A 144179-nucleotide genomic window follows, 5' to 3' on the forward strand; every position below is an offset into this window, starting at 1 on the left:
TACTGGGCCTGTACACAATACTCTTTGTAGCGCCTTGCGGTCAGATGCCAAACAGTTGCCATACCAAGTGGTGATGCAGCCAGTCAATATACTCTCAATGGTGCAGCTGTAGAACCTTTTGAAGATCTGAGGGCCCATGCCAAATATTTTCAACCTCCTGAGGGGGAAGAGGCGTTGTTGTGCCCTCTTCACGACTGTGTTGATGTGTGTGAACCATGATAGATCCTTAGTGATGTGGACACAGAGGAACTTGAAGCTCTCGACCTGTTCCAGAACAGCTCCATCGATGTGGATGGGGACATGTTCGGCCCTCCGTTTCCTGTAGTCCACGATCACCTCCTTTGTCTTGCTGACGTTGAGGGAGAGGTTGTTGTTCTGGCACCACAATGCCAGGTCTCTGACCTCCTTCCTATAGGCTGTCCCATCGTTGTCGGTGATCAGGCCTACCACTGTTGTGTCGTCTACAAACTTAATGATGTTGTTGGAGTCGTGCGTGGCCATGCAATCGTGGGTGAACAGGGAGTACAGGAGGGGACTAAGCACGCACCCCTGAGGGGCCCACGTGTTGAGGGTCAGTGTGGTGGATGTGTTGTTGCCTACCCTTACCACCTGGGGGCGGCCCGTCAAGAAGTCCAGGATCCAGTTGCAGGAGGTGTTTAATCCCATGGTCCTTAGCTTAGTGATGAGCTTAGAGGGCATAATGCTGTTGAACGCTGAGCTGTAGTCAATGAACAGCATTCTCACATAGGTGTTCCTTTTGTCCAGGTGGGAAAGGGCAGTGTGGAATACAATAGAGATTGCGTCATCTGTGGATCTGTTGGGATGGTTTGTGAATTGAAAGTGGGTACAGCTTTCTGGGAAGATGGTGTTGATGCGAGCCATGACCAGTCTTTCAAAGCATTTAAGGGCTACAGATGTGAGTGTTACAGGGCGATAGTCATTTAGTCAGGTTACCTTGGAATTCTTGGGCTGAGATGGAGAGAGAAAATTAAATTAAAATAGAATAGTCTGTACTCAGCCATGAGAGAGAGAGAGAGAGAGAGAGAGAGATGAGAGAGAGAGAGAGAGAAAACACACTGATTAATCTCCCAGAGAGAGAGTGAGAGAAAGAGAGGGGGGTGGAACCAAATGAGAGGCAGAAAGACAAAGAAAAACAGAGGAACTGGATAAGAGCCAGACAGACAAAGACAAGAGAATATTACTGGACAAAGCATAGGATGTCGACACAGCCCAGCTAGAGAGATAGACACACGCACACACATACTGTAGATGGCATATTAAATGGCATATTATATTTAAGCAATAAGGCCCGAGGGGGTGTTCTTATGCACGGCGCAACACATAAGAAAAAACCCAGAGGTGCCTTATTGCTATTATAAACATAATTAGAGCACCCGTGGTATACGTTCTGATATCATGGCTGTCAGCCAATCAGCATTTAGGGCTCAAACCACCCAGTTCCTAATATATGATATATTAGATTCCACAGCAGCAGGATGGGGTGTGGTGTAAGGTTAGAGCTCACGGGCTTGGTTCCTGACCCAGAGAGGCTGCTGGATCAGCAGTGTGTTTGGTTGGGCCACGTCAAGCAGGCCCTGTCAGGGGCTATCAGAGTCTGTGTGTGGTGACACATGACAGAGTCAGAACTCTGAGACAGTATCTGAGACTCCAACTCAGAACTCCGAGGCTGACTAACTGATGGAAAATGACAGGGTGAACATCAACATAGAAAACCAGTCTCAGAGAGAGAGAGAAACAGACAGAGAGAGAGAGAGAGGTTTGGGAGAGAGAGAGAGAGAGAGAGAGAGAGATATTTGAGAGAGAGAGAGAGAGTGAGAGAGAGGGGGGGAGAGAAAGAGATATTTGAGAGAGGGAGTGAGAGAGTGAGAAAGAGATAAACGAATGAGAGAGAGAGAGAGTGAGTGTGTGAGAGAGAGAGTGATGTGCCATCTCTAGTGATGTGCCATGTCAGCATTAGGTCAGAAGATTTAGTTTAGTTTCATAAAGCACAGAGTCAGCCATCCTTCCCTCTTCCCCCCTTCTCATAGTAAAGGACTCCCTCTCTAAGTAGGATATCAATAGAGGTGAGGGTCTAGCACCACTCACTTTCCTCTTTGAGGACAGGCTGATGCTAAAGCTTTTATGGGCATCGCTTAGGATGAAGAACTGGTAAGACTTTCTGTATCATATATTTTAGCAACTGAAACTACCGGGAATCATCTGCTGACATCCATCCCGACTTCACTGCTTTAAGCGCGCCCTAGTGGACAGTCCGTGCCCTGCACGTGGACTTTCAACAGACATGACCCTCTTCGTTTTTCAAACTGCTGCGATATATTAGCCTACCAAGCCATCTCCCAGTGTCTCAGAAGATCATTACAACAACAGCTAAACTTGAAGAGTTTAGTCTACGTGCTACCGTTTCCCCTCAGGTGCGCATGCACGCACGGTCATCTGCCAGGTGCTGTGGATCCTTAGCTGTTCCTCTGATTGGTTTAGGATCCCGTTTAAACCCCATTCAAACTCCCGCTCTGCTCCCTCCTCTTTGTCACCGCGCCACGCGCTGGAGAGATGTGCAGAACAGCCGTCGGTGCCAGTCCTCCTCGCAACTGGAGTTTTGTTCACGGGGAGCTCAGTGGAAGGCTCGTTTTTAATATTAGATAGGGTTTATTTTTCCATTGTCAGCGTTGTTAACGGAATTATGAGACTTGTTTATTCCTACGGGGGCTCTCGAGAAGTTGTATGTCTTTAATGCATGATATTAGTTTATAGAAGCCTCTACAGAGCGGATGAGAATCATCATGAATTTGCGAGTATCTGTGCTTGTCCTTTCGGCGATGTGTGCGTTTTGTCTCGGCACCATCCCCGGTAAGTACAGGAACTGGAACAATTGCATGTCTTGTACGATAAGTAGGGTGAGTTAGAGTTATAAACGTGTGGTGCTTGCGAGGGATAGCCTATATGGAACTGAAAAGTGCACTAGGTTAGGATGGAAATAAAGGTTCCTCTATCCAAGTCACGGGGGGAGCATAACACATCTGGCCTTACATCCAAGTTACGATATGACCTTCCTCGAGATTCCAATTACTCATATTCCATCTGACAAACTGGAAGCATAAACTGTGCGCCTGTTTCTCCAAGCAACCAGAATCAATCTCCGGAGGACGCTCGCACGGGTCTGGTTCAGTTTCTGCTGACAGACAGAACCGGTCGACGGAAGCAGTGACAGACACGGTGTCAGGTGACAATGTCTGTCTCCCCTTCTGTTCTCTTTCTGAAACTAACGGTCATAATATCTATTGAATTATTGAAGGGTAATTTCCATTTGTCAGTAACACCCCAGGGCTATTCGTAAAGGATTGGTATATATGTGTGAAGGTTATGTTGAAGATGGCAATATCTAAGTAGAGGGTTGCATTTTATTTCTAATGTAATACAGTTTTGATTCCTGGAAGGAAATGATGTTAAGGCTGACAGAATGGGAGCCGGAGGGTAGATTCGCTCTAGCTGCAGGTTATTGGTCACATGCACACCCACACCCACACATTTTAAACACTTTATTTTAATCCACCAATCATATTTTTCAAAAAAAGGATCTACTATTTCAAAGGTCCCTGTATGCACGGCCCTCAAGGGTACAGCGAGCACCTCCCTCTCCAAACAGCTAGGCTGCACACGACAGCTGAAACAGAGCGGAACCTAGCCAATTGCTTTGCCCTAGTTTTTGTCAGGCCCTGCAATCTGGAGGCCACGGTCAAGCCTGTGGCTGAGACTGCCGAATATCAGCGCCACCAGCTTGCACCTACACCGAGACTGTCCAAGTGTCCAAAGCATACAGAAAGCCAGGGAGGGATAAACTGAGACCACAAAAAACACATCCTTTCAGCTTTCAAGTCCTTTGGGAATTGCCGTGTTGCAAACATTTTATATTTTGTTCAAAATAGTAAACACCATCTACGTTTAAAATTAGACACCTTGGTCTGTGAGCATTTTATATTCAAAATAGTTGTTTAATTGACATTGAGCTTCTCTCAGCCTATTTAAACTCTCTCTTTTCCCCTTCCCCCCTTCCTCTCCCATCCCCAGGTGAGTTTGGCTCTCTGGCTGAGATGGAGGACCTCCTGTTAAGGAACCTGTTCCAGGGGTACCAGCGCTGGGTCCGGCCCATCCAGCACGCCAACGACACGGTCACAGTACGCTTTGGACTCAAGATCTCACAGCTGGTGGACGTGGTGAGGATGCCGTATACATGCACAGGCACGAACGCACACACGCTAAACGCGCACCTCGGCAAAAGACCTTGCCATATAAACAAGCGGTAAAAGACATGGACGTCTCAAAATATCTTGTCTGAATTGCTTGAGCCACGTAGTTCTTGTAATTCTGACCCTGTCCATGTTGCCCAAACAAGTAATGCTGAAAGAAAGGAATCTTCTAAACCACAGTGGAACAACTCCACTCCTGAGCTGACCAAGGTCCTGAAATAAAGCTGGTGGCTTCAGTGGGACTTTTATCTAGCTTTTTCTCTCCTTTTATGAAACTCTTGGAACACGCTCTTTTCCAACAGAGCTTTACACTTTTCAGGGCCTGATTTGATAAGGTGAGCTGGTTTAGCTCTTCTGTCAAAGAACACAAGCAGCCAATAGAACAGTCCCATTCATGGTCTTAAATATGAACCTTGCTTAAACAAACAGCAGGATGCATATCTCTCGCTCTGAGGGGAGATGCCTGTGGCATGTATGTAATTGTTTCAACTCAAAAAGAGAGGTTGTAAATACTAACTGATATCATACCAAATAATGAGAATGAAAGAATATAGGAAAAGAGATTGGGGGGGGTGAGCTGAAGCACAGGAGTAAGAGGGATAGGAAGAGAGAGATGAATCACGGGAGAAAGCGATAGAGAGAAATGCTCTGCTTCAGGCTGATAAGTGGTGCCAATGTTGCTAGCCGTCTGTCCTGTATTAGGTTACAGTCCACCTCTGGACTATGTAAACTAAAATCTTCAGTGTCATGTCATCTTGCACCAAATGATCCTAAAAGAAACTCTGAAATGGAAAGAGAGAATGTTCACATGAAAATCTGTCACCAATTGCATGGAAACATATACAGGTGTAGCTATAGACACGCAAATGCGTTAGTCCAGTGTCACTTTGATTATGGTTCACTAGCATCCTCAAACATCTAAAGAATAAGCCAACCTTGTAAGAATTAAACTTAAACTCCCCCCTCATACTGATCTGGAGGTTGAGGGTTTTTTGTCTCAGGGACTTACTTCCATTGTGGTCCCTATGTTTTCCATAAGTACATACAGTTGAAGTCAGAAGTTTACATACACTTAGGTTGGAGTCATTAAAACTAGTTTTTCAACCACTCCACAAATTTCTTGTTAACAAACTATAGTTTTGGCAAGTCGGTGAGGACATCTCTTTTGTGCATGACAAAAGTCATTTTTCCAACAATTGTTTACAGAACGATTATGTCACTTATAATTCATTATCACAATTCCAGTAGGTCAGAAGTTTACATACACTAAGTGGACTGTGCCTTTAAACAGCTTGGAAAATTCCAGAAAATAATGTCATGGCTTTAGAAGCTTCTGATATGCTAAATTACATAATTTGAGTCAATTGGAGGTGTACTTCTGGATGTATTTCAAGGCCTACCTTCAAACTCCGTGCCTCTTTGCTTGACATCATGGGAAAATCAAAAGAAATCAGCCAAGACTTCAGAAAAACAATTGTAGACCTCCACAAGTCTGGGTCATCCTTGGGAGCAATTTCCAAACGCCTGAAGATACCACGTTCATCTGTACAAGCAATAGTACGCAAGTATAAACACCATGGGGCCACGCAGCCGTCATACCGCTCACGAAGGAGATGCGTTCTGTCTCCTAAAGATGAACATACCTTGGTGTGAAAAGTGCAAATCAATCCCAGAACAATATCGAAGGACCTTGTGAAAATGCTGGAGGAAACTGGTACAATAGTATTTATATCCACAGTAAAACGAGTCCTATATCGACCTAACCTGAAAGGCCGCTCAGCAAGGAAGAAGACACTGCTCCAAAACCGCCATTAAAAAAGCCAGACTACGGTTTGCAACTGCACATGGGGACAAAGATCGTACTTTCTGGAGAAATGTCCTCTGCTCTGATGAAACAAAAATATAACTTTTTGGCCATAATGACCATCGTTATGTTTGGAGGAAAAAGGGGGAGGCAACATCTCAAGACATCAGTCAGGAAGTTAAAGCTTGGTCGCAAATGGGTCTTCCAAATGGACAATGACCCCAAGCATACTTCCAAAGTTGTGGCAAAATGGCTTGAGGACAACAAAGTCAAGGTATTGGAGTGGCCATCACAAAGCCCTGACCTCAATCCTGTAGAAAATGTGTGGGTAGAACTGAAAAAGTGTGTGCAAGCAAGGAGGCCTACAAACCTGACTCAGTTACACCAGCTCTGTCAGGAGGAATGGGACAAAATTCACCCAATTTATTGTGGGAAGCTTGTGGAAGGCTACCCAAAACGTTTGACCCAAGTTAAACAATTTAAAGGCAATGCTACCAAATACTAATTGAGTGTATTTAAACTTTTGACCCACTGGGAATGTGATGAAAGAAATTAAAGCTGGTATAAATAATTCTCTCTATTATTCTGACATTTCACATTCTTAAAATAAAGTGGTGAGCCTAACTGACCTAAGACAGGGAATTTTTTACTAGGATTAAATGTCAGGAATTGTGAAAAACTGAGTTTAAATGTATTTGGCTAAGGTGTTTGAACTTTCAACTTCAACTGTGTATGTGTGTGTGTATATATATATATATTTTTTTACGTTGTTTACAAACTGATATGTGACAAGTCTTAATAACAAAAAAAGCAACAAATTTGGGTCTCAAATAGGTGTCAGTCTGCCCCTCCTGCCCTGAACGACGGGTCGCCACTGCCCGCAATAGGGCCAGAGGCAGAGAATCCCAGTGGAGAAAGGGGAGCCGGCCAGGAAGAGACAGCAAGCAGCACTGCCTTGTCGTTCACCTTCGCACCCCTGGACCAGACTGCACTCAATCATTGAACCTACTGAAGAGATGAGTCTTCAGTAAAGACTTAGTCGATACAGAGTCTGCGTCTCTCACATGTATAGGCAGACCACTCCATAAAAATGTATCTCTATAGGATAAAGCCCAACATTTGGTGGACCGTAGCGTACGTGTAAGTGTGTACGACAGGATCAAATCAGAGAGATGGGTAAGAGCAAGTCAATGTAATGCCTTGTAGGTTAGCAGTAAAAACTTAATCAGCCCTCGTCTTAACAGGAAGCCAGTGTAGAGTGGCTAGCACTGGAGGTTTCGAGGCAACATCCTAGCAGCCGTATTTAGCACTAACTGAAATTGATTTAGTGCTTTATCCGGGCAGCCGGCAAGCAAAGAATTGTAGTATTCTAATCTAGAAGTGACAAAATCATGGATTAGCTTTTCTGCATCATTTTTAGACAAAATGTTTCAGATTTTTTTGCATTGTTACAAAGATGGAAGAAAGCTGCCTTTGAAATATTCTTGATATGTTTGTCAAAAGCGAGGTCAGGGTCCAGAGTACCACCGAGGTCTTTCAGTTTAATTTGAGAAGACTGTACAACCATCAAGATTAATTGTCAGATCAAACAGATCTCTTTATTTCTTGACCTAGACCTAGCATCTCTGTTTTGTCTGAGTTTAAAAGTAAACAATTTTCTGCCCTTCACTTCCTTTATCTGAAACAGGCTTCCAGGACAAGCAATTTTGGGGCTTCACCCTGTCTCATCAAAATGTACATGTGTGTCATTCACAAAGCAGTGAAAGTTGACATTGTTTTTCCGAATGACATCAAGAGGTAGAATATATAATGAAAACAATAGTGGTCCTGAAACGGAAACTTGAGAAACACCCAAAACTTACATCCAGAGACAAACATATCTTTCCGACAGATAAGATCTAAACCAGGCAATAATTTGTCCGTGTAAACCAATTAGGGTTTCCAATCTCGCCAAAGAATGTGGTGATTGATGGTGTCAAACGGTACTAAGGTCTAGGAGCACGAGGAGAGATGCATTAAAAGGTCATTTACCCTCTTCATGAGTTCAGTTTTATGATGGGGTCTCAAACCTGAATGAAGCTGTTAGTATACATTATTTCTCTTCAGGAGGCAGTGAGTTGCTGCACAACAGCTTTTTCAAAATGAATGGGTGATTAGATATATGCTAATAGTTTATTAAACATGTTTATATTACAAACTGATACGTGACGTGTTTAATGCCAAAATAACAGGCAACGACAAAAACATTTGCAAAAAATGTAGGGCTCAACAGGTGGGGCTCTGCCTCTCCTGCCCTGAACGACAGATCGCAACTGCCCGTAAGCTGCGCAACAACTTTTAAAAGAAATTGCGTGAAGTGGGGGATTCGTTTTAGGCCAATAGTTAAAAAAAAAAAAAAATGTAATAGATTTTCCGGGTCAAGATTTGTCTTTTTCAAGAGAAGCTTTAATACTGCCACTTTTTTAGTGAGTTTGGTACACATCCGGAGGATAGGGAGCCATTTATGTTCAACATAGGAGGGCCAAGCACAGGAAGTAGCTCTTTCAGTAGTTTAGTTGGATTAGTGTCCAGTATGCAGCTGACTATTTTTGTGACTGTATCAAGAGATATAGGATTAAAAAACTTGAGTGTCTCCATTGATTCTAGGCCCTGGCAGTTCTGTGCAGCTTCAGGACAACTGAGTTTTGGAGAAATTCTCAGATTCAAAGAGGAGTCTGTAATTTTGCTTTCTAATGATCATAATCTTTTCATCTAAGAATTTCATGAATTCATCACTGCTGAAGTAAAAAGCCATCCTCTCTTGGAATGCTGCTTTTTAGTTCGCTTTGGGACAGTATCAAAAATATGTCTGCTTCTTATTCTCATTAGGCTGGAAAAATAGGCTGATTGAGCAGCTGTGAGGGCTCTTCAATATTCCACGGTACGGTCTTTCCAAGCTAGTCAGAAGAATTCCAGTTTGGTGGAGAGGTTACGGATATACAGTCAGTGTCCAGATTTCAGTTCCAATTTAGCCCATCTGAACAGTAGGCTACAGTTCCCTTGACGTGCCATAGGCCTACAGTATGTGAAGTCCCCATCTTGTGACTGGCATTTTGTGTAGCGCCTCACAATCGTCACATAACAGGCACTGCTATCCTCCCTCTTTTACCTCGTCACCAGATCTTTCTAAAACATTACTGTTCAGGCCATTTATTTTCAACTCTCCATTACGCAGATTTTTCTCCTAATGATTTCAACTCTGACTCTTGCCCTTTTTGAATCCGTGGATTGATGTTAACGTTTTATGCCTGTTCCCAAAAGCATTTGGCGATCGGCGTGTTGGCTATTTGACGACCGTACGGTTTGGCCCTAAAAGCTTAGGCTTATGCTCTAATACCAGACTAAAATAATAAAGGCAGAACCTTCATGTAGCCTATCAATATAAATTGCACAGGAGTGATACATTTAGAAATGGTTTAAGGTGTAATCATGACATAGTGTAAAAAGGAAATGGAACAGACAGCAACATTTGATTCCATTTTAAATGACATCCGATACACATTTCTAACCTGGATGTCTCCTCTCCTCTGCTCCACTCTGCATGACCTCTCTTTCTCTCTCGCTCTCACATACACACACAGGATGAGAAGAACCAGCTGATGACCACTAATGTGTGGCTGTGGCAGGTGAGGAGAAGGGGGGTGTAACTGTAGCTTGTAAGAGGCATAGAAACTGTTGTCCACAGAAGAGAATAGAAGGATAACAATCTTTTTTTTTTCCCTCAACAGGAGTGGATAGATTATAAACTGCGATGGAACCCTGAGGACTATGGTGGGATCACATCGATCAGAGTTCCATCTGAGACCATCTGGTTGCCTGACATTGTGCTCTATGAGAAGTAAGCTCAATGATGATGTCACATGTTATGAAGGGTTCATTTAGCATAAAGTCTTCAGACAAGACAGTGTAACCTCTACCTATATTCACACTAATAACCCACATTGATACTCTATATCCTTTTTTGTTTGATGTATTCCTAAGAAATATATGTTTTATACACACCCTAGAAAGCCAGTATGGAGGTTAGCTCTCAGGCTACAATGAAAGGCGGTCAGTGTGTAGGGGGAAAAAATATCTGAGTTCAAAAAGTACTTGTACTGAAAACCATGACGAATAACCCAAGGAGGCCGAGATGCAAAAATCATATAATTAAATTAATCCATGCTCAAAAGAATACAAAAAGTGGAAGTGCAAGGTGCTAGTAAAATAAGTTTCGGACTTATGCACACCCTAACCATAATATTAACCCTAATCTTACCCCCTGCCCCTCTCTCCTCTCCCAGTGCTGACGGGCGGTTCGAGGGCTCCCTGATGACCAAAGCCATCGTTAAGTCCAACGGTAGAATCACGTGGACCCCTCCGGCCAGCTACAAGTCGGCCTGCACTATGGACGTCACCTACTTCCCCTTCGACAGACAGAACTGCTCCATGAAGTTTGGCTCCTGGACCTACGATGGTAACATGGTGGACATGATCCTGTTAGACGACTATGTCGACAGGAAGGACTTCTTCGACAACGGCGAGTGGGAGATCCTGAACGCCACGGGGGCCAGAGGAAACCGGAGAGACGGGCTGTATTCCTTCCCCTTTATAACGTACTCGTTCATTCTGAAACGTCTCCCGCTGTTCTATACACTGTTTCTAATTATCCCGTGCCTCGGTCTGTCGTTCCTGACCGTGCTGGTGTTCTATCTGCCGTCAGATGAAGGGGAGAAGCTCTCTCTCTCCACCTCCGTCCTTGTGTCTCTCACTGTGTTCCTCCTGGTCATAGAAGAGATCATCCCGTCTTCCTCCAAGGTCATCCCTCTCATCGGGGAGTACCTCCTCTTCATCATGATCTTCGTCACCCTCTCCATCATCGTCACGGTGTTTGTCATCAACGTGCACCACCGGTCCTCAGCCACCTACCACCCCATGTCCCCCTGGGTTCGCACCCTCTTCCTTCAGAGGCTACCTCGGATGCTGTGCATGCGGGGCCACACTGACCGGTACCACTACCCCGAGCTGGCGCTGGAGAGTCCTGAGCTGAATCCCCGGTCTGGGGGTCAGAGGAGCAGCGGGGCCCATGGACAGAGTCCTCTGGAGGGGAAGGAAGATGAGAGTCAAGCCTGGGTCACCATGCTGGAGAGAGCTACGTACTCTGTGCGTTACATCAGCTGCCATATACGCAAGGAACACTTTATCAGAGAGGTGGGTCACCATGCTATATGTTTTAATCAACATGATATGTATGGTAATGCCATTTATATAATGTAATACTAAGATACTGAATTTGTTCCTGTTTCCCTGATTTTTCCTGTTCTTCCTGTTTTCAGGTGGTCCAGGACTGGAAGTTTGTGGCTCAGGTTCTGGACAGGATCTTCCTGTGGGCCTTCCTCACTGTGTCGGTCCTAGGGACCATCCTGATCTTCACCCCTGCCCTGCAGATATTCCTTAGTACCCCTCCCCAGTCAGACCCAGCAACCCCCATTAACTCATCACCCCCCCCAGTCCAGACCTAGCATCCCCCTCCAACTCGGCACCCAGTCCAGGCCCAGTCCACACCCTCTACCCCTCCTGAATTCCCCAGACTGAGCCCTGGACACCTGACCAACAACTCAACCCTGACCCCCAGTCTTGATCTATAGCCCCCCTCTACCTCCAGTTTCTCCTGAGCTTTTCAGCCAACTGGCCATTGTCAGCACAGCCAACCCCCTACGGTGGAGCTATGCCCTGACCTCACGTGCCACACCTTGAGTCAGAATTAGCACATCACCATGCTAGAGCAGTTCTGCTATAGATCTTTTATCCGTGTTTACATATTACATGGTCTTTATGACAGAGTTCACTCAATGTACAGAAGATGAATAACAAAGCTAATTAGAAAGGTGTTCAAAATTTGTATCAAAGCCACGATAGTATGTACAGTAATGTAGCATTCTGAAGCACAAACATTGACTGAAATATTTTGAATGTGTAAAATGTGCAATATTCTCTGTGGTTACTGTAGATACCAACAACATACTTAGTTCTTCTTATTATACTCCTCAAAACCGTTATCGTCAGACCCAAATATTGTGATCTTAGTTAGTGTAAGTTTGTCTGTGAGTGGAATGGTAGCGGCATCCAGGCCGCTCTGATTGGACGATCAGTGTTCTATTTGTGGTGATTCGGGGCGGCAGGTAGACGAGTGGTTAGAGTGTATCCCCGAGTTGACTAGGTAAAAATCTGTCGTTCTGCCCCTGAACAAGGCAGTTAACCCACTGTTCCTAGGCCGTCATTGAAATAGGAATTTTTTCATAACTGACTTGCCTAATTAAATAAAAATAAATTGTGGAGGGTCCTCATTAGCTAGGAATTGTTTGAGTTCTGTTTTTTGTTCTGGCTGTTGTGACCTTTGACTTTTATTTCACACTTGTTTGGGCACTCCATCAACTAGTTAATTGAAATACATTATTATTCAGGTACAATGACTATAGTCCCCCAAAAAAATCCTCCGTCGATGTCCAGCCACTTTTGTGATTACTGTTATGGAGTATGATGGGTAACACAGTGAATCAGACTCTACAAACCATCGTCCTGATGTACATCAAATCATCATAAAGAGATTTTGAATACGGCAAGTTTGTATTTTGTCATGTAGTTTTGAATGTCTATATCCCTTCATTTGGATTCGCTTGGAAGTCTGTTTGGGACGCAGATTGATGCTGCTGTTACATAGTCAAATTGCGCAATATAGTTGTGCGTGTAGTATTTTATTCCACTAGGTGGCAACCTTGGTAAGATGATTGTCAGCGGTCTCTCTCCTACACGTCAGCAGTCTGTAGGCCTATTGGAGGTGATTATTTAGTCTATCAATCCTTTGGTCCTGATTCTTAACTATATGTAGATTTACATGTTATCTCTCACACACTGACACACACTTGCATGTGTTCTCATGCACACAAACACACGTCGCCACACATGCAGACACGCACATGCACAGCCACCATATCGAAAAGTAGACACCTTGCCAGAGTGCATGCAAGACAAACACAATGACATAAAGGGGGAAAAAATTAATTCTGTAGGATGGTTCTTTTTAGGTAGGTGTATATGTGTCTTTGAGAAGCTGTACTGTACTCCCTTCAATTCAGCTAGTAAAGTGCATGGAACCGTTTCCTCCCAGGTCTAATGCTATACTGACATTGTATACAATATCACATTGAGCTCTTTGTTCTTCCCCTCCTTTCTTCCTCTCCTCCCTGTGTAACTCTTGACCTTTTTCACTCTGACTCCTAAGTGTTTGCGAGAGGTCCAACCTTTCCCAGACACCTCATAACTCTGTTACCAATATGAAGATCTATGGTCTTCTTGGCCTGTTTATATCAGGGCAGTCATTGTGGCTCAACAGGGGCTTGTTTCAGAATGACTTGTGGGTGTATTTCATCAGTGTCTTCACTGGGGTAGCTCAAGCATCTCAGTGTGAATGCTGATTTTTGGATCAGTTTTGCTGTTTAGATCACAAAGAATAAGACTACATGGACATGGAGGGACTTGACCCTAGATCAGCACTCCTACTGTGAGATGCATGTTACATACAGCCCCTGGGACCTGTGCTCTATCTATCTGGGAACTTTCCCTGTGGAACCCGTAGTCCCAAACATCAAGTCACAGAGCCTCAGACACAAACACCAAAACTCACCTGACCCCATTCCATCACATCCTTAGGTTATGAGTGAAGTGTCCAGGCCCTGCTAAAGCCAGGGCAGTCTTAACATGTGATGTGTCCAGGCCCTGCTAAAGTCAGGGCAGTCTTAACATGTGATGTGCCCAGGCCCTGCTAAAGCCAGGGGAGTCTTAACATGTGATGTGTCCAGGCCCTGCTAAAGCCAGGGCAGTCTTAACGTGTGATGTGTCCAGGCCCTGCTAAAGCCAGGGCAGTCTTAACGTGTTATGAGTGATGTGTCCAGGCCCTGCTAAAGTCAGGGCAGTCTTAACATGTTATGAGTGATGTGTCCAGGCCCTGCTAAAGCCAGGGCTGTCTTAATGTGTTATGAGTGATGTGTCCAGGCCCTGCTAAAACCAGGGCAGTCTTAGCGTGTTATGAGTGATGTGACCAGGGCAGTGTTAACGTGTTATGAGTGATGTGTCCAGGCCCTGCTAAAACCAGGGCAGTCTTAACGTGTTATGAGTGTTGTGACCAGGGCAGTGTTAACGTGTTATGAGTGATGTGCCCAGGCCCTGCTAAAGCCAGGGCAGTCTTAACATGTTATGAGTGATGTGTCCAGGCCCTGCTAAAGCCAGGGCAGTCTTAACATGTTATGAGTGATGTGTCCAGGCCCTGCTAAAGCCAGGGCAGTCTTAACATGTTATGAGTGATGTGCCCAGGGCAGTCTTAACGTATTATGAGTGATGTGCCAGGCCCTGCTAAAACCAGGGCAGTCTTAACGTATTTCTGTGTGGACAAAGATTGGGTGCATCTTAGTTTGCGTGTGTGTGTGCTTTGTGTGTATGTACATATTGGTACATGTGTGTGTGTGAGAGCGTGTGTGTGTGTGTGTGTGTGTGTGTGTGTGCGTGAGTGAGAACATTATCTGTGCAGATGTCCTGGGCAGTCTGTTAAATTTAAGTAACCACTCATGCAGGCAGGGGAGAGTGGACTACACACTAGTCTACTGGAGAGTGGACTACACACTAGTCTACTGGAGAGTGGACTACACACTAGTCTACTGGAGAGTGGACTACACACTAGTCTACTGCATTAAATCCCATTAGTACAGCACATCTCATGTATAAAATATTTTAAAAATTAACATGAGCCAAGCAGCTTTGTCCTCTTTATCTAACTCCATCTCTCAAGCATCCCTCCCTCCCTCCCTCCCTCATCAGATTATTTTCTCACTCACTGTTTCACTCCCAACCTCCCCTTTCTTTCCACCTCTGTAAAACACCATATCTCTCATTCTCTGTCACACACACACACACGGTGCTTGCTGACTCCTGTGGTCTGTCCTGCTGCCATATCGGATCTCGAGCTCACAGTGGTGCTCCTGCTGGTAAAGACCAGGCCACTGAGTCTCTGTCACTCTGGATATCACCTCCAACAGTGTGAGAGAGCAGAGAGGAGGGGGCGGGTAGAGAGCAGAGAGGAGGGGGGCGGGTAGAGAGCAGAGAGGAGGGGGTGGGTAGAGAGCAGAGAGGAGGGGGCGGGTAGAGAGCGAGAGAGGGGGGGGTAGAGCGAGACAGAAGAGAGAGCGAGAGAGGGGGGGGGGTAGAGCGAGACAGAAGAGAGAGAGAGAGAGGGGGTAGAGGGAGAAATAGGGAAAAGATTGAAACGAGAGGGAGGACAGGTTAGGGCATTTCAATCAGACAGTCAAAGTCTATGTTCTGGAAGGTTGGCACTCAAAATCTCTCTCACCCTAGCAGCTCAGATTTCAGAAAATTTCCCCTGTGACAGATCTGTCTACTCTGAGCAGAGTGTGTGTATTATTGCTTATCTCAAAGTGTGTGTTTGTGAGCATTATGTGTTTACTGCTCTCAGTGAAAGGAAAGTCCCCCAGGAGTATGGAAGGGATAAGGCGTGGGAGGCAGTAGCACATTGGGAACAAATTCTCCTGGTGTCTGGTGTGTTAGTGACGCTGAATGAGGAAACACACACACAAACTCACACACTCAGACACACTTTGCCTCATCCCAAGCGGTGAAATGACAGAGCAAATTTAGACCTGCAAAAGAGTTCTAGATTCAGAGGGTGACATGGACACCTCGGCTGTCCCAGACAGGACAGACACGGCGCAGACAGTGACAGCACCACCAAGCACTGGACAGTTCCTGTCTGGTTCTCCCTCTCCCAACCGCTAGCCTATTGTGTGCAACGCGTATGTCAGTGTGCACAAATCAAACCGTCCTGCTAGGATCAAGACAGCCGAACTGTAAAATAGCAAGAACAAACATGTCAATGTTGTTTTTCTTTAGATCGCTTTTTAAAGTAGTCTACACATGGAAATTCCAGTTTGAGAGAGAGAGAGAAGGCAGCCAATTGGCACGCTTTATTGCGTAGTGTTTCCCCCTCACCGTTTATCGTATTATATTCTCGTTTAAATTATTTATGGAATGGAATAAATAGATCAATTGATTACTGTACAAGCCCGGCCAGAGGAAAAAAATAGGATAAACAGACCTAAATGAAGTTAATTAATACTAGAATGGCAAAAATGCCTTTTGACGGTTAGCACTAAACAATTACTAACGTAGAGGAGTTCCACCTTTTAGCCCATTCATCTATTATACTTTACTGTCTATGACCTATTCACTCCCTTCCTCTGTTTTTGCTAGCCTATAGGTTACAACTCTCTCACAAGAACATTGATGGTCATATTTACTGTAAAACTATAAAACCAGACCTCAACACTAAGTCCCTTCTGAATCTATAAACTCTTAGCGGGTCTTCACTAGTTACCACAGCCAAAAATAATATTTATTCAATTTCTCTTCTTAAAATGTGATTTTTTAAAAACCTAGCCCTATCCTTAGCCCTAACCTTAACTACACTGTTAACCGTATGCATAACCTTAAATGTTGACCAAAAAGCGAATGTTCGTTTTCATGAATTTTGACAAGCCAATTTGGAGTTTGTGGCTGAGGTTAAATAGTGGAAAGCCCTCTTAGCGGAGACGACGCGAACCCCGTCGCGCGCGTCGAACAGACCAGAGGAGCAAAGTCACGGAAAAGGTAAGCGAGCGAAGAGGGACATCCTAACGTCAGCCACAAGTTTGGTGTAAGATTCACATGGTCGTCATATCAACCGACAATTCCGACACCGGGTAGTTAGATTTTTGTTATGCGCTAAATTTATTTCATTACAGCAGACTATGATTTGACAATGTATGAGAATGTGTTTTAAGCAGCGTGCACACGCAAATGTTGTTAACTATATCTACCGCACTCACTCTCACCCTTTCCCAACCAAGTGCTCATATCGGAGCTGAGCGAGCAATTTCAATCTAGCCGCCAGTGAAGACTCGCGGGACGTCGGATTCCTGTGAACACAAGGATGCGGTCCCGCACGTTTTTTGGACCGTGTTCGATTGGGATCTATCTATGGATGGCGGTCCTTTTCAAAGGTATGGCGGGGATCCAGGTCCACTTCTCTCTGTTGAACGATGTTGCATGTCTGTTTGGAGTATGTGGCGTCAATGCATGCTATAACCATGGTAGGCTAGTTACTCTGGTTTGAGTTTTGGGTGGGACACTAGCTGATTAAACTCCACTCGAAGTTCATCCGAAACCTCCTTCACCGTGGAGTGGAGTTTAGTCAGCTACGCGGGACACCAAAGCAGGCTAGGTCTAGTTTTTGGTTTTCCAGGTAGTTCTGGGCACATTTTTTTTTTAAATTTGAAAGGAAGGAACACAGAAGGGGGAAATGTATATGAAAGGACAGTGGCTTCTTCTTCTTCTTCTTCTTCTTCAATGAAACCTGTTAGATTTGATCAAAGCAGAAATACAGTTGTGATGCGGTTTGCTTTGGGAAGAGGCTACAGTTTTGTTGCGTTATTAGACTTCATAGTCTTGAGTGTCTTTTCCTTATTGTCACAGTGCAGTCTGTTGTTAGGTACAGCAAGATTATGTCATCCATTCTAGATAGTAGGAGTTATGTATGATACGTATGATAGAATGAATGATATAATATAATGCATGTGCAAGTCCATCATTTTTGAGCTCATGTAAAATAGTTAAATGTGTGTGCGCACGTTGTGCTTATTCATAGGGATAATGTAATTCGTCATTTTTCACTGCCCCGTTCTCCCTCCCCTCCCCAGTGGTGGATTTACCATTAGGCAGAAGAGGAAATTGCCTCAGGCCTCACATCATCAATGGGCCTCATGAGCTGGGGATAATTTAATACAAATAACACTAGTAATATTTTTTTTAAATAATAATTTCTCTGTTTGAGTCACTCCATGCCCTCCCCATCAGCAGGTTGGTTCAGCAGCAGCAAAATCAGCAGGAAGCTTAAAAGTTGCAAAGGAAACGCGGAGAGAGTTTTTTTTTTTGCCTGGCCACTGTGCCCAGGTTAATTAAGACACATTGCTGACAAAAAGGGTCCCCCCAAAAAGTAAATTAATCAAAACAGCTGAATAATAATTCATAATAGATCAATTGTTTCTTTCCATACAATAATGTAGCCGGTGTGAAATGGCTAGCGAGTTAGCAGTGCACGCTAATAACTGTTCAGTCGGTGACGTCACTCTCTCTGTGACCTTGAAGTAGTTTACTTTGCTCTGCAAGGGCCGAGGCTATTGTGAAGCGATGGGTAACGATGCTTCGTGGGAGGCAGTTACAGATGTGTTCAGGGGTTCCTGGTTTGAGCCCAGGTTGGGGCGAGGAGAGGGACAGAATAATTAACCCTGTTACATATATTTCATATCAATATTAATCCAAGTTTTTCTCATAATAGTAGAAACAAGTGTCATCAATCATCCACATAATGGTTCATAATAAAGGACTATTCCACACTAAAGACTTCCCCTGCATTGTTTCACGCGATGTGATTGCAAATGTGGCTTTCATTGACATTAAGCTGCAGCAACGAGGTGCTTTCAGGGCGGGCAGAGAACAAGAAAGAAAGATAATTTGTATGTAAAAATGTTATGTCAATTAAAGCATTTCTTTAGTAAAAAGACAGGTGCTGCTGATAATACTGCCATGGTCATCGAGGCAGAGGACATGTACTGTATGTGTGGCCCATGGCATGTCGTACTATTTTTGGCCAGACAGCATCAGATACATGGGCTACATATAGTAATACAGAGGGGCGCTGTTTTGCTCACTCGGATGCTTTCTCCGGTAAGACAGTTTCAGCCACTTGCGAATTGTAGGAACATTGACTGGTGCACAGTGCACTGTTCCGGATGCTGGAATTATTTTGGATGAACGTGCCAAGGTAACCTACATTTTGAAGTGATTTGTTTGACAATCATATGAACACATCATGACTGGTTGTGTTCATGACACATTTAAAGGTAATACATTTTTACAGTTAAATTACAAGTGTTTACTATAAATCCATGAAAAAAAGGTTTTGTTGGGGGGGGGGGCTCTGCATGGGGCCTCCAAAACACAACATCTCAGACACACCAGTAGAGTTGCTGTTCACATAGCAAAAACTGAAGCCGTCAGCAGCTCAGCCTTGTTAAAATACTGCAAACCAGAGGGTGGCAGTAGCGTTGTTTGGCAATGCTCTTCCGTGTGTGTTACTTATGGTCTAGATTCCAACGTTAGCTAGCTAGCTGCCCTAATGCTGCTATTTTGTAGAAAGCCAGATTGCCACAGCCAGATAACTACCTAGCAAGATGATGAAGAAACAATTGAATTCACTCTCCATAATCCCATTTTGTCAGTGCCAGCCCATAGCCAAATGTTTGCCTATGGGCTGGCATAGCTAGCTAGCTAATGACACTGCACTAATTTGGCAGCTGTTTCATGGAAACTAGCTCATATTTAATTATAATGTCAATACTAGCTACAGTGGTTAGCTAGCTTGGAGGAAGTATTTAGTGTTGTGTGCATTGCGTCTGTGCACTTAGCTAGCTACTATCTCATAGCCTACATTGTATATAAAGTGTGACTGGCTTATCCGTGGATGTACTGAGAAAATGTTTCTTTTTGTTGTCACTCCTGTTGGCTCCCCCTGTGGAGGTTTGTGCTCTCTGATTGGCTCAAAGTCATATGGTTGGAAACTGACGAGCATTGCGATTCTACAAGTAGAAAAAGGTAGGTTCGTCGCTACCAGGTCAGCACCCAGCAAGTACCGCTTTTGTTTTAGCGAGAGAAGGAACGGCCTCCGACTGGGATAAGTACCTATTAGCAGTCTATCGGCAGTGAGATTCTCTGTGTGTTTCATGCATAGGCCTTAGTCCTCCCTTGCCCTTCGCTCCCCCTTAACATCCCTGACATCTGAGTCTACCTTATGCACTGTGACGCAGCACTTCACAGGGTTTAACAGAGGTTTTTGGCACAGAGGCATCTCTCCAGTGTGTTGCGTGTTACCGTCTCCACGCATTGTTTCACCGTCTCTTTGTGTGTATCAGTACACGGACACTCCCTGTCCTCACCTATCCACTCCACTCACATCACTGGCCAGGGGACCGAGGGAGGGACCGAGGGAGAGAGAAAGTGACATTTTGAGTGTGTTTAGACAGTGCTTTGGTCTCAAGCAGACTTGTCCTACTATTGTCTGATAGACAGACTGGTCTTTTTAACGGTTTGATTTATAATTGACGCAGACTAGCTTTTTCTAGACTTTACACTCCTTACTCCCACTCGGATCGGGCACTCTTGTGCATGAGGCCATGCAATGCATACAGGCAAGTGTTAGTGATCAAATCATTTACACATTAACTTTCAGTAATGGCTGATCTATGTTAATTTACAATACTTTCTGAAAGTATTCTATGAGATGCATCTGAAGAGTAAGATGAACTGTGGAGCAATGAAGAGATATTACTTTTACCAATGAAATTCTGTTTTTATTGTTTCTCTCTATACCTCCCTCTAAACCTCCCTCTAACCTCACTGGATCGATACAATATGTAGAGTTGCATTGCATCTGTCAATAAATTAATCTGTCTCTGATTCCTATGCAACACCTCACTCTTTCCCCTCTTCTCCCTCTCTTTCCCTCACCAGTAACTCCTGAGAGACTGTCTAGCCTCTCACGTTCTTTAATCTCTAGTTTATGTCAATTAAACCACTCCTGCCTCATTCTGTGTATTATAGTGCTTCTACACCTGCATTGCATGCTGTTTGGGGTTTTAGGCTGGGTTTCTGTACAGCACTTTGAGATATCAGCTGATGTACGAAGGGCTATATAAATAAATTTGATTATTATTATTATTTTTTTGATTATTGATTGGGTGTTTTTGTGGCTTTAATGAAGTGTTTCTTATGAGCGTAATGATGAGATCTATGTGACTTTAAAGAGGTCCAGCCAGCCTTTTGGTAAGGAATGCAGTGATGATAGACTCGCGCCCTGTCCAGGGGATGTACTTGTACCTCAAGCTGCCTCGCGCTACATAAACAGGCGCTTGTGCAAGGCTACTTACGCTGTGATTGGCATCCATAGGAGGAAGGCTTACAGTACTGCCCAGTAGCAGCATGGTAAAATACAGCAACTGCTTACATGGTATACATGTCTTTTTTTAATTAAATTTGTATTTTTATTTCACCTTTATTTAACCAGGTAGGCTAGTTGAGAACAAGTTCTCATTTGCAACTGCGACCTGGCCAAGATAAAGCATAGCAGTGTGAACAGACAACACAGAGTTACACATGGAGTAAACAATTAACAAGTCAATAACACAGTATGCTATGAGACATATTTTTCTGTTGCCTTTGAGCCAAAGAGGCTCATGAAGTTTTGGATTTACATAACCAGCCTTGTTTTTTTATCTGTGTAAGAGGTCAAAGTTAATGTATATGAATGCAAATACATGTGTAGCAGCTGTGATGGGTCTGTTCCACTGTGCCGTGACATTGGATTAGATTAGGATTAAAGACTAGGGACCTGAGATGGAGGCTGGGTGGGTCTGACCACAGAGGTATAGATTGTCAACCTCTCACGTCATCTCAGCCCAGCCCCTATACCGTCGTTACCATGCTAGTTTACCCTAGCCATACCACATACCCCTAGTTTACCCCCACCATACCCCACCCACACTCTGAGCCCAGTGATGCAGGGTGGAAGAAGGGGTTTCAACAGTAGCAACACTCACACACCTGAATTAAGATGAAGAGTCAGCCTTAGAAAGCCACTGTTGCTTTTCAACTCCCTCGTGTGAAAATGTGTAATTTCTTGTGGCATTGTTTTTATGTTTGAACTCTCTCTACTGTCCCTTTCCACTCAACCCCCCTCTCCCATTCACTTCTCTCTGCCCTCCATTCCTCTGTTTACCCCCTCCCCCTTCTCTGTGGGTGGGTTTGGGTGGAAAATAGGTCAGGGAATATGCACAACTATACTTTGATATAAGAGTGAAGACACAACATCTGTACTAGTTGTATTCCATCTGGAGCCTCCACTACCCAACAGGATACTGACTGGAAAGTAAAACACTGATTGTTTCAGTAAAACACTGAACACAATATTGAAAAATGTGCTTGAAATATTGGAACACTCTTCCTGTGGTCAAATCAATTCTATCTGTGTCACAAATGCCACCCTATTGCCTTTACAAGGCCCATAGGGCTCCGGACAGAAGTAGTGCACTATATAGGGAATAGTCGGAAACATGGCTCACTCGAGAGACGCTAACAGAGTCGGTGCAGCCAGCTGGTTTCTTCACGCATTGCGCAGACAGAAACAAGCATCTTTCTGGTAAGAAGAGGGGCGGGCAGGTATGCCTTATGATTAACGAGACGTGGTGTGATGATAACAACATACAGGAACTCAAGCCCTTCTGTTCACCTAAATTAGAATTCCTCACAATCAAATGTCGACCGCATTATCTACCAAGGGAATTCTCTTCGATTATAATCACAGCCGTATATATTCCCCCCCCAAGCAGACACGTTGATGGCCCTGAACTAACTTTATTTGACTCTATGTAAACTGGAAACCACATATCCTGAGGCTGCATTCATTGTAGCTGGGGATTTTAACAAGGATAATCTGAAAACCAGACTCCCTAAATTCTATCAGCATATCGATTGTGCTACCAGGGCTGGTAAAACCCTGGATCATTGTTATTCTAACTTCAGCAACGCATATAAGGCCCTCCCCCGCCCTCCTTTTGGAAAAGCTGACCACGACTCCATTTTGATGCTTCCAGCCTACAGACAGAGACTAAAACAGGAAGCTCCCGCGCTCAGGTCTGTTCAACGCTGGTCCGACCAATCTGAATCCACGCTTCAAGACTGCTTCGATCACGTGGATTGGGATATGTTTCGCATTGCGTCCAACAACAACATTGACGAATACGCTGATTCGGTGAGCGAGTTCATTAGAAAGTGCATCGGAGATGTTATACCCACAGCAACCATTAAAACATTCCCAAACCAGAAACTGCGGATTGATAGCAGCATTCGTGTGAAACTGAAAGCGTGAACCACTGCTTTTAACCAGGGCAAGGTTACCGGAAACATGACCGAATACAAACAGTGTATCTATTCCCTCCGCAAGGCAATCAAACAAGCTAAGTGTCAGTATAGAGACAAAGTAGAGTTGCAATTCAACGGCTCAGACACAAGAGGTATGTGGCAGGGTCTACAGTCAATCACAGATTACAAAAAGAAAACCAGCCCCGTCGTGGACCAGAATGTCTTGCTCCCAGACAGACTAAATAACTTTTTTGCTCGATTTGAGGACAATACAGTGCCACTGACACGGCCCGCTACCAAAACCTGCGGGCTCTCCTTCACTGCAGCCGACGTGAGTAAAACATTTAAACGTGTTAACCCTCGCAAGGCTGCAGGCCCAGACGGTATCCCCAGTCACGTCCTCAGAGCATGCGCAGACCAGCTGGCTGGTGTGTTTACGGACATATTCAATCAATCCTTATCCCAGTCTGCTGTTCTAACATGCTTCAAGAGGGCCACCATTGTTCCTGTTCCCAAGAAAGCTAAGGTAACTGAGCTAAACGACTACCGCCCCGTAGCACTCACTTCCGTCATCATGAAGTGCTTTGAGAGACTAGTCAAGGACCATATCACCTCCACCCTACCTGACACCCTAGACCCACTCCAATTTGCTTACCGCCCCAATAGGTCCACAGACGACGCAATCGCACTGCACACTGCACACTGCCCTAACCCACCTGGACAAGAGGAATACCTATGTGAGAATGCTGTTCATCAACTACAGCTCAGCATTTAACACCATAGTACCCTCCAAACTCGTCATCAAGCTCGAGACCCTGGGTCTCGACCCCGCCCTGTGCAACTGGGTACTGGACTTCCTGACGGGCCGCCCCCTGTTGGTGAGGGTAGGTAACAACATCTCCACCCCGCTGATCCTCAACACTGGGGCCCCACAAGGGTGCGTTCTGAGCCCTCTCCTGTACTCCCTGTTCACCCACGACTGCGTGGCCATGCACGCCTCCAACTCAATCATCAAGTTTGCGGACGACACTACAGTGGTAGGCTTGATTACCAACAACGACGAGACGGCCTACAGGGAAGAGGTGAGTGCCCTCGGAGTGTGGTGTGAGGAAATTAACCTCCCACTCAACGTCAACAAAACAAAGGAGATGATTGTGGACTTCAGGAAACAGCAGAGGGAGCACCCCCCTATCCACATCGACAGGACAGTAGTGGAGAGGGTAGTAAGTTTCAAGTTTCTCGGCGTACACATCACGGACAAACTGAAATGGTCCATCCACACAGACAGCATTGTGAAGAAGGCGCAGCAGCGCCTCTTCAACCTCAGGAGGCTGAAGAAATTTGGCTTGTCACTCACAAACTTCTACAGATGCACAATCGAGAGCATCCTGTCGGGCTGTATCACCGCCTGGTACGGCAACTGCTCCGCCCACAACCGTAAGGCTCTCCAGAGGATAGTGAGTTCTGCACAACGCATCACTGGGGGCAAACTACCTGCCCTCCAGGACACCTACACCACCCGATGTCACAGGAAGGCCATAAAGATCATCAAGGACAACAACCACCCGAGCCACTGCCTGTTCACCCCGCTATCATCCAGAAGGCGAGATCAGTACAGGTGCATCAAAGCAGAGACCGAGAGATTGTAAAACAGCTTCTATCTCAAGGCCATCAGATTGTTAAACAGCCACCACTAACATTGAGTGGCTGCTGCCAACATACTGACTCAACTCCAGCCACTTTAATAATGGAAATTGATGTAAAAAATGTATCACTAGCCACTTTAAACAATGCCACTTAATATAATGGTTACATTCCCTACATTACTCATCTCATATGTATATGTATATACTGTACTCTATATCATCTACTGCATCTTGCCATCTTTATGTAACACATGTATCACTTGCCACTTTAAACTATGCCACTTTATGTTTATATACCCTACATTACTCATCTCACATGTATATACTGTACTCTATACCATCTACTGCATATTGCCTATGCCGTTCTGTACCATCACTCATTCATATATCTGTATGCACATATTCTTTATCCCTTTACACTTGTGTGTGTATAAGGTAGTAGTTGTGGAATTTTTAGGTTAGATTACTCATTGGTTATTACTGCATTGTCAGAACTAGAAGCACAAGCATTTCGCCACACTTGCACTAACATCTGCTAACCATGTGTATGTGACAAATACATTTGATTTGATTTGAATAGGGTGCCACTTTGGACGCGTTCTGTCTTCACAATGGGTTTTTGGGGGTATTTTAAAACACTTGTTTAGAGTTGTAAAACAGCGCACATGTATTACTCCTAGCCGTTTAAAAACCTCATCTATCACTGTGACATTATTGCGATATGGGTCCTTTGTTTCTTCACCTTGGGATGGCTTTCTGACAGGCTTTCTAAAAGGACACCCGTGAAGGTCTGGGTCGCCATTAGTTACATCCTTTTGTCTGGGTTCTTGTGTGTGTGTGTGTGAGAGAGAGAGAGAAGTCCTTGTGATTTGCATACCTTACATAGCTGTGACTGTCTTCCCATCACTCTGCATTAATATCGCATGGTGTGTTTCGAGAGACAGAGCAGAGATTCTGGGGAGTGGTCGCGAAACACACTCTGTTCTGTCCCTTCCAGGGTCTAAACTCCGACCCTATGTCCCTTACTGTTCTATTTTCTGTTGTTCTTTTTGAGATTTTGGGTGTTTCTCAATATGCGTACGACCGTGCTCCGAGCACGCAAATTGGAGTACGGCAGGGCCAGAGCATAAGTCCAAATCAAAGTATGTGAAACGGGGCACGGATGCGTACTCTGCTTGTACACATTTCGAAAAGCATGCATTGATGCAAGCCTCAACAAAAAGTATAGACAGAAATATGACGCAAACTCGTCAAAAACTACGCAAAATTGATTGAAATCAATGACGGCTAGCTCTAGTCTCAGGGAGTCTTGGTGCAGAAGGAGGAACTCTCATTCTAGGCTCCAGCCTGTGCCTTGTGTCTGGAGCTGAATGTGGGGTGCACATCTGAGCGTACCGACCCAGTAGAGAGTCTCAGATGGGGCATGATCATTGAGGAGGGAGGGATAGAGGGAGGCTGTCAGTCTTATCAGAGAGAGAGAGTGTGTGTGTGTGTGTGTGTGTGTGTTTGGATTAGGCGGAGGCGGGGGGGGTTGTCTTGTCTCAGCTTCTGTTTGCAGATGCTACCCAGAACAGAGGCCCTTTCCCTGGTTCATGTGCTTCAGGGTAAATCAGCTCACAATGAAGAACACATTAGAACACGGACAACGCTCTTTATACGTCTACTTACAAGGCAACTACTTCCATCTACTAGATAATGCATTAGGACACTTCTTCTTTAGGCTTTCTCAGCCTACCAGTTCAGAGGCAGTTCTGTTTTAAAGCGAACAAACATTACACACTATTAGGACGGTTAAACCTTTTTATTTGTGGCGGCAGGGTAGCCTAGTGGTTAGAGCGTTGGACTAGTAACCAAAAGGTTGCAAGATCGAATCCCCGAGCTGACAAGGTACAAATCTGTCGTTCTGCCCCTGAACAAGGCAGTTAACCCACTGTTCCTAGGCTGTCATTGAAAATAAGAATTTGTTCTTAAAACCTCTCTAGGGTATGTTGGACGCTAGCGTCCCATCCAGTGAAATTGCAGAGCACCAAATACAGAAATGCTCAATATAAAAATTCAGAAAACAAAACACATTTTACATAGGTTTAAAGATGAACTTCTTGTTAATTCAACCACAGTGTCAGACTTATATAATGCTTTTCGGCAAAAGCATACCTAGCCCAGAACATACCTAGCCCAGAACATTGCCCAGTTGACAAATTATTACAAACAGTAACCAGCCAAGCAAAAGCGTTACAAAACTCAGAAATAGAGAAAATTAATCCCTGACCTTTGATGATCTTCATATGGTGGCACTCAGAAGACATTCATTTACTCAATAAATGTTCCTTTTGTTCGATAAAGTCGCTTTATATCCCAAAAACGTTTTGTTCACGCGTTTTGTTCAGTAATCCACAGGCTCAAACGCAGTCAAAACAGGCAGACAAAAAATCCAAATTGTATCCGTAAAGTTCATAGAAACATGTGAAATGATGTTTATATTCAATCCTCAGGTTGTTTTTAGCCTAAATGATCTATAATATTTCAACCGGACAATAACGTCGTCAAAAAAAAAGAAGGTAAACAAGAAATGCACTCTCTTCGGATTGCGCATGAAAAAGCTCTGTGACACATAAGGGTCCACTCATTCAGACTGGTCTTACTCCCTCATTTATAAGAATACAAGCCTGAAACCATTTCTAAAGACTGTTGACATCTAGTGGAAGGCATAGGAACTGCAAATTGAGTCCTAAGTCAATGGATACTGTAATGGCATTGAATAGAAAACTACAAACCCCCACAATAAAACATTCCTGAATAGATTTTTCTCAAGTTTTCGCCTGCCAAGTCAGTTGTGTTATACTCACAGACACTATTCTAACAGTTCTGGAAACTTTAGAATGATTTCTATCCAAATCTACCAGCAGTTATATGCATATCATATCTTCTGGGCCAGAGTAGCAGGCGGTTTAATTTGGGCATGCTTTTCATCCAAAATTCCGAATGCTGCCCCCTACCCTAGAGAGGTTAACTGACTTGCCTAGTTAAATAAAGGTAAAATAAAAAAACAAATAAACAGAGACTCAGAGAATCAGTCAGGTGTCAGGACAGCAGAAACAAAAAAAGCTCATATTAATGGGGAATGAAAGATGGAAGGAGCGAGAGAGAATGGTAGACAGAGAGAGATGGCTATCAATGTATGTCATTCTGTCAGAGTGTGCTGGGCTGGGCTGTGAAGCTACCAATCCCCCCCACTTTCACACACACAAGTGGTAAGGTAAGCTTCATATCCATATTACCATATATTACCATTAAGGTGTGTTTTAACTGGAACATGTTTGTGTGTGTCTGGAAGTTGCTTTGGGGCTTCTGTAGCCTACCTGGACAATAATCTGAGAGAAAAACAGGAGTTGTAACATATATTAGAGGAAACATGTTTGTTAGCGGTAGGGTAACGTGTAGAGGACTGAGGTTTGCTGTAACCTTTGTGGGATTGGGCTGCTGGTTATTCAGACACACAGCTCTAGCAGGGAGACAGAAAACAGCAGTAAACACCTAGCTATAGCCCCTGATGACTAGAGAGAGTGTGTGAGAGAGAGAGAGAGAGAGAGAGAACAAAACAGAGAAGGCTTTAGCATGCTTCCATTCTGCTGGTGCCTAGCCCGAACTCAGCTTGGTGAACCGGAGGAGCGTGCTCACGTACTCCCTTTAAAGACCATCGCTTGAAAAAGCGACAATAGTGGGATTGTCCATCTTAAGACCCGTAGCCACTTCCTCAAAATGCTCATAATTAATGTTGACGTTTTTGCAGAGATCTTAGTCGCACAATTTTACATCAAAGAGGTTTGGTGCAGTATTTTTCAAGTGAAAAAAGTTGCGCGTAAAAATTGTCAGCCGTCGGTTCCATGTTCCAAACTGCCTCTGGAAGCAACGTCAGCGCGAGAACTGTTTGTCGGGAGCTTCATGAAATGAGTTTCCATGGCCTAGCAGCCGCACACAAGCCTAAGATCAATGCACAATTTCAAGCTTTGGCTGGAGTGGAAAAGCTTGCCGCCATTGGACTCTGGAGCAGTGGAAACGTGTTCTCTGGAGTGATGAATCACACTTCACCATCTGGCAGTCCGACAGAAAAATCTGGGTTTGGCGGATGCAAGGAGAACACTACCTGCCCCAATGTATAGTACCAACTGTAAAGTTTGGTGGATGAATAATGGTCTGGGCTGTTTTTCATGGTTCGGGCTAGGTCCCTTAGTTCCAGTGAAGGGAAATATTAACACTACAGCATAAAATTACATTCTAGATGATTTTGTGCTTCCAACTTTGTGGCAACAGTTTGGGGAAGGCTCTTGCCTGTTTCAGCACGACAATGCCCCATGCACAAAGCTAGGTCCATACAGAAATGGTTTGTTGAAATCAGCAAGCGGACGCCTTAAAAGAGAGAGACATAGCTTTATGGTGTAAATCACAAAAAAGGGTCAGGGTGAGTTAGAGAGATTAGGACAGTGCGTTACTGGCCACTCACTTAATCTCCATATCTCTTCTTCTCTCACTTTCTCTGCCTCTGTTTTCATCCCCTTGAGAGGCACACATGTAAATATTGAGTTTCACCACTTCAAGGTATTTCTCTCTTTCACACTCACCTACAGTATCGCTAATGAATCTCTCCTTTTACATCTTTCTCACACTGTCTGTATGGGACCGCTCATTTCCCCTCTCACAGGGCCCTGCCTTTTTTCTAACCAATCAGGGCCAAGGATGGAGAGAAATATTCATGTAATTTCTTTACTCGATATCCATCTATTTACAATGTCCACCTGTCAGTCCACTTTCAATCAATTGATAAGTGTTTGTATAACACATTTCCTATGGTATTTGATATTATATATTTGTGATATTTTGACTCTGGCTATATTTTATATTTTATTTTATTATTGACATTTCTAAAGTGTTGTTGGGACATTATCCTAGAGCTAATGTCATTCAATGGGCTATTGTCATCATCACCCTGGGAAATCTGGGTTTGTTTTCAGTTGTAGAGAAGAGGACTCAAAACAAAGAGTTGGATTTTGCTAACGGTAGAAGCTCAGCTACAGCCGATGCCAGCACCAAGAGGGCAGATTGCTAAATTGTAATTACTTCGCCACTATGGCCTATTTATTGCCTTACCTCCCTACTCTTACCTCGTTTGAACACACTTTATATAGATTTTTCTATTGTGCTATTGACTGTATGTTTGTTTATTACACGTGTAACTCTGTTTGTGTCGCACTGCTTTGCTTTATCTTGGCCAGGTCGCAGTTGTAAATTAGAACTTCTTGTCAAACGGCCTACCTGGTTAAATAAAGGTGAAATAATTAATTTCTTTGAAAATTAAAAAATAAAAGATGACAAATACAGTGGCTAGCTAGCTGAGAAAGTTATTTACTCTCATTGATTGAGACAGGTGTCTGTCATCATGCCCAGTGCTTAATTTGTAAATCGGGAGATCCTGGAACACCATGGTGAGCGCTAGAGGGGTTATCCGGGGGAGCTCTGAGGTACCGGAACACATTGAGAAAAAAGAGTCAAACACAACGTAGCAGCCAAGTTGCCTAATATTTAAGGTGGTGAAACGGACAGCACCCTCCAAGGTGCTAATTAATTTTCTAGACATCAACGTACAGCAACATTTTTAGACGACACTGCAGACCACCCTCCATATGCACACATACTCAGCTGTGGGGCTTACCAGACCCGGATTTCATATCATTTTCAAGACCTCAATGTAGCAGTAGAACAATATCTGAATAGAACTTCAAATGTAGGCTACAGCAGAACACACATATGAGAATATATAGGCCTCCTGCCTATGTGATAATGTGAAGCATATATTCAGATTACAAACTTGTTCTGTGCTGTGAAGGTAAAGTAACAGAAAATGTCCTACCTTCGTTTTCAAAACCTCCCACAATGACTCTCCCCATGTCAAGTCCGTTTAACTCCTGAGAGTCAACTTCAAATTAAAATCACATTTTATTTCTCACATACACATGGTTAGCAGATGTTAGTGTAGCGAAATGCTTGTGCTTCTAGTTCCGACAGTGCAGTAATATCTAACAAGTAATCTAACAATTCCCCAACAAATACAGTTGAAGTCGGAAGTTTACATACACTTAGGTTGGAGTCATTAAAACTCATTTTTCAACCACTCCACAAATTTCTTGTTAACAAACTATAGTTTTGGCAAGTCGGGTAGGACATATTCTGTGTGCATGACACAAGTCATTTTTCCAACAGTTGTTTACAAACCTTATTTCACTTACAGTGAATTATATCACAATTCCAGTGGGTTAGAAGTTTACATACACTAAGTTGACAGTGCCTTTAACTTTTTTGGGATAGGGGGCAGCATTTTCACTTTTGGATGAATAGCGTGCCCAGAGTGGACTGCCTCCTACTCTGTCCCAGATGCTAATATATGCATATAATTAGTAGTATTGGATAGAAAACACACACAATGATGTCTGTGTGTATAACAGAACTCATATGGCAGGTGAAAACCTGAGAAAAATCCAAGCAGGAAGTGGGACATCTGAGGTTTGTAGTTTTTCAAAGCTTGGCCTACCAAATACACATTGAGATATGGATGAAGTTGTACTTCCTACAGCTTCCACTAGATGTCAACGGTATTTAGAAACTTGAATGAGGATTCTACTGTAAAGGAGGGGCTCATTGAGTCAGTGGTCTGGCAGAGTGCCTTGGTCTCATGACGCACGCTCCTGACAGAGTTACCTCTCGTTCCAGTGCTTTTCTGAAGACAAAGGAATCCTCTGGTTGGAACATTATTGATGTTTTATGTTAAACACATCCTAAAGATTTATTCCATACATCATTTGACTTGTTTTTAAAGCACCCTAATGGAACTTTTTGAGTTTTTGTCTGGATGAAGTGCCTGCTCCTCATGAAGATGGATTACTGCGCTGAACACGCTAACAACAAGTGGCTATTTGGACATAAATGATGGAACTTTATGGAACAAATCAGTCATTTATTGTCAAACTGGGATTCCTGGGAGTGCCTTCTGATGAAGATCATCAAAGGTAAGTGAATATTTATGGTGTTGTTTCTAACTTTGTTGATTCCAAAATGGCGGGTATTCCTCTGGCTGTTTTGGGTTCTGAGCGTTGTTCTCAGATTATGCTTTTTCCGTAAAGTTCTGTCGAAATCTGACACAGTGGTTGCATTAAGGAGAAGTCGATCTTTAATTCTGTGAATAACACTTGTATCTGTTGTCAATGTTTATTATGAGTATTATCAAACAAAACATACATGTATTGTGTAACATGATGTCCAATGAGTGTCATCTGATGAAGATCATCAAAGTTTAGTGATTCATTTGATCTATATTTCTGCTTTTTGTGACTCCTATCTTTGGCTGGAAAAATGGCTGTGTTTTTTCAACTTGGCTATGACATAACATAATCATATGTTATGCTTTAGCTGTAAAGCATTTTTGAAATCAGACACGAGATGTTTTGGACTTGCTGTATTGGACTTATTTATGTGTGAAAGTTACATATTTCTAAAAAATATTTTAGAATTTCGCGCGCTGCCTTTTCAGCGGAATGTTGTCGAGGGGTTCCGCTGCGCTAGAAAGGTTAAACAGCTTGTAAAATTCCAGAAAATTATGTCATGGCTTTAGAAGCTTCTGATAGGCTAATTGACATCATTTGAGTCAATTGGAGGTGTACCTGTGGATGTATTTCAAGGCCTACCTTCAAACTCAGTGCCTCTTTGCTTGACATCATGGGAAAATCTAAATAAATCAGTGAAGACCTCAGAATAAAAATTGTAGACTTCCACAAGTCTGGTTCATCCTTGGGAGCAATTTCCAAATGCCTGAAGGTACCACGTTCATCTGTACAAACAATAGTACACAAGTATAAACACCATGGGACCACGCAGCCATCATACTGCTCAGGAAGGAGATGTGTTCTGTCTCCTAGAGATGAACGTACTTTGGTGCAAAAAGTGCAAATCAATCAAATGTATTTATAAAGCCCTTCTTATATCAGCTGATGTCACAAAGTGCTGTAAAGAAACCCAGCCTAAAACCCCAAACAGCAAGCAATGCAGGTGTAGAAGCAACTCAATCCCAGAACAACAGCAAAGGACCTTGTGAAGATGCTGGAGGAAACGGGTACAAAAGTATCTATATCCACAGTAAAACGAGTCCTATATCGACATAACCTGAAAGGCCGCTCAGCAAGGAAGAAGCCACTGCTCCAAAACAGCCATAAAAAAGCCAGACTACGGTTTGCATCTGCACATGGGGACAAATATTATACTTTTTGGAGAAATGTCCTATGGTCTGATGTGAAACAAAAATAGAACTGTTTGGCCATAATGACCATCGTTATGTTTGAAGGAAAAAGGGGGTGGCTTGCAAGCCGAAGAACACCATCCCAACCGGGAAGCATGGGGGTGGCAGCATCATGTTGTGGGGGAGCTTTGCTACAGGAGGGACTGGTGCACTTCACAAAATAGATGGCATCATGAGGGAGGAAAATTATATGGATATTTTGAAGCAACATCTCAAGACCTTGACAGGGAATTTTTAGTAGGATTAAATGTCAGGAATTGTGAAACTGCGTTTAAATGTATTTGGCTAAGATGTATGTAAACTTCCAACTTCAACTGTGCCTAATACACAAATCTAAAGGGGTGAATGAGAATATGTACATGTAGGTATATGGATGAGCGATGGCGAAGGTGCAATATATGGTATAAAATACAGTATATACATGTGATATGAGTAATGTAAGGTCCCGGCTTTGATGCACCTGTACTGACCTCTCCTTCTGGATGGTAAGCGGTGTGAACAATCAGTGGCTCGGGTGGTTGTTGTCCTTGAACTTTTTAGTCTTTTCTGTGACATTGAGTGCTGTAGGTGTCATGGAGGGCAGGTCGTTTGTCCCGGTGATGCGTTGTGCAGACTCCTCCATCCTCTGGAGAGCCTTACGGTTGAGGGCGGTGCAGCTGCCGTACCAGGCTGTGATACAGCCCGATCGGATGCTCTCGATTGTGCATCTGTAAAAGTTTGTCAGGGTTCTGTCTATGGACCATTTCAGTCTGCTGTCTCTTCATTGTTGGTAATCAGGCCCACTACTGTTGTCGTCTGAAACATTGATGATTGTGTTGGAGGCATGCATGGCCACGCAGTCGTGGGTGAACAGGGAGTACAGGAGGGGGCTGAGCATGCACCCTTTTGGCCCTAGTGTTGAGGGTCAGCGAAGTGGAGATGTTGTTTCCTACCTTCACCACCTGGGGGCGGCCCGTCAGAACGTCCAGGACCCAATTGCACAGGGCGGGGTTGAGACCCATGGCCTCCCGCTTGCTGATGAGCTTGGAGGGTACTATGGTGTTGAATGCTGAGCTGTAGTCAACGAACAGCATTCTTACATAGATATTCATTTTGTCCAGATGGGATAGGGCAGTGTGCAGTGTGATGGCGATTGCTTGTGGCTGTGATGTTTAGCCACCTTGTTGTTGTTTTTACATCTGATGCATAGGATGTTAATTTACTGTACATTCCACCCACTCTTTTGCTCGTTTATTCCCTCATTTTTAGACCCAAGCTCCCTACCTTTTTGCATTTTGTACAGCCCAACTTTGAATTATGCATGACCAGCCAGGGCTTATACGTTTGCTTGTTCTTGAACTGCAAATTGCACCTTCTCCGAGCACTTTGTCGGTGGATGCACTGCCCCCCTCCCCCAGGTCCCCGTCTCCCTCTCCCACTGAGTCTGACTCACTAGGAGGCCTGCTAGCTTGTGGAGCTGCTGGTGGTGATGCTGAACTGGTGGGATTAGTATTGCCATCAGGAACAGTTTGCCGCTCACCCCTCTACTCCAGCACTGACATTTCCTTGGCTCGTTCTGGGTTCGATTCACCATCTTCCTCTGGATTTTTGTACTTAAAAAATGTCAAACTTGATTGCCTTTTCTTATCCATTTTTTATTTGGCTTTCCCATGATTCAAATTCAGTAGGGAGACGACTCTATGTGACGTGATTATGTAGGGACCTCTTCACTAGCTGACCACCACTACCAATACCTGTGTCAGGATCAGGTACTTACCCCACTGGCCCTCCCCATAACCTCTATGTACAAATATAAGAGCTGGTGGAATCAGTTTGGCAGGATAGGATTATTACAGAGAAAGATCAGCACGTTTTTACATGATGGTCTTTCTGGGGGGCGGGAAAAATAACGAGGGGGCAACTTGATTTAATACTGATCGCTATGATTAGAATGTCTACAGTGCAAACAGTTAAATAATTAATAACTCATGCCTCGAGAGGTACCGGATGCCAGAACAAACAAAGTCAAATCTGAGAGGTGCCGGATCCTGTTCCGGCAGGATCTGGCTGAAATTAAGCACTGGTCATGCCATGCGGCACTTTGGGGTGGACACTCACCTGTCTCGATCAATGACAGAAGACTTGAAATAGAAAAGATGGTGGCGCACACTGTTGAATTACTTCAATGAGCAGAAAAGTATTTATTTTTTATAACGGAGCATTTTGTAAATTCAAATGGACCCCCTGCAACTGGACACAGACATTTTGAGACTCCTGTTTCCGCGAATCAAGGATGAAGACCGCATCGCCAAGCTAAGGTCGGCTGAAAATTCTCTGTGCTTCACCAAACAGTGCCTATTGTCATGACTGTCCTGATCAGATCAGATTATCTCTCAACCCCAATAGAGGAGGAGAGATCTAGGGGTCTGAAGATGTGGGGGTTTTATGTCCCCTCACACCCATGGTAAATCTTAGGCCACAGACAAATTCCTTTGTCCTGTTACTATGGAGAACCAGCCTCATAACATTAAACATGAAATAAAGGGACTTTGGAACAATGGTTTCCGTCAGCCACAATGGTGATGATGACGATAGATGGAATATGAAAATGTATGTCGTTTTGTTTTTAAAGGTTAATAGATGACGTTAATACGAAAACATTGTAACGTTAAGAGTTTTCCCAGTATATGTTTGATGTTTATACATTGTACGTTGTATGGAAAATGTCCAAATCAAAGAGAATGTTTTGGTAAAGATGAAATGTGAAGTTATTTGTTTAAAATTGGATTTGAGTAAAATCTAGACCTTGCCTCTTAACTTGGTACGCCCAGAGAATTGCCCTAAAGGCGGTTACGCCCACTTCTGACCCGAGGGTATAAAACCTGTGAGTGAAGAATTAACATATCAGACTAAGTGACCCAAGCTGCAGCCGAGGTCTAGAAAAGTCAACGAACCCAAAACAAGTTTGAAGACAAATAAATATTTTTCTACCCATGCTACTGATGAGTAGCTGTGTCTAAGCGGGTGAATTCAAGCCAGACCACCTAGCCTCCACTCCCATTGAATCGTGGTATCTGTGAGCTCTGAGCTACAGAGCTGTCTGTCCTCAGAAGACCCCTTCCAGAGCAAGGGCGAGGGAACAGACCCCTAAGCCAAAAGGACACTGACATCGTGAGGACAACCAGAGTTGCGCCGGAGAATGAGCAGCCTGAACGGTCCATGCGGGGAATCCACGGAGACCTTCCACACGTAATTACATCATTATATTCTGACCCATGAGAGTGGGAGTTTAGGGCAAGGCTAGGGTTAGAGTAAGCATAGCTGGCAAATTCACCCAAATGTATATTTCTCTCATGTACTTTCTCTTTTTCGCTCTCTTTTAAATCCCCATTTTCGGTAACATGCGCCATAGTGTGTTGGCCCGTTATACTAAGTTCTACTCAATAGCCTAGAATGTGTTTTTGTGTATGTGTATCTTTTATCATCATTTTAGCTTTCTAGTAAATAAATACTCAACTAAGATTGGTGTGGTACGAACTCATTGGTGAGACCCGGGTCCGTGCAGATACCCGGATTATGCGACGTTCTGTAGAGGTAACTGATTAATTAGCGGCTGCTGTAAAATAGATATTCTGATATTCTTTGAGTTCATTTGGAAATAGAAACTCAAAACTAATTTTCCCATGGTGCCCCAGGTTAAGGAGTTAATAATTGCTTGATTCAGTTAATCACGCAATTAGAAACTTTTAATCATTCGATGAGCAACAGTCGTCACATGTTGTAGGCGTGTCGTTGTAATATGTTGTAGACGTGTCTTTGTATTATGTTTTGAGAATCTGCAGAGAAAAATAACGAGGTGGTTGTGTCATTACTGTTGTCGTCTTGATTTTATACCTTTCAGTGTCCCTTGCTGGTTTTTGTCCCACAATCTTGTTGTGCTCTATAAATCACAAGGGTTGTCCCCTTCCTCATGCTCGTGTACCCAAAATGCCGCCGCTTTGGGGTATTTTTCAGCAGGGGCTGTGGAAGCACTCTAGATAACCTGAGATTTACAAAGAGAAAAGGGTCAAAAGATAAAAGGGGTAGACTAAATCAATTTCATGTTCTGGAAGGTTCTCTGTGGTCCTCAGGCTACATCTAACCACCTGTAACCCGATGACACAAACCCATACAAACAGTACCCAATTCACATTTTATGCCATGCTTACTGTAAATTGAGCTATCTTAGCTGTCAGCTTGCAAATATTTTTCCCAATTTACCTTGGGGTTGGAAACACATGCTGGTGGAATCAGATTATGTACCACCTACAACAAAACACTCAACAATACACAATTTAACCACCCCACTAATTGTATTGATCTCTATTAGACTGGCTAGTTTAGCACACCTAACATAGACATTTTAATATTGTTAGCTTGCTGTTGGCTAGTTGGCGTCACTAAATTGGCAGCAAGATTGCTAGCCAGCTGAGAACCTACTAATCAACCTTATACAATTTATACACATTCATAATTACTACCAACACACACTGTCACGGTATTCGTCATCTGGGGCGGCATGGTAGCCTAGTGGTTAGAGTGTTGGACTAGTAACTGGAAGGTTGTAAGTTCAAACCCCTGAGCTGACAAGGTACAAAATCTGTCGTTCTGCCCCTGAACATGCAGTTAACCCACTGTTCCTAGGCCATCATTGAAAATAAGAATTTGTTCTTAACTGACTTGCCTAGTAAAATAAAGGTTAAAAAAAAATCTGAAGAAGAGGAATCATTGGACCAAAGCGCAGCGTGGTAAGTGTTCATGCTTGTTTTATTAAAACCGAACACTATAACAAAAATAAACAAGAGAATAACCGAAACAGTCCTGTAAGGTGCAAAACACTAAACAGAAATGAACTACCCACAAAAACCATGTGGGGACAAAGCTACCTAAGTATGGTTCCCAATCGGCGACAACAATAGACAGCTGTCCCTGATTGAGAACCACACCCGGCCAAAACAAAGAAATACAAAATATAGAAAAATAACATAGAATGCCCAGCCAAATCACACCCTGACCAAACCAAAATAGAGACATAAAAAGCTCTAAGGTCAGGGTGTGACACACAGAGAGTGAGTTAGATATATTGACAATTCTGTTTTTTTTCCCAGACAAGGGTGGAGTAGATGGCTACCACATTGATATACTCTTATTTACTAATGTTAGCTAGCTTATGTTAGGGAACATTAGTCAAAGAGAGAACGAACAGACAAACATGTTTATTATGCTGATGGAAGCTACCAGTCTAGCAGTGACTACCATGGCAATGGCAAAATGAATTGACAGTGATGCGTACCTCTAATCGAGGATCTTCCATTTTGTTGTGAAGGGAGAAAACGATGGTATCGCATCACTTCTCAGCTGTCGTCGTCTAAATGGGTTCCCCATCCGTTCAAGCCTGAAAATCCCTCTGCTAATCGTTGGTCACCGTAAGCATCATTCTTGATAGCCGCAAACCACTGGCAGCACCTGGGTAAATCTCTGGTGGGTAGAACGGTGACAGATGACTCATTTACGCGCTTGTTTGTAATTAGCACAGCCAGACAGAACACCGTATGGGCATAATGACAAACTTTAGTGAAAAACAAATGTAAAAAAAAATGCTTAGAGAAGTTCTGAGATTAGTGTGTTGGTCGTTTGAAGTAAACCGCCATGAACCAAGTTTCTGGGCACTCCCACGTGGTTTATGAACTGGTACAAAAAACGACACTTGATTCAAAGAGTTTTTCAATTTAAATTATTATATGAACTTCTTGCACCCAACAGAATGCTATATATATATATATATATGGGGCATACAACAATTTCAGCTCTGTAGATTTTTGCTGTGAAGAGACAGAATCAATAGATGATTTATTCTGGTATTGCCACTATAGCTTGTTTCTGGTCACAGGTTCAGCAATGGTTAAAAAATCACATTCACTTAAAATGAACCTTACAAATAGCACTGTTGGGCGATTTGGAAAGCCATAGTCAGTCAATAAATAATATAATAATACTCATAGGGAAGGTTTTCATCTTTAGTTCACAATCTGTGGATACGTTTAGAAAGATAAAAGAATTATGTAAAACATCACAGCACAATTGAAAAATATTTGACACTGACCAACACTAAAACAAGGAAAACGCATATGAACGATGGTCAGAACGTGACAGTACCACCCCCCCCCGGTGCGGACTCTGAACGCACAACCTAAACCTATAGTGGAGGGTCTGGGTGGGCATCTGTCCGCGGTGGCGGCTCTGGCGCTGGACGTGGACCCCACTCCATAATTGTTTTAGTCCACCTCCTTAGCGTCCTTTGAGTGGCGACCCTCGCCGCTAACCTTGGCCTAGGAAACCTAACAACGGACCCCACTGGACTGAGGGGCAGCTCAGGACTGAGGGGTAGCTCGGGACTGAGGGGAAGCTCAGGACTGAGGGGAAGCTCAAGAGGAAGCTCAGGACTGAGAGGAAGCCCAGGACTGAGAAGAAGTTCAGGACTGAAAGGAAGCTCCGGCAGGTTGATGGATCTAGCAGATCTTGGCTAGCTGGTGGTTCCGGCAGATCCTGGCTGACTGGCAGATCCTGGCTGACTGGCAGATCCTGGCTGACTGGCAGATCCTGGCTGACTGGCAGATCCTGGCAGATCCTGGCTGACTGGCAGATCCTGGCTGACTGGCAGATCCTGGCTGACTGGCAAATCCTGGCTGAATGGCAGATCCTGGCTGAATGGCGAATCCTGGCTGAATGGCGAATCCTGGCAGACTGGCGGATCCTGGCTGACTGGCGGATCCTGGCTGACTGGCGGCACTTGCGCCGCTGGACAGACTGGCGGCACTGGGCAGACTGGCGGCACTGGCGGCGCTGGGCAGACTAGCGGCGCTGGGCAGACTAGCGGCGCTGGGCAGACTGGCGGCACTGACGGCGCTGGGCAGACAGGCGGCACTGACGGCGCTGGGCAGACTGGCGGCACTGGCGGCGCTGGGCAGACTGGCGGCACTGGAAGAGTCTGGTTGACTGGCGGATCTGGAAGAGTCTGGTTGACTGGCGGATCTGGAAGAGTCTGGTTGACTGGCGGATCTGGAAGAGTCTGGTTGACTGGCGGATCTGGAAGAGTCTGGTTGACTGGCGGATCTGGAAGAGTCTGGTTGACTGGCGGATCTGGAAGAGTCTGGTTGACTGGCGGATCTGGAAGAGTCTGGTTGACTGGCGGATCTGGAAGAGTCTGGTTGACTGGCGGATCTGGAAGAGTCTGGTTGACTGGCGGATCTGGAAGAGTCTGGTTGACTGGCGGATCTGGAAGAGTCTGGCGGATCTGGAAGAGTCTGGCGGATCTGGCGGATCTGGAAGAGTCTGGCGGATCTGGAAGAGTCTGGCGGATCTGGCGGATCTGGAAGAGTCTGGCGGATCTGGCGGATCTGGAAGAGTCTGGCGGGTCTGGCGGATCTGGCGGATCTGGAAGAGTCTGGCGGATCTGGAAGAGTCTGGCGGATCTGGCGGATCTGGAAGAGTCTGGCGGATCTGGAAGAGTCTGGTTGACTGGCGGATCTGGAAGAGTCTGACCAACACTAAAACAAGGAAAACACATATGAACGATGGTCAGAACGTGACAGGATTAAAGCGCTGAGGTCTATGGTGATAGGTGGGATGGGCTGAGAGTGGCTGAGGGGTGGGATTAAAGAGTTTGTTTGGTAATATATTATTGTTATGTGACTGCTTTATATAAAAGTACCATGTATGCAAAATGTATATGTAAAATGTGTAGCAGAAAAGCTGTACAAAAACGAAAAGATATTTGTCCTCCGAAGAAGGGGGGTCGTGGAGGGGTTTAAAAAATAAAATAAATAATAATATATAAATAACAAAAATAAATAAAAATAATTATAAATAAATACAAATATTAAAAATAAAAATGTTTGTGGGCACACCCAATCTACCTAGCAGGGTGGTATCAGGATTTACTATGAATGCCGGACTTAGTGGTTCACTATGAGCAGACGAATACACAGGGACACTGCCTGATTCTACCAGTGAAATGAAAATGTGCTAATTGTAAGCTTGTGGTTTGGGTAATGTTGATATTTATGATTAAACATAATGTTGTTAATATAGTAATGACTATATGCCGTGGCAGAGCCAGGGTGAAACTCCCCTTTAACTTAAGCATTTTAATTCTTAAACATGGTCCCTTTCATAGTGATTTATAGTCACTTTTAATCGACAAATGCTCGAATGGAAGAATAACCTAGTGGAGACGTAAACAGAAGTTTGGCACCAAAACCAGATGAAAGGTCGTTTGACCACAAACGGATACATTTAGTATATTTTCATGATCAACGCTAAAATTACTGGCTAAAAATTAACATTGCTTCAATTACAAAATGTATTTTCAATAAACAGCTTTACTCAATCATTTTATTTGTTGTTGCTAGAATTATTAGGGCATTATTAAGAATAGATTCGTGACACCCTCAGTCGAATGTAGCACACAGCTGTAGGAAGGACAGATGTAGCCTAACAATGAAAAGAATAACCAATCACTGTTAGAAGATGGTCTCACAAAGAGATAGAAACAGAGAAATATAACGAGAGACAGAGACACTATCTCTTAGCACACTCCTCCCCACCACACCTTCCCGGAGGCGGAAGAGAGCAGTTAGCGGAGGCCTATCGACTCCTTGGTTAGTAAGAGGAAAAAAAGGATGTGGCATTTGACTCTCCTCTTGTGTGTGAGTGTGTGTGACAGACACTGAGACCAAAGAGATCATTTCTTCATTAGAGAAGCTATGAATATCATGAGATTGGGGACATGGAGGAATATGAGTGTGTGTGTGTTCTGCGAATCTGTGTTTGTGACTCCAATCTGAACCAAGCAGATGTGGATTTCTCTTTGTCTGCCAAGGAACCTGCTGCAATCCTCCCTGCAGCTGTGTAACACAATCATTTTAAAAGTAATTGGAATTTATAGAATACACTTAAGTATCAAAAGTAGAAGTATAAATCATTTCAAATTCCTTATGAATTTGACTGTTTCTGTCAAAATGTAACGAGCACTTTTGGGTGTCAGGGAAAATGTATGGAGTAAAAAGTAAATTATTTTCTCAAGGAATGTAGTGAAGTAAAAGTTGGCAAAAATATAAATAGTAAAGTACAGATACAAAAAAAAAACTACTTAAGTAGTACTTTAAATATATTTTTTACTTGGGTGCTTTACACCACTAGTTAGACCTGCCTGGAGTTACCTCCCACTGGCATTAAGCTACAAAAGCCCCCTCACCATGACAAGGTGACTGTCCCAGAGGAATGTCATCTTGATATATCAGAGAGGAATAAAACATTAGAGAGGGTGAGAGCAAGGGGGGGGGGATGTTTCTGCCAAGCTGCGTATTATGCAGGAGACCTACAGATGCGATGATGTGCATTACGGACAAATATGGATGTGCAGTATGTGGATTGCATAATCTCAACATGTTTTCAGAACCCACAGGGCTGTGCCTTATACAGCAGGTGCTGAATTGCTAATAGTTATATCAATGCACAAGTTGTAAGTATTGACGTGTACTATAGATAGCTATTTAAACCACTGTTATCAAAGGCTGTGTGTAACATGGGTGTTGTACAGAAGGTGTGCCTATACAGGTGTATATATATGAAGTATGGGTGTATGGATATAGTATATAGATGTTTCAGTACGCTACTGTATGAAGAAATGGGTAAGTGTCAGTGTGCTGCGGTGCTCAGGTTTCTCTCCCCCTCTCTGGCCGTGTCTAGACCTGACAGGTTCATGTAGCGTTAGTGTTCTGATCATGGAGTTCTGATCTCGTCATGCATCTACACCTACATTTAAATGTGTCCACAGTGTGTCCGGATTCCCTTTTCCCACGCTATATTCAAATGCCGGTATCCATTCTACAAACGGTGGAATAGGCTAAATATGATACAGCAACCGATGGCAGTAGCTAACTACTGTAGCTAACTAGCCGGCTAACCTCTGTTAGCTAGCAAGCAACGCTAAAGGGATTGAAAATGGGTTAGCATATTAGCTAGCTGGTTAGCATTTAGGAGTCCAGCAAACACGTTCCTCACACGCTAGGAACGTATTTCCTCGTTATAATGAAAAGGTGCCTCGGTCCCAAAACACAATTTTTGTGGAGACTTGTGGGAGGAGCGCTGATGACGTCGCCCACTCTATATGCTTTTGGTAGCCTGATTGTGTCCAGACTGAGGAGAAATCTACACACAATGCATCCCTGACCAGCTCCTGAAGTGGTCAGACAGATCCGAACACAATCAGACCACAAAGCCACTTTTGTGCGTCTAAACCCGTCTTTTCAATGCGATCTTCCTATTCTGATAGCAGAAGTCACATGTAAGTATCAAGTGTAGACACGACTTCTCTCTCTTTCTCGCTCTGAACTCCCAATAGTGTCCTGTCCTGCTGTAACCTCACTATGGCCCCAATGGACCTCATCACCAACACGCTGGGACAGAGACACTCTCCCTACATTTCTCTCACTGTCTCTCTCTCCTTTCGCTCCATGATTTCTCTCTCTTTTATGCATATGTGACTGTCTGTGCGTGTCTTCCACAGTCTGCCCTTCCTGGTGTTGGCTGTGCAATGGGGCGAGAGGTGTGAACCCAAAGCCAACGTGTACTGTAGACTACAACTGCTTGCCTCTTATCTATACAGTTGTCTATGAACCAACCCAGAACAGTGTGTCTAGGACTGGAGTGTTCTCTTGTGAACTCTGTCTGCACATTTCGGTTATGTATTAATTTCTCTCTCATGGAGAACACATTTAGGCCATGCATCTGTTTAGCCATCGTTCTGAACAAACTCCCTTTTAGGATCAGTTAATGAACAGCCTGTGTGTTTTAATGACCATTGTCCTTAACTGACCAGTGCTGCAGGTAGTTTAGCTCTCCTCTCCTCTCCTCTCCTCTCCTCTCCTCTCCTCTCCTCTCCTCTCCTCTCCTCTCCTCTCCTCTCCTCTCCTCTCCTCTCCTCTCCTCTCCTCTCCTCTCCTCTCTCCTCTCCTCTCCTCTCCTCTCCTCTCCTCTCCTCTCCTCTCCTCTCCTCTCCTCTCCTCTCCAGAGATGGCTCTTAATGGGATCAGTGGGACAGAGGGAAGAGAGAGGAGAAGAGTCAAGGGATGAAAGCTGGTCCAGCAAACACATCATCCTAATCGCCACTGACCCTCCCCCTCCCCACCCAGCCAACTGAGAAACTGTAGAATAGACATTTTATTAACTAACATGAACTCTCACTGGTTCCCTTGTTGTTCCCCAGGGTCCCTACAGGGGGAGCACCAGCGCAGACTGTACAAGGAGCTGATGGCCAACTACAACCGCCTGGAGAGACCAGTGATCAACGACTCCTCTCCTCTTCTGGTGGAGCTGGGAATGACTCTGCTGCAGATCATAGACGTGGTGAGGGAGGGACTGTGTGTTTGTGTGTGTCGGGGTGTGGGTGCGTGTGAGAGGGTGAATGAATTTGTCGGCTAGTTGTTTATGTGTGTGGAGGTGTATGTTGATTTAACAAGGACTGACGCTTTCACTACTGGTGTGTAAGACAGATGTTTTAACTTCAAACATTCTGTTGAGAGTGTGTGTGTGTGTGTAGAGGTGACGTACAGTGGCAGGTATGTACTTCTGAGATTAGGTCCCGTATCTGCAGACATGTAGAGATAATGCACTTCTGCTGTTTGCCTCCTGTTATATAAGACCTCCCAGACAGACTCGTGCACGCACACACGCACGCATGCACACACGCACACACGCACGCACACACACAGTATGTGTATACACTGAGTGTACAAAACATTAAGAATGATTTCCATGACATAGACTGACCAGGTGAATCCAGGTGAACTCTATGATCCCTTATTGATGTCACTTGTTAAATCCACTTCAATCAGCGTAGATGGAGGGAAGGAGACAGGTTAAAGAAGGATTCATAAACCTTGAGACAACTGAGACAGTGATTGTGTATGTGTGCCATTCAGATGGTGAATGGGCAAGACAAAGGTTTTAAGTGCCTTTTGAACGGGGTTTAGTAGTAGGTGCCAGGTGCACCGGTTTGTGTCAAGAACTGCAATACTGCCTGTTTTTATACGCTCAACTGTTTCCTATGTGTATCTAGAATGGTCCACCACCCAAAGGACATCCAGCCAACTTGACACAACTGTGGAGTCCACATGGGCCAGCATCCCCGTGGAACACTTTGGACACCTTGTATATACTGTCCATACTGTATTTTATACCATCTATTGCATCTTGCCTATGCCTCTCTGTCATTGCTCATCCATATATTTATATGTACATGTATATATTCTTATTCCATTCCTTTACATAGATTTGTGTGTACTAGGTAGTTGTTGCGGTATTGTTAGATTACTTGTTAGATATTGCTGCACTGTCGGAACTAGAAGCACAAGCATTTCACTACACTTGCAATAACATCTGCTAACCATGTGTACGTGACCAATAACATTTGATTTGATTTGATTTAGAATCCATACCACGACTAATTGAGGCTCTTCTTCTCTTCACTCAATATAAATAGCCAAATTAAGAAAAATGTGCCTACTTGAATGTCAGTTCCTCAGAAATGTAGACTGATGTGCGTGTATGTGTGTATGTGTGTGTGTATATGTGTATATGTGTGCGAGAGAGAGTCTCACCAGAGGGATGCTAATGCAGCGCATTTCATGCATTAGCAAAGATCTAGAAACTCTGTCACACTTCCCCACATGCTGTGTGTGTGTGTGTGCACTGTGTGTGTCCACTGATAGAGTTCTGCACCACCATTCCATCGCCTCACAGTCAGAACAGACCCATGTTGAGACTTTGACACATGGACACATCACCACCCCATAGTAGGCTGTCTAATCCCTATGTTCTAGTCATTAGATCCTCAATAGCTCTATCATTCATTCACACACACACACACACACACACACTTCAGTGACCTGTGTAGGGTATGATCATACTTTTATAATTACCATCTAATCACCAGAGAGATGTCTACAGTACCTCAGTAGCCTTAACATCTGGGCTGCGATGCTGCTTAATGATGCAGAGAGGGTTTGAAAGGCTGGTCATGGCTCACATCAACACCATCATCCCAGACATGCATGTAGGTCAACAGAGTGGAGCTTGTATGAACCTTTAGGGGTGTGTAGGGTGTTTTAGCAGTGTTAGGAGTGTGTGTCCTCTCCTCCAGATTCTCTTCTCTGTCAAGGGCCCATGGGGCAGTGGTGTTTCCCCCTGGATGTCAGTCAGTCATTCAGAGCTGCAGAAAACAACACAAGTGTGTCTGTTAAACTCTCAGAGCGAACCAAACTGTTTCTGTGTTTAAATATGGCTTTTACAATTCCCATTCGTCAGCCAGACTCTGAGGAATGAGGAAACGGAGAGGAAATATAGCCGGACAGAGCATGCAGAGTTCCCCTCAGGACTTTATAGTGGCTCTGAAATGGGTTTTGGCTTTGGCTCACTCAACTTTCTCTCTATTCAGAGTTGAGTGAGTGAGAGAGAAGTGTAGGTGTTTTACTGAAGTCTTGAGCTCCTACAGACGGTAGGCAGTTAAGGTTAGGAAAACTTAGGACACTAAAGAGGCCTTTCTACTGACTCTGAAAAAAAAAAAAAAAGAAAGATGCTCAGGGTCCCTGCTCATCTGCAAGGAGGCATGAGGACTGCAGATTTGGCCATAAATTGCAATGTCCGTACTGTGAGACGCCTAAGACAGCCCTTCAGGGAGACAGGACGGACAGCTGATTGTCCTCGCAGTGACAGACCACGTGGAACAACACCTTCACAGGATCGGTACATCCAAACACACCTGAGGGACAGGTACAGGATGGCAACAACAACTGCCCGAGTTACACCAGGAACGCACAATCCCTCCATCAGTGCTCAGACTGTCCGCAATAGGCTGAGAGAGGCTGGACTGAGGGCTTGTAGGCCTTTAAGGCAGGTCCTCACCGGACATCACCGGCAACATCGTCGCCTATGGGCACAAACCCACCGTCGCTGGATCATTCAGGACTGGCAAAAAGTGCTCTTCTCTGACGAGTCGCAGTTTTGCCTCACCATGGCTGATGGTCAGATTTGCGTTTATCATTGAAGGAATGAGCGTTACACCGAGGCCTGTACTCTGGAACGGGATCGATTTGGAGGTGGAGGGTCCGTCATGGTCTGGGGCGGTGTGTCACAGCATCATCGGACTGAGCTTGTTGTCATTGCAGCAATCTCAACGCTGTGGGTTACAGGGAAGACATCCTCCTCCCTCATGTGGTACCCTTCCTGCAGGCTCATCCTGACATGACCCTCCAGCATGACAATGCCACCAGACATACTGCTCGTTCTGTGCGTGATTTCCTGCACGACCGGAATGTCAGTGTTCTGCCATGGCCAGCGAAGAGCCCGGATCTTGCCCCGAACTGGGTCAGAATATAATGATGTCATTACTTGTCGAAGGTGTCCGATGGGGTATCTCCTCCTTTATTTTGTCTTCTTCAACCTCGTGTTGGATTTTGGGGATGCGACTAATCCTCGACCTTGGCTGCAGCGCACAGCCATCTAGTCTGATATGTAAATTCTTAACTCACATGTTTTAAACCCTCAGGTCTGTCTTTATGGAAAGTTCTCTGGGCATAACTAGTTACGAGGCAAGGTCTGGATTTTACTCAGATTCAATTTAGACAACTAACTTTACATTTCATCTTTACAAAAACATTCTCTTTGATCTGGACATTTTCCACACCCCATACACTATGCAAACATGAGGTACATATTATACAAACTCTTCAAGTTACAATGTTTTCATTATAACGTCGTCATTGAATGTTTAATAACATAACAAAAACGACATTCATTTTGATATTCCATCTATCGTCATTACCACCATTTTGATTTACGAAATATAATGTCCCAAAGTGCATTTATTGCATGTTACTGTTCTGAGGTTGGTGCTCAATAGGGCCATCATACATTCCATTCTTCTACACTGAGGGGACAAAGGATTTTGTCTGCTGCCTTAAGATTTACCATGGGAGTGAGGTGTCATAATACCCCCTACCTCTCTACCCCCCCCCCTTTGGTGGGGTGTGAGAGATATCTATGCAGAATTGTTTGTGGTCAACGTTAACCTGACCCGAACAGGCCAGTCATGACACCACCATAGTCCCTGTGCCCAAGAACGCCAAGGTAACCTGTCTAAATGACTATCGCCCCGTAGCACTCACATCTGTAGCCATGAAATTCTTTGAAAGGCTGGTCATGGCTCATCATCATCATCCCAGACACTCTGGACCCAGTCCATTTCGTTTACTGACCCAACAGAGCCACAGATTATGACATCTCTATTGTACTCCACACTGCCCTTTCCCACCTGGACACGAGGAACACCTACAGAGGCTTTGGAAAATATTCAGACCCCTTGACTTTTTCAACATTTTGTTACGTTACAGCCTTATTCTAAAATGGATTACATTTAAAAAATCTGAAGCAATCTATACACTATACCTCATAATGACAAAGCAAAAATAGGTTTTTAGACATTTTTGCAAATATATTAAAAATTAAAAACAGATACCTTATTTACATAAGTATTCAGACCCTTTGCGATGACACTTGAAATTGAGTTCAGATGCATCCTGTTTCCATTGATCATCCTTGAGATGTTTCTACAACTTGATTGGAGTCCACCTGGGGTATATTAAATTGATTGGACATAATTTGGAAAGGTCCACAGTTGACAGTGCATGTCAGAGAAAAAAATCAAGCAATAAGGTTAAAGGAATTGTCCGTAGAGCTCCGGGACAGGATTGCCGAGGCACAATCCGAGGTACCAAAAAATGTCTGCAGCATTGGAGGTCCCCAAGAACACAGTGGCCTCCATCTTTCTTAAATAGAGATGGCCGCCCGACCAAACTGAGCAATCTGGGGAGAAGGGCCTTGGTCAGGGAGGTGACCAAGAACCCGATGGTCACTCTGACAAAGCTCTAGAGTTCCTCTGTGGAGATGGGAGAAGCTTCCAGAAGGACAACCATCTCTGCAGCACTCCACCAATGAGGCCTTTATGGTAGAGTGGCCAGACGGAAGCCATTCCTCAGTAAAAGGCACATGACAAACTGCTTGGAGTTTGCCAAAAGTCACCTGAAGACTCTCAGACCATGAGAAACAAGATTCTCTGGTCTGATGAAACCAAGATTGAACTCTTTGGCCTGAATGTCAAGCGTCACGTCTGGAGGAAACCTGGTACCATCCCTATGGTGAAGCATGGTGATGGTAGCATCATGCTGTGGAGATGTTTTTTAGCGGCAGGGACTGGGAGACTAGTCAGGATTGAGGAAAAGATGAATGGAGCAAAGTACAGAGAGATACTTGATGAAAACCTGCTCCAGAGCATTTAGGACCTCAGACTGGGGCGAAGGTTCACCTTCCAACAGGACAGCGACCCTAAGAACACATCCAAGACAATGCAGGAGTGGCTTCGGGACATGTCTCTGAATGTCCTTGAGTGGCCCAGCCAGAGCCCAGACTTAAATCCGATCAAAAATCTCTGGAGAGACCTGAAAATAGCTGTGCAATGAAGCTCCCCATCCAACCTGACAGAGTTTGAGAGGACCTGCAGAGAAGAATGGGAGAAACTCCCCAAATACAGGTGTGCCAAGCTTGTAGTGTCATACCCATGAAGACTCAAGGCTGTAATCACTGCCAAAGGTGCTTCAGCAAAGTACTAAATAAAGGGTCTGAATACTTTTGTAAATGTGATATTTCAGTTTTTTTGTGAATTAGCAAAAATGTCTATGAACCAGTTTTTGCTTTTTCATTATGGGGTATTGTGTGTAGATTGAGGGCAAAAAACTATTCAATCAATTTTAGAATAAGGCTGTAATGTAACGAAATGGGAAAAAGTCAAGGGGTCTGAATACTTTCCGAATGCACTGTATGTGAGAATACTGTTCATTGACTACATCTCAGCATTCAAAGCCATAGTGCCCTCCAAGCTCGTCACTTAGTTAAGGACCCTGGGACTGAACATTTCCCTCTGCAACTGGATCCTGGACTTCCTGACGGGACGCTTCCAGGTGGTGAGGGTAGGCAACAACACATCCAACACGCTGACCCTCAACACGGTGGCCTCTCAGGGGTGCGTGTGTAGCGTGGTTCGTTCTGCGTTGTGTACTTTTAATTAGGACGCTGCCACAACTGGAGGTCTGCTAGTTCAATTATTTTTATAGGCCCTGCACACGAAGAGACAACACACAATATGTTAGCCCTTGGCGCAGTCATAGCTCTCAGGCATCTGCGCAAGCACATGGACACTCACTCCAACACTGTCCCAAGTACTCACAAGTTATTTCAATAGATACTCTAGTTAGCGAGCTTGGTGAAACGTGTTAACATAAATCTTTTATCTTGTCCACATTGTAACAAACTTATGGTTGCATAACAGCACATTGAGTAACATTACCACGGTTTTATATTGAACAATTTGGGAGCCAAGGACAACATACCTTGCTATGCCGAAGGTCAGGCAAAAGAGAACAATATGGGGGTACGGAAATACAGATAACCCGCGATGGGTGAAACCAAAATATACAAAACTTTTACAATCACATGTATGTACAATATTGATAAAAAGTGTTTGTACACCAAAGAATAATCAGCTATGCAGCTGTAATTGAATAAACACACTGAATTATTATTATTATCAAATTATTAACATTCCCCTCTTGACCTGGCCTATTTGAATTGGTCCTTGTGTGCAACTTGGTGCATAATCTAGGGGAACAACATCACACTGCTACATTCACCCCCACTGTTTTACACTAGATTATAGGCACAAAACAAAACACATTACCTCGAAGGTAACAAAGCAAGGAAAGAAAAAAACCATTTCACACCCGCAGGGCGACAGAGTAACCCAGTGTAGTCCCTTAATTCTAGACCCACAAATGGTCGATCAGCTGAAAAGCTATCCCGCGAAGGATTACGAAAAACAAGGGGTAGCTAATCCATTATTCAACCGTATATGAAAAATGCCATAAATATTTTATGCCGATGGACTACACACAAAGTTACATGAATTGCCAAATATATTAGACAAACCCACAAATCATTCTAAGACACGCTTAGATTACTACATATACATGTATATAAAAAAGAAAAGGTAGGCAATATCCTACCATCACTGAGAAACTAGGAACTGTTTCATTTCCTGTGTAGACATAGTTTGTAGCCTATTAGCCTATTCACTGGCTTAATATGTCTACCTAGTCTAGTCCGAACACCCTCACTCAAAAACCTAGCAGGAATGTCACAGACAGCACTAACCCTGCTCAGTGGTCTGACCTCAGGATGGGGAGTATTACAGATCGGCATATTCGGAGCTAGCACACTTTCAGTTACAGACTCAACGCTAGTACTGTCAGACGACTGATCAGAATCCTGGTAGATTGACACAGACCACACTGACGAAGCATCTTCAACCAAGGTATCTGTCACAGCATCATCCACACGGAATGGAGTTTCGCAATCAGAACTCTTGTAGGCTTCGTGGATATCTCTCTGGTGCACTTCCGCTGAGGACACATCATTTAAGGGGCCTTCATACGGTTGTTCCACCTCAATTCCATCAGCTGGGACCATCCTCTTGGAGTAACCTCCCAGAAGACTCAGGAAGGCCTGCTACCCAGTGGACAGTCTGCTACCCAGTGGACAGTCTTCTACCCAGTGGACAGGCTTGCTACCCAGTGGACAGTCTTCTACCCAGTGGACAGGCCTGCTACCCAGTGGACAGGCCTGCTACCCAGTGGACAGGCCAGCTACCCAGTGGACAGGCCTGCTACCCAGTGGACAGGCCTGCTACCCAGTAGACAGGCTGCTACCCAGTGGACAGGCCTGCTACCCAGTGGACAGGCCTGCTACCCAGTGGACAGGCCTGCTACCCAGTGGACAGTCTGCTACCCAGTGGACAGTCTGCTACCCAGTGGACAGGTCTGCTACCCAGTGGACAGGCCTGCTACCCAGTGGACAGGCCTGCTACCCAGTGGACAGGCCTGCTACCCAGTGGACAGTCTGCTACCCAGTGGACAGTCTGCGACTCAGGAAGGCCTGCTACCCAGTGGACAGTCTGCTACCCAGTGGACAGTCTGCTACCCAGTGGACAGGCTGCTACCCAGTGGACAGGCTGCTACCCAGTGGACAGGCTGCTACCCAGTGGACAGGCCTGCTACCCAGTGGACAGGCTGCTACCCAGTGGACAGGCCTGCTACCCAGTGGACAGGCCTGCTACCCAGTGGACAGGCCTGCTACCCAGTGGACAATCTGCTACCCAGTGGACAGTCCTGGCGTCACTCCCATCCATTTGGCTGGACTCTGCAGACATCTCAGAGATCACGTCACCACTCGATAGAGATCCATGTAGTAAGGTGTTAGATACAATATGTGTTCAGTGAGCTGTTCTTCGCAACCACTATGTACACCACACTCTCCCAGTGATCAGCCAGTTTCTTCTTGCCCCTGTCCCTCTTGTTAGCAAGTAGAACTCTGTCTCCCTTCTGCACCGAGTGACCCTTAGACCGTCTGTTGTAGACCTCGGCTTGTCTCTTTTGTTGCTTACTGGCATGCTGCTGGGCCTTTGTCATAGCCTCTCTCAGATCCTCACACAGAGACTGGACATACTTATCCACATCTACTGTGTCCCCATCCAACAGCACACTTTCAAACATAGCATCTACCGGCAACCTAGGGGTGCGTCCAAACATCAGGAAGAAGGGCGGAAACCCAGTAGTCTCATGAACAGTGCAGTTATAAAAAGTTATATTTTGGTTTCATCTGACCATATGACATTATCCCAATCTTCTTCTGGATCATCGAAATGCTCTTTAGCAAACTTCAGACGGACATGTACTGGCTTAAGCAGGGGGACACGACTGGCACTGCAGGATTCGAGTGCCTGGCGGCGTAGTGTGTTACTGATGGTAGGCTTTGTTACTTTGGTCCCAGCTCTCTGCAGGTCATTCACTAGGTCGCCCCGTGTGGTTCTGAGATTTTTGCTCACCGTTCTTGTGATCATTTTGACCCCACGAGGGGAGATCTTGCGTGGAGCCCCAGATCAAGGGAGATTATCAGTGGTCTTGTATGTCTTCCATTTCCTAATAATTGCTCCCACAGTTGATTTCTTCAAACCAAGCTGCTTACCTATTGCAGATTCAGTCTTCCCAGCCTGGTGCAGGTCTACAATTTTGTTTCTGGTGTCCTTTGACAGCTCTTTGGTCTTGGCCATAGTGGAGTTTGGAGTGTGACTGTTTGAGGTTGTGGACAGGTGTCTTTTATACTGATAACAAGTTCAAACAGGTGCCATTAATATAGGTAACGAGTGGAGGACAGAGGAGCCTCTTAAAGAAGAAGTTACAGGTCTGTGAGAGCCAGAAATCTTGCTTGTTTGTTATTGACCAAATACTTATTTTCCACCATAATTTGCAAATAAATTCATAAAAAATCCTACAATGTGATTTTCTGGATTTAGTTTCCTTATTTTGTCTGTCATAGTTGAAGTGTACCTATGATGACAATTACAGGCCTCTCATCTTTTTAAGTGGGAGAACTTGCACAATTGGTGGCTGACTAAATACTTTTTTGCCCCACTGTATGTACCTCTGCACATCGACTCGGTACGGGTACCCTGTGTATATAGCCAAGTTATTGTTACTCATTGTGTATTTATTATTACTTTTATTATTACGTGTTTTAACTTTTCTATTATTTCTCTATTTTCTGTCTCTCTGCCTTGTTGGGAAGGGCCCGTAAGTAAGCATTTCACTGTTAGTCTACACCTGTTGTTTACGAAGCATGTGACAAATGACATTTGATTTGATTCACACACAGTCTTTTTCAGCCTTGTCTTAAAACTGCTACGTTGTGATCTAGGTCAGGCTAGTTCTGCTAGACACAGATGGAGAGGAACCCATTGTTTAGTGGTTTATAGCGGTCCAGATGTTTTGGTTATTGTTGGTGAACGGTCTGGTTTAGTCCCCTGGTGTGTTTTTTTTGTTGGTGTGGTCCAGTCCTGTGGTCAGGTCTAATCTAGGTCTGGTCCAGTCTGTTGGTCTAGTCTAGATGAGGTCAAGTCTAGTGGTCCTGACTCAGGGCAGGGCAGTGAGACTCAGGTGGTGAGGGGGGCCCTTGGGTCCTGTCTGTGAAACGCTCAACGCATGATTTAACCCTGATGGGCTAACGGTACGAGCACAGCTGCCACTGCTCCACTGGGCGTGTGTGTGTGTGTGTGTGTGTCAGAGTTCATTTATTCTTGCTCATAGATAAAACTGAAGAAATGCAGAATTTACATTACTAATAACTGCAAAACACTAATTTTAAAATACATACATAATACGTGAAAAACAGAATACAGAACACTTGAAACATTACAATTTTCATGATGGAAATTGAAATATTAAAGTGTGACTGTTAAAAATATAATATTTGGGGGAACCATTTAAGTTATTAGACAGTCTGATAGCAGTGGGTAGAGTGGAGTTTCGCAGGCGGTTCGTACGGGCAGTTATACAGGACAGTTTGTGGCTGTTTCTCAGGAGCCTGGTGGTGCAGTTACCTCTTTTTGGAGGGAGCAGGTCATTCAGTGGTCAAGAGTGTGCATGTCCTTCACCAGGTGCACTGCAGCCTGCTCTCGCCTGCTCTGCAGTGACGGGAGCTGTGGTTGGACTGCTGCAACTCTGGAGATGATCCTCAAGGCCCTCCACCATATTCCAGACAAGGCCTGACCAGTGTAGTGTATACTTTGACCAGATCATCAGTGGGTAGGCCATTTCAGGCAAGAACAGTCAAAGTGCAGGTGTTTTGAGGCCTTCCTCACTGACTGCACCACACGTGTCACCACTGCGGTTCGAGTCTAGATGATACTTAGTTGTTGTTACCACTGGTACTTCCTGTCCTCCTAGGATTAGTGGTGCAGGTTGTGGATGGTCTCTAGAAAAATATATGTTGTTGGGTGTGGCCCATTCTTCCAGCTGCTTTGCCTCCAAGCCTATGGAAGTGTCCTCTTGTGGCACTAGAGGTGACCTTTGACCCAGGGCTAAATGTGCCATTTGCCATCACCCTCTTCCTTCTTCCGGTGGGGTATCTGTGGAGCCAGGCTAGTAATTTGGACACAGTTCAATGTCAGACAGACATTGCAGGAGCTTTGCGTGATCTTTGGACATGCAGTTGAAGTCGGAAGTTTACATACACTTAGGTTGGAGTCATTAAAACTTGTTTTTCAACCACTCTGCAAATTTCTTGTTAACAAACTATAGTTTTGGCAAGTCGGTTAGGACATTTACTTTGCATGACACAAGTAATTTTTCAGAAAATTATTTCACAGATTATTTCAATTATAATTCAATGTATCACAATTCCAATGGGTCAGAAGTTTACATACACTAAGTTGACTGTGCGTTTAAACAGCTCGGAAAATTCCAGAAAATGATGTCATGGCTTTAGAATTTCAGTTTTGTGGTAGTTTATCTTTGCTTCCTTGATAAGCATTTGCGCTTTGTTTCTGTATTTTCTCCATTTCATTGTTTTTTCCATTTCCCCGTCTGTTGAAAATCTTCTGTCTTTTCCTGATGGCAGCCTTTATTTGGTCAGTCATCTAGGGCTTGTCCAGTGTTGTTGTTGGCATGCATACATCAAGTGCAGTTTGAATGCATAAATTGAATGTCTTCACTAGAGGTTGACCGATTCTGATTTTTCAACTCCAATACCGATACTGCCCGATTTTATAAATACATATATATATATATATATATATATAATGACAATTACAACAATACTGAATGAACAATGAACACTTATTTTAACGTAATATAATACATAAATATCTATTTGGTCTCAAATAAATAATGAAACATGCTCCATTTGGTTTAAATAATGCAAAAACAGTGTTGGAGAAGAAAGTAAAAGTGCAGTATGTGCCATGTAAAAAAGCTAATGTTGAAGTTCCTTGCTCAGAACATGAGAACATATGAAAGCTGGTGGTTCAATATTCCCACTTCTTCAATATTCCCAGTTAAGAAGTTTTAGGTTGTAGTTAGTTATTATAGGAATTATGACGCGTTGACTTTTTCACTCTATACCATTTTTATTTCATATACCTTTGACTATTGGATGTTCTAATAGGCACTTTAGTATTGCCAGCCTAATCTCAGGAGTTGATAGGCTTGAAGTCATAAACAGCGCTGTGAAGCAAGCATTGCTTAGAGCTGCTGGCAAACGCAGTAAAGTTTGACTGAGTGCTTACGAGCTTACGAGCCTGCTGCCCCTACCACCGCTCAGTCAGACTGCTCTATCAAATCATAAACACAGAAATACTGGTCATTATTGGTCATTAATATGGTAAAATCCGGAAACTATCATTTCGAAAACAAAACATTTTTTATTTTTGTGAAATACGGAACCGTTCCGGATTTTATCGAACGGGTGGCAACCCTAAGTCTAAATATTGCTGTTACATTGCACAACCTTCAATGTTATGTCATAATTATGTAAAATTCTGGCATATTAGTTCGCAATGAGCCAGGCAGCCCAAACAGTTGCATATACCCTGATTCTGCATGCAATGAACGCAAGAGAAGTGACACATTTTCCCTAGTTAATATTGCCTGCTAACATTAATTTCTTAACTAAATATACAGGTTTAAAAAAAATATACTTCTGTGTATTGATTTTAAGAAAGGCATTAATGTTCATGGTTAGGTACATTCGTGCAATGATTGTGCTTTTTTTGCGAATGCGCTTTTGTTAAATCATCCCCCGTTTGGCAAAGTTGGCTGTGATTTGATGATAAATTATCAGGCACTGCATTGATTATACCCAATGCAGGACAAGCTAGTTAACCTAGTAATATCATCAACCATGTGTAGTTAACTAATGATTATGTGAAGATTGACTGCTTTTTTAGAAGATAAGGTTAATGCTAGCTAGCAACATACCTTGGCTCCTTGCTACACTCGCGTAACAGGTGGTCAGCCTTTTCTCGTGGGTTCCTCATGTAATCGGCCATAATCGGGATCCAAAAATGCCGATTACCGATTGTTATGAAAACTAGAAATCGGCCCCCTATTCTCCACCTTTGCATCGATGCTCTCCACCTCATATATGGCAGACCAATCAGTGCTTGCCATGCATCGTGCCAAGGCCTCCTTTCTGTTCTGGGTTACCAGGCGTCCTTTTCCCCCACTGCACCTCACATCTCCCTCCCGATGTTGTGTTTGGGGAGAACAGCAGACATTTGTGATCACTGGATCCGAGAGATGAGCAAGTACAGTGGGGGTGTTGTAGTGATTCTTCAGATTTATAATGATCCAATCTAAGATGGAGTCCTCTCTGATCATTTCCACTTGTTTCATGTCTGGATGGGAGTTTGTCAGCATCTTGATGGGCAGGTGATTCAAGTCTACACAGCATGGACATCCTGAGGACATGGATAGTATTTATGAGATAATCCACAGTGTTATGCTGAAGTGTTTTCTCATTTGCCCATAGTGAATGGTAGAGTACTTCCACTACCAGAGTTGAAACTGAGCTGCCGAGTGGTGTAGGACAAAGCTGAAGCCACATATACGGCAGGGGCGGCAGGTAGCCTAGTGGTTAGAGGGTTGGGCCAGTAACCGAAAGTTTGCTGGATCGAATCTCCGAGCTGACAAGGTAAAAAATCTGTCGTTCTGCCCCTGAACAAGGCAGTCAGCCCACTGTTCCCCGGTAGGCCATCATTGTAAATAAGAATTTGTTCTTAACTGACGTGCCTGGTTAAATTGAAAATAAACTCCTCTTTCTCTAGGTCAGTTCTTCTATTTTCCTGAATACTGTGATTTACGTCCATAGCTCCTCTCATCCCCTCTCTGGACCAGTCGTTTCTGAACAGCTGATAGTCTTGTACGAAAAGAGATTCATCTGGGATATTTTCGCGGGCCCATGTTTCAGTGACCCATCCAGTAACTCCATTTGCTGATTGAAGGAGCAGTTCAAATTCATCCACTTTGTTTACCAATGATCTTGAATTACAAACTAGCACAATCGGAGTCTCTGGAGCATGCTGGGACGTATTTTGCGACATCCCATAATTCAGCTAGAGCTCTGCATTGACGTGAGAGATTGTGTTTTCCATGTATATTAGGTCTGTTAATAACTTCTATTGTTAGTATTTTCCTCCTTCTGCCCTTACCAGCTGTTCCCGAAGCACTAAAGTTTGTCTCGGATATGCAGTGCCAGAGGAGGTGCATGTCTTTTGTAAATCCGTAGAAAATGTGATGAGTTTTCCAGAACGTTTGTACAATCCATCGCTATCAAAGCCACGCTTAATCCGCTAAAAGAGCAGGAAAAGTATGCAGTGCAATTTTTTAAAACATTTGAAACAAACATTTGAAACATTGTAACACGTGTTACTGTTGACCAGCTGCCAGGAAGCTTCACCATACACTGTAATAATGTGTGTGGGTGTGTGGTTAATCCCAGCTCTCACAGTCTCAAATCAGAATTAGACGTTTATCAATGTTTCTCAAACGTAACATTTTGAAGTGTTTAAGGTTAACCTTTCGGGCATTAACTCCACATTTTTAAGGTTAGGCATGAACTCACAATGGTTAAGGTAAATGTTAACGTTTGGGATAGGCTTAAAACAAAAATATCAAAAACAATCTTCTATCGCTGGATTCAAACAGGCAACATTTGGCCCTTTGGAATCAGAGGCAGATGCTTACAACCATCCACCATCCCCGTCCACAACACCCGGCAAAACCGAAAACTACTTGAAGGTACCAGTGCTCACTGCTGCCCCTAGTGGCTGGTTTCCACGTCATCTCCCGACATACTCAGACATGGATGGACGTCGAATACTGACTTGTATCACAGGTGACCTGGCTGGGTTTATCATGCAGAGCCGTCTTTTAGTTTATTTTCCAGTTACCTTAAACACTTAATGTGGCCCAATGTTGACCTGAGTTATGCACAAAAAAACAACCTACCTTTGTCTCTCCTCAGATTTCTAAATTGAGTAGGTGAGAATGTGACACTTGATTATTTCTGAGGAAGAGCTGCTTTAAGCATGAAATCTCTCCCTGTGTTCCATATGTCATATGTAACCTTCATAGCTACAGCACAGCTCTACACATGGTTCAATGAATCACAGTTACAGGCAATAACATTACTGCTTGATTACGTGTGGTAATGGTAATCACTGGCAGTAATGTCTCTAGATCAACAGTAATAAACTCATTTGGTATTCCAGTAGCTGATTAGCATAGTCAATTTAGCCTTTCTGACACACTGGTCATTGGTCAGGGCATCCGAATGCAAACACGCCAGGCTTCAGTAGCTATTGTAAGCCAGCACAGCTCGTATTAACATAGCAGATTCATTATTAGCCTAGCGTAGTCCAAATGGTCTCAGAGCCTGTTTGCTGTTAGCATAGCACGGTGGATATTAGCCAGGATACTGTATGTTAGTGTTTCCCAACACATTGATCCTCAGGGAAGCACTGATAGCTTTAGAGTTGTTAATGTATTTATCACCTTTATGTAAACAACATTGACTGACTGGCGCTCCACACGCACACGCACTGAAGGAAGCGCACATACAGGTAACAGCCAAAATAAAGGAAACACCAACATTAAGTGTCTCATTAGGGTGCTGGGCCACCATGACCCGCCAGAACAGCTTCAATGCGCATAGATTCTGTAAGTGCCTGGAACTAGAGCTTTCAGCGTTCTTAACCCTTGACTTATTTCACATTTTGTTGTGTTACAGCCTAAATTGAGAATGGATTAAATAAATGCTTTTTTCTCAACCTTCTACACACAATACCCCATAATGACCAAGTGAAAAACATGTTTTTTTAGAATTTTTTTGCTAATTCATTGAAAATGAAATACAGAAATATCTCATTTACATACAGTACCAGTCAAAAGTTTGGACACACCTACTTATTCCAGGGTTTTTCTTTATTTGTACTTTTTTCTACATTATAGAATAATAGTGAAGACCTCAAAACTATGAAATAACACATATGGAATCATGTAGTAACCAAAAAAGTGTTCTTCAAAGTTGCCACCCTTTGCCTTGATGACAGCTCTGGACACTCTTGGCATTCTCTCAACCAGCTTCATGAGGTAGTCACCTGGAATGCATTTCAATTAACAGGTGTGCCATGTTTAAAGTTAATTTGTGGAATTTATTTGCTTCTTAATGCGTTTGAGCCAATCAGTTGTGTTGTGACAAGTTAGGGTTGGTATACACACGATTTGGTAAAAGATAAAGCCCATATTACGACAAGAACAGCTCAAATAAGCAAATAGAAATGACAGCCAAATCGTTACTTGAAGACATGAAGGTCAGTCAATACGGAACATGTCAAGAACTTTGAAAGTTTCTTCAAGTGCAGTTGCATAAAATCATCAAGCGCTATGATGAAACTGGCTCTCGTAAGGAACTCCACAGGAATGGAAGACCCAGAATTACCTCCGCTGCAGAGGATCAGTTCATTCGAGTTAACTGCACCTCAGATTGTAGCCCAAATAAATGCTTCACAGAGTTCAAGACACATCTCAACATCAACTGTTCAGAGGAGACTGTGTGAAACAGGCCTTCGTTGTCGGTTTGCTGCAAAGAAACCACTACTTAAAAGGACACCAATAAGAAGAAGAGATTTGCTTGGACCAAGAAACACGAGTAATGGACGTTAGACCGGTGAAAATCTGTCCTTTGGTCTGATGAGTCCAAATTTGAGATTTTTGGTTCCAACCGCTGTGTTTTTGTGAGACGCAGAGTAGGTGAACGGATGATCTACACGTGTGGTTGCCACCGTGAAGCATGGAGGAGGAGGTGTGAGGGTGCTTTGCTGGTTACACTGTCTGTGATTTATTTAGAATTCAAGGCACACTTAACCAGCATGACTATAACAGCATTCTGCAGCGATACGCCATCCCATCTAGTTTGCGCTTAGTGGGACTATCATTTGTTTTTCAACAGGACAATGACCCCAAACACACCTCCAGGCTGTGTAAGGGCTATTTGACCAAGGAGAGTGATGGAGTGCTGCATCAGATGATCTGGCCTCCACAATCACCCGACCTCAACCCAACTGAAATGGTTTGGGATGATTTGGACTGTGGAGTGAAGGAAAAACAGCCAACAAGTGCTCAGCATATGTGGGATCTCCGTCAAGACTGTTGGAAAAGCATTCTTCATGAAGCTGGTTGAGAGAATGCCAAGAATGTGCAAAGCTGTCATCAAGGCAAAGGATGGCTACTTTGAAGAATTTAAAATAAAATATATATTTAATTTTTAATTTAATTTAAAATATATTTTGATTTGTTTCACACTTTTTGGGTTACTACATGATTCCATATGTGTTATTTCATAGTTTTGATGTCTACACTATTACTCTACAAGGTAGAACATTGTAAAAGTAAATAAAAATCCTTGAATGAGTAGGTGTGTCCAATTATAGATAGATTTATTGATTAATTCTGTAATTATTCACACCCCTGAGACAAATCTTCGTAGAAGCACCTTTGGCAACAATTACAGCTTTGAGTCTTTCTGGGTACGTCTCTAAGAGCTTTCCATGCCTGGATTGTGTAATGTTTGCCCATTATTATTTTCTATATTCTTCAACTCTGTCAAATGTGTTGTTGATCATTGCTAGACAACCATTTTCAGGTCTTTCCATAGATTTTCAAGTAGATTTAAGTTAAAACAGTAACTTGGCCACTCAGGAAAATTCACTGTCATCTTGGTAAGTGACTCCAGTGTAACTTTGGCCTTTTGTTATTTGTTATTGTTTTGCTAAAAAAGTGAATCAGTCTCCCAGTGTCTGATGGAAAGCAGACAACCAGGTTTTCCTCTAGGATTTTGCCTGTGCTTAGCTCCATTACATTTTTTTTATCTTGAAAACCTCCCCAGTCCTTTAATGATTAAAAACATACCCATAACATGATGCAGCCACCACTATTTTTGAAAATATGAAGAGTGTTTGTCAGTAATGTCTTGTATTGGATTTGTCCCAAACATGACACTTTGTATTCAGGACAATATTTTTTTTTTGAATTTACTTTACTGCCTTGTTGCAACCAGGATGCATCTTTTGGAATATTTGTATTCTGTACAGGGTTCCTTTTTTCACTCTGTCAATTAGGTTAGTATTGTGGAGTAACTACAATGTTGTTGATCCATCCTCAGTTTTCTCCTTTCACAGCCATTAAACTCTGTAACTGTTTTAAAGTCATTGGCCTGATGCTGAAATCCCTGAGTGGTTTCCTTCCTCTCGGGCAACTGAGTTAGGAAGGACGACTGTATCTTTGTAGTGACTAGGTGTAATATATACACCATCCAAAGTGTAATTAATAACTTCACCATGCTCAAAGGGATTTTAAATGTCTGTTTTTTAATTATATTTTTACCCATCTACCAGTAGGTGCACTTATTTGCAAGGCATTGTAATACCTCCCGGGTCTTTGTGGTTGAATCTGTGTTTGAAATTCTCTGCTCGACTTAGGTGGGGTACATAAATTAGATAGTCATTCAACTTATTATGTGACTTGTAAAGCAAATTTGTACTCCTGAAACTTATATAGTCTTGCCATAACAAAAGGTTTGAACACTTATTGACTCAAGAAATTTCAGCTTTTAAGTTTGAATTAATTAGTAAATATTTCTAAAACACAATTCCACTTTGACATTATGGGGTATTGTGTGTAGGTAGGCCAGTGAAATTCCAGTAGAAATTCCATTGGTGTTTTGTTGATGCACCCAATTGAACATACACTATATATACAAAAGTATGTGGACACCCCTTCAAATGAGTAGATTCTGCTATTTCAGCCACACCCATTGCTGACAGGTGTATAAAATCGAGCACATAGCCATGCAATCTCCATAGCCAACCATTGGTAGTAGAATGTCCTTACTAAAGAGTTCAGTGACTTTCAACGTGGCACGGTCATAAGATGCCACCTTTCCAACAAGTCAGTTCGTCAATTTCTGCCCTGCTAGAGCTACTCCAACTCTAAGTGCTGTTATTGTGTAGTGGAAACGTCTAGGAGCAACAAAGGCTCAGCCGCAAAGTGGTAGGCCACACAAGCTCACAGTACGGGATCGTTGAGTGCCGACTCACTACCGAGTTTCAGAATGCCTCTGGAAGCAACCTCAGCACAAGAACTGTTTATTGGGAGATTTATGAAATGGGTTTCCATGGCCGAACAGCCGCTCACAAGCCTAAGATCACCATGCACAATGCCAAGCGTCGGCTGGAGTGATGTAAAGCTCACCGGCATTGGACTCTGGAGCAGTGGAAACGCGTTCTCTGGAGTGATGTAAAGCTCACCGGCATTGGACTCTGGAGCAGTGGAAACCCGTTCTCTGGAGTGATGAATCACGCTTCACCATCTGGCTGTCCGAATCTGGGTTTGGCGGATGCCTCCTACCTGAATGCATAGTGGCAACTGTACATTTTGGTGGAGGAGGAATAATGGTGCTGTTTTTCATGGTTATGGCCCCTGAGTTCTAGTGTAGGGAAATCTTAACACTACAGCATACAATGACATTCTAGATGATTCTGTGCTTCCAACTTTTTGGCAACAGTTTGAGGAAGGCCCTTTCCTGGTTCAGCATGACAATGCTCCCGTGCACAAAGTGAGGTCCATACAGAAATGGTTTGTTGAGATTGTTGTGAAAGAATTTGACTGGCCTGCACAGAGCCCTGACGTCAACACCATCGAACACCTTTGGGATGAATTGAAATGCCGAATGCGGGCCTAATTGCCCAACATCAGTGCCCGACCTCACTAATGCAATTAAAATGTTAGCTAATGATCTTCAGCCCCTCATCATTTGAGTGACAGCTAGCAAGACGCACATTGATGGTTTCACAGTGAAAGAAGGCTGTCCCAGGCCTGCCCAGCATTATCCATTGAGGTTTCAGGCTGTACCTAATGGCTAGGTGACACAGCAGGGAGAGAGAGAGGGCAATGACATACTGCAGATATCTGGCCATATATGATGTAGTACACAATTTTCGGGGGACCCGTTTTGGCTCTTGAGCACTACTTTCAAAACGACGGGCTATAAAGTATGCAAATCTTCCTGGAAAGTCTCTTTAAGATAATGCTGGATTTGATGGCATGGGGTGTTTGTGTTTGTTTGTGTGAGTAAGAGAGAATTCCTTTTTTCACATCCCACCACATCCTGTAAATGGTTTTCTTCATCATGCTAGCTAATTACTTTCCAATCTGTTGATGTCTCTCTGCTGCTCGTGTAGGGGAGCCAGTTAGTTTTGATTGGCTCCTGGCTCCTCATGGACAGCAATTAGACAGGTATCTGACACCAGCTGAGACACATTGTTAGGCAACGGATGAGAATGATAACAATCTTAAAACATTAAGATAGGAAATATTGTTTTAAATGCCAAGGTCTTTTGACATTTTGAAGACATGACATGTCTTTTTTTGTAACTTTCTATTGGAGAGACAACGTGTGTGTGTGTGTGTGTGTGTGTGTGTGTGTGTGTGTGTGTGTGTGTGTGTGTGTGTGTGTGTGTGTGTATTGCGCAAGGTACTTAACCCTAATTGCTTCTGTAAATTGCTCTGGATAAGAGTGTCTGCTAAATTACTAAAGTGAGTGTGTGTGTGTGTGTGTGTGTGTGTGTGTGTGTGTGCTGCTGTGATCACCCTTGAGTTGGAGGGTTAATGTTTTCCCTTCATAGATTTGACCCTAACATCCCCCAACTCCCATCTCCCCCCGATCCAGTTTGCTAGTCAGACACCATTACTGCGGGATCAGCGATCTGCGAAGCATCTCTACATTCACTTTAAAAAGAATGGAACTTTTCCGTCTTCATCATCTGGGTCATTTGATGGAATCCTGGATATGTAGAAATATTTGGCACATAACTCAGCCCTAATTGATGGAAGTGGGTGTTAATGACTGATAGAGTTGAAGAGAGGCAGAAACAGACCAAAAACTGAGATCTGCAAAGAGAGAGAGATAATGTAGAGAGAGCAGAGAACAAGACAAAAGGACACCTTACATCTTGCTAAGTGCCCTATTTACTCAGATCATGAAATCCGAGTTCTCTCTCTCCTTCTCTCTCTCTCCTTCTCTCTCTCTCTCTCCTTCTCTCTCTCTCCTTCTCTCTCCTTCTCTCTCCTTCTCTCTCTCTTCTCTCTCTCCTTCTCTCTCTCTCTTCTCTCTCTCTTCTCTCTCTCCTTCTCTCTCTCTCCTTCTCTCTCTCTCCTTCTCTCTCTCTCTTCTCTCTCTCTCCTTCTCTCTCTCTCCTTCTCTCTCTCTCTTCTCTCTCTCTTCTCTCTCTCTCCTTCTCTCTCTCTTCTCTCTCTCTCCTTCTCTCTCTCCTTCTCTCTCTCTCTTCTCTCTCTCTCTTCTCTCTCTCTTCTCTCTCTCTCTCTCTCCTTCTCTCTCTCTCCTTCTCTCTCTCTCTCTCTCCTTCTCTCTTCTCTCTCTCTCTTCTCTCTCTCTTCTCTCTCTCTCTCTCTCTCCTTCACTCTCTCTCTCCTCTCTCTCTCTCTCTGCTGTGTGTTGGGTTGTTTAGGTCCACGGGGCTTGTTGTTTGAGATTTTGAAATGAGGCATCTAATAATGATGTGCTACATGCCTCCACTGAAAAAGCAATGCGTAGAAAAACACTGTGGTTACATAAATGCAGCTTTTAGAGAGGTTTCACACCCCAGTTGTTTTGCACCCATGCTGAACCTACAGTAGGCACTCAGCGAAACCTTACCTCTGTCTATTCACTGTGATGATTTCCTGTTGTGGCGGTTGAATTGAATTGTTCTTTTCTTCTCTGTTTGGTCAGGACGAGAAGAACCAGGTTCTGATGACCAACGCATGGCTACAGCTGGTGAGTGGAAATGGTTGAGGACTGAATGACACTGTGACTCATGATGTTCTCATATCCCCCATCCCACCAAAAAGGCAGTAACACCATCTCAAGTTGATATGCCGCAGGTGTTGTCTGGTACCACCACATCCTATTAGTTGACAATAGCCTGTCCGTATTGTCTCTTGAAATATTGCTTCTGTTAAGTTAAAACTGCTAGTTTCTCTTAGCCAGTCTGAGCTTGATCCAACATATTGGATTGGACATAGAGCTTTGATTGCTTATCCCAATGTTTCCTTGGTAATCTGGAGGATACATGCTTATGGAGAGTTGATGAGGTTGGATTTGTGAGAGGGGCATGCGGTCCACCTTGTCTGGTCTCTACCATCGACACGACCCAGGAGAAGGAGAACAACGCCTCCACTCTCCACAGTCACTACAAACAGATCTCCGTCCAATTTCCCATCAATTCATTTGATTTTTTATTGAGTCATTTACTCCTTTATAGAAGTCTTCCTGACAGGACGTCAGCCTCAATTTTCTAGCCAATCAGTGTCATTGCTGTGTGGTTTATGCAACGCTTCCCAGGCGGGCCATGGGAAATACATTTCAATGTCTGTCAACTAGTGTGAACTCATAAGAGACGAGTGCTGTCACAACCCTTCAGTTGACAGACTGCCAAGACCCAAGCTCAGACTGGATCTTTTATCACAGACAGACTGACCCCCCCCGGTGGAACTTGGTGGAAGACAATCTCAATTGTATCACTTAACTCTACACTTCTTTCTTGTCTTTATTTTGACCTTCTCTCTGTGTTCTGTCTTCAGTACTGGACTGATGTGCCTCTCTGCTGTGTGATTATCTCTGATGTGTATCTCCGTCTTCTGTCTTCAGTACTGGACTGATGTACCTCTTTGCTGTGTGATTATCTCTGATGTGTATCTCAAATCAAATCAAATTTATTTATATAGCCCTTCGTACATCAGCTGATATCTCAAAGTGCTGTACAGAAACCCAGCCTAAAACCCCAAACAGCAAGCAATGCAGGTGTAGAAGCACGGTGGCTAGGAAAAACTCCCTAGAAAGGCCAAAACCTAGGAAGAAACCTAGAGAGGAACCAGGCTATGTGGGGTGGCCAGTCCTCTTCTGGCTGTGCCGGGTGGAGATTATAACAGAACATGGCCAAGATGTTCAAATGTTCATAAATGACCAGCATGGTCGAATAATAATAAGGCAGAACAGTTGAAACTGGAGCAGCAGCACAGTCAGGTGGAAGTTGAAACTGGAGCAGCAGCATGGCCAGGTGGACTGGGGACAGCAAGGAGTCATCATGTCAGGTAGTCCTGGGGCATGGTCCTAGGGCTCAGGTCAGTTGAAACTGGAACAGCAGCATGGCCAGGTGGACTGGGGACAGCAAGGAGTCATCATGTCAGGTAGTCCTGGGGCATGGTCCTAGGGCTCAGGTCCTCCGAGAGAGAGAAAGAAAGAGAGAAGGAGAGAATTAGAGAACGCACACTTAGATTCACACAGGACACCGAATAGGACAGGAGAAGTACTCCAGATATAACAAACTGACCCCAGCCCCCGACACATAAACTACTGCAGCATAAATACTGGAGGCTGAGACAGGAGGGGTCAGGAGACACTGTGGCCCCATCCGAGGACATCCCCGGACAGGGCCAAACAGGAAGGATATAACCCCACCCACTTTGCCAAAGCACAGCCCCCACACCACTAGAGGGATATCTTCAACCACCAACTTACCATCCTGAGACAAGGCTGAGTATAGCCCACAAAGATCTCCGCCACGGCACAAGCCAAGGGGGGGGCGCCAACCCAGACAGGATGACCACAACAGTGAATCAACCCACTCAGGTGACGCACCCCCTCCAGGGACGGCACGAGAGAGCCCCAGCAAGCCAGTGACTCAGCCCCTGTAATAGGGTTAGAGGCAGAGAATCCCAGTGGAAAGAGGGGAACCGGCCAGGCAGAGACAGCAAGGGCGGTTCGTTGCTCCAGAGCCTTTCCGTTCACCTTCCCACTCCTGGGCCAGACTACACTCAATCATATGACCCACTGAAGAGATGAGTCTTCAGTAAAGACTTAAAGGTTGAGACCGAGTTTGCGTCTCTGACATGGGTAGGCAGACCGTTCCATAAAAATGGAGCTCTATAGGAGAAAGCCCTGCCTCCAGCTGTTTGCTTAGAAATTCTAGGGACAATTAGGAGGCCTGCGTCTTGTGACCGTAGCGTACATGTAGGTATGTACGGCAGGACCAAATCAGAGAGATAGGTAGGGGCAAGCCCATGTAATGCTTTGTAGGTTAGCAGTAAAACCTTGAAATCAGCCCTTGCTTTGACAGGAAGCCAGTGTAGAGAGGCTAGCACTGGAGTAATATGATCAAATTTTTTGGTTCTAGTCAGGATTCTAGCAGCCGTATTTAGCACTAACTGAAGTTTATTTAGTGCTTTATCCGGGTAGCCGGAAAATAGAGCATTGCAGTAGTCTAACCTAGAAGTGACAAAAGTGTATCTCTGTGTTCTGTCCTCAGTACTGGACTGATGTGTACCTGAGTTGGAATCCAGAGAACTACCCTGGAGTTCAGAACCTACGTTTCCCCTCCAGCCAGATCTGGACCCCTGACATCCTCCTCTACAACAGGTGTGCTCCCACAACCCCCATCTTCTCCCATGATCCTCCTCTCCTCCCATCACCCTCCTCTCTCCAATAATCCTCTCCTCCCATCATCCTCATCTCCTCCCACAACTTACTGATGCAGTCATTTATGATTGATCCTTTCTTTGGATGACTTTAGAGCTGAGATTTGGTTGATAAACCAACAGCAACGGAGCATCTGTGACCTGGCATCAGCCTGCCTGGAGGGACTGGAGGGACAGGACCTGAATGTGGAATATGTTTACGGCTGTGTTTAGTCTGGAAGTCTCCCGAAGTGTGTGTGAGTGTATCTCTGTGTGTGTGTGTGTGTTTGTGCGTGTGTACCTCTGTGTGTGTGTGTGTGTTTGTGCATGTGTACCTCTGTGTGTGTGTGTGTGTGTGTACCTCTGTGTGTGTGTGTGTGTGTGTGTGTGTGTGTGTGTGTACCTCTGTGTGTCTGTGTGTTTCTCTCTGTGTGAGTGTGTGTGTATCTCTCTGTGTGAGTGTGTGTGTGTGTGTGTATCTCTCTGTGTGTGTGTATCTCTCTCTGTGTGCGTGTGTGAGTTAGCATTGAGATACAGTTGGGTATATGTGTTTTTAGACGTGCACAGTGTTTGGAATCAGGTCGGGTTTATTCTGTCTCATCTCTCTGTTCTTAACCCCTTTCTCCTGTTAGTGGGGAAAGCTTACAGAGATGGTATCTACTCCTCTTCACTTTGCCATGTAGGGCAAAACCACAAGTAAATGCACTGGCTAGACCATGTGAGAAAGATAAATATATGGAGAGAGGTAGGCACACAGAGAAGTGAAGGAAGTTCAGTCCTTTTTTTAAGAGGGTTCATTCATAATGATTAACTGGGGGGTTCAAGCCCTGACTGCTGATTGGCTGACATCTGTGGTATATCAGACTGTATACCACAGGTATGACAAAACATTTATTTTAACTGTTCTAATTACATTTAATTAACCAGAAACTACTACTACTGCTTCTGCTACTGCTAGTACTACTACTTTTACAGATCTGCCCAGCCACGCAATTAATTAACTTGATCTCCACTGTAAAAAGCGCCTAGACATTATCTCTGACATTTGCAACATTTTTGTAATATTGTAATTCGATCTCCACAGTCTCCCGTATTAATGAATGTGTCGGCAGAGGAGAGAGGAATGCAGCTTTTCTCAGCCAGTCCAAATCACCAATCAGCATCAGAACTGGTAAAACAACATGAAATGTAGCTAGTTTGCTGTGTAGTTGGCCAGCAACCTGCAAAGTTCCCGGAATGATCCACCAGCGCTTGTTTAGTTAAGCTTTACATGGCAGTCAATGGACATAGAACTAAAGACCAGAGAACACCTAAAATTGCACTTGACAACCAGTGTTAGTGAATGTAGCATCAGGTAAAAAATACAAATAATAATAATAATCTTAATAATAATCTTTTAATGCTGGTAACTTGTCGGCTTCGCCTCGTGGCTATGACCACGTCACAGCCATGATAAAAATGTCATAACATATGGACTTGAATGTATTATTGCTTAATTACAATCTCCATGCGCGTACACACCCAGCACACACCACACACACACACACACACACAACACCATACCATCACATGATCACAGGATTAAGGAGAGAAAAAAGGGGTATTTAATCCTGATTTTAAAAGCACTGCTGCATTTGGAAAAGGGATTACTTCTCTCCCCATCTCACCCCTCTTCTCTTCATCTAACCTGCTTCACTCCTCACTCACGTCCAAAAAGGTCAAAGTTAACAGGAAACATACTTTTCATTCATGTAAAATGCGTCTGTTCTCTTCTATTCTTCATGCTCTCACAATTCTTTGGCGTGCACTCGTTTACGATGCTGTAAATAAGTTACGTGACGGTTAGAGTCATTGGTTTGGGTCATGTGACGTAAACATCACAGATGTTGACGAATTTCACCATAAGAGCAGAGTTAACCTTGTAGATCATGTCATGGCCCTGTAATAGAGGGGAGCTGCTGAGGAGAACCCATTTCAGAGTGTTGCTGAGGTTTAGCTTCCCCAAAAGGGAAGTTCAAATTTGCAGTCTGCTTCCATGATATCGACACACAAACACATAGAGACACACATTGACACAGCAGACGTTCGTGACGTAACATGCGCCATTAAACCGCTCGTCATGAAAGCGTAAGCAATAACACGCTAGTCTGACAGCGGTGTATAGCAGAGGAACCCAGTCTCATTAGCATGCTTTTGAGGTGCGAAAACGCAATAATGAATGTATTCACTTCTATTGCGCTTAATTAACGAGAGCCTTAGTGAGTCAGTTCAATACATCCCATGTATCTCATCAAAAGACCATTTCAGTGTGGAGGGTTGTATAGGCACAATGGAAGGATCAACAGCATGTGACAGATTATGCATTCTTTTTCTGCATTCCATTTCATCCATTTCCCCTCTGAACGATCCCTTCGCATCTCAGTCTGTCTGGTATTCAGCCGCCGAGGGCTGGGGGGATGAAAAGGAAGTTGAACACGACTCTGATTGCTGTTTGTTTGTGACTAAGCACATAGCAGGATTTGACTTCAATGTGGTTGATTCCATTGATAAATTGCCATGAAGGAATCCTTGAAAGGATCCCTATTAGTGACGTGCTTCGTAGACAGTATGTGCTGAATGTAATGGCATGGGGGTGTGAAAGGATGTATGTTGTTGTATTACACAGAAACAATTCAAACATGACACGTATAGCTAATCTCAGGAAAAGGTACATTCACACTGAGCATTGTACACACCCACATTTTATTATGGTATTGTACTATGGTACAAATACTATAGTACTATAGTGTTCTTGTGTACTAAAGTAGTATTTACAGTTTAATATCGTAAAAATACTGTGTATATACTATAGTAATTACTGTAGTGTTTTTGTGGACTAAAGGAGTATTTACAGTTTACTATAGTATAAATATTGAAGTGTATACTATAGTAACTACTGTAGTGTTTTTGCAGACTGTAGTATACTGAACTATTTACTATAGAGTTTTTTGCGGACATTACTGTAGTATTCACTGAAGTGTTTTTGCGCCCTGTCGTATACTGTAGTATTTACTATAGTATTCTACAACATTCTATAGTAAGTACTACACATGATCGAGGGATATTAGTGTGTAGTATAGTATTCTACAGTACACTACAGTTTACTACATAATTCTATAGTAAGTACTGTCGTAATCTATAGTAAACTGAAGTGTGTTTTTCATGTGGGCACTGACAATTCTACAGTGACAAGTACACACATCTCACGCCATAACCTCGTGTAGATGTGGATCAGCATCAGGCAGACTTTAATCACCATTAGATCAGTTACTACATGACCATCTCCCTCGTCAGAGAAGGACAGGGCTAAAGTCAATGTTTTCATAGGGTCCATCAGACCAAGGACATCCAAGTCAAGGAGCCAGGCGGGACATGCACACGCCGCACAGTAGTGTCTCTAGCCCTTGGCGAAGCATACTCTCAAATAAATTGTAGTCATTTAGCAGACGCTCTTATCCAGAGTGACTTACAGGAGCAATTAGGGTTAAGTGCTTTGCTGAAAGGCACAACGACAGATTTTTCACCTCAAACTTTCGGTGGTCGGCCCAGCGCTCTTAACCTGCAAGGCTACCTGCCGCTGTGACTATGACAGCAATGTGAACGGACACATTCCATTAAAAAAAAAAAAGAGCGAGACAATCACTCTCTCTCTCTTCAAATCAAATCAAATTTTATTTGTCACATGCGCCGAATACAATATTACCCGTGAAATGCTTACTTACAAGCCCGTAACCGACAGTGCCATTTTAAGAAAAAAGAGTTAAGAAAATATTTACATATGGGAACATATGGAGATGAGGCTCACCTTGTCACTACACTGTTTCTCAGTGTGATAGGCATGCAGAGATAGAGATGGACATATCCCCACTCCAACTCATCAGGCCCCTGGGGCTGTCACCCTGTATGCCTGATCCTAATGATCTGGGAAGGCATATCCAGAATAATGTGCTTGGATAACTTGTACTCTGTTTCACAGAGGCATGAGCCATACTATTTCCTCAGCTTCTGGAGAGAGCATGAACATAGAACCCTGGCTGGACCTCCAAAGAGACTGTTCTCTTCTTCTTCTCTCTTCCTCTCGGGGCAGACTGGACTGGCTGTCTCTTCTGCCCTCTGGTTGGATGTTCCTTTCCATATCTCTTACTTCTCTCTTGCTTTCTCTGTGTGTCTTTCATTGGGTTTAATCTCTCGGTCTCTCTCTCTTGAGCTGCTCCATCTCATTACCACGCGTGCGTGGAGGTGCAAGAATGAGGTGTTGAGTAAGTGGAGAAGACAGCAAGGTGACTCACGTCCCCTGGTTGCAGAAACCTGTCACTACCTCCGTTGTTTGTCTGACCTCTGTGTGTCGCCAGAATGCTTTGTCCCCTTTCACTGTGCTCACATGTCTAGGACACATGTCTAGGGCTTCTCTCTCTCTCTCTCTCTCTCTCTCTCTCTCTCTCTCTCTAAACTATGTGCCCCCACTCTCTGTGCCTTCTCTCAGGGGTATCACCTGTCCCATTGTGTGTTAACGCGCTTCTATTTTTGGGGTGTGTTTTGTCAGTTTCTGGATTATGTTTATGTGTTGTTTGATGTTCTCTGTTTTGTGTGTGTGCATGCGCACTCTGGCACACACACTAGCTGATATGCGTGCTGATTGCAGTGGAACGCGGGCAGAAGCTTTCTGACACAATGAAGCAGAGGTCTGAATAATTCAATGAGCCAGGGATGGCAGCGACACACACAGCCCTGCACATGCAGCCCTATCTCCCCTGCCCCACAACATAGACGCACACACATACACACACACACACACACACACACACACACACACACACACACACACACACACACACACATCTCCTGCCCGACCAGCACAGATAACACACTGACACGAACGAGAAATTGATGACGCTACTAAACTCTGAAAAGGTAGATCATTCAGCCTACTGAGTGGAGCAGGAAGGAGAGATAGGGAGACGAGGGTAATCAGTAAATCCTCTCTCAGGCTCGGCCTGTCACCGCGCTGAATGAGTGTGTAAACCTGAGGACTGTGTTCCCAGGCGCGTCTACGTTAGCGCTTGGGGTGTCTCGTGGTTGTCTGGGGGATAAGTGGTCGTTGATAGGGGTCTGAATAGAACTGTCAGGTGCCTTAATGGGTTTCCACTGCTGGGGATGGACCCCTGACAGAAGGGGAAGGGAGGGTGGGCCCCAATGGACCCGCAGTTTGTGTGTTCGTTTCTGATACTGTGCTACCTGTGCTACCTGTGCTAGTGACGTTGTGGATGTGTTTTCGTGTGTCTGATCATATCTGATAATGGTTCATTCACACAGGTAAGATTCTATACCCAGTCGCTCCAACTAAAACTTCAGTGCCAGTCCCACCTAATCACTGGATCCATCCCCCAGCTCTAACCCTAGCATCATGTCCACATCCCGGTTCAACCCTAACCCCTAGCCTCAACCCTAACCCTAGCTTCATGTCCACATCCCGGTTCAACCCTAACTCCTAGCCTCAACCCTAATCCTAGCTTCATGTCCACATCCAGGTTCAACCCTAACCCCTAGCCTCAACCCTAACCCTAGCTTCATGTCCACATCCCGGTTCAACCCTAACCCCTAGCCTCAACCCTAATCCTAGCATCATGTCCATATCCCGGTTCAACCCTAACCCCTAGCCTCAACCCTAATCCTAGGTTCATGTCCACATCCAGGTTCAACCCTAACCCCTAGCCTCAACCCTAACCCAAGCTTCATGTCCACATCCCGGTTCAACCCTAACCCCTAGCCTCAACCCTAACCCTAGCTTCATGTCCACATCCCGGTTCAACCCTAACCCCTAGCCTCAACCCTAACCTTAGCTTCATGTCCACATCCCGGTTCAACCCTAACCCTAGCTTCATGTCCACATGCCGGTTCCATCCTAACCTTAGCTTCATGTCCACATCCCGGTTCAACCCTAACCCTAGCTTCATGTCCACATGCCGGTTCCATCCTAACCTTAGCTTCATGTCCACATCCCGGTTCAACCCTAACCCTAGCTTCATGTCCACATGCCGGTTCCATCCTAACCTTAGCTTCATGTCCACATCCCGGTTCAACCCTAACCCTAGCTTCATGTCCACATGCCGGTTCCATCCTAACCTTAGCTTCATGTCCACATGCCGGTTCAACCCTAACCTTAGCTTCATGTCCACATCCCGGTTCAACCCTAACCCTAGCTTCATGTCCACATGCCGGTTCCATCCTAACCTTAGCTTCATGTCCACATCCCGGTTCAACCCTAACCCTAGCTTCATGTCCACATGCCGGTTCCATCCTAACCTTAGCTTCATGTCCACATGCCGGTTCAACCCTAACCTTAGCTTCATGTCCACATCCCGGTTCAACCCTAACCCTAGCTTCATGTCCACATGCCGGTTCCATCCTAACCTTAGCTTCATGTCCACATCCCGGTTCAACCCTAACCTTAGCTTCATGTCCACATCCCGGTTCAACCCTAACCCTAGCTTCATGTCCACATGCCGGTTCCATCCTAACCTTAGCTTCATGTCCACATCCCGGTTCAACCCTAACCCTAGAGCCAGATTGCGCTGTTCTGTGAAGGGAGTAGTACACAGCGTTGTATGAGATCTTCAGTTTCTTGGCAATTTCTCACATGGAATAGCATTCATTTCTCAGAACAAGAATAGACTGACGAGTTTCAGAAGAAAGGTTCTTTGTTTCTGGCCATTTTGAGCCTGTAATCGAACGCAGAAATGCTGACGCTCCAGATACTCAACTAGTCTAAAGAAGGCCAGTTTTATTGCCTCTTTAATCAGCACAACAGTTTTCAGCTGTGCTAACATAATTGCAAAAGGGTTTTCTAATGATCAATTAGCCTTTTAAAATGATAAACTTGGATTCGCTAACACAACATGCCATTGGAACACAGGAGTGATGGTTGCTGATAATGGGCCTCTGTACGCCTGTGTAGATATTCCATGAAATATCAGCCTTTTCCAGCAACAAAGGTCATTTACAACATTAACAATGTCTACACTGTATTTCTGATCAATTTGATGTTATTTTAATGGACAAAAAATTTGCTTTCTTTCAAAAACAAGGACATTTCTACGTGACCCCAAACGTTTAAACGGTAGTGTATATAATTGAGTTTATAAAGCCGCATACAAACATGGTCTCTTTTTTTGTTAATTTGAGTAAGGCAGCTCCAAAATGCAGGTGTTTCAGCCTAGCTCAGTGCTTTCTGTGGTGATGGGGCAAGCCAGCAGAAAATACAGAGCGTTGCGCCGTGTTTGGCTCAGTGTTCCGTCACTCATGGGGACGCTAGAAAATTCAAGCCCCTTGGATGCTGCCTTAGAGTTACGTTAGAAGTGCCCATCCATGAAGGCTCAAGGTCTCCCGAGCTTTCAAGCGCCTCCAGCACACAGGCACTGTTGAGGCGAGTGACTCTGAACTTACAATGGCTAGCCCCAAGTCGTTTTTTTCTTGTACATTTTGTTATTTGCCTCATGACTCCTGCATGCTTTGTTGACTATGAGCTTTCTTGTTTACCCAACTGTGGGACAGACTATGTTTGTTCCCACACTCGGGACTCTGACTCTCTGTTGGTTACACAGACTTTTGGCTTCCCATTCTATTCTAACCACCTTTCGACGGCTTTGTATTCATGTTACCTGATACAATTGCTGTACAATATGATCTTGTTGCCACCTAATGCACATTCAAATGTCATAAATCAACCCTACAGAGATCTCCTAGTCCTCTGCAGTGCCTTGATTGTATTTCTGCTGATAATATCTGGAAATGTGCATGTATACCCATCTACTGTTGCTAGCCCCAATTCTGACTTCTGACTGTGCTCTGATATCTGCTTCACTGATTTCTGCTCTCAATAAAAGCCTAGGTTTACTGCACGTTAACACTAGAAGCTTATTTCCTAAAATGGATCAATTGAAAGTGTGGGTTCACAGCTCCAATCCAGATGTGTTGGTCATTACTGAGACGTGGTTAAGGAAGAGTGTTTTGAATACTGATTCTAACCTTCCTGGTTATAACCTTTTTCGGTAACACAGATCTTCCAAAGGTGGGGGAGTGGCCATCTTTACCATATAGCTCTTTGTTGACTGTTGCTGGGTGTTATCGTCCTCCATCAGCACCGGCCTGTACCCTTCCTGCTCTAAGCTCTCTCCTGGCCCCTTACACTAAGTCTGAATTTATCCTGCTAGGTGACCAAAACTGGGATATGCTTAAACCCCCTGACCAAGTCCTAAAGCAATGGGACTCACTAAATCTTTCTCAGATCATTGCAAAAAATTTTCCCACGAGGGACTGCTGCGCCACCTTCCTGTTCTAGTGAGCACAGCAAAACAAGAGGAGTCCAAAAATGTATTATATGCTGCTGCATACATTCTGTAATATGCCAGGGAGATATGTATTCTGTAGCTTAGAAAGTAATACTAAGTGTATGTTGTGTAGTAAGCTGTTAGTAGCCCATGTGCCTCACCCTAATAATTTGGTTAATTTTCACACATGTAGCCTATAACCTGTTTTTGAGAAATGTAATCATCAAATATTGTAAGAGCTTTCATTGTCTGCTTATATGCCCCCTTTATTTATACTACAGTTCTGACTTTGTATGCAGGGAGAACACTGTAAGAACGACCCATGTTCTGAATTCTTTTGCTGTACATTTCAAAAGTGCTGACCAAATAGTTATACTGACTATGTCCGTCCTAGCTCGCTCATTAATGTCTTAATCAAAATCACGGATTGCCTCTTATCTGCTTGTCTTCCCCTTATGCCATAGTTTGTACATCTCAATTGTCCGAAAAAAACCCCCACATTTGTTAAAGCAAGTCAGCCACATCAGCTATGTATTTTTTAAAGGCAGTACATGAGACTGAATGAATGGTTTCGCTGCCAGACAAGGCTCTGCTGATAGCCAGGTGTAGCGGTGGTAAGGTGTTGGGACTGCTGTTGGGACTCTGCTGTCGGGACAGCTTTATGTAGGCACCATTTGTCACTGTTATAGTGCAATTAGTTTATGTGTGTGTCAATGTAGATCTGTGTACGTTACTCACAGGGTGTGTGTGTGTTGACACAGGACAGGTTGTCTGACTGTTTTAACTTCTCTAACTCGGGCTTTAGCAGACCTCTAAACATATATGTAATATGCTCTACCATAGAAATGTGTGTTTACAACAAACCAGTAGTCAGTAGCAGTGTAACAGACATAAACAGGCACAGCAGGCGAGCTGATTACTTATGAAGGATGACAGTGGTTTGTTTATTCCCTGACTGTCGCTGCATGTTTAACCACTTATGACATCATCAGCTCACCTGGGCATCACCTCTGGTCCTGTGTTGGCTGGTCCACAGCTAGCCATGCATAACACTTCACTGAACATTACTGTGACAGGTTGGGCTGAGGCAGCAAAGACTCACACGCACCCAGGCACGCACGCACCACCCCTTTCCCTCTAGACCTGCTTGTCTTTTATCATGCTTTACTTAACAGGTAGAATTACTTATTTTCTCTCTCTCTCTCTCTCTCTCTCTCTCTCTCTCTCTCTCTCTCTCTCTCTCTCTCTCTCTCTCTCTCTCTCTCTCTCTCTCTCTCTCTCTCTCTCTCTCTCTCTCTCTCTCTCTCTCTCTCTCTCTCTCTCTCTCTCTCTCTAATACACACATACACTCTGTCTCTCTAATACACACATACACTCTGTCTCCTTGTATTCTGTCTTGCATCACAAATACATCACAAATATACAAGTAACACTTTTTGACTTGGATCTGTTGAGATGTCAGAGGTTAAAGGGATGCATTGCTCTCTCTCCTCCCTGCAGCGCTGATGAGAGATTTGATGCCACCTTCCACACCAACGTGCTGGTCAATGCGTCGGGTTACTGCCAGTACATCCCCCCGGGCATCCTGAAGAGTACCTGCTATATTGACGTGCGCTGGTTCCCCTTCGACGTCCAGAAGTGTGACCTGAAGTTTGGCTCGTGGACCCACAACGGCTGGCTGCTGGACCTGCAGATGCTGGACGTGGACACGTCTACCTACATACCCAATGGAGAGTGGGACCTCGTGGGTACGATGTGGTTAATCTCTCTCTCAGCATGTATGTCCATGCCTCTGTCGTTATCTCTATAGAGGTGGGTGGGAATGGGGTTGTGGGAGAGGGGGTGGGGCTGTCACCCCAGCCAGTTGCCCTGACGGGGGTGTCTGCGTATGGGGGGGGGTTGTCAGACCTGATCCCGATGGCACATTTCATGTTTACTCCACACTGCCAGAGAGAGCATGTTACTGGGATTAACTCTGTTTAGCAAAAGGAACACGTGTTTGAGAATGTGTGGAGATCCCCATCCTGTGTTATGTGTTGCCTGTATGTCCTTTGAAATGTGTGGTTCGTACATGTGTGTGTCAAAGAAAATATGAACAGTCCATCGTTGAATCAATGTAAATGCAGTGATTTTGAATCCCCCCTCTGTGTTTCTTAATGTGTGTGTGTGTGTGTCTCCTAGGAGTCCCTGCCAAGCGTAATGAGCTGTACTATGACTGCTGTAAGGAGCCCTACCCTGACGTCACCTTCACCGTCACCATGCGAAGACGAACCCTCTATTACGGTCTCAACCTGCTCATCCCATGTGTCCTCATCTCTGGCCTGGCCCTGCTGGTCTTTCTGCTGCCCGCCGACTCCGGAGAGAAGATCTCCCTGGGTAAGGAAGGAACGCCGGGAAGCCATCTTGGATTTTTGTATGTTAGAGTACTATCTATACTGGACTTCTGTCAGGTTTATTAATAGATATCGCAGGGTCAGCAGTTACCTGTAATCTCTCCCAATTGGTAACTTGCCTAAACTGTCAGTCGATCAAGTCAGTTTAGCCAAGAGGTTATAAGTCTGACAATCCTATCTCGCTCGCTCTACCAGAATTTTGCCGGAGGTACAGCCGACTAGTGCTGTCTAACGCTACTGTACCTAGCAACAAAAAAATGTTATTATCATTTTTTTTTACAAATTAATATTTGGAGTCAAAGTATCGATATAATATTGTCTAAAATATTATTGCGATATGTAACTGTATACATATTTCAAATCAAATAAAAGTGTATTTGTCACGTGCGCCGAATACAACAGGTGTAGAGTGAAATGCTTATGTACAGGCTCTAACCAATAGTGCAAAAAAGGTATTAGGTGAACAATAGGTAAGTAAAGAAATAAAAACAACAGTAAAATACAGGCTATATACAGGTGAACAATAGGTAATACAGTAAAGAAATAAAAACATATACAGTAAAATACAGGCTATATACAGTAGTATATACAGTAGCGAGGCTATATATAGTATATACAGTAGAGAGGGTATATACAGTAGCGAGGCTATATACAGTAGAGGGTATATACAGTAGAGCGGGTATATACAGTAGAGCGGGTATATACAGGGAGGCTATATATAGTAGAGAGGCTATATACAGTAGAGAGGGTATATACAGTAGAGAGGGTATATACAGTAGAGAGGGTATATACAGTAGAGAGGGTATATACAGTAGAGAGGGTATATACAGTAGAGAGGCTATATACAGTAGCGAGGCTATAAAAGTAGCGAGGCTACATACAGACACCGGTTAGTCAGGCTGATTGAGGTAGTATGTACATGTAGATATGGTTAAAGTGACTATGCATATATGATGAACAGAGAGTAGCAGTAGCGTAAAAGAGGAGTTGGTGGGTGGTGGGACACAATGCAGATAGCCCGGTTAGCCAATGTGTAGGAGCACTGGTTGGTCGGCCCAATTGAGGTAGCGTGTACATGAATTTATAGTTAAAGTGACTATGAATATATGATAAAAAGAGAGTAGCAGCAGTGTAAAAGAGGGGTTGGGGGGGCACACAATGCAATTAGTCCGGGTAGCCATTTGATTACCTGTTCAGGAGTCTTATGGCTTGGGGGTAAAAACTGTTGAGAAGCCATTTTGTCTTAGACTTGGCACTCCAGTACCGCTTGCCATGCGGTAGTAGGGAGAACAGTCTATGACTGGGGTGGCTGGGATCAATTTTTAGGACCTTCCTCTGACACCGCCTGGTGTAGAGGTCCTGGATGGCAGGCAGCTTAGCCTCCGTGATGTACTAAGCCTTACGCACTACCCTCTGTAGTGCCTTGCTGTCAGAGGCTGAGTAATTGCCGTACCAGGCAGTGATGCAACCAGTCAGGATGCTCTCGATGTTGCAGCTGTAGAACCTTTTAAGGATCTCAGGACCCATGCTAAATATTTTTAGTTTCCTGAGGGGGAATAGGCTTTGTCGTGCCCTCTTAACGAATGTCTTGATGTTTTCGGACCATTCTAGTTTGTTGGTGATGTGGACACCAAGGAACTTGAAGCTCTCAACCTGCTCCACTACAGCCCTGTCGATGAGAATGGGGGCTTGCTCGGTCCTCCTTTTTCCTGTAGTTCACAATCATCTCCTTAATATTGGTTACGTTGAGGGATAGGCTGTTATTCTGGCACCACCTGGCCAGGTCTCGGATCTCCTCCCTATAGGCTGTCTCGTCGTTGTCGGTTATCACTGTTGTCGTCTGCAAACTTAATGATGGTGTCGGAGTCGTGCCTGGCCATGCAGTTGTGGGTGAACAGGGAGTACAGGAGAGGACTGAGCACGCTCCCCTGGGGAGCTCCAGTGTTGAGGATCAGCGTGGCAGATGTGTTGCTACCTACCCTCACCACCTGGGGGTGGCCCATTAGGAAGTCCAGGATCCAGTTGCAGAGGGAGATGTTTAGTCCCAGGATCCTTAGCTTAGTGATGAGCTTTGCAGGTACTATGGTGTTGAACCCTGAGCTGTAGACAATGAATAACATTCTCACGTAAGTGTTCCTTTTGTCCAGGTGGGAAAGGACAGTGTGGAGTGCAATAGAGATTGCATCATCTGTGGATCTGTTTGGGCGGTATGCAAATTGGAGTTTGTCTAGGGTTTCTGGGATAATGGTGTTGGTGTGAGCCATTGCCAACCTTTCAAAGCACTTCATGGCTACGGACGTGAGTGCTACGGGTCTGTAGTCATTTAGGCAGGTTGCCTTTGTGTTCTTGGGCACAGGGACTATGGTTGTCTGCTTGAAACATGTTGGTATTACAGACTCAATCAGGGACATGTTGAAAATGTCAGTGAAGACACTTGCCAGTTGGTCAGCACATGCCCGGAGCACACGTCCTGGTAATCCGTCTGGCCCCGAAGCCTTGTGTATGTTGACCTGTTGAAAGGTCTTACTCACGTCGGCTAACGGAGAGCGTGATCACACAGTTGTCCGGAACAGCTGATGCTCTCATGCATGCCTCAGTGTTGCTTGCCTCGAAGCGATTTAGCTCGTCTGGTAGGCTCGTGGTCACTGGGCAGCTCACAGCTGTGCTTCCCTTTGTAGTCTGTAATAGTTTGCAAGCCCTGCCACATAAGATGAGCATCGGAGCCGGTGTAGTATGATTCAATCTTAGCCCTGTATTGACGCTTTGGCTGTTTGATGGTTAGTCGCAGGGCATACTAGGATTTCTTGTAAGCTTCCGGGTTAGAGTCCCGCACCTTGAAAGCGGCAGCTCTACCCTTTAGCTCAGTGTGAATGTTGCCTGTAATCCATGGCTTCTGGTTGGGGTACGTACGTTCAGTCACTGTGGGGACGACATCCTCAATGCACTTATTGATAAAGCCAGTGACTGATGTGTTGTACTCCTCAATGCCATCGGAAGAATCCCGGAACATGTTCCAGTCTGTAATAGCAAAGCAGTCCTGTAGTTTAGCATCTGCTTCATCTGACCACTTTTTTATAGACCGAGTCACTGGTGCTTCCTGCTTTAATTTTTGCTTGTAAGAAGGAATCAGGAGGATAGAGTTGTGCTCGGATTTACCAAATGGAGGGCGAGAGAGAGCTTTGTATGCATCTCTGTGTGTGGAGTACAGGTGATCTAGAATTGTTTTCCCTCTGGTTGCACATTTAACATGTTGATAGAAATTTGGTAGAACTGATTTAAGTTATTTTCCCCGATCACTAATAGAAATGTGTGTTTACAACAACCCAGTAGTCAGTAGCAGTACAACAGCCATAAACAGGCACAGCAGGCGAGCTGATTACTTATGAAGGACGACAGTGGTTTGTTTATTCCCTGACTGTCGCTGCATGTTTAACATCTTATGACATCATCAGCTCACCTGGGCATCACCTCTGGTCCTGTGTTGGCTGGTCCACAGCTAGCCATGCATAACACTTCACTGAACATTACTGTGACAGGTTGGACTCACACGCACCCAGGCACGCACGCACACACCACCCCTTTCCCTTTAGACCTGCTTGTCTTTTATCATGCTTTACTTAACAGATAGAAGGACTTATTCTTGCTCTCTCTCTCACTTTCTCTTTCTCACTTTCTCCCTCTCGCTTTCTCTGTCTCTCTCTCTGTCTCTCTGTGTCTCCCTGTCTTGCTCTCTCTCTGCCTCTGTCTCTCTGTCTCTCTCCAGGTATCACGGTCTTGCTCTCTCTAACAGTCTTCATGCTACTGGTGGCTGAGATCATGCCCGCCACCTCAGACTCTGTGCCTCTCATCGGTGGGTTCTGTGTGTGTGTGTGTGTGTGTTATATACATTATCCTCTGTCCTCTTATGGTTTCGTTTGATTGGCTGTGCATTAGTGAGTGTAAAGCCAGAGTGTGTGTTTGTATTAATGTGTGTGTGCAAATCTTGTGTTAATGTGTATGTGTATACAGTCTGTGATCCTCTGAGGGCCTCGCTAGGTTTGACTAAGCGGTACATTAATAAGTTATTAATGTCAGTGAGGGCTGAGAGCCTATGTACTAGGGTGTCCAATCAAAATCATACAGTACCAATCAAAAGTTTGGACACACCTACTCATTCAAGGGTTTTTCTTTATTTTTTACTATTTTCTACATTGTAGAATAATAGTGAAGACATCAAAACTATGAAATAACACATGTGTAATCATGTAGTAACCAAACAATTAGCCACCCTTTGCCTTGATGACAGTTTTTCACACTCTTGGCATTCTCTCAACCAGCTTCACCTGGAATGCTTTCCCAACAGTCTTGAAGGAGTTCCCACATATGCTGATCACTTGTTGGCTGCTTTTACTTCACTCTGCGGTCCAACTCATCCCAAATACATCTGAATTGGGTTGAGGTCAGGTGATTGTGGAGGCCAGGTCGTCTGATGCAGCACTATATCACTCCTTCTTGGTCAAACAGTCATTACACAGCCTGGAGGTCTGTTTTGGGTCATTGTCCAGTTGAAAATCAAATGTTAGTCCCACTAAGCTCAAACCAGATTGGATGTGAAATGTCAATGGAGCACTGAGTATATACTCTACCAAGCCTTTTTGTTTTCAAAGCCCTTTACATTGATTATCAAAAAGAAGGGAGGACCAAGGCACTCTGCATATCATTAATTAAAATGTCTTTATTTGTATGGCTTTGTTCAATGGAAACAAAATGTCAAAAGTCTGACGCGTTTCGGCTGCATCAGATTATTTTTCACCATTCCACATATTCCGCTCCAGCCATTACCTCGAGCCCGTCCTCCCCAATGAATGTGCCACCAGCCTCCTGTGATATACGTCCAGTATGTCAGTGTCAATCCCTTAATGTTATGATGGAGCTGGACGGTGTTGGAACTGACGGACAATGGCGATGATACTGTCACCGTTATTCGTAGGCTGTGACAAGCCAGGCTCCCCGTGAGGAGAGGAAGAAGGGCAAGCAAGGCTCCCCGTGAGGGGAGGGAGATGAGTAACCTTTAGGGGCTAAAGTTCTGAGAGAGAACTTCAAAGGCTTCAGCTGCTGCGATGAGACACTCGTGATATGATATAATTCAGCCATCAGCTCTCTGGTGTGGAGGCTTATGAGGAGTGTATGTGTGTGTGTCTGTGTCTGTCGACCTATGCAGGTTCTATACATCTTCCTGCAAAATAGTCCTACATTTGTTTACCATGTAAATATCTGTGCATTTGTATTAGCGCCAGAAACTGTTAGTTGTGTTTATGACGTAATCAATCAGATTTGATGTCCCATTGACCAGCAGGGAGGCTAAGCGCTCAAACTTTGAGGAGTCAAATAAAAAGGAATGATGCCCGTTTTTTCTATGAACTACACAGCGCGTTTGTCTGCCAGTGAGTTATACTCCAGAAGCCTGTACATTTCAGTCTGTTTATACATTATATAGCAGTGTTTCTCACTCCTGCTGCTAGAAGGCCATAGTGTTTGCAGGCTTTTGTTCCAGACCAGCACTAACACACCTGATCCGTCATATCCACGTTGATGATTAGTCGATTGGTTGAATGTGTTTTTTTGGGCCTCGAGACACTGAACCACAGTCAGGGTACTGATGAGGTCCCACTATACCCAAAAAGTGGTAACGTCAGCACCCTCTCTCATCTCCTCCCCATCCTACCCTTCCCTGGCCTGATCCATCTCTGTGTGTCTCACTCGAACACATTCATGTAGATTTGTGTGTGTGTGTGTGTGTGTGTGAATGTGAAGCTGCTGACAAGCTCCGATGGGGATGGGCTGGGTAGAGTTCTAAGTGAAGGGCAGTGTTAGTCAGCACTCTGTAGGTCTGTAGGGGCATCTCTGCACTTCCCACCTCCACTCTGCTGGATTAGACTCTGGCAGGACTGCTATCTGGTGTCTTCATCCAACTCTTCCTTATTAGAATCCAACTCTTCTCCTGGATCCACCTCCTCCTCTTTCTCATACTTATCTTAGTTTGTGTTCTGCTTCTGTGTTTTCCTCCTCCTCTTTTCTCCTGCTCTCTCCCTTACCCTTCACCATACTCTTCCTCTGTCTTCTCTATTTCACTCCTCCTCCACTTCCTCTCTTCCTCCCTCCTCCTTCTCCCTCCTCATCTTCCTCTTCCTTCCCATCTTCCTCATCTTCCTCTTCCTAAGCTGACTAGGATAGCCCTAACCCCTGATCCCACAGTGGGTCATGTGCACTTTGCCCCGCTAGCATTTCTTCTTGTCTGAACTGTTTAGCCGTTGTTTGCTAACAGAGAGAGGGAGGGGTGTGTGACTGGCCTGGGAGGCAGCTACAGAGCTGAGATATTTGGGTAAGAATAGTGTTGAGTTAACGCTTGAATAGGGTGAAGCTCCCCTCACATCCCTCCCTGCCTCCCCCCAGTCCCTCCCCTGAGAGAACCCATTCATGATGTGCCCTCAATGACTCGGCACTAAAGCTTGGTGTTGTTGGCCTTCTCTTCTGTTTTACTGCTGTTATTTTATTGGGTTGCTTGATTTTCCACTGATATACAATGACACACTCAATTGGCGACCTATTCCCTATTGATTGCACAGCTTTTGCCATGACAGTGCCATTTGGGACACACAATCTCCTTTTTCTTTTGGTCAGTGTCTGTATCACGTGTGATGTTACTGTGTTAATGTTTGATGTGGTTGTGGCTTTTGTTTTGTAGCTCAGTACTTTGCCAGTACAATGATGATAGTGGGTCTGTCTGTGGTGGTGACTGTTCTGGTTCTGCAGTTCCATCACCACGACCCACAGGGCGGCAAGATGCCCAGATGGGTGAGTCCCGCTCCCAGTCTTCATCGTATCCCTCAATCATCATTATCGTTATCATCATCGTCTCCATTGTGTGTGTGTCTCAGTCTCATCCCCCTCTTCTCTCTGTCCAGGTCAGAGTGGTGCTGTTGAACTGGTGTGCCTGGTTTCTGCGAATGAAACAGCCAGGTGAGGAGCGCAAACCCGCTGGCTACCAGTACGGCCACCCTCCCCAGCAACATTCCAGCGCCAGCTCCATCGAGATGGGACCTATGGGCACCGTGATGGGCCTCACCCCACCCCTCTCCCAGGCCCCCTGCCCCACTGGCACTTCCAACGGCAGCATGAGCCTCTACTTCAGCTACAACGCTGTGGAGGGCCCCCGCTGTCCCACCTCCAGCGACTCCGGCGTGGCGTCGGGGGGACTGGCCCAAGGGACCCCCTGCGAGGAGGCTGATCCCCCAGGGGGAGGTGCTGGAAGAGGGAGAGGAGGTGGTGGAGGAGGAGGGGGGTTGATCTTTACTCCTCCGGAAGTCTTTCAGATCCTGGAGGAGGTGTCGTATATCGCCCAGCGCTTCAGGGACCAAGATGAGGAAGTGGCGATCTGCAGCGAGTGGAAGTTTGCTGCTGCCGTGGTGGACAGGCTGTGTCTGGTGGCCTTCACTCTGTTCTCCATCATCGGCACCTTCACCATCCTCATGTCTGCTCCCAACTTCTTGGAAGCCGTCACCAAGGACTATCTAAAGAAATAGTGTCAATATATTAAACCGTATAGGCCAGTTTCCCCAAACACAGTGTCGTGTCTTTGGCTATGCCGGATTAAGTGATATGACATGCTATTCTATAAAATAATTTCTCCATAATTAATATTACCTGATTGAGCTAATCATATAAATGTAATTAACTAGAGAGTCGGGGCACCACGAAATAATATTTATAGAGCTGTTATCTTCCGAATGAAGACCTAGTAATATTTTACATCAATAGCAGTCAATATTAATCGTCACGTTAATTCAGTCTCATCTGAAAGTTGTACATTCTTGGTTATCTTCATGAACCCTGGCTAACAAGTTGAATCAGTTGAAAATTGGGTTTAATTATTTATTTACTAAATACCTAACTAATCACACAGAATTACACATACACATAATTAATCATAACTTGATTACAAATTACGTCGGGCGGAACAGTTACGACAGCTTGTTACACAAAATAAAAGGGGCTGGGTTTGAGTGAAAGAGCGGGAAGACTGAGGAACAAAGTGCGAAGCTGTGCTATCGTAAATACAATATCTTATGTATTCTAAATTACCGCCCATTTGGAAAAGGAAAATGCTATAAATATTTATCTGAGCTGCGCTTCAGTAGGTTGGTGGTAGATGGAAGGCCTTGTTGCCAAACTTTGTCCTTTGAAGAATGTCTATGGTGGTCAATTGGATACGTTGTAGTAACGTTGTTGTGGGATAGACGGGATACTCTGTCTGTTCCTTCCTGACCCTCGTTTGCAGCGGCTGTTGCTAACTCAACGGCTAGGCGGTATCACTTCTGTAGTGAATAAGAGTTCAAAGTTCATACCATTCGCAATTATTATCTGTTATTATCTGAACCATTCTGACATCGGACCGTCGTCCTCACATCCTCGGAACAGAAGGTTATATTGTCGTCAAGGTTTTATATAGGAAGGGAGAAACGGGGTGTGTTTCATAGTTTACAACCTATGTCTCTTCACGTGGGCGGGCCACTGAGTCGGGCCGAATTCACTCATGAAAACCCAAATCTCACATTTTAGAAGCTAAAATCACATTTCATCCCATCACGAATAATTTCATATTCAAACATTTAAATTGAACAACAATTCCATGTGAATCCAATAACTCTGATGTGTAGACTTTCTACTGTAGAGTTTATGTCATCTTATCATTGATGAGAATGTCTCAGATGACAACCGAACTGACATCATATTCATTAAGTACCACCGCATATGTTCAATTGGTCGGATTACTAGAATATAGTTAATTTCCCCCCACCTTCTGATGTTCCCAGAATCTCTGTTAACCAAGGTGTTTGCAAATGTAACATCAGTAGGGTAGAGAGAGGAAAAAGGGGGGGAAGAGGTATTTATGACTGTCATAAACCTACCCCCAGGCCAACGTCATGACAACAGATTAGGCCTAGGTCTGGACTAAGAACCATTTTCAATGGAGAATCTCCATTCGGCATGCATTGTAGTACAGGACTAGGCCAATGCTGTGTACGGGAAACAAGCCTTACATGTTCTATCCAGATTACTCTGGAGAATATTTGACAAAATTGATTTTAATGTAAATAGATGTACACTGAACATCAATGCAAGGGTTCTCCATAGTCCCTCTCCTCTGCTTGGATCCAGCTTAACTGAGGTTGTTCCTGTTTGTTGCCATGCCATCCAGATATCTCATTATAATATCAACTTGACCTTTGATCTTTGGATTCCTGGGCATGCATTCTACGACCTTTAGAACTTTACTGGACTTTCTGGACTTTGTGACATTATGTAGCATTGTTAAAGTAACTGTGTAAACAAACCACTGGACAAAGACATGACCATGCGACTATCAGTGGATACTGAACTACTGCACCGGCTGCTAGACGGAAGAAACTCCTGCTGAGACGGAGGCTGTCCTAATATAAAAAGGTGGTGGGTAGCCTAGCGGTTAAGAGTGCTGGGCCAGTAACCGAAAGGTTGCTGGTTCGAATCCCCTGAGCCGACTAGGTGAAACATCTGTCGATGTTCCCTCTGGATAAGAGCGTCTGTTAAATGACTAAAAAGTAGTGTGGACTCCGTAATGCCCCCATACATCAGATAACTACAGTAGATCCAAGAAGTATTAGTAATCAGTTGATATGACATGTTGTATATTTTCATTTTTTTAACCTTTATTTTACCTTTATTTTACTAGGCAAGTCAGTTAAGAACAAATTCTTACTTTCAATGACAGCCTAGGAACAGTGGGTTAACTGCCTGTTCAGGGGCAGAACGACAGATTTGTACCTTGTCAGCTCGGGGATTCGAACTTGCAACCTTTCGGTTACTAGTCCAATGCTCTAACCACTAGGCTACCCTGCCACCCCAGGGAATGGATATAGTGGTGTTACATTAACATGGAGGATGTCTGTCTCTCGTGATAACCTCTGACCTCGTAGAGGTCACTATGACTAAAGATCACAGGGGCTGACTCTTCCTCTTTTTATTGATTGAAACAAACTCAGATGTCATGTTTTGTTTTAATGTGGTATTATTATCCATAAAGACCATGGTATATGAAAGCTCTCATGGCAGATAGTTAAGTTCAATGACTTATCGACTGCCTGTCATGTCAGAGAGTAAGTCTGTGCGTCTGTCTTTTTCTATTAATAACCATTGTTACTGTGTACTGAACATATTCCCCCCACCCCACAGTCAGTCTTCCTCTGTTGTATCGGTTGTCACACTGCTGTCCTTCTCTTCCTGTGATTTCGTTGTACTTCCCTAATAAATCTCCCATGTAGCCCAAGAAAAGATCAACCTGGACTATCCATATGTACATGAATGGGACAGGAGAGGGTCTGACTGGGTGTATATGTGGCCGACCGCCTTGATTTGGTCTTATGTAGCACAATTTGAAACTCTTTTTAAACATTTTTTTTTACATTTGATAAAAGCAGAGAATCAGAGCTACAAAATGTTATATCATACACTGCATTTGAGGAACAATGGAAAGTAATTCTGCTTTGAAAGTTGACAAGCTTGTTCTGTCCTAATAACAACAGTCAAGCAATCAAGATAACTGGCTAACGTTGGCTAGCTTGCTAGGTACTTCCAGACACAAACGAGAGAACTGCTTGCCTAACAGAGCTGAATAGGCTGTTTTTTTGTTATCCAGAGCGTTGATGAATGCAACTCTGCTGCTGGCAACAATTTACTCTTTTGCGAATGTTTACGGGTGTTGAGCGTTTGTAAATTCGTCAGTTATTCTGCGATCTGGCACACACACGAGAGTGCGCTGAAATCGGAGTAGATAGCCAGAGCGAATTTACCAATTTACCATTTACGTCTATCAACAGTTGTCGCAGTGACATTCTATTGAAATAGTTACTTGCATAGTGGAGTCTTTTGTTAAGACATGTAGCTAGCTAGCTAGCTAGCTAGGTAAACAATGAAACATAATCCCAACTCGTGATGTTACTACCCTGCATGAATCTGCAGGTAGCTAACCAACCAGGTTCAATTTTAGCTAGCTAACATTAGGCTATAACTAGCAAAGCAAATGGCTCTATGATACGAGTAATACAATCACACACGTATTAGCTAGCTAGCTAACAGAACACTTTAGCCTGAAATAGAAATGACTTTCTGACAAAAAGTATAAACGTGTAATATCTGAAAATGTAGCTAGCTAGACTATCTTGCCCGTATACCTCATAGATGGACACTTCTCCCTGTCAAGGATGCCATGGTTGCCCTTAGTTTTAAGATGTAATACGGAGACTGGTGTTTACTCCATCTCCTTAGCTATCATAGTCTAATTCCACTGATTTCAAACCTCGGTCCTCCAAAAAGTGAAGAGAAACACTTATGCAGTTCGATGACGCAATACATTTTTTAAAAGCAGCGTTAAACAGGATTACCTACACAAACTGACCAGCTCAAATAGATAGAAGCATGCTATATGGCAGACCAATCCCAACTCATCTATTGACATGTCCAGCCCACTCATTTTTTCAGCCAATCATAGCGGGAAGTTTGCTGACTTTTCCTGTGGCTAAACCAACTAGGGTCGTAATTTTGAATTTAAAAAAAAGTTTATGTTCAAACAGCTCTCCTGTGAAGTAGTGACCCGCGGCCTATGCCTAGTTTCCTGAAACAAGTCACATATGGGCCTACTGGGTGTATATGGGCTGACTGGGACTTAGACCACGGAAATATTTAAATATCCAAGGGATCTCTCCATATTGCAGGCCAATCATTATTAGCAGGTTTAGGTAGGTTACTTTCCAAATGTAATCTGTTACTAGTTACCGGTCTAGAATTGTAATCAGTAACCTGATTTTTGGATTACCCAAATTTAGTAATGTAATCTGATTACTTTTACTTTAAAGAGATACTTTTGTATATGTTTTTAGCCATTAGTTCTGAAAGTAGCGCTCAAGAGCTAAAAGTGGTCCCCGAAAATTGTGTACTACGTCACATGCAGATTTGTGCATCACGTCGTTGCTCTCACTCTGCTGTATGTGCATGATGTGCCTCTTGCTAGCTGTCACTCAAATGGCGAAGGGCTGAAGTTCATTGGCTGATCTCGAATGGGAAAATGGCGCAGCACAGCTTCCAGAAAAACAGTCGCTTTCAACTCGGAATTTTGTGGCTAATTGAGGTAAAACAGTCATTCTGCTCATGGATTATGCATGTATGAACTACACATTAACACAACCAGCCCAAAGCAGGAGGTTTAAAAAAGACTTAGTAGTCTTCAGAGTTCCGGAGCATGTCTTTAAGAGGCATTAGAAGACAAAAAGGATCAATTAAACACATTTAATGTGTCTTCATAGTGGTCTCTGACTTTGTCCGACTCGCTCAGGTGGAACAAACTTAAAATTGCGCCTTTTTTCAATGCTGAATTGAATGTAATTGAGAAAACAGAAAGGTGTCAATGTATTTTTTAATGTAAAAAAAAAAAAAGCAATCCAAAAAGTAATCTAGTTCTTTAATCTGATTAGAATGTTTCCCCACGATATAGCCTGCCTGGGTTTAACAGAGAGACAAGGTTCCCCAGTAAAATAAGCTTTCTCTAAGGTATGAAAATCCGACAACCTCACAGGTCCCCGCCTCTACTCCCAATTCTCTCCCAGCTCCTCTCCTGGCACCTCTATATAGAATATAGAAGAAGACACAAAGCAATTAGTGGGCCAAGCTGTGTACTAATTGGCTTTCCACTGAGTACCTACCCCCTGAGGAGGGTGCTGTCACGTCATCTTCCTCTGGCTGGTCACTGAACCCTCGCAGTAACAATTGCACAGCCATATTGTACAGGCGACACTAAAGTGACATAGAATGGAAAACTGCCGCTGTGCTGCCGCTATCCATTCTATTTCTATGACCTCAACCTCTGACATCACCTGGGTTCTGTTCTGCCTCTGTGCAACTCCAATCTGTTCTAGTTGGCCCAGTTCTGTTGAAAGTGATGTTCCGCACCATTGGCGATATTCAATGACCTTTCAGGTTGTTGTATATTCAGCCCACTTAACATTTCAGAGAACTTAGTACCCCACTGATGGTACTCCCAAAGTATAATGATGTATAAAGCTTAGCGAGCTGAGAGGGATTATCGATAGTTGAGGATTAGACCGTTAAAACAGTCCGTCACAAACTGCCATGGCCACATACGCTCAGAGGAAGTTGGTATGACTGTCCAGCAATTCTAGGCCCAGTCGTTAGAGTGCAATATAGGCCAAGCATTCCCATGCCTTGATAGGAACCACTCTCTGTGCGCACCATTGAGTTCTTTGTGTGCCTTGATCACCATCACGGTCGTCGTGTTGTAGAGGATTGTGCGTGTGTGTGTCTGCCCATTTGAGTAAGAGATAGGGATGATGTTTTAAAAGGGGTTTAAAGGCTCTGTGTTTATGGTTAGTGGAGGATTTAACAGCCAGATGACCGTGTGTGTTTTATTGGAAGATTTACCTCCACCCTCCCCAACATCACAGATGAAGCATGAGAGAGATGGAAAGAGAGGAGAGAAAGAAAGGGAAGAGAGGGTGGGGGATAAAGAGAGAGGTGGGAAGAGAGAGAGATGGAGAGAGGGGAGAGATGGAGAGAGGGGAGAGAAAGAGATGGAGAGAGTGAGAGGCAGAGAGAGAGAGATGAAGAGAGATTTGAAAGTAGGGAAAGGGAGTACCTCAGAAAGACATTGAATAGGGTAGTAAAGAACATTTCTACTGACGCAGGGATCATCTTAAAATCACTGATCATCTCTAGGATAAAGATGAGACTGGGCTCTGGCTGTGTGTGTGTTTGTCAGTGTGTTTGACAAGGCTGTGGGTTAGCTGAGTTGAAGCTGATGCTAGCGAGCTAACCTTTAACCCTCCTTGCCTGCTTCTCTGCAGCATTGCCTAAGGGAATGGAGGGATGTAGAGAGGGAGAACGGGTGTGTCAAACTGACACTTATATAACTCACATCCCACACACACAAACACACACATGTTCCTCAATAAAGTAGCTATCAGCAAAGTCAGAGCTAGTAAGGGGGAACATTTTCAAAAGGAAGTGTTAGTTCACAAAAGACACACACACAAAATACTTTATTTGAATCCACCAATCAAATGTACATTAAAAAAAGCCTGTGTACGTTGCCAAGAGTGCCAAATTTCAGCTTGCACCTACACCCGAGGCTCTCCAAGCGTGCCACGGGGGGCTGGAATTTAAGAAGCTTATTGGCAAAGGCCTGCTCCATGTAGCCGTCCGTCCCTTTCCTCGCCCCAACCTGAGATTGAACCATGGAACCTCTGAAGACAGATGATATATTATGCCAGCATTATGTGACTTGTGTGTTCGCTTTGGTGTTCGTCAGTTTTTAATTTGAGTTTTTTTACGGCTGTTCGATCACAAAACGTTTTCTTGAGCCAAGTCGAAGTTTGGTAGCCGAAGTCTACGCCTCTTCATCTGTGAGTTGTCAACAGTACTTCTCCCGCAGGAGTGGGATATATGGACAGGATTATTTTAAAAACACTTTTTGAAGCAAAGGTCTTTTAAGGGAGTTTGCGTTGCCTAGCTGAGTTCTGCTATGAGCAAACCCAACCTAGTATGCGGGCAGCTTAATGCACACACTAGCAACAGTCATCAAAATAGTTCAAAAGTAAAAACAGTTATAATAAATGAAACAGTTGGACAATGGATGAAGATACTCCAAACTTTAAGAATTGTTTTTTTCCCCCTTCAGATATTGACTGAATTATAGCACACACATTTTTACTTGCTGGGACAAATAATGGAGTTCAGTGATTTTGGCGGGAATTCAGGTATTCAATTTATTGTCAAATTTCACTTTTGTTTTCTTAGAATGCAGTCATATAATATAAAAATAAACATATTCTAATAGTATGAGATTTTTTATTTGTGCCTAATTTGCATGAATACAATGGGTGGAACAGGGCTGCAAACGCCAAAAACTTGCCTACCTGCAATCACCTGCCCAGCCTCATTAATTCAACAAGTGTGTCAATAGCAGGATACCCTCGGTTTATAGATCAACACGCTTGGCTCTAGATTACACCTATCTATACATACTTCACATTGTTTGTGAGATCAGACATATCACTATAATCCGATTGTTAATTTTTAGAGGTTTTTCATTCCAGCGCAACTCATTTGTAAACCTTTTGAACTTTTTTCAATTCTACAAAAAATGTAAAGCCATCAAAATAAAGTTCATTCCCCTCTACCTTGTGTGTCAAGACGGCGCGGACTAAGTTTTAGTGTTCTTATAGATGCAACAGAAGGACAATGTACCTTCAGAAAGTATTCATACCCGAGTCAAAACATGTTAGAATCACCTTTTGCAGTGATTACAGCTGTGAGTCTAAGAGCATTGTACATCTGGATTGTACAATATTTGCATGTTATTCTTCTTAAAATTCTTCCTGCTCTGTCAAGTTGGTTGTTGATCATTGCTAGACAGCTATTTTCAAGTATTGGCATAGATTTTCAAGCAGATTTAAGTCAAAACTGTAACTTGGCCACTCAGGGATATTCAATGTCGTCTTGGTAAGCAACTTCAGTGTATATTTGGCCTTGTGTTTGAGGTTATTGTCCTGCTGAAAGGGGAATTTGTCTCCTAGTGTCTGCTGGAAAGCAGACTGAACCAGGTTTTCCTCTTGGATTTTGCCTGTGCTTAGCTCTATTCCATTTCTTCTTATCCTAAAAAAAAACTCCATAGTCCTTGCCGTACTGTATACACATAACATGATGCAGCCACCACCATGCTTGAAAATATGAAGAGTGGTACTCAGTGATGTGTTGGATTTGCCCCAAACATAACACTTTGTTTTCAGGACATAAAATTAATTTCTTTGCCACATTTCATGCAGTTTTACTTGAGTGCCTTGTTGCAAACAGGATGCATGTTTTGGAATGTTTTTATTGTGCACAGGCTTCCTTCTTTTCACTCTCATTTAGGTGTTCTGGAGTAACTACAATGTTGTTGATTCAGCCTCAGTTCTCTCTTATCACAGCCATTAAACTGTCGTTGCTTGAAAGTCACCATTGGCCTCATGGTGAAATCCCTGAACGGTTTCCTTCCTCTCCGGCACCTGAGTTAGGAGTTGTAGTGTTGTAGTGACTGGGTGTATTGATACACCATCCAACGTTTAATTAACCCACTAGAGTCGATTGACGCACCTGTGCATCAATCTAAATAACATTTAAAAAAAATCCCCATCAAAATCATTCAGTTTAAGCTAGAGATACTTATTGTATTGGATGCGTCTCAATCCACCGCATCCGCCAGTGTTGCAGAGCTAGGAGCGGTGTTTGACAGACCAGGAAAATCGGTCTTCATTGTTTGTGAAATCCGACATAATATCACTATAATCCGAGTGTTCATTTTCTGAAGTTGTTTTAATTTCAGTGCATCTAATTTATAAACATTTAACACTGTATTCAATTAACTTTTTTCCATTCCACAAATAAGAAACATAATAAATAAAATCGGGCTTCTTACTTAAACATCCTAACAGTTTGACCTACGAACTATTATGACCCATCTATGGAAAGGGGAGACTCTCATGATGGTTTTCTCCGTTTTGCTCTAGGACCCCCACACGTGTCATGGGACTCGTCTGAAGGCAACCGGTATGGTTAACAAAAATAACTAATGGAAGTATGAGGGTAGTTTTGTGCCTTCCCAAAAAAGTGGTTAAATATGTAAAAAAAAAAACTCGAAATATTTCCCCCCCAAAAATTATTTCTTCATATCGCCTAGATTTAGGACAGACATTTCAAAACCTTGTTTCTTATGATTTTTATTTTTTACTCCTTTTTTTACATTTATGAATGTCTTAATTCAATGCGTTTCTAAGGGCTTTAGTAGTAAAGGTCAACTTCAATATTTTTTTTTTTTTAAATAAAAAATTATACATATAAAATTAGTATTTTTTTTTAGACCTAAAGGGTTCCTAAAATTCCAAATCAAATGGCTAAATGATCCATAGTTAGAGCATCTTAAAACAATTCCATATGTCAGCTTAGCACCCCCCCTAACGTCTTTAGACTCTAAATAATTAATAACTTCACCATGTTCAAAGGGATATTCAATGTATGCTTTTATTTTTACCCATCTACCAAACGTTGCCCTTCTTTGCGAGGCATTGGAAAACCTCACTGGTCTTTGTGGTTGAAATTCACTGTTCGACTAAGGGACAGGTCATTACCAATATTTCCGCGGTTGTAACGTTAACGGGAAAAGGACAGGCACAAGCAAGAGTATTGAAGAGTCACAGGAGTCAAATGAAAGCAATCAATCCAGTGAGATTTAAGTGCCAGGTGGATTTTTCACCCCTCAAACACAGGAAATAGACAGCTGAAAGACAGATCCTCAGATGGGCGGGGCATGCAACCTTACAGTGAAATTCTTATTTACAAGTACCTCTCTCTCTCTCTCTCTCTCTCTCTCGGAAACAAACTTGAGGTTTGTCAGAACGCCTTAGAATAGCATCTGGCTTGTCCAGTGTTTGCTGCACAGAGAGAGTAAAGTGTTGTATCTGCCAAAATTCACCTCACATCAGTCACAGACTGGTCTTCCCTGTCTGCCCGACCCTGCTGAGGCATGGCAAATGATTACCTTGGTGTACATTTATACATTATATTATCCAAGAATAGAATGAAATGGTTCAATAATTGAAATGACCATTATTCACAGACTGTAGCTTTAAGCTGCTGTCCTGTAGCTATGCCCATCAATTCAAGATGGAACTTTATATCATTCACTGATATTGTTAATATACTGCAAAATTCACCTGAGCTCCGTAGACTGTTCTACCCTGGCTGTGTGACCCTGCCGGGACCCCTGTCACATCTGATCCTGCTAGGACATGATGAGCATAGTGTTGTATACTGACTGCACTAGAGGGGCTGCATTTCCGCGAGATGCCTGCTGGACCTGACAGAGATAATTGCGTCACGGTCTGCATTTTTTACGCTGCTGGCGGTCAGGAAGACATTTGGATGAAAATATTTTTGTCGTCCCTCAGATTGTTTGGAAACGGTCCTCTTTCTGCATTTTATGCGTTTGCCTTCCTATTGTATTAAAAGCACATATTTTCCCCCATTATTCACACACAGAATTCGCTGCTTCAAATTCCGTAGCCTACCTCTCCTAGCTGGGCGTGAGAGTTCAAGTGGGCCTAGTACGTGTGGCCTCATTGAAATGGAGTCGGCTGCCTACAGAGGCGGCGAATCACCTGGCAGTTAAGTTCAATATGAAACGAACTTAAATACGATTAGACTGTAGTTTACTAGAGCTACTACTATTGATAATGGAATGAAGGAGAGCGCTGAAAACGCCGCGAGTCGAAGTGCAATCAAAACATGTCAGAAGATAAGTATGGATTACCTATTTATTTGTCTCTCCCTTAAAATCGTCCCCCTAAAAAGGAAGGATATATCCAACAGGGCTATGCAAAACGTAGAAAGTGCCGCTGTCCTCATTCTTCCTGCTTCCAGTTCAATAGACATACCTGGGAGATCAGGTGTGCATGTGGTCTTAATGAAATAGAGTAGGCTATAGCCTATGCATGAGCGGAGAAGCGCGGGGCAGTTCTTTTCAAGGTAATGTACTTCCTAAATAGGCCTACGACTAGGCTAGGCTATAGCTTACTACATTGCCTAGAAATAGGCCTAAATTATTGATCACCCATATTTTACCGTCTGAAAATCTTCCCGCTTCTCAAAAGGTAACTATAAAAAAATAACTAGAGAGAAAGTGCAAGTCTCTCCAAATCTGCTCTCTTCAAACAACATCTAGCATAGTGGCTGATCTTGCCCAGTAATACAATAGAAGCCTGTAACATTAGAGCTGTTTATTACTGTGTCAGTGTGAAAAGTCGGGAATTAGCTGTGTGGGGAGGACACGACCCCCCTGTCCCGTCCCCGTCCCCAGTGAAAGTTGCGCCCCTGGCTGAAGCACTAGGGGTAAAGCAATACAACTGTATAAATAAGTAATGATTTTGAAATCCAATGAAATTTCATTTCGGGGTATAATATGGCAGAGACCTCTATACCTGGTAAAGTGCTGGGTCGGCAGATATAAGTTATGGGGAAAATAGTAGAAATGGGGGTGTCTGTGTGTGAAAGAGAGATGGGAAAGTGAGAGAGAGGGAAGAGAGAGACCTACCACAAACTCCCTCCATCCCACCTCAGCGTACAAATTGCCCTGACCACTGTACCAAAACTAAGGTTATCTGCAATGCGGGGAAAATTCAGCCAAATGACATCCAAATGATTTGAACAGAAGGGGAAAACATATTTATTTTTCATGCTTTGACTAACTCTGGAACTAACGATGGAATATTAATGCCTGCGTTGAAGAACAGCTCCTTCACATCAGATAAAAGAGCAAGTTTGATTGAAATTCCTATTAGGTACATTTCATTTTTTTAAAGACTAGTTCATATGTTTTTAATCATGTTTATGTACGGATTAAGTGCGATATCCGATGTTTGTTTTGATGGTGTTCTGGGGAAACTTTCATGGCTAGCTCCATCAGTAACGGATGGCTTGTGATTGGCTTGGCATAGTAAACAAATTCTCTCATTTCTGTTGCTCTTCTTTATCCCCTGCTGCTCCCACCCCTACATATCCTTCCCTTACAAAAAAAGGTGCCATCTATACCCTAAAAGGGTTATTTGGCTGTACCCATAGGATAATCCTTTGAAGAACCCTTTTGGGTTCCATGTAGAACCATTTCAACAGATGGTCCTACCTGGAACCAAAAAGGCTTACCCTATGGTGGACAGCCGAAGAACCCGTTTGGAACCTTTTTTCTAAGAGTGCATCGAGCTCCCTCCCTCCCTCCTTCCCTAACTCCCTCCCTCCCTCCCTCAAGAACACACAGTAAAAACCACCCAGGGTGCTGCAGGCTCAGCCAGGTGTGAGATGAGTGCAGCCTCCCATTGCCCCAGCATCTGTCCAGTCCTCTCACCCTGACCGCCTCGGCACACCCCACTCTCTCATCCCATCTCATACACATTATTAACCTTCCTAACAGCCCTCTCCCGCTCTTCCAGACCAGGTTGGTGTGTGTCTATAGCAGTGTGTAAATCAGTGTGGAACCCTGCCGTCTAACTCCCAACAGAGCAGTCCTAAACATACTGCGAGCAGAGCGAGAGAGAGAACGAGAAAAGTAAGAAGCTGTCAACTGTTGTGGATGCTTGTTTTGTAAATGTCAATGTTTACCCATAAATCATTTACATTTGTCTGAGACATGGATTTATGCGCGGTCTGAGATCAACCGCTGAATTTGAATGTGTCTAGATCATAACACACCTGCAATTTGATGATGATTGTCACCAGTAATGGCTGCCACAGGAGGCTCACATTCCCGAACATAATTACTAACCTACCATTATACCATCCCTGACAACCATGTAGACGGCAGAGGTAATAGGAAGGTAAATGAAGACTTGATATGGCAGAAGATAGAGAACCAGGGGTGGGTAGGGACTCCTGTCATCCATCATGCCCACCCACAGTGTCTTATCTCTGGGTACTCATGCAGGCCAGGATCTCTGACACCTCCCAGTGGGCCGGAGGAGACTGTAATAGAGATGACATTACATACAACACATTCTGGATGCCGAGATCAACTAAACAGGATACGAGGTCATCGCAGGAGAGCGGGAAAATCCCTGTGCACAGACATGACACTAATTATATTGGTCGATATATGTTCATATGCACTTTACATCGATATGGTTTTATCTAACACATCTCTAATGCTGTGACTAGATCTAAAGTGAGATGTTTGGCAGCTGAGCCCAAATCGTTTCTGTTCAGATGACAATGACACTTGGCCATGGTAGTAACACAGATAGAACAATGAGACCGATATTACACTGGATGTATAAATCGTGAAGCATCCGCTTGGCGTTTCCACCTACTGCCAAATATGGTAGTGAGAGGAAGCCCAGCGTCCGGGCAGTGGGAGACGATGGAACGAGATGGATTTTGGCCGACATTCTACAAACATTCTACAAATGTTATTATGTTCTTATTGATCTCAACAGTTTTCTGTTCCCAAAACTAGAATATGTTAAGAACAAAGTACACAAAGTTTTGTAGACTTTGCAAAAATGATTTATATATATTTGTTTATCACATTGTTTAAAAGATGAGCAAAAGGCGAATGGAGTTATTGCACACGCGCACTTCACAGAAGAGGTGTTCCCTAACTGAAATATGCAGATGATGCTAGAACACGCCAATAGGATCTCGCTAGCTCATGCTTGGCTCTGTTCACCTCCTTGCTTGTTCTGCCCACAAGGACTCATATGTTCCCAACGGAAGCGACGAGCTGTGGTCTATCTTGGTTTAGTTCTAAAAATCTTTAGTAGTAATCTGTGGTCTGCATAACATCATATGCCCATACCTACTGTGTCATTCACTGTGCCAGTCCGCTTCAACAGCAGGAGCAGCATTCTAATGGAACGACATGCTGGGCTTTACAGAGCCCTCCCTCTAAGAGCAGCAGCCATGAGACAGACAGACGCACACTGACTGTACACAGATCCTCTCTGGGAATTAGGGCAACTGTGGATGTGCATTTGGATTATCACTCTGGGCCATTTTAGAAAACACTCCTGGGTTGATTCCTCTCCTGACAGTGTTAAACCCTGACTGAAGCAGCTGACCTGGTACATGTAGCTACATCTATGTTGTGTACCCTTTGGGAATGCTATCTCAGACAGAAAACAGGTAGGCATCTGTCAAGCTCTCTGTTCCACATGAAATGACCTACCGGTGCAAATGACCTGAATCGTTATTGCTCACAGACCAATCTGAGCAATGTCTCTGCAGAATGTTTGTGCGTGTGTGTTTACTGTACACTGTTTACAGGACGATATGCTTGTCAGAACCCCTCTGGTTGTCGGCCCGGATATCCCTTAGAGGCTTGACTGCCTGCCTGTCTGCCCTGATCAGGGGTGGGCGGGACACAATAACACACAGTACAACCAACTGCCACACACAGGAAATAAACGAACACAAGCAAAAACACCTAGCTAACAGAGTTTAAAACCTTGGGACAGAATGGAGAGGGTTTGTTCTCAATTTTAGTAGCAGACCCCCCCAAACCCTGTCCACTCTACCAAAGGAGGAAAGTGTGAGATTTGTCCAAAGAGACAAAAAGTTATATCCTTTAATGAGAACAGACAAGGCCCATAACCCCCAGAAGAGGCATTATAAAAGCACTCCCAAAACCCCTTCTGTTCTAACTCAGAGGCTAGCTCCAGTCTACTGGGTCTCTGGGCAGTTCACACACTTACAGAGAGGAATAGGGAACTGTATTAAATCAGGGGAAAAAAAGATATCTGTTAAAAAGATCAGTTGGCTCCAGATTTGTCAAACGTTCTGTATTAAATACATTTATCCAGGTAAGACTCGTTGAGATCGATGTTACAAGGAGCCCAGGCCAGAAGGCAGCATCACAATCAACCATACAAATCTACCATGACATGACCCACAAGCTCACCCGTTCTCAAGGGAACATTTTCAGTCGCTCCTGCAACGGCGGCAGTACCGATCTGCCACTGTCGCTTACCGTAGCGTGGCCCTGTCTGTCAGACAGACTCACTGAGGAGAGGTGATCTATGTCTACACTGGACTGCTGATAGTTTGATCTCCTCTTTCCTTCTCTCTGCCTCGTACACAGTGGCCCCATCGACATATGCGGTTTTATCTTCCTCAGGAGAATGACGAGAATGAAGACAGTCAACGCCTTGGCTCCCCTGTCTGTCGCCCCTCTCACCCTGACTCCGGGGCCGTGGATAAAGGCTATTGATTGAATCGACCGCGTGTCGCCATGATGGCTGCATTGTTTTATACTGGCTGTCAGTGGATGGAGAAACACATTAAATTGAGGGTTTCACTGTAGGCTGGGGCCAAACCTCTGCCCTGAGGGACAATAGTGTCTGCTTACAGTATAACATCAATCAGCATCCACACAAGTCCCTAGTCATGAGTCAGATACTGCTTGTAATCAACTAAATTGAATAGGGAATGGGTGAGTTGGGAAAATGGGAAATACTGGAGATGCATATAGTCATTAATCCCTGTTAGTGACATGTGGGTACAGTAGCCTTGTGCTGTAAAGGAAAGATGGGGGTGAAGAGGTGGGGTTTAAAGACTATCAGTAATGTGTAGTAGTGAGGGGCCTGGCTTCCCTAAGGGCTTCTATCATTTCCCATTGGACATTTCTGACTTCATTTGCCTTCACGAAAAACGTAGCAACCCCGACAAAAATGGCCATGAACCATCATCCACATTTGCTGTTGCTGCAGGATTATTTTCCTGCTGTAACAAACTGCCTCAACTGATGATCCTACATCTGGGCCTGGCGAGCTCCTGTGTGCTGACATAACTGGAAGGTGTCCGAGAGTGAACTCTGAACTGTCCCCTTTCATGCAGTTTTTGAAGTCTAGCTGTGAACCAGAGGGATTTTTATTTTGGTACTATTTAACTGGTATAATACATCTCCCTACTCTCCAGTCGTTTGATCTTGGTGATAGGGCACGTAGGATAGTGTTGCTAATAATAGTATGATGCATTGAACACTTGTGGTAGTGAGTTGCATTTACTGAGAACATTTCAGTACAAACGCTGAGGTGATTGGACCTTGAAGACAGACACACACACACACACACACACACACACACACACCTCTTTGGTCTTGCCTCACCTTAGGTAACAGGATGTGGCAGCAGGTGCAAATGAGACATTTAAAATAGTGTCTCTGAAAATAAACAAGGCATCAAGCACACGCAACAAATGCACAGACATGCATAGAGACTTGGCTCACATCGTCCCCGGAAGGAATTTATCTGTCAAGGTATGGCTAAAAATCACAATTACCCATTCAAGACACAGGCCTAACTCGAGGCTTCTTTAAAAAAATAATCACTCCCTCCCTACGTACTATTTTCCCCTCCCGGTCATTTTCCTGCTAGCCGGCGTCTAAACACCCTTGGCTGGGCTGTGCTGGGTCCTCATGGGTGTACTGTGTGCTCACACACACACACCTGTGTCCTGTCTGATGTCAGTGGGCTGGAGGAACATTACCCAACGGGCGTGTGATGAGATTAAAGAGATACAGCGATTGGTACGGTGCTCTGCTCCCACGCCATACCTCACTGTCTGACGGGCCTGATGGGAGGGGACTGGCTTCTCCTGTAGACCTACGGTTCTGACCAGAGCTAGACCTCACCTTACAACAGTACTACTTGTGTACCTCTGGTTCTCATCTCCCTGGGAGAATGCAGCAATGGTTACACTTCCTCACTGTTCTGCTCTTTCAGTCGTGAAATAGTTCTGACCATCTAACACATGGAATAGTCTCCTTTCAAAGCCTTGATGTATTGATGTGTCCTGTTGATCAAATATAGAGGTACACCTCCCCCTAGTGGTTTAATTACATACTACAGTACGCATGCACAACAATTTCTTTTATTTTTATTATTATTATGAATGAACAAATACAAACAGAAATATACAAACAAGAGTACATAAACCTAACAGACAGGTATTACATATCAAGATTAATTTTCAATTTGTTAAATACTTTTATGGTGCATATTGTTTTTACATTTACTGATCATTTCAAAAATAATATTTCAATTCTATCTTAAATAATGTGAAGAGGGCTTTGTTCTCTGCCCACTTCATTTTAAGGATAAAGAATCTTCCATGAAAGATAAACAAATTAACAATGAAAGTTAAGTCAGGGTCCATATCATTTGGATATGGATATCAAAATAAAACATAATGTCAGTCTCTCAGATTAACATTAACAGTCGTATCTTTTCAAATAAAATATTCTAACTCACTCCAAAATCTTCTGACATAATAAATGGTCAAGAGTTTCTGGGTCACAGCCACAAAATACACATTTGAATCCTACAGACGAAGAACCATATATGTGACAATTTTTCCATTTTAAGATAATCAGTTATTTTTATTTATTATATTATTATATATTTTTAAGATCGATCACAAGCAGGAAAAGAATGACCAGAGACCATGAACATCTGCTTAACGTGGGTAAAGTAACTCATAGACACGAGCATCGACATCAGATCCGCCAGTTGTTATTCTGCCCACAGCATCTGTCACTGAAGATGATCAACTCTGGTTTGGTGAGTGGCGTGACTTTTGTCTTCACCCACTTCAATATGCAGCTTGCCACCTCAATGGACCCTCGGTGTGCAATCCCTCAGGATACAGTGTAACGTTACATATAACTAGCTAGCTACTGTAGCCATGTCGAATCATCCGGTGGATGGAGAAAAAGTAGCTAGCTATGTTTCTTCTATAATCTAGCAATAACATTTGTAACGATAATGTATAAATTAGTAGCCAACGAACTTTAACTAATATGTTTTCTCTATAGTTACAAATTAGACAACCCAGAACATACATGTTAGTTACTGTACTCTATAGCTAGCTAGCTTGATTGTTTGATATACGGTTGTTCCACATACCTCTTTTGGACAGCTTTTCCCAGTTTTTTTCTTGACCTTTAATATTTGTATAGGGTTTTCCCGTAAGATCTTCCTTTGTTTGTCTTTCCATTCTTTTAGTTTTGTTTTACATTTTTTTTCCCACATTTCGGCGATTTTCATCAGCAACCGAAAAGTTGTGCGCTTGTCCGTCCATTCTGAGTGGTGCACATAAACGGTTATTCCACGAGAGCCTATCTTTAAATTTAAAATGATTGTTAATTAGCGTGTGGAAAGCTTGTGAAGCCGGTTCACTATAGAAAAAGGGTGTCCAATGATGATTTTTCATGTCTATCTCTTTTTAATTTTTTTAAATGTCACATATATGGTTTTTCGTCTGTAGGATTAATTTGTTATCAATAAGATATTTTAAACCTGTGTACAATAAAGGTATTTACAGGGCAGATTCTATGAATGAGTTTGTATAATACTTCTTTCACCTTATTAGATATACAATATTTACCAGATAACAACGAAACTTTCAGTTCCAGTTCAATTGTCCTAGGGCTGCATTCCAGTACAGTTTAGCAGAGGGAATAGTAACATATTGACATAGTTTCAAAATGTCAATTCCTTCTAGTTGTATTGAGGCTACAAAATCCTCAACAGTTGCACTTGGAGTACTGTTATATTCTCCTAAAAGAAGAATAGCACCTTTAGGGACAGCTCTAACAACAATTTGATACTCCTCAGGAGTGAATGTAACATTGTGTGTTCTCATAAATGCTGGATAATCATATAGTTGTCCATCATTATTCAATATAAATGTTTAACCCAAATCATGTTGAATATATAAATATATATTTGAAGTCGGAAGTTCACATACACTTTAGCCTAATACATTTCAACTAAATTTTTTCACAATTCCTGACATTTAATCCTAGTAATAATTCCCTGTCAGGTCAGTTAGGATCACCACTTTATTTTAAGAATGTGAAATGTCAGAATAATAGTAGAGAGAATGATTTACTTCAGCTTTTATTTATTCTATCACAATCCTCAGTTTGTCAGAAGTTTACATACATTAATATTTGTTACGTTTACGTTTACATTAATATTTGGTAGCATTGCCTTTAAATTGTTTAACTTCGGTCAAACATTTGGGTAGGCTTCCACAAGCTTCCCACAGTAAGTTGGGTGAATTTTGGCCCATTCCTCCTGACAGAGCTGGTGTAACTGAGTCAGGTTTGTAGGCCTCCTTGCTCGCACTCCTTTTCAGTTCTGCCCACACATTTTCTATAGTATTGAGGTCAGGGCTTTGTGATGGCCACTCCAATACCTTGACTTTGTTGTCCTTAAGCCATTTTGCCACAACTTTGGAAGTATGCTTGGGGTCATTGTCAATTTGGAAGACCCATTTGCGACCAAGCTTTAACTTCCTGACTGATGTCTTGAGATGTTGCTTCAATATATCCACATCATTTTCCTCCCTCATGATGCCATCTATCTTGTGAAGTGCACCAGTCCCTCCTGCAGCAAAGCACCCCCACAACATGATGTTGCCACCCCCATGCTTCACGGTTGGGATGGTGGTCTTTGGCTTGCAAGCCTCCCCCTTTTTCCTCCAAACATAACGATGGTCATTATGGCCAAACAGTTCTATTTTTGTTTCATCAGACCAGAGGACTTTTCTCCAAAAAGTATCATCTTTGTCCCCATGTGCAGCTGCAAACCGTAGTCTGGATTTTCAATGGCGGTTTTGGAGCAGTGGCTTCTTCCTTGCTGTGCAGCCTTTCAGGTTATGTCGATATAGGACTTGTTTTACTGTGGATGTAGATACTTTTGTACCTGTTTCCACCAGCATCTTCACAAGGTCATTTGCTGTTGTTCTGGGATTGATTTGCACTTTTCGCACCAAAGTACGTTCATCTCTAGGAGACAGAGCGTGTCTCCTTCCTGAGTGGTATGACGACTGCGTGGTCCCATGGTGTTTTTACTTGCATACTATTGTTTGTACAGATGAACATGGTATCTTCAGGCGTTTGGAAATTCCTCCCAAGGATGAACCAGACTTGTGGAGGTCTACATTTGTTTTCTGAGGTCTTGGCTGATTTCTTTGGATTTTTCCATGATGTCAAGCCAAGAGGCACTTAGTTTGAAGGTAGGCCTTGAAATACATCCACAGGTACACCTCTTTCATGAAAGATTATTTATCCATAAAATGAAGTGGGCAGAGAACAAACCCCTCTTCACATTATTTAAGATAGAATTTAAATTCTATAATTATATTTTGAAATGATCAGTAAATGTCAAAGCAATATGCACCCTAAAATAATTTAACAAATTGAAAATGAATATTGAAATGTAATACCCCTGTCTGTTAGGTTTATGTACTCTTGTTTGTATATTTCTGTTTTTTGTATTTGTTATGTTCATAATTTATTTTTATTTTTATAATAATAAAAAAATTAAGAGAAGTGAAAATAATAATAATAAATAAGCAATGCACTTACTTCCTGTTTTAAAAAAAGTAATCGGGGCTGGTCTTTGTGAGGATGAAAACCCAATCACCGTCTAGTATTCGATTCCGGAAACAACGTCAGCCTTCTGTTTACATCGTAGGACGTATTCAGATAAATGTCGATGTATTGAATCTTATTTTTAGACACGTTTATACAAATAGAAACATACCTCACAATTTGTTTGATCGCAATGGGAGGTCATGGTGTGATGGCGAACGAGGAATCGTTGGATTACTCGGTGCACGAGGCGTGGAATGAGGCCACCAATGTCTATTTGCTCGTCATTCTGGTTAGCTTCGGACTGCTAATGTATGCTAGAAAGTAAGAGGCTCCTTTGTTTTTTTTGCGACCGACTGTTAATACATATATAAGTCTTTTGAACTAAATGTGTGTTTAATAACATGTTTTTGATACACTTTGATGTTACAATGCTTCCAACCAGCTAGTGCACATGAATGACAGTTTACTGTTGGGTCTCACTCGCTTTCCTCCTCTTCTCCCCATAAGAAATAAGAGGAAGATCATGAGGATATTTGCTCTGCCCCCCACAGCTGGAGCCACGACCGAACCGAACTTCTATGACAGTCTGCAGAAAGTGAGACTCCGCCAGCAGCTGGAGATGTACTCTCTTGGTGAGTTTGTCAGTCACAGTGATTGCCGGTTCTATCTAGCCTTTTGGGGGCCCTAAGCTAGACGCAAAACATTTTAGTTGCCCCCCCTTGACGGTGGAGGGAATTCTACACATTGTGCCATGGGGTGAAGAGAGATTTGCAATTTTATTATACATTTCATGCAATTCTACTCATTTTGCTTTCGGGCAGAGATACTTTATTTTGTGGTTTTACAGCAAATTTCCTGCAATTCTTCCTATTTTGCCATGAGGTGGAGTGACATTTTTGCCATTTTATAACACATTTTCTGCAATTCCACACATTTTGTAATGACTTAAGCCATGTTAATATGATATTTAAGTGAGAATGACTAACAAAATCAATGGGGACCCACTGGAGGTCAGGGCCTCCGGGCATGGTATTTGACCATGATACCTGCCTAGACTAACTACCAATCCAAACATTGTTAGCTGACATGGCTAATTAAGTGACTGCCAGTGCCTGACGTAATCAAGAGAAAGATGGCTGATGTACAACCAAGCGACCCCTTATGCCTGGAACGGCCCTGGTCTCAGTGCTGTTGCAGAATAATGCGTCAGTCAATGTTAGACTTGTGCTCACTTATGATAGAGCTTGGGGTCAAATGCATATTTAACAGAACAATTCTTCTATATACATTTTTATATTTCTGTCCATGATTAGGAACTGACCTCAAATCTGTTAATCACTCAAGTCAAATATATTTCTGGTTTATCAAATAGCTCTGTGTCATTCACTAATAAACTCTTAGCTCACACAGCACTTCTAAAATATCTAAATCAATCCCACTGTTTAAATTGGTATAATTCGGACTTCTTTATGCCTTAACAGCGAGGAAGTTTGACCAGCATCAACACCAAGGCCAGAGTGAGAGTGTTCAGCTCTCTATGGAATGAGACTACAACAACAAGGTAGCATGGCCCATCATCGTGCCTGTCTCTCCATCCCTCAGCCTCTTTGCTAAGTCTCATCATTACTACACTCCTGAAGAGGGCATGGGTACCAAGGAGGAAGAAGTCGAGGGTCAAGGAAGGTTTCTGTGATTAAGACGTCAAGTCAAATCGTTTGTGTTTGCACAATTGTTGCTGTACGATTTGAAACAAGGACTATAATGGATTTGGATATGAAGAATTACTGGATGTTCCCCCTGCAACATCTGTTTTTTGTTGTTTTTTTCATTTCTTTTGCCTTTTTAATGTATTTTATTAGTCATTTTTGTATTTTATTCAATGCCTTATTGGATTATGTGTGGATTTGTCACCCCATAGTGGTTTTAGGAGAACTTTCATCCAATGTTCAATATACATCCTGTACAGTGACAGTTCAAATAAGTCTTAAACTTGTAAAAAAAATATATATATATATATATTACAACAATAACAATTTCATTTAGCATATCTATTTAAATGTTTGGTTGTCAAGAACTGTTTCATTTCCCAGTTTCTGATCCTCCTATAGATTCCTTATTATGGCATTACTGCTGGGAAAGCTTAAAAGTGTTGAGAGTTGACTTTTACCCAATCCACTTGCTTTTTCTAAAAAGGAAATGAATTGCTATTATTACTCTGGGTCAAAATAAACTAAAAAACAAGGGACCAAGGAATTGTATTACTTTTTGCTTGATTTCACCCTCTCCCTCCCTCCACTTCTTTTGTAATAATTCATTTAATAGCACAATTCTCAGAGCAGAAAGTTAGGTCTGGTGCGTGTGTTTTTTGTAGAGCAAGATGGGGTAGGTGTTTGGGAGGCAGTGATTGAGGAAGGTGACATTTTGCATCAGGGGCCTAGCAGAAAAGTTGGGCCTCTAATCCATCAAATAAATAAATAAAACATGAGTCAGAGGAAAGCCGTGGCCCAGAAACACAACACAAAAGAGGCCAAACAAATGTGTGTGGACGTCCTTCGGAGGTAGTGTAATGGAAAAATGATTACTACTCGCGGCGGCGAAATGGCACACTGATTAAACGCATCAATACATCAACGACCGGAGCGCAGGGCCAGATCCTTACCTATTCTAAATGGGGCTGTGTGTGTGTGTGTGCATTGAATCTTTACTTATTCAGTTTTGTCATGTGCATACCCCTTTGTTGTTGCTGTAACTCTGAGCAGAGACTACTTCAGGATACTCTACTATTGTCCCATTGTAATTAAAAACCTGTGGACTTATTAGTGAAATACAAGCAGCACAGATAAAGTAAATGGTTAGAAATTGGTAATATCCCCAACTTCATTTAAATTCAGATGTAATCTATATTTACATAAGAATGTGGACACCTTCTCATTCCAAAATCATCGCCATTAACATGGAGTTGGCCCCCCCCCCCCTTTGCTGCTACAACAGCGTCCACTCTTCTGGGGAGGCTTTCCACTAGATGTTGGAATATTTCTGCGTGGACTTGCTTTCATTCAGCCACAAGGGCATTAGTGAGGTCGGGCACTGATGTTGGGAAATTAGGCCCGCATTCCCATTCATCCAAAAAGTGTTCTCGACAAGCCTTTTCTGTATGGACCTAGCTTTGTGCACGCGGGCATTCTCATGCTGAAACAGGAAATGGCCTTTCCCAAACTGTTGCCACAAAATTGGAAGCACAGAATCATCTAGAATGTCATTGTATGCCGTCGCAATAAGATTTCCCACCAAAACTAAGGGGCCAAGACCATTACTCGTCCTCCACCAAACTTTACAGTTGGCACTATGCATTCGGACAGGTAGCATTCTCCTGGCATCCGCCAAACCCAGATTAATCTGTCGGCCTGCCAGATGGTGAAGCGTAATTCATCATTCCAGAGAAGGTGTTTCCATTGCTCCAAAGTCCAATGGCGGCGAGCTTTACACCACTCCAGCAGGTGCTTGGCATTGCGTATGGTGATCTTGGGCTTGTGTGCGGCTGCTCAGCCATGGAAACCCATTTCATGAATCCCGACGAATAGTTATTGTGCTGATGTTGCTTCCAGAGGCAGTTTGGAACTTGGTAGTGAGTGTTGCAACCGAGGACAGGCAATTTTTATGCGCTACCTGCTTCAGCACTCAGCAGTCCCGTTCTGTCAGCTTGTGTGGCCTACCACTTCATGGCTAAGCCGTTCTTGCTCCTAGATGTTTCCACTTCACAATAACAGCACTTACAGTTGACCGGGGCAGCTCTAGCAGGCCACGAATGTACTTGTTGGAAAGGTGGAATCCTATGTCGGTGCCACGTTGAAAGTCACTGAGCCAGTAAGGCCATTCTACTGCCAATATTTGTCTATGGAGATTGAATAGCTGTGCATATTTTATACACCGGTCGGCAGCAGGTGTGGCTGAAATATCCGAATCCACTCATTTGAAGGGGTGTCCACGTACTTTTGTATATATAGTGTATTTATATCAACATCGGTGTCCATTTTAAATGAGAATAAGTGAGTTGACAGTCATTGGGCAAATATGGGAGTATGGTCTTGCAGTTATTAAATCCATGTCCCCGCCTCACCGTTATCAACAGAGAGATAATCCATGCCCATGAGTCATCTGCTGTATTATCATGAGCCGTAAGGTACAAACCTTAGGCTAGTACCAAAAAAAGATTATATCATGTGAACAAGTGTGTTAACGAGATAATGAGCCATTGTACATGTGCTTTTCTAATTAATCTGCTGATGTAATCAATCAGTTTCTCATTACCAGAGGTTTAATATTTAACCAGTACTATCCCATTGAGAAACATTATTCACGGCAAACATTAATCAATAGCTAATCTGGAGTTAATTGCTTAATTACCAAATGGACTAATGAGGTCGTTAGTGGGAGAGGTCTAAATGAACCGCTCAGAATCTTCACTTCATTCTGAGAATGAAAGGGTTCAAGAGGAGGAGAGTAGAGGAGTGGACTAATGATACCAGGACCAAGGTGTTCCGTCCACACCGCTCTTTAAAACGTCACCTTATTAAATTCACTTCTTGCTTTTCCTCTGTGAAGGAAAGTGGGTAGGGTTTTATCCTTGACATTCAGCAAAGTATGATAGAGTGATAGAAAAGAGAGTGGTTTACCTGCATGTCAGTACACTTGGAGGGTAGCATGTCACCTAGAATGACGGTGTGTATGTGCATGCATGTCAACGTATGCATACGTGTGTGTGTGTGCGCACATACTGGGCGTTTGTGGCTAGCTAGGTGGTGGAAAAATTAGGCACAGCTCGGTAGTTCTCAATATTGTTTCATAAGGTTTAATTAAAAATAGTTTATCACTGGGTTTGGGATAACACAGCGACTCAATCTCCCAGCAATGAACTGTCTCCAACCATGCAGAAAGCTATTAATAAACACCAGTCTGAAACAGAGCGAGAGAGAGGAGAGGGTTGAGAGAGGAGGGGGAGGAGAAAAGGAGAAGAATTAAGGGATAGAGAGGGTTGGGGATGAGAAGAAGGGACCGAGAGGGAGATGAAACCCAGCTGATAAATGAATGTAATCTCACAGTGAAAAAGTGAAGAGCCACCATGGTTATACATCACCTGGAGAGGCTAATGAAATATGCTATCTGTTTCTGTTAGCCAAAGAGCCCTTCGAGGGATTCTAGTTCATCTCAATGAATTCTCTGTTTCTCCCCCTCTCTCTGCATCATACAGCAAGTGGGAGAATAGTTAGACTTCAATATTTTGCTCTCTCTCTTTCTCTCTCACCTTGCTCCTGCTTCATCCTCCCCTCTCATCCTCTTCCTTTTATTAACATTTCATATATGTGGAGATGTTATGATTAAAGAGAAATAGACAGCACGGTTTGGCCTATTTTAATCTCACCTGACACAGTCTTTATGGTGATGGTTATCATGGTATTGCAGGACATCAGCATATTATACACGAGCTCACATTCTTATTCCACCTCCACAGCAGCCGCCTTGAAAAATACGAGAAAAGTAAACAGCTTCATAATTTAGTTTTTATATAAGAAAAAGTCAGGAACAAATGCAGCTGTATTAGTTTGAAACATTCTCTCTCACAATACAATAAAGATTGGTGGTTCTGGTTTGTTTTGAAAGCAGGAAGTGGGCCAGAGCCTAGGGCGATCACTCTCTCTACCCTCTACATCCGAGAGCCAGTTCAGAGAAAATTACTTTCTTTATTTTCCCTCTTCAAACTGAAAAGGACTTTCAAGACAATCTCTCTCCCAGGGACATGCATTAAATACATTATGTTCCTAGTTTCCCAGGACTTTTGCAATGTACTAGTTCTGAGAAATGTCATGAATTGAGATGATCAACTTCTAGCCTTTTCTATGCAACACTAGGAGTAATATGCAAACACGTATGGCGTGTGCATGCATACACACAAGCCTACATGCACACGCCCATTTACACACCACAGGACCCCACACGTGTGACCTGGAGTGGACATAGACAAGAGGATATCTCTTAGAACAGGGGCCGCACTCTTCAACACAGCGGGGACAATCTCTCCGTTCTCGTCTTTCTTACTGTAAGGTGATTTATCGTGTAATATAACAAGCCTTAACTTGAGCCCCTTAAAATGTCTCCCATATTAACTGGACATTAACCGTTCGGTCTTCTCTGCTCCTCTCTTCATTAGCCAGAGAAAGCAGACAAGCCAATCACGCAGCCTTGTCAGCCGCGGGCTGCGACAGGAAGGAGCTTTGTGTTTTATGGGTGGTGTGCATCATATGACGGGTGGTACATGTTATGGTTATTATGCTCTATGGATGGTCTATCAATTAGCTTTATTGAATAAAGGTGATTTTATACTGATGTGTGTTATTTTCTTCCGTAGCTGAATAGGGTATTATCCTATGACGTGCTGTAAGAGCGTGTTCAATGTTATGGTTATGCTCACAACATGTTTCAGCAACCCGAGTGCCATTATTTGCGTGTCTGATCTTTTCCCTGATGTGTAAACAGCCTGAAAACCACATGGAATCTGATCTTTTGACTTCCGATTCATACCACTTCCATATGTGGATCGGAATGCTGATACAAACCCCATCATCCATATGCGCCATCTGTCTGGTTGCTCAGATCAGATTTTTATGCTCTGAAGCTATTTTTTTTTTTTTTTGGGGGTTTGCAAATGACCTGGCGTGTTAAGAACAAATTATCAGTTACAATGACGGCCTACCTCGGTCAAACCTTCCCCTAACCCGGATGACGCTGGGCCAATTGTGCTCCGCCCTAATGAAATCCCGATCACGGACGGTTTTGATACAGCCCGGGATCAAACAAGGGTCTTTAGTGACAACTCTAGCGATGCAGTGCCTTAGACCGGGAGATCAATTGCATCTGTGTGCTACTCATAAACTGTGTTTGAATACCCATACTAATATACTGTATACTACATACTTAATGAGTATATACTACATACTATATACTATTATTTCATTTTAGTATACTGTAAACGAATGGTAACCTTTCAGGTTAGCATACTAGCGCTTCGTCTGTCTACCGGAAGTTTATGCTGTTGCTATCAACCTCTTGCTAGCTTGTTAGCATAATAACTTACTAGCTGGACATTTTATGACTTAGGGTGTGTTCTTAAATTCAATCTGGAGTGCCAGAAGCGCTCAGAGTGTACTCGGTGTTCGTAAATTCAGAGCATTGTCAGATTGTCCGTTTGTAAACTCAGAGCATTCTGGGAACTTTTGGCATACTAACTATATCCATACCATGACCAATAAGCATGCTATATTCTCAATTTACATCACAAATAGTATGGTTAGTATGAGCATTCGAACACAGCTATAGAGAATGATAGAGAGTGTATCCTCACATGCTACCTATTATGGTGTCTATGTGAACACGGGCGGTGCCCATGAGGCCATCTCCATTTTGAAGTAGTCACAATTGGCTGATCCCTCCTGATAACCTGTTTGGACATGACTCCAACAGTGTCATCAGGAGGGATCAACCGATGAATTTGCAAGTCCCACCCAGTTGACTACATTAAAATGATATTACTCATGTGCAAGTATGGCTTTTTCAAGTTTTATGTGTGCTTGTTTAAAAAATAAAATGGTTTAATTCAATTAATAAACTAAAAAAAGAAGCCCTCAATAGCACTGCCCATGCTAAAATGTCCTTTTGGCCACTAGAGGCCTCTATCATTCTCTATGGTGCTACTCCAGAGGATACATCAGTATGAATACGCAAATCTGATATGGGTCACACGACTGAGTGTGGACAGTCAGAAAGGTTAGGGTGGCTGTGTAAAGACAGCCGTTGTGATCTACTTCATTCATCCATTCACTGCTGCTCACTCTTTTGTGTCAGTAACAGTTCCACCTCTCCCTCCATTCTCCTCATCAGTGGACGACCAAAAACAGCCTTAGTCACTAGATAGAGGAGCCATGGTGCATTGAACGTGACAGACCAGACAAGATAAATGCACCCAGAGCCATAGATCGCGTCGCCCCATTAGCCAGTTGAGCCTGTTTCCTCGTGACCTTTTCTGCGATGACATGATACACCACCTCCCCATCGTCACGGTAACACATCCCCCGACTGTGTAATCCTTTAGGTCCTATTTAATCTCTGTAATCGTCCTGGTGGCGGAGGGATAGGGCTTTAACTGTCTCATTATAACCTGAGAGGTGAGGATCATCAATCCATGCTGTGTCTGAAATGGCACATAAGCCTTATTTCATTTATAAGATGTATTTATTTTCTTGGGCTTCTGAGTGGCGCAGTGGTCTAAGGCACTGCATCTCAGTGCTAGAGGCATCACCACAGACACCCTGGTTTGAATTCAGGCTGTATCCCAACTGAAAAAAATATTAGTGTCAGGCATCTTCATGATCCCCAGCCCACGTGGGCTTATAAAACAATGCATTTGGTGTATACAAATCAAATGATCATATCTATATATGCACATACCTACATACAAGTATTTGATACACTGCCGATTTTGCAGGTTTTCCTACTTACAAAGCATGTCTGTAATTTTTATCATAGGTACACTTCAACTGTGAGAGACGGAATCTAAAACAAAAATCCAGAAAATCACATTGTATGATTTTAAATTAATTTGCATTTTATTGCATGACATAAGTATTTGATCACCTACCAACCAGTAAGAATTCCAGCTCTCACAGACCTGTTAGTTTTTCTTTAAGAAGCCCTCCTGTTCTCCACTCATTACCTGTATTAACTGCACCTGTTTGAACTCGTTACCTGTATAAAAGACACCTGTCCACACACCCTTAATATTCCTTAAATACACTACATGGCCAAAAGTATGTGGACACTCCTTCAAATGAGTGGATTTGGCTATTTCAGCCACACCCGTTGCTGACAGGTGTGTAAAATCGAGCACACAGCCATGCAATTTCCGTAGGGAAACATTGGCAGTAGAATGGCCGGTGCTGAAGAGCTCAGTGGCTTTCAACTTTGCACCGTCATAGGATGCCACCTTTCCAACAAGTCAGATAGTCAACTTTCTGCCGACTAGAGCTGCCCCGATCAACTGTAACTGCTGTTATTGTGAAGTGGAAACGTCTTGGAGCAACAACGGCTCAGCTGCGAAGTGGTAGGCCACACAAGCTCATGGAACGGGACAGCCGAGTGCTGAAGCAGGTAGCGCGTAAAAATCGTCTGCCCTCGTTTGCAACACTCACCAATTGAATTTCCATGGCCGAGCAGCCGCACACATGCCTAAGATCACCATACACAATGCCAAGTGTCGGCTGGAGTGGTGTAAAGCTCGCCGCCATTGGACTCTGGAGCAGTGGAAACACCTTCTCTGGAGTGATGGATCACGCTTTACCATCTGGCAGTCTGACGGACGAATCTGGGTTTGGCGGATGCCAGGAGAACACTACCAACCTGAATGCATGGTGCTAACTGTAAAGTTTGGTGGATGAGGAATAATGGTTTGGGGCTGTTTTTCATGGTTTGGGCTAGGCCCCTTAGTTACATTCCATATTAATGCCCATGATTTCGGAATGAGATGTTCGACGAGCAGGTGACCACATACTTGTCATTGAGTTCCTTTGTCCAAGGGTAGTTATGTTGTCCCAGTAGATTCTTTTTTTTTGGGGGGGGGTTGTTATCCTGCCCTCTGGCATATTGATAAGATGGTTCCATAATCAAATAATTTCCCCCCTCTGTCTAATTTCACAGTGCTCCCATCCCATGTCTCCTTGAATATCAAGGCTTGGAGCAAGCTTATTCACTCCAAGGGAACATCTTATGTCTCTTTTCGGGAATAGAGTCTGTTTTGTCTCCTTCACGACCCCAGATTCCAGCCGCATAGTTCAATATAGGAGGCACACATGAATTATAGTGAACTATATAGTACACAACTAACCTATGGGCCCTGGTTAAAAGTATTGCACTCCCAAGGTAAATGTGTGCCATTTCCGACACAACCTGAATCTTATGGAATGTACCTGGAAAGATCTCATATCACTATGCTTTGGTTTTTCTATCCCAGGGATTAAAACATGGCCCTTTTAAAAAATATTTACTAGTGGTAATGATTGTTATATATAAAGACAATTCCTCTGTTCTTTTCTTCCTACTGTGACTCTGTGTTTTGGAGAATCCCTCTGGCTCTGCCGTGATTCAATTACATGTGATAAAGGGGGACGATGCCCAGAGTGGAGGGAGGTAATTTGAGACAAAAGGGGACCATTATGATTCTGTAACTACCTCTCCTCTCCCCAAGGATGGTTCACTGCCACCATGATGATCACTTTATCAGGGGAAACGGGGAGCCCTGCTTTTAGGCTCTGCAGAGCCAACATGGACCCACTCCACATATGCTTTACAAAGCCAAAATTGCCCCTGTTCTCATAGGCTTATCAAAGCCAAACTGAACAGAGGCATCACAGGCTTAATCGTTTCAAAGTGGAGTCCACGGTAAACAGGTTGGCTAGATGGAGCCAAGACGGCGCCGGCGGCAATTGGCTTCCCAAGCGCAAATGGAGACACCACTTTTAGGCTTTTATGGACTTTTATGGCATTGACGCTCTGCCTCACCTCCATTAAACTGCAGTGTTTTCGAGGGGAAATACAGAAGCAGTGCTATGCCCGTTCTGTTTGATTGCCCGTCAATAGAATAATAAAGTTGAATTGAATTGCACTGAACTGAATTGGGGTTGGAGCGAGGCGTTTCAATGGAATTACGCTGAATCAGCGTGGAACAGGCGTTGAATTGATGCCCGTGCCCATTGGGCAGTCTGTCCATATGCAGCGGGTTAAATCACCAATCCACATAACAAAAACTGAGTGGGGAAAAAGAAAGACTAACTTCCTCAATTAACAATTTTTTCCTTTCTGATTGGGGATGTAATTCAAAAGCTAAAAACATTGCCCGGGAGAGAGGTTATCTCATTTCAATGAAACAAAGCTGGACAGAGTGTTAGCTGTAGCTGTTGTGTAGGGGGCTAAAACAGGATGTCACGTTTTACCTAGGTGTGTGTGCGTCTCTCTTGATAAGACATTGAGGTTTAATATCACCACAGCTCCATATCACTTCCTATATCATTGGATCAGTGGAGATAACGCTGCTAACCTCCTGTCACACAACACTCCACAAGCCGCTATTGCACCCCACACTCAATTAAAAAAGCAACCCCCACCCCCACCCCCTAACCACCAAACCCAATTCCCTGGGCTGATAGCATCACTTGTCTTCTCTCAGATCTTAATGATGGCTGGGGAGGAGGAAGACACACTGTGTACAGGTCTGGACATCAAACCAAACTGAGAACACAGTGTTGTCTGTGTCATTGTTGTCGCTAGTCGTCTGTCATTAATACCATTCCAGCCAGTTCACAGGAAAAAATACTACAGTTTACTATAGAATATTACAGTACTTTACTTTAGAATTATGTAGTATGCTATAGAATACTATATTACACACTGTAGTATTCCTCGATCATGTGTAGTACTTACTATAGAATGTTGTAGAATACTATAGTAAATTCTATAGTATTATAAAAAAAACCTGTAGTAAATACAACAGTAATGTCTGCAAAAAACACTACAGTTTTGTAAACTATAGTAATACTACAGTAATTCACTTGCATATACCCAATCAATTCCTCTCCCACATATCTCCCACATAGTGTGTGCCACCCATGAGTGAGAAACCTACATGCCAAGGATAGACCATATATGGTGTTCCCTACAGGTTATAGGTCAGAGCTTCTGCTCTTTTCTATCTGTTCAGACCACAGTTCTACCTACCTACAGGTTATAGAACATTTGCTCTTTTAGTATTTGTCCAATAGGTTTCCTGACGAAGAAAGCCTCCATTTCTATGTCAAATATAACAAAACATAAACAATACTACAGTAATGTCAGTAAAAACACTACAGTAATTACTATAGTATATACTACATATAAATAGTGATGGGAAGTTTGGCTCTTTTTACTGACTCAGATCTGTTCAACTCGTTCAGTTAAAGGAACTCATCTTTCGACTCATTTCGTTCATTTCCAGAGCAATCGAATGGTGGCGAACGATGTACTGAAAACTCGAAAGAGTCATGATTCTACAAGCCTTTTGTTCATCATAGGAGGCTTATTGGAACTGTCGTTTCTGACTGATACTTATGAAAGTGTGATTCAAACAATGTACATTTTGTGATTGCTAGGCATACAAATAACATTATTTATTAAAGTTGCGGGCGCTACCGGACTAGATTGTGAACGAATCTTGGTGGAATCCAATTGCTTGACTGCTGCGAGAGAGATGAGCACTGCGAGAGAGATGAGCACAATATCGTTCTCGAACTGCAGCAATCACGCAAAGGCAAGCTGTGTACGTTTTGGTTCTACAAAGCTGTGTCCATCAACAACATTAAATAATCAATGCATTGCATTAATTATTGCACCATGCGATCAATTATCAGTTTTTTTTAACATGTATTTTTCTTCTCTTCAGCATGATCTAATTTCCAGTTGGTGTTTGGAGGATGTCTCGTGAGCCGCTGCACCGGGGAACGCACAACCCTGCTATAGGATTCATTGCGACACGCAGGTCAAACGAACGACAACAAATAACGAATAATGTCTGTAAAAACCCTACAGTAAATACTATATAGTATTCATTGCAATGTTTTTTGCAGACTTTATATAGTAGGCCTATACACCGTAAAAACTACAGAGAATATTACAGTACAGGGTTCCCCAAATGGCGGCCTGCAGGTGTTGGTATAAAGTACTCCTTACGTAGTTTAGTTTTCGGGGGTATCTGTACTTTCCAATTTTAGGTTTTTGAAAACTTTTACTTCACTACATTCCTAAAGAAAATAATGTACTTTTTATTCCATACATTTTCCATGACACACAAAAGTACTCAATACATTTTGAATGCTTAGCAGGACAGGAAAATGATCAAATTCATGCACTCATCAAGAGAACACGTCATCCCTACTGCCTCTGATCTGGCAGACTCAGTAAACACAAATACATAATTTGCAAATTATGACTGAGTGTTGGAGTGTGCCCCTGGCTATCTGAAAATTTAAAAAGCAAGAAAATGATGGAATCTGCTTTGCTTAATATAAGGAATTTTAAATGATTTGTACTTTTACTTTTCATACTTAAGTATATTTTAACATACATTTACATTTGATACTTAAGTATATTTAGAACCAAATACTTATAGACTTTTACTTAAGTACTATTTTACTGGGTGACTCACTTTTACTTGAGAAACTTTCTATTTACGGTATCTATACTCTTACTCAAATATCACGATTGGGTACTCTTTCCCCCACTGCCTCCGGGTGATTTCCCCCAAAGTTTTCTGAGCATATTGTTGTACATAAAAGACTGTAAAAACAACAGCCAATCAGCTCCAAGTGATTTAGGAAATTATTATGTTTTTGTCAAATATACCTGTTTGGCCTTCTTGCAGTACATTTTTATTTTTTATTGTTTTTATTTCACCTTTATTTAACCAGGTAGGCTAGTTGAGAACAAGTTCTCATTTGCAACTGCTACCTGGCCAAGATAAAGCATAGCAGTGTGAACAGACAACACAGAGTTACACATGGAGTAAACAATTTTTTGTCTACAAATTATTTGTAATTAAGATCCGGCCCCTGACCGTCCACTCAAGTAAAAAATCGTCCGGCAGTTTGAATGTAGTTGTTGATCCCTCCTATAGTATATAAATAATACTATTAATTAATGTAGGAGGTTCCATTACATTGCAGTGATTGGTGCTCTGTCCATGCTATTCCACTAGGTCCCTGTAGGGGTCACTGTGACTCTTCAGAGGGTGCCCACACTGCTCAGTTAATTACATTACAACACAACAGCACAGAGCAGCAGGCCTTTCACAAACACAGTAGCGGCATCACTCCCGATTCAACACACACTGAGACACGGGTCTCACATTTCAGACGCTGTATCAATGCAAGAAAGCACACATCTATTGGATAACATGCTGGGACTGTACGGTAAAGACACACATTTGTAGGTTTTGAAATCTTTACTGTATTATCTGTCTGATTGACAGCAAGAGAATACATATCAGTTGTTTAAAAGTAGATGTGTTTACTATTGTGATGCATAGTGTTGATTGTGTCCTCAGGGAGTGGGTCTCCGTCTCTAAGCATTCTTATTGATGATTGGCCTCCAAACCATGCTGTGTTGCATTGTAAACACAGCAAAAAAAAAAAAAAAACGTCTTCCTACTGTTAACTGTGTTTTATTTTCAGCAAACTTAACATGTGTAAATATTTGAATGACCATAACAACATTCAACAACTGAGACATAAACTGAACAAGTTCCACAGACATGTGACTAACAGAAATTTAATAATGTGTCCCTGAACAAAGGGGTCAAAATCAAAAGTAACAGTCAGTATCTGGTGTGGCCACCAGCTGCATTAAGTACTGCAGTGCATCTCCTCCTCATGGACTGCACCAGATTTGCCAGTTCTTGCTGTGAGATGTTACCCCCTCTTCCAACAAGGCATCTGCAAGTTCCCAGACATTTCTGGGGGGAATGGCCCTAGCCCTCACCCTCCGATCACACAGGTCCCAGACGTGCTCAATGAGATTGAGATCCGGTCTCTTTGCTGGCCATGGCAGAACACTGACATTCCTGTCTTCGGGAAATCACGCACAGAATGAGCATTATGGCTGGTGGCATTGTCATGCTGGAAGGTCATGTCAGGGTGAGCCTGCAGGAAGGGTACCACATGAGGGAGGAGGATGTCTTCCCTGTAACGCACAGCATTGAGATTGCCTGCAATGACAACAATCTCAGTCCAATGATACTGTGACACACCGCCACAGGCCGATGACGGACCCTCCACCTCCAAATCAATCCCGCTCTAGAGTACAGGCCTCGGTGTAACGCTCATTCCTTCAACGATAAACGTGAATCCGACCATCACCCCTGGTGAGACTATACTGCGACTCGTCAGTGAAGAGCACTTTTTGCCAGTCCTGTCGGGTCCAGCGACGGTGGGTTTGTGCCCATAGGCGACGTTGTTGCCGGTGATATCTGGTGAGGACCTGCCTTACAACAGGCCTACAAGTCCAGCCTCTCTCAGCCTATTGCGGACAGTCTGAGCACTGATGGAGGGATTGTGCGTTCCTGGCGTAACTCGGGCAGTTGTTGTTGCCATCCTGTACCTGTTCCACAGGTGTGATGTTCAGATGTACCGATCCTTTGCAGGTGTTGTTACACATGGTCTGCCACTGTCCTGTAGCGCTGTCTTAAGCATCTCACAGTATGGACATTGCAATTTTTTGCCCTGGCTACATCTGCAATCCTCATGCCTCCTTGCAGCATGCCAAAGACACGTTCATGCAGATTAGCAGGGACCCTGGGCATCTTTCATTTGGTGTTTTTCAGAGTCAGTAGAAAGGCCTCTTTAGTGTCCTAAGTTTTCCTAACTGTGACCTTAATTGCCTACGGTCTGTAAGCTGTTAGTGTCTTAACGACCGTTCCACAGGTGCATGTTCATTAATTGTTTATGGTTCATTGAACAAGCATGGGAAACAGTGTTGAAACCCTTTACAAGGAAGATCTGTGAAGTTATTTGGATTTTTACGAATTATCTTTGAAAGACAGGGTCCTGAAAAAGGGACATTTCTTTTTTTGCCAAGTTTATTTCTCCATTTATTTCCATCAGAATGCTGCTTAACCAGTAGATTTGCAGCTCAATGAGTCAAACTTCTCTGAAGGAGGTGTGTGTGTGTGTGTGTGTGTGTGTCAGATTCCTCATTAACCAAAGGGCAGAAATGATTAAGGCTTCAGGTTGCCATGCCAACCAGAGGTCAAGGGTTAGAAGGGTGGTGAATGCAGTGGGCTCGGAGGAGTGCAGGGGCAATGGAGAGATGTCACTGAATTCAATTTGCGTGGCAGAAAAACCCTGGAGCAATTAACTGTTACGCATGCATGCGCACACAAACAAACACACACACACACACATACACATGACAGAGACAGAGAGAGAAAATGCATGGTGCCTGGAACACTTATCCACCAAGACGACAGAATGTAAAGCGAAAGGGTGACTGAAGAGTTTAATGGAGCTGATGAGAGATGGAGAGAGAGAGACTGTGTCTCATTGTGTAAAATGTTTGTGTGTGTGGTCTTTTTTTAGTGTTTGTATGTTCCTGTGTTCATAATGTGTTTCTGTCTTTCTGTGTGTGTGTGTGTGTGTGTATGTTTGTGTTTGGTGTCGGGGGTCGGTCAAGTTGGCTCTAAGGTTGTCGGGGGAAACAAGCGCTGTTGTGGTTGATCTTTGAGCTCCATTGCCCACTAGAACATTCTGGAAGCGTGACCCCGTGAAGGCCTGATCCGCCAGCCGCCGCCATGCAAAACTTTCACTGGCCGCCGTGTGTGTGTGTGTGTGTGTGTGTGTGTGTGTGTGTATGCGCGCACTGGAGCACAACACTACAGCCTGGTTGTGTGTGAGTGGGTGTTTGACCCATGCAGGGGTGACGTGTGAGAGCCACCGTATGCAAATCCATCACTGCTGGCTGTTATGTTCCTGTTATTTACATCAATGTCTCTTTCTGTAGTGTTGGTTGGCTCCTCTGTCAGTCTGTCTGTACCCTTATGCATTTGTGTGTAATGAGCAGTCCTGTCAGTGTGGGGGCTAAAGGCCAGATTTGAGCTGAAAAAAGTGTGATATGTCTAATAAGCCTATTTCATATATCTGTGTTCCACACCGCAGGTGGCCCAGTCAGAACAAGACTGTGGATGTCAGGAACATATGGCTCTGTCATTCTACCACTCATACCGGCCACTCTAATGACATACTTTACATAAACGCACGCAAACACACACACACACACACACACACGTGTGCCACCAATTACAGTGACACAAGGTCTTATACATGCATGTGTAGGGGTATATGCATGTGTCTATGTTCATCTAGTGTGTGTGTGTGAGAGAGAGTGTCATATTGCCAGCCTTGGATTCCCATTTGGATGCTGCTGAAGGCACCTGGAGGTAGACCATTTCAGAGGCACAGCAACATCAAAGACCTTTCTCGTGCTCTTGCTCACCCCCTCTCGCTTTCACCCCCCCCCCTCTCTCCAGATCTGTCTGCTTAACTGTGACACTGGATTTTCCTTGCTTCAGACTCCACAGCCCATTCACAGATGAACTGTCAGCAGAATTCTGGGTGGAAAAAAGTGACTTTTCCGTTCTCTGGTTTCAGCGCAATTTCCCATCGTCAAGGTCACCTGAGCCAACCATATCCATGAAGGAATGGGAGGAAGGTAGAGCGAGATTAAGAGGGAGAGAGTGGAGGAGAGGGAAAGAGAGAGGGAGCTATGGGATCGGGAGGGAGAAAGAAAATCAAACAGAGGGACAGAGGACAGCCTAGTTCCCTTATGACCGGCTGCTAATGTCATCACATAAACACAGGGGGGCCAGTTAACGGCCCAGTGCAGTCAAAAATGTGATTTTCGTGTGTTTTATATATATTTCCACACTATGAGGTTAGAATAATACTGTGAAATTGTGAAAATTGGAATAATGCCCTTTTAGTGTAAGCTGTTTGAAAAGACAACCTGCTTTGCCCTTCCATGGTGACCACTCGGTAAATTAGTTAATAGACCAATAAGAGAGTTCCAAACCTCTGCCAATAACAACTAACTTTCAGTTTTTCCTTCCCAACTCAGACCACTCCCAGAGAGTGCTAGCAAAATGACTGGTGAGAAATTGCCCTTTGCTAGGAAGATATATATTTATTGATATTTTAATTGAAAACAATCACAGTAAAGTACTTAATTGTTACCCAGAAATGATTTGATATTGAGATAGAAATGGATGCATTGGACCTTTGACCCCCAGAGGACTATGGGAAAAAAGCTCATGCATGTACAGAATGTAGTCCAGCCATTACTTTTTCAAAGTGCTTCAGTGCTGGTGCGGAAATCGCAGAATTCCAACATCTTGGGATTGGAGACAAACGCAGATGCATCAACACTCACATATCCAGAGATGGAAACTCGAGTCTGAGACTCGGACTCGAGTCGCACTTAAGCAAAGAAAATGACTTGCGACTTGACTTAGACTCGTGATCAATTGACTTGAGACTTGACTTGGACTCTAGATGAGAGACTTGTGAACAATGCAAGTCACTACTGGGCTAAGTTTTGTTGTGCATTTTGTTGTTCTGTCAGATAAGGTGGAACAGGCGGCGTTGTAACACAGAGGAAGTAGCTTAGTATGGAGGGCTGAAAAGCGTGTTAGAGAAAAATATGCAGACTAGGACGTATCTATTTCAATAGGAGGATCGTGGTTACTCATATTTATTTGCACTTTGTCCTTATTTGATTAAGTGGACATTGTGTATTCTATTTCTATATCAATTGAAACATTAAAACGCAAGCAAAAGTTAAGCTATCATTTATCTTAAGTTTATCTTAACTTGTGCTTGTCTTAACAAGTTTAAGGTATCTATCGTTTATCACAGTATGTGAAATCATGTCATATTTAAATAATATGCTGTAAATTATATAATTATGACCGTGTTTGGCAACTAACTTTAAATTCACGAAAATGTCCCCAAAAAATGTAGGACATTTCTGTTTATTTTTTGTTTGTTTTTTAAGAGGACATGGTTTCACATTGACTGTTGACCTAGTGAACTTTCTTAGTAAACTTAAAGAGCAACTATTAAGTTTTTACTTATTTTAAAAATAGGTTATTGGACTGGTCTAGGTGGCATTATTAAAAAAGGGGGAAAAAACAATTTCTTAAAATGTTTCTGAATGAAGACTGTGGCAAGTGACATGATTGAGTACATTATAGCATTCAGGACCAAGGATCGGTGCTACCTCTAGATAGGGGTGCCGTGTCTGCACTCTTGTCCATCGTCTGAAAGGCCGCTTCGACCAGGGGTGCGAAATCTAACGTTACAAGGTGAGGCGTGTATATTGTGAAATTGCCTGTGAGGGTGTACAGTGCTACAGTGGCTTGCGAAAGTATTCCCCCCCCTTGGAATTTGTCCTATTGTGTTGTATCATTTGATTTACACAACATGCCTACCACTTTGAAGATGCAAAATATGTTTTATTGTGAAGCGTACAAGAAATAAGACAAAAAAACGGAAAACTTGAGCATGCATAACTATTCACCCCCCAAAGTCAATACTTTGTAGAGCCACCTTTTGCAGAAATTACAGCTGCAAGTCTCTTGGGGTATGTCTCTATAAGCTTGGCACATCTAGCCACTGGGATTTTTGCCCATTCTTCAAGGCGAAACTGCTCCAACTTTTTCAAGTTGGATGGGTTCTGCTGGTGTACAGCAATCTTTAAGTCATACCACAGATTCTCAATTGGATTGAGGTCTGGGCTTTGACTAGGCCATTCCAAGACATTTAAATGTTTTCCCTTAAACCACTCGAGTGTTGCTTTAGCAGTATGCTTAGGGTCGTTGTCCTGCTGGAAGGTGAACCTCCGTCTCAGTCTCAAATCTCTGGAAGACTGAAACAGGTTTCCCTCAAGAATTTATCTGTATTTAGCACCATCCATCATTCCTCCAATTCTGACCAGTTTCCCAGTCTCTGCCGATGAAAAACATCCCCACAGTGAAGCATGGTGGTGGCAGCATCAGCATCGTGTTCCCGGGGTGGTGAGAGGTGTTTGGTTTGCGCCAGAGATAGCGTTTTCCTTGATGGCCAAAAAGCTCAATTTAAGTCTCATCTGACCAGAGTACCTTATTCCTTATGTTTGGAGAGTCTCCCTCATGCCTTTTGGCAAACACCAAACGTGTTTGCTTATTTGTTTCTTTAAGCAATGGCTTTTTTCCTGGCCACTCTTCCATAAAGCCCAGCTCTGTGGAGTGTTTGGCTTAAAGTGGTCCTATGGACAGATTCTCCCATCTCCGCTGTGAGGCTTTGCAGCTCCTTCATGGTTATATTTGTTCTCTTTGTTGCCTCTCTGGTTAATGCCCTCCTTGGCCGCCCACCAAAACTCAAGGACCAGGCCTCTCTTGGCAGGTTTGTTGTGGTGCCATATTCCATTTTTTAATAATGGTTTTAATGGTGCTTCGTGGGATGTTCAAAGTTTCAAATATTTTTTTTATAACCCAACCCTGATCTGTACTTCTCCACAACTTTGTCCCTGGCCTGTTTGGAGAGCTCCTTGGTCTTCATTGTGCCGCTTGCTTGGTGGTGCCCCTTGCTTAGTGTTGTTGCAGACACTGGGGCCATTCAGAACAGGTGTATATATACTGATATCATGTGAAAGATCATTTGACACTTATATGGCACACAAGTGAGCTTTATTTAACTAATTATGTGACTTCTGAAGGTAATTGGTTGCACAAGATCTTATTTAGGGGCTTACATTCATACTTCATTCATTTATCTTCCCTCACCTACAGATTTTCGGTTTGTGTGACAGAATGATGTGAAATATAGACAATGTCTTCCACAAACCACCATGCACTTTAAAATGTTATGTTTGCTTTTTTTCATATCTGGTACAATTACTTTTATTAATGTAAACGGTCTACATTTTAAAAGGAAATGTATTTTGATTTAAATAGCGCCTAATGTGCTTTCTTGAATACACGTATGGACTAATGAACAAGGGAGTCTCTTCAAATAATTTACAGGGTCTATAGACCTATAGACCACAGCAGGCAGAAAGACATTGCCAAAAGTGACTTGAGACTTGACTTAGACTTGGCCCTAAAAGACTTGAGACTTTACTTGGACTCTACCTCAAAGATTAGTGAACATCTCTGCACATATCGCCCTGCACATACAGACCCACTTACAATGGGCCTGCACCTACGCATATAAACAAGTTTGGTTCTCAGTCAGACCAAAGGAGGGCAGTGTAGCACCTCAAAAAGGCTGCTCTTCTGAAACTGTGGTGGTGATGAAATCTAATGATAACCCAAAAAGAAAAGGCCTCATTTGAGAATAAAAGGAGATAAGAGAAATTCAAAAATATTCTATGTATTTTTAAAAGGAACTGGGGTGCAGGGATGAGAAGGAATTACAGATGAATGTGTGTGCCTGTGTGTGGATAAGTGATACCTAATATTCTATTCTTTCAGCATCTTGTTAATGATGTCTTGTTAATGATATGAACAGCATAATATTGGACCTGGAGAGATTTGAGAGAGCTAGGATTCCTATAAATGAATGGATGGATGTATTGATAGATGGATGGTCAAGGAATGGGTTGATGTAGGAGGAAAGGAATGGGCGACTGTACGGATGGATTTAGGAATTCAAGAATAGATGACTGGATGGATAGACTGCGGAGGAGTGGGATGGATGGGTAGATGGATAGACTGCGGAATAGAAGGATGGATGGTACATTGCTTCTGTATCTCCTTCCCCTCAGGCAGCATGTTGTTGTGATGTTCTCAACACAGCAATCTGCTGCAGTGATCATTTGGCCAACCATTCAGCGTGTAAACATGACACTGTGAAGGGGACAATATTACCCATTTTAATGCTTGCTAACTGCAGTTCCTTAAAGCAAGGCTTGGTTCACTGGCTGTATCAGTTGGCCTTCACAGTTGTAGCTGTGAGGGCCACAACACGTGTGTTTCTCAACCAGGGGGTGGACCAGAGAGCCGCTTTTCTGAGATTCACAACAACTAAAACCACTGATCTCCTTTAACACTGTAGAGAGCCTCTCTGTCCACCTCAAGCTTTAAAACTGGGCTTGAACTGGAGGTTGTTTTGTCATGTAAACAGAATACAGAGTGAACAATGGAATTCAGTTTCACACCAACAGACAGTCAACCCATGGCCTGAATATACCAAATGAGCGTTGTAAGCACATAAGTAAAACACAATCCAGTTTCTCTGGAGAAAGCTTTGGCCTTCAATGGGCAGTGCAGCCGTTGTAAGTATGTGTGTGTGTGTGTGTGTGTGTGTGTGCACGCATGCGTGTGTGTATGTTAACCACGTTAAGGGTGCTATAAGAGCACCATTTTGGCCCTGTAATCTTGGAGAGTATAATTGGTGCTTACCATTAAATTGCCAACTCCCCTGGGAGGAGGGGGTGAGGGGGGGATAATAATGATAATATTAAAATGCAGGGAAGGAGGGAGAGAGAAAGAGGGGGCACCACAATGAGAGAGAGGAAGAGAGAGAGGAGCAGTGGGAAATCTTGCACTATAAACAGCTCCAGCAGACAGAGGCAGCCTCTTTATGAGGTCGTTACATTATTACACTACGTTTTATTGCAACACAAACAACTGCTTTCAAAAAGCAACAAGGGAGGTGACAATCTCACCCACCTCTTTTGGCTTAAAAAATGGATCTAATTAAAAGTGTTTTATAGTATGTACACCCCTCCCTACCCACCATCTCAAAAAACACTCTACACATAAATACGTTCTCTTTCTCATAGATTGTGGAGGTAACCACATTAAAAACAATCCAGGTGAGAATGGGCACAGTAGTTGAGAGGCTGATAGCTGGGAACAAAGCTTGAGAGTCAGGCTGTCTCCCAAATGGAACCATATTCCCTTGACAACGCACTAGATTTGACGAGTGCACATTGGGCTCTGGTCAAAAGTAGTGCGCTACAAAGGGAATAGGGTGCCATTTGGGTGACAGCCTCAGTCTTTGGTGTGTGGCAAAGGAGTCGACCTTAAACGAGAGAGGAGCCTTCCTATCACATCAGAGAAAGGCTTCTGGAGGGAATCTTCACAGAGCGATAGAGGTCCTTCAGTAATGACAAGGGCAAATCTTCAAACGGTCTGGAAACTTCTATATTAGCGGCGCTTTTGAACGCAACTTCTATAGCAACAGACGGAAACAGACATTTGAATATAAAAATGCTGGGAGGGACACAAAGACAAAGGAGCAGATGGAGATAGGATGACAGAGATAGGGTGTTGAAAATAGAGATTAAAGAGGGGGGGGACTGAGTAGACTGATGGATTGCTAGATTGAAGGAAATTATGAGAATATGGAAACAGAACACCATTATTATAGTCTCTCTCATAATATCCGTCTATCTCTTCTAGTTTTGATTATCCCGAGTTTGAATAGCAACTCAAAACACAAGTGGTTTGCCGATAACTTTGCACAGGTAAAGAGTAAATATATTTGAATTGTTTATTTCAGCATTTTAGACCACAAGACCTTGATGCAGTCTCAGTTCAAACAATAACAGAGGATATGTTTCATTATCCACAGTTTGTTAAACAAATCAGATACAAATATCATTCCACAGTTTGCATTTCCTCTCCGCTCTCTTTCATTTAATTCCAATTATCAGACCCATCTCCTGGTCAAAGAAATGTGTGTTTTCCCTTCAGAGATAAACCTCCCTGATTTACTTAGTACTAAACCCCTGAATAGCTACTGTCAAATGGGTCGTTCTGCGAATTCGGTGCCTTTTGGGATGTGTATCTTGGTGACCCCCCTGTTTATTTTCACCACATTTTTATGTTCTGTTATAACAACGGCCAATCTAAGATGGCGTAGCAGTCAGACGTCTTTTGTCTTCATCTTGTCGTGTCCCGTGTATCTATCTTTATATCTATATTTTTTTCTATATTTTTTTCTTAACCCCAACTTCAACATACTCTCCTGCAACCCGCCTCATCCAATGTGGTATGGATCTGCTATTTTCCTTACCTCAGAACCGGAACCCCCAACAGAAGCTAGCCAGCTAACTAACTACGAGTCAGCTAGCCACTGCTGGCGGTCATCAGCTAACCTTTAGCCAAAACAACTCCTGCCAAGTCAGTACAGCGTGTTTCAACCCAGAGCTTATCGGACTACTTTTTCTGGCTAACGTCCCTGTCCCAAAGCAAGCACCAATTAGCCTGGAGCTTGCCTATACCAGGCCCATCTCCCGGCTAGTTGAAGAGGACCATCAACCACTCCTTGGGCTACTTATTTTGCCAATTGGCCTGGACCCCTTTTATTGCTGATACGGACTCGCCGATCCATCATGACTGGACTACCGACATAATCCGCCCAAGGGTTTTTTTTCAACTGGCTCCTCCGTCACGACATCCCTCTTAAGGTCCTTCTGCTAGCCTGCTAGCCCCTCCCCACTACTTCTCTGAATCGCCTTGTCTCCAGCCCGTCCAGCTACTTATTGGACCCTATAATCACTCGGCTACACATGCCTCTCCCTAATGTCAAATGCCCTGTCCATTGCTGTTTTGGTTAGTGATTATTGTCTTATTTCACTGTAGAGCCTCCAGCCCTGCTCAATATATGCCTCAGCTAACCCTCTTTACCTCAACTGTATTCACATCTTATCATACTTTTGTCTGTACATACATTATGCATTGAATCTATTTTACCGCGCCCAGAAACCTGCTCCTTTTACTCTCTGTCCCGAACTTACTAGACAACCAGTTCTTATAGCTCTTAGCCGTATCCTTATCCTTCTGCTCCTCTGGTGATGTAGAGGTTAATCCAGGCCCTGCAGTGCCTAGCTCCACTCCCATTCCCCAGGCCCTCTCATTTGTTGACTTCTGTAACCGTAAAAGCCTTGGTTTCATGCATGTTAACATTAGAAGCCTCCTCCCTAAGTTTGTTTTATTCACTGCTTTAGCACACTCTGCCAACCCGGATGTCCTAGCTGTGTCTGAATCCTGGCTTTGGAAGGCCACCAAAAACCCTGAAATTTCCATCCCTAACTATAATATTTCCCTACAAGATAGAACTGCAAAAGGGGGCTGAGTTGCAATCTACTGCAGAGAGAACTCTGCAGGCTATGTCTTAATATCCAGGTCTGTGCCCAAACAGTTTGAGCTTCTACTTTTAAAAATCCACCTTTCCAGAAACAAGTCTCTCACCGTTGCTGCTTGCTATAGACCACTTTCTGCCCCCAGCTGTGCCCTGAACACCATATGTGAATGGATTGCCCCCCATCTATCTTCAGAGCTCGTGCTGTTAGGTGACCTAAACTGGGACATGCTTAACACCCTGGCCATCCTACAATCTAAGCTTGATGCCCTCAATCTCACCCACATGATCAATGAACCTACCAGGTACAACCCCAAATCTGTAAACACAGGCACCCTAATAGATATCATCCTAACCAACCTGCCCTCCAAATACACCTCTGCTGTCTTCAACCAGGATCTCAGTGATCACTGCCTCATTGCTTGTGTCCGTAATTGTTCTGCGGTCAAACGACCACCCCTCATCACTGTCAAATGCTCCCTAAAACACTTCAGCAAGCAAGCCTTTCTAATTGACCTGGCCCGGGTATCCTGGAAGGATATTGACCTCATTCCTTCAGTAGAAGATGCCTGGTTATTCTTTAAAAGTGCTTTCCTCAGAATCTTAAATTTAATTTAATTCTATTTTACTAGCCAAGTCAGTTAAGAACAAATTCTTATTTTCAATGACAGCCTAGGAACAGTGGGTTAACTGCCTGTTCAAGGGCAGAACGACAGATTTTGTACCTTGTCATCTCGGGGATTTGAACTTGCAACCTTTCGGTTACTAGTCCAATACTCTAACCACTAGGCCACACTGCTGCCCCTAATAAACATGCCGCATTCAAAAATGTAGAACCAGGAACAGATATAGCCCATGGTTCACTCCAGACCTCACTGCCCTTGACCAGCACAAACACATCCTGTGGCATACAGCACTAGCATCAAATAGCCCCCGCGATATGCAACTTATCAGGGAAGTTAGGAAACAATATACACAGGCAGTTAGGAAAGCAAAAGCTTTTTCAAACAGAAATTTGCATCCTGCAGCACAAACTCCAAAAGGTTCTGGGACACTGTAAAGTCCATGGAGAATAAGAGCACCTCCTCCCAGCTGCCCACTGCACTGAGGCTAGGAAACACTGTCACCACCAATAAATCCACAATAATTGAGAATTTCAATAAGCATTTTTCTACGGCTGGCCATGCTTTTTACCTGGCCACCCCTACCCTGGTCAACAGCTCTGCACCCCCCACAGCAACTTGCCCAAGCCTCCCCATTTCTCCTTCACCCAAATCCATAGCTGATGTTCTGAAAGAGTTGCAAAATCTGGACCCCTACAAATCAGCATGGCTAGACAACCTGGACCATCTCTTTCTAAAATTATTGGCCGAAATTGTTGCAACCCCTATTACTAGCCTTTTCAACCTCTCTTTCGTGTCGTCTGAGATTCCCAAAGATTGGAAAGCAGCTGCGGTCATCCCCCTCTTCAAAAGGGGAGACACTCTAGACCCAAACTGCTACAGACCTATACATATCCTGCCCTGCCTTTCTAAGGTCATCGAAAGCCAAGTTAAGAAACAGATCACTGACCATTTCGAATCCCACCGTACCTTCTCCGCTATGCAATCTGGTTTCCGAGCTGGTCATGGGTGCACCTCAGCCATGCTCAAGGTCCTAAACGACATCATAACTGCCATCGATAAGAGACAATACAGTGCAGCTGTATTTCTCAACCTGGCCAAGGCTTTCGACTCTGTCAATCACAACATTCTTATCGGCAGACTCAACAGCCTTGGTTTCTCAAATGACTGCCTCGCCTGGTTCACCAACTACTTATCAGACAGAGTTCAGTGTGTCAAATCGGAGGGCCTGTTGTCCGGACCTCTGGCAGTCTCTTTTGATTTGCCACAGGGTTAAATTCTCGGGCCAACTCTTTTCTCTGTATTTGCTGATCCATCTCTACGCAGACGACACCATTCTGTATACTTCTGGCCCTTCTTTGGACACTGTGTTAACTAATCTCCAGATGAGCTTCAATGTCATACAACTCTCATTCCGTGGCCTTCAACTGCTCTTAAATGCAAGTAAAACTAAATGCATGCTCTTCAACCAATCGCTGCCCGCAACTGCCCGCCTGTCCAGCATCACTACTCTGGATGATTCTGACTTAGAATACGTGGACAACTACAAATACCTAGGTGTCTGGTTAGACAGTAAACTCTCCTTCCAGACTCACATTAAGCATCTCCAATCCAAAATTAACTTTAGAATCGGCTTCCTATTTCGCAACAAAATATCCTTCAATGATGCTGCCAAACCTACCCTCGTAAAACTGACTATCCTTCCGATCCTTGATTTCGGCGATGCCATTTACAATATAGCCTCCAACACTCTACTCAGCAAATTGGATGCAGTCTATCACAGTGCCATCCTTTTTGTCACCCAAGCCCCATATACTACACACCACTTCGACCTGTACACACCACTTCGACCTGTCATTGGCTGGCCCTCGCTTCATATTCATCGCAAACTCACTGGCTCCAGGTCATCTATAAGACTTTGCTAGGGAAAGCCCCATCTTATCTCAGCTCACTGGTCACCATAGCAGCACCCACCCGTAGCACGAGCGGTCTTTCGGCGCCGACAGAGATGGCCGCCTCGCTTCGCGTTCCTAGGAAACTATGCAGTTTTTTTTTACGTGTTATTTCTTACATTGGTACCCCAGGTCATCTTAGGTTTCATTACATACAGTCGAGAAGAACTACTGAACATAAGAGCAGCGTCAACTCACCATCAGTGCGACCAAGAATATGACTTTCGCGAAGCGATCCTGTGTTCTGCCTTTCACCCAGGACAACGGAATGGATCCCAGCCTGCGACCCCAAAAAACAACTTCGTAAAAGGGGGAAACGGAGCGGTCTTCTGGTCAGACTCCGGAGACGGGCACATCGTGCACCACTCCCTAGCATTCTTCTCGCCAATGTCCAGTCTCTTGACAACAAGGTTGATGAAATCCGAGCATGGGTAGCATTCCAGAGGGACATCAGAGACTGTAACGTTCTTTGCTTCACAGAAACATGGCTCACTGGAGAGACGCTATTGGAGTCGGTGCAGCCAACTGGTTTCTCCACGCATCGCGCAGACAGAAACAAACATCTTTCTGGTAAGAAGAGGGGCGGTGGCGTATGCTTCATGGTTAACGTGACGTGGTGTGATCATAACAACATACAGGTACTCAAGTCCTTCTGTTCACCTGATTTAGAATTCCTCACAATCAAATGTCGACCGTATTATCTACCAAGGGAATTCTCTTCGATTATAATCACAGCCGTATATATTCATTCATTGTAGCTGGGGATTTTAACAAGGCTAACCTGAAAACAAGACTCCCTAAATTTTATCAGCATATCGATTGCTCAACCAGAGCTGGAAAAACCTTGGATCACTGCTAGTTCCGCGACGCATATAAGGCCCTGCCCCGCCCTCCTTTCGGAAAAGCTGACCACGACTCCATTCTGTTGATCCCTGCCTACAGACAGAAACTAAAACAAGAAGCTCCCGCGCTGAGGTCTGTTCAACGCTGGTCCGACCAATCTGATTCCACACTCCAAGACTGCTTCCATCACGTGGACTGGGATATGTTTTGTATTGCGTCAGACAACAACATTGACGAATACGCTGATTCGGTGAGCGAGTTCATTAGAACGTGCGTTGAAGATGTCGTTCCCATAGCAACGATTAAAACATTCCCAAACCAGAAACCGTGGATTTATGGCAGCATTCGCGTGAAACTGAAAGCCCGAACCAATGCTTTTAATCAGGGCAAGGTGACCGGAAACATGACCGAATACAAACAGTGTAACTATTCCCTCCGCAAGGCAATCAAACAAGCTAAGCGTCAGTATAGAGACAAAGTAGAATCTCAATTCAACGGCTCAGACACAAGAGGTATGTGGCAGGGTCTACAGTCAATCACGGATTACAAGAAGAAAACCAGCCCAGTCACGTACCAGGATGTCTTGCTCCCAGGCAGACTAAATAACTTTTTTGCCCGCTTTGAGGACAATACAGTGCCACTGACACGGCCCGCAACTAAAACATGCGGACTCTCCTTCACTGCAGCCGACGTGAGGAAAACATTTAAACGTGTCAACCCTCGCAGGGCTATAGGCCCAGACAGCATCCCCAGCCGCGCCCTCAGAGCATGCGCAGACCAGCTGGCTGGTGTGTTTACGGACATATTCAATCAATCCCTATCCCAGTCTGTTGTTCCCACATGCTTCAAGAGGGCCACCATTGTTCCTGTTCCCAAGAAAGCTAAGGTAACTGAGCTAAACGACTACCGCCCCGTAGCACTCACTTCCGTCATCATGAAGTGCTTTGAGAGACTAGTCAATGACCATATCACCTCCACCCTACCTGACACCCTAGACCCACTCCAATTTGCTTACCGCCCAAATAGGTCCACAGACGATGCAATCTCAACCACACTGCACACTGCCCTAACCCATCTGGACAAGAGGAATACCTATGTGAGAATGCTGTTCATCGACTACAGCTCGGCATTTAACACCATAGTTTCCTCCAAGCTCGTCATCAAGCTCGAGACCCTGGGTCTCGACCCTGCCCTGTGCAACTGGGTACTGGACTTCCTGACGGGCCGCCCCCAGGTGGTGAGGGTAGGCAACAACATTTCCACCCCGCTGATCCTCAACACTGGGGCCCCACAAGGGTGCGTTCTGAGCCCTCTCCTGTACTCCCTGTTCACCCACGACTGCGTGGCCACGCACGCCTCCAACTCAATCATCAAGTTTGCGGACGACACAACAGTGGTAGGCTTGATTTCCAACAACGACGAGACGGCCTACAGGGAGGAGGTGAGGGCCCTCGGAGTGTGGTGTCAGGAAAATAGCCTCACACTCAACGTCAACAAAACTAAGGAGATGATTGTGGACTTCAGAAAACAGCAGAGGGAACACCCCCCTATCCACATCGATGTAACAGTAGTGGAGAGGGTAGTAAGTTTTAAGTTCCTCGGCGTACACATCACAGACAAACTGAATTGGTCCACCCACACAGACAGCATCGCGAAGAAGGCGCAGCAGCGCCTCTTCAACCTCAGGAGGCTGAAGAAATTCGGCTTGTCACCAAAAGCACTCACAAACTTCTACAGATGCACAATCGAGAGCATCCTGTCGGGCTGTATCACCGCCTGGTACGGCAACTGCTCCGCCCCCAAACCGTAAGGCTCTCCAGAGGGTAGTGAGGTCTGCACAACGCATCACCGGGGCAAACTACCTGCCCTGCAGGACACCTACACCACCCGATGTCACAGGAAGGCCATAAAGATCATCAAGGACAACAACCACCCGAGCCACTGCCTGTTCACCCCGCTATCATCCAGAAGGCGAGGTCAGTACAGGTGCATCAAAGCTGGGACCGAGAGACTGAAAAACAGCTTCTATCTCAAGGCCATCAGACTGTTAAACAGCCACCACTAACATTGAGTGGCTACTGCCAACACACTGACTCAACTCCAGCCACTTTAATAATGGGAATTGATGGGAAATGATGTAAAATACAGTGCCTTGCGAAAGTAAGTAACGCCCAATTTTTCAGTTTTTGATTTGTTAAAAAAGTTTGAAATATCCAATAAATGTCGTTCCACTTCATGATTGTGTCCCACTTGTTGTTGATTCTTCACAAAAAAATACAGTTTTATATCTTTATGTTTGAAGCCTGAAATGTGGCAAAAGGTCGCAAAGTTCAAGGGGGCCGAATACTTTTGCAAGCCACTGTATATCACTAGCCACTTTAAACAATGCTACCTAATATAATGTTTACATACCCTACATTATTAATCTCATATGTATATGTATATACTGTACTCTATATCATCTACTGCATCTTTATGTAATACATGTATCACTAGCCACTTTATTTACATACTCATCTCATATGTATATACTGCACTCAATACCATCTACTGTATCTTGCCTATGCCGCTCTGTACCATCACTCATTCATATATCTTTATGTACATATTCTTTATCCCCTTACACTTGTGTCTATAAGGTAGTAGTTTTGGAATTGTTAGCTAGATTACTTGTTGGTTATTACTGCATTGTCGGAACTAGAAGCACAAGCATTTCGCTACACTCGCATTAACATCTGCTAACCATGTGTATGTGACAAATAAAATTTGATTTGATTTGCTCCAGCAGGTATATTTCACTGGTCGCCCCCAAAGCCAATTCCTCCTTTGACCGCCTTTCCTTCCAGTTCTCTGCTGCCAATGACAGGAACGAATTGCAAAAATCACTGAAGCTGGAGACCCATATCTCCCTCACTAACTTCAAGCACCAGCTGTCAGAGCAGCTCACAGATCACTGCACCTGTACATAGCCCATCTGTAAATAGCCCATCCAACTACCTCATCCCCATACTGTTATTTATTTTATGTTTTGCTCCTTTGCACCCCAGTATCTCTACTTGCACATTCATCTTTTGCACATCGATCTCTCCAGTGTTTAATTGCTAAATTGTAATTATTTTGCCACTATGGCCTATTTATTGCCTACCTCCCTTATCTTACCTCATTTGCACACACTGTATATAGACTTTTTCCTCTATTTTGTTATTGACTGTATTTTTGTTTATTCCATGTGTAACTCTGTGTTGTTGTTTGTCGCACTGCTTTGCTTTATCTTGGCCAGGTTGCAGTTGTAAATGAGAACTTGTTCTCAACTAGCCTCCCTGTAACAGGGTTGGCCGTAACAGGGTTGGCCGTAACAGGGTTGGCCGTGACAGGGTTGACCGTGACAGGGTTGACCGTAACAGGGTTTACGGTAACAGGGTTTACGGTAACAGGGTTGACGATTTGATCCTAAATCAGCCATAAATCCCCTTGTGGCTGGGGAGCTGGAAGCTTATTTTGTGCAACAGGGAGGGGCAATTGAATGCAAGCTTCACAAAAACAACATAGATTGTAAAATAAAATCTAGCCGGTATATCTATGGGCAACAAGGTTGATGTGTATTGCTCGAACCCACCTTTTTTCCCAGCACAAAACAGCAGAAAATGGCCAAAATGAGTAGAACCAGCTCCCCGCCTTTACACAATTTTTTGACTGTTAGACGTTAAATGTTTCTTTAGAAAAAAAAAAATTCATATTATATGTTAGACCATATTAAAACCATAGTTCAGTTCAAATAACAGGGTTGACCTTAAAGGAAAGATTAACCCATTTTGAATATTATATTGTGTATCCCTTAGCGATGTTCTATCGATCCCTGGGGTCATTTCATGTTTCATGTGTATCTAAGCTATTGCCATTCAAGCAGGTAGAAATACAGCTGGTATGAATGAGGGAGAGATGTTTACTTGCTTTGTCAATGTATATACACAGTTTATTAGGTACACCCACCTAGTACCCCCCGTTTGCCTCCAGAACAGACGGAATTCTTTGGGGCACGGAAACATTGATCAATTGATATCAAGGGGCCTAATGTGTGCCAGGAAAACATTCCCCACACCATTATACCACAGCCAGCAGCCTGTACCGTTGACACCAGGCAGGATGGAGCCACGCTGCTTACGCCAAACCCTGACTCTTTCATCAGCATGACGCAACAGGGAACCTGGGTTCGTCGGATCAGGCAATGTTTTTCCACTCCGAAATTGTCCAGTGTTGGTGATCACGTGCCCACTGGAGCTGCTTCTTCTTGTTTTTAGCTGATAGAAGTGGAACCCGGTGTGGTCATCTGCTGCAATAGCCCGTCTGTGACCAGGACCGGCGAGTTGTGCATTCTGAGATGCCGTTCTGCACACCGCTGTTGTACTGCGCCGTTATTTGCATGTCAGTTTACACGATTCTTGCCACTCTCCTTTGACCTCTCATCAACGAGTGGTTTTCGCCCACAGGAATGGCATTGACTGGATGTTTTATGTTTGTCGCACCGTTCTCGGTAAAGCCTAGACACGGTCATGCGTGAAAATCCCAGGAGGCAGGACGTTTCTGAGATACTGGAACTGACGGTCATACCACGCTCCACGTCGCTTAGGTCACTCATTTTGCACATTCTATAGTTCAAAAGAACAGTAAGTGTATGTTTCCCATGCCAAAAAAAGCCATTTGAATTGAATTGAGCAAGTGAGTGTATCTCCAAATTGGCCTTGCTAATTTTGTCGGACATCAGCTGAAGCAATTTAAAGAATGTTAGCTAGTAAAACCAATTAGCTTAACCCACCCTGCTCTGCTCTGTGTAATAGTGCTGGCGGGAAATGGAAGTTCATTTAGTTAAGTGTTGATTTCTCTCTGCTGGGACTGAGGGGACCTGAGGCTGGGGATGGGGACGGGGACGGGGGTATAGGGCTGAGGTTGTGGTGTTGGGGTATGGACCGGGAGGAAATAGAAGTCACTTAGTCGTTATTAAGCTAACACAGGCAGATTATGTGACATTCCTAATCAGGCTTATTACCACCATGCAAAGCATGATGGAATTCTGAATTGGCTGTGTTTGCTAATAATGGCATTCTCAGTCAGATAGTGTTGAATGTAATGGAGTGTAAGACAGGAAGATAATATGTTCTCCCAAGATGGTGTAGTTTTACAGCTTTGTGTCCATGGCCCAACCATGGTCCCCATAGTCAGACCCAGCTAGTGAAACATCGATGAACAAGTCACTCCCATCTGAACTGAGCACTTTTCTTCACTTTTCAACATAAGAAGTTGAAATCAGACAGATAAACAAACAAAACAAATTAAAACATCAACAAAAACTGCCCAACCAGACGACACAGAGATAAAACAGTCACAGTCAGACGCACCAACAGGGGATGCTCAGGATGATCTCGATGGCACCGGAGGGGAGGGCTGCTGTCTTATCGGCTCTTAAGCATCCATGCTATTTTGTTCGTAACTTGTTTAGTACATAATGTTGCTACTAGCGTCTCTTATGACCGAAAAGAGCTTTTGGACATCAGAACTGCGATTGCTCACCTCAAATTGGACAAAGAGTTCTTCTTCAATGAGTCGGACGAGAGGAATATACTACAGGACACCAGACCAGGCCCAGACGCCCGTGATTCGCTGGAGAAGGAAACTGAGATTTTGTGAAAAAAGATCAGGATGCATTGCGAGGATCAGGTGGAGAGTGGCTAATCTGCCCTTGCCTTCCATCCTGCTAGCTAATGTTCAATCGCCGGAAAATAAATGGGACGAGCTGAATGCACGTATATCCTACCAACAGGACATTAAAAACGGCAATATCTTATGTTTCACCGAGTCGTGGCTGAACGACGACATTAAGAACATACAGCTGGCAGGTTATACACTCCATCGGCAAGACAGAACAGCACTCTCTGGTAAGACACGGGGTGGAGGCCTATGCATATTTGTGAACAACAGCTGGTGCACGAGGTCTAAGGAAGTCTCAAGGTTTTGCTTACCTGAGGTAGAATATCTCATGATAAGCTGTAGACCACACTATCTACCTAGAGAGTTTTCATCTGTATTTTTCGTAGCTGTCTACATCCACCACAGACAGATGCTGGCACCAAAACCTCCATCAATGAGCTGTATACCGCCATAAGCAAACAGGAAAACGCTCATCCAGAGGCGGTGCTCCTAGTGGCCGGGGACTTTAATGCAGGGAAACTTAAATCAGTTTTAGCTAATTTCTATCAGCATGTTAAATGTGCAACCAGAAGAAAAATAATTCTAGACCACCTTTACTCCACACACAGAGACACGTACAAAGCTCTCCCTCACTCTTCATTTGGTAAATCTGACCATAATTCTATTCTCCTGATTCATGCTAACAAGCAAGAATTAAAGCAGGAAGCACCAGTGATGCGGCCTATAAAAAAGTGGTCAGATGAAGTAGATGCCTAACTACAGGACTGCTTTGCTGGCAAAGACTGGAATACAGTACCGTTCAACAGTTTCTGGTCACTTAGAAATGTCCTTGTTTTTGAAAGAAAATAACATTTTTGGTCCATTAAAATAACATTTAAATTAATAAATGTAAATTACTATTGTAGCTGAAAACTGATGATTTTTAATGGAATATCTACATAGGCGTACAGAGGCCCATTATCAGCAACCATCGCTCCTGTGTTCAAATGGCACATTGTGTTAGCTAATCCAAGTTTATCATCTTTAAAAAGCTAATTGATCATTAGAAAACCCTTTGCAATTATGTTAGCACAGCTGAAAATTGTTGTTCTGATTAAAGAAACAATACAACTGACCTTCTTTAGACTAGTTGAGTATCTGGAGCATCAGCATTTGTGGGTTTGATTACAGGGTCAAAATGGCCAGAAACAAATAACTTTCTTCTGAAACTTGTCAGTCTATTCTTGTTCTGAGAAATGAAGGCTAATCCATGTGTGAAATTGCCAAGAAACTGAAGATCTTGTACAACGCTGTGTAGAATATCTCACGATAAGCTGTAGACCACACTATCTACCTAGAGAGTTTTCATCTATATTTTTCGTAGCTGTCTACATCCACCACAGACAGATGCTGGCACCAAAACCTCCATCAATGAGCTGTATACCGCCATAAGCAAACAGGAAAACGCTCATCCAGAGGCGGTGCTCCTAGTGGCCGGGGACTTTAATGCAGGGAAACTTAAATCAGTTTTAGCTAATTTCTATCAGCATGTTAAATGTGCAACCAGAAGAAAAATAATTCTAGACCACCTTTACTCCACACACAGAGACACGTACAAAGCTCTCCCTCACCCTTCATTTGGTAAATCTGACCATAATTCTATTCTCCTGATTCATGCTAACAAGCAAGAATTAAAGCAGGAAGCACCAGTGACGCGGCCTATAAAAAAGTGGTCAGATGAAGTAGATGCCTAACTACAGGACTGCTTTGCTGGCGAAGACTGGAATACAGTACCGTTCAACAGTTTCTGGTCACTTAGAAATGTCCTTGTTTTTGAAAGAAAATAACATTTTTGGTCCATTAAAATAACATTTAAATTAATAAATGTAAATTACTATTGTAGCTGAAAACTGATGATTTTTAATGGAATATCTACATAGGCGTACAGAGGCCCATTATCAGCAACCATCGCTCCTGTGTTCAAATGGCACATTGTGTTAGCTAATCCAAGTTTATCATCTTTAAAAAGCTAATTGATCATTAGAAAACCCTTTGCAATTATGTTAGCACAGCTGAAAATTGTTGTTCTGATTAAAGAAACAATACAACTGACCTTCTTTAGACTAGTTGAGTATCTGGAGCATCAGCATTTGTGGGTTTGATTACAGGGTCAAAATGGCCAGAAACAAATAACTTTCTTCTGAAACTTGTCAGTCTATTCTTGTTCTGAGAAATGAAGGCTAATCCATGTGTGAAATTGCCAAGAAACTGAAGATCTCGTACAACGCTGTGTAGAATATCTCACGATAAGCTGTAGACCACACTATCTACCTAGAGAGTTTTCATCTGTATTCTTCGTAGCTGTCTACATCCACCACAGAACAGAGCAAACGGTCTCTAACCAGAATAGAAAGAGGAGTGGGAGGCCCCGGTGCACAACTGAAAACACCAGCCTCAACGTCAACAGTGAAGAGGTGACTCCGGGATGCACGGCAAGATGCCTCACAAGTCCTCATGGCAAGCAGTACTGGAGCGCCAAGTCTAGTTCCAAGAGGCTCCTAAATAGCTTCTCCCCCCCCCCTACCCCCCTATGGAAACACTGCTGCTACTATCTGTTAGTATCTATGCATAGTCACTTTAATAACTCTAGCTACATGTACATATTACCTCAATTACCTCGACACTAGTGCCCCTGCACATTGAAATTGACTCTGTACCGGTACCCCCTGTATATAGCCCCACTATTGTTATTTACTGCATAGGTGGTTAAGGGCTT

General features: G+C 43.6%; 3 protein-coding genes across 4 annotated transcripts; all 3 read left to right on the forward strand.

The window, feature by feature from the left end:
• The first annotated feature begins 2531 nt into the window (after window positions 1–2531).
• Window positions 2532–13920, forward strand: LOC112256241 (neuronal acetylcholine receptor subunit non-alpha-3-like). Its single transcript, XM_042325693.1, has 6 exons — window positions 2532–2868; window positions 4087–4232; window positions 9690–9734; window positions 9837–9946; window positions 10392–11298; window positions 11424–13920. The coding sequence occupies exons 1-6, from the start codon at window positions 2790–2792 to the stop codon at window positions 11607–11609; spliced, it is 1473 nt and encodes a 490-aa protein (XP_042181627.1). The 5' UTR covers window positions 2532–2789; the 3' UTR covers window positions 11610–13920.
• Window positions 13921–16746: 2826 nt separating this feature from the next.
• Window positions 16747–87180, forward strand: LOC112256242 (neuronal acetylcholine receptor subunit alpha-7-like). Of its 2 annotated transcripts, none has more exons than XM_042325692.1 (10): window positions 16747–16800; window positions 17040–17192; window positions 44438–44577; window positions 66022–66066; window positions 68597–68706; window positions 78611–78858; window positions 79292–79486; window positions 83267–83353; window positions 86228–86337; window positions 86448–87180. In XM_042325692.1, the coding sequence occupies exons 2-10, from the start codon at window positions 17123–17125 to the stop codon at window positions 87063–87065; spliced, it is 1623 nt and encodes a 540-aa protein (XP_042181626.1). In that variant the 5' UTR covers window positions 16747–16800; window positions 17040–17122; the 3' UTR covers window positions 87066–87180. The 2 variants fall into 2 exon arrangements, with proteins under 2 accessions (XP_042181626.1, XP_042181625.1); XM_042325691.1 differs by having other exon boundaries at window positions 16775–16892.
• Window positions 87181–107617: 20437 nt separating this feature from the next.
• On the forward strand, window positions 107618–109801 carry LOC112256240 (small integral membrane protein 19). Its single transcript, XM_024429340.2, has 3 exons — window positions 107618–107872; window positions 108059–108183; window positions 109033–109801. Exons 1-3 carry the CDS (start codon window positions 107742–107744, stop codon window positions 109095–109097), a joined length of 321 nt encoding a protein of 106 aa, XP_024285108.1. The 5' UTR covers window positions 107618–107741; the 3' UTR covers window positions 109098–109801.
• The last annotated feature ends 34378 nt before the right edge of the window (window positions 109802–144179 follow it).

The sequence above is a fragment of the Oncorhynchus tshawytscha genome, linkage group LG08 (genome assembly GCF_018296145.1).
Source record: "Oncorhynchus tshawytscha isolate Ot180627B linkage group LG08, Otsh_v2.0, whole genome shotgun sequence".
NCBI lineage: Eukaryota > Metazoa > Chordata > Actinopteri > Salmoniformes > Salmonidae > Oncorhynchus > Oncorhynchus tshawytscha.

Bases quoted from the DNA above. Each gene is read 5' to 3' on its own strand.
- LOC112256241 (XM_042325693.1), top strand. From the start codon at position 2,790: ATGAGAATCATCATGAATTTGCGAGTATCTGTGCTTGTCCTTTCGGCG. The intron at 9,735-9,836 runs GTGAGGAGAAGG...TTCCCTCAACAG, and splicing joins CTAATGTGTGGCTGTGGCAG to GAGTGGATAGATTATAAACT. The intron at 9,947-10,391 runs GTAAGCTCAATG...CTCCTCTCCCAG, and splicing joins GACATTGTGCTCTATGAGAA to TGCTGACGGGCGGTTCGAGG.
- LOC112256242 (XM_042325692.1), top strand. From the start codon at position 17,123: ATGCGGTCCCGCACGTTTTTTGGACCGTGTTCGATTGGGATCTATCTA. The intron at 44,578-66,021 runs GTGAGGGAGGGA...CTGTTTGGTCAG, and splicing joins TGCTGCAGATCATAGACGTG to GACGAGAAGAACCAGGTTCT. The intron at 83,354-86,227 runs GTGGGTTCTGTG...TTTGTTTTGTAG, and splicing joins AGACTCTGTGCCTCTCATCG to CTCAGTACTTTGCCAGTACA.
- LOC112256240 (XM_024429340.2), top strand. From the start codon at position 107,742: ATGGGAGGTCATGGTGTGATGGCGAACGAGGAATCGTTGGATTACTCG. The intron at 107,873-108,058 runs GTAAGAGGCTCC...TCTCCCCATAAG, and splicing joins CTGCTAATGTATGCTAGAAA to AAATAAGAGGAAGATCATGA. The intron at 108,184-109,032 runs GTGAGTTTGTCA...ATGCCTTAACAG, and splicing joins GCTGGAGATGTACTCTCTTG to CGAGGAAGTTTGACCAGCAT.